The following is a 121,896-nucleotide window of genomic DNA, read 5'->3' as shown; positions in this document are numbered from 1 at the left end:
GATGCGGGTTCAATCCCTGGGTCAGGAAGATCCCCTGGTTGAGGGCACAGCAACCCACTCTGGTATTCTTGCGTGGAGAATCCGACAGTGAGAGGAGCCTGTAGGGCTACAGTCCATGGGGTCACAAAGAGCTGGACAGGACTGAAGCAACTTAGCAGGCATGCAATAAAATGAGGTGATGAGAGATGGGAGATAGAGCTTGGTAGGGGTAAGGAAACAGTGAGTGGTAAGAAAAGAGAGAGGGGGAGACAGACCCACACGATGACACACTAGCCAGATGATCTTATCTTCATTGTGGAGAAAGGAGACTTCGAGGCTTGTCAGAGTGTCCTTTCTGAGTAGAGGCAACTCGGCAGAAAAGGGCGTGATGCTCGGCTGCCTTGAGCAATTCTCGCCCTGCCCTCCCCTTCTCTCCACGCCCTCAGTTGTTGAAAAGCCTGGGAACAGAGGAAAAGTACTCCTCTTTGAATGGCAGGACCTGCACGATGTGGAGCTTCAGTTTTCTCCTCTTTTGGGGTGAGTGTGAGGTGGAATAGGAGGCCTGGGGGAAACAGACTGTGAGGAGGAGGGGGGACCTCGACTGTCCAGCCAGGACATCATGATTCTAGGCCGGATGCTGTACAACTTCACTGGGGAAACTTTGACTAAAAAGTCAGCCCAGGGAATTCAGCCATCAAGGAAGAGTTTTGTTACAGTCCTTCATTTGGCATGTATTTCCTGAGCACCTACTATGTGCCAGCTGCTGTTTTAGGCACCAGAGATAGAGCCGTGAATGAACAGACAAGGTTCCTGCCCTTGAGAAGCTGGCATACCGGCGAGAGGAGGCAGGAAGAAAGGAAACCTCTGACGGTAATAGCAACCTTCTAAGTTCCTCAAACGGACTGCATTCAACCTTCACTAAATTCCTCCGATATCAGGTCATGAAAAATCCCATTTTACAAAGGAGAAAAATGAGGCAAAAGAGATGAAATAACTTGCTCAAGCCCACTTAGCTTGTAAGGGGTTACAGCCAGGATTTAAAACTGGGCAGCCTGGTGACTCAGATGGTAAAGAATCTGCCTGCAATGTGAGAGATGCGAGTTCAGTCCCTGGGCTGGGACAACCCCCTGGAGAAGGGAATGGCTACCCCCTCCAGTATTCTTGCCTGGAGAATTCCTTGGACAGAAGAGCCTGGTTGGCTACAGTCTATGGGGATGCAAAGAGTTAGACACAACCCAGCAACTAACACTAACAACCTGGTTGTGGAGTCTGCAATTTTTTTCTAAACTGTGCTGCTCCAAATAACAAATAAACAAAAGCATTTCAGGGAGTGACAATTGCTAGGGAAAAAATTGCCACAGAGTGTGACTAGGGATTATGTGATGGGGGACGTCAGGGAAGCTATTTCTGAAGAACAGCGAGATGGAGTCAACCTTGTTATTTTTCTTCAGATGTCAGCTTTTTCTGGGTTTGATTTTTTTACAGAAATATTTATTTATGTATTAGGCTACGCCATGTCTCAGTTGTGGCATGTAGAATCTTTTTTGGTTTCGGCACATGGGATCTACTTCCCTGATTGAATCTGAGTCCCCTATATTGGAAGCTCGGAGTCCTAATCGCTGGATGACCAGGGAAGTCCTCTTACAACAAATTTTTAAACCCAAGCATTTTGACACTAGAGCTGATATGCTTAAACATGATGCCTTGCTGCCTCTAAAATAATTAAAGAGCAAGAGAATTTCAGTTAGAGATAAGGCTTTCTGATAGCTCAGTTGGTAAAGAATCCACCTGCAATGCAGAAGACCCGGGTTCAATTCCCGGGTTGGGAAGATCCGCTGGAGAAGGGATAGGCTACCTACTCCAGTATTCTTGGGCTTCCCTTGTGGCTCAACTGGTAAAGAATCCACCTGCAGTGCAGGGGACCTGGCTTCAATTCCCGGGTTGGGAAGATCCCCTGGAGAAGGAAAGGCTACCCATTCCAGTATTCTGGCCTGGAGAATTCCACGGACTGTATAGTCCATGGCGACGCAAAGAGTAGGACACGACTGAGTGACTTTCAAAAAAAAAACAACAACAAACAAAAGAAAGGTAGGAGTCAGGTTCCTTGGGACTTGCTGACTGGCAGGCTGCATTAGAAGGAGCAGGTCACTCGTGGACCTCAAGTGCTAACATGCAGACTTGCTTCTCTGACGTGTCAGCATTAGTGCTGGCCATTAGCACTCCAGCTCTGCCCTTAATATGCAGAGTGGTGACGATGACGGTGGTGATCGTGATGGTGGTGGTGGTGACAATGGCGGTGCTGAAGATGATGATGATGGCAAAGCTATGGTGGTGGCGGTGGTGACGATGAAGATGATGCAATTATGGTGGTGGTCGTGATGGTGACAGAGAAGAGCTTAATGCCGGAGTAGCTGAACTGCCTTTTAAACATTAAAAAAAAAAAAAACACAAGAATTGTGGACTTCCCTGATGGTCCAGTGGTTAAGACTCTGTGCTTCCACTGCAGAGGGCCCTGGTGTCATCCCTCTACAGGGAACTATGATTCCCCTGTGCCGAGTGGCTTGGCCAAAATAAAATTAAGAATCGTCTTACCCTCCCATCCAATTTAATACTATGGATATATTATGAACTTCCCTGGTGGCCCAAATCGTGAAGAGTCTGCCTGCAATGCAGGAGACCTGGATTTGATCCCTGGGTAGGGAAGATCCCCTGGAGAAGGGAATGGCTACTCACACCAGTATTCTTCCCTGGAGAATCCCATGGACAGAGGAGCCTAGTGGGCTATAGTCCATGGGGTCACAAAGAGTCAGACATGACTGAGCAACTAACACTTAACACATGGCAGCTCTATGGATATACCATATACTTATTTATATATGATATGCATAACTGTATGTGTTCTATATGTAAAAGAGCAAGATTCTTTTCATCTCTTCACAAGAGCCAAGGTTTGCCTTTTTAAGGGAGAGGTTATTTTCTTTGAGAATGCTTGTTTAAATGTATGTTTTAGAAAAAGAAAAAAAACTTGAACGGAGAGAAACCCAAGCTATAAGTTAGTAATTGTATTTAAGTAATTACAACCACTGAAACATGTGATTATAGTTTTAAAGCATTGAAATTTCTTTGCGAACAAGTTGTAGAGGCTCCTTCTCCAGCATGAAATAAACTGGAAGTGTAAGGATAACTCTCCCTGAGGCAGATACAGGCTGGAACCTGAGAACTTAGAAGGTGGACTTTCATTGTGTTGGTCTCCGTTTTCTATTTTGCCTTATAACTCTGATTTCATTGGTTCATAAACTTGAGTTTTACAGCCTGTTACTGAAAGGTGGTGAGCCCAGCTGCTCACTGCTCAAAAGCCAGCAAAAAGGCCAGGTTGGCGGAAAGTTTGCTTTATTTCAATGTTGGCAGCTGAGGAGGGAGGGCAGACATCTGCCCAAAGGCCAGCTCCCCTACACTGGCAGCCAGTGGGACAAGAGTTTTCATGGACAGAAGGAGGAGGCGACACACAGAAACAGCATGGTCGTCTTTGACAGTCATCTTCAGTTTGGTCATCAGTGGTCTAACCAGTGTCACCTTGGTTGTTTTAGGTACAGCCAATCTTCAGTTCCAGGATGGGTTTATTTCCATCTCTTTGAGGCCAGTTCTCAGAATTGTGGCAGCTTATGCCATGGGTACTGTCTGGCCCTCATGCCGTTAACTTCTCCACCTGGTGGGGCTTTCAGAATAAGACAGCTCACAGGCTGTGGCTCAGAAAATTGTCTGTAGCACTTGAGAAGGAACTGAAAGTCCCTGACTATGCTTAATGACTGCATTAATCATTATTTGCTCTCCTTTGTTTCTGCCTGTTCTCGTTTCTTGGATTAAACTGATTCTTTAACTCAAATTTTCTGCAGATAAAAGGCAGGCAGAGGACATGGAGGTTGAGGGGAGGCACAAGGACTGTAGGGTCTTGCCCCATTTCAAAGCCCAGGAAAAAAAAAAGTATGTTTTTGAAAATCAGCTGGAACTCTTCTTAATTGAAAAGGAAATGAAGGCAATACAAACAAAGTGAGAAACAAAGATAAAGTGCCGAAAAGCAGGAATGGTTGCTGTGAAGACTAGTTAATAATTCATGCTTGTCACTCAGCTGGGGCTTTCACTGAGGCTCATCAGATCTGTTTCTAGGGACTTCCCTGGTGGTCCAGTGGCTAAGACTTTGAGCTACCAATGCAGGGGACCTAGGTTGGATCTCTGATCAGTGAACTAGATCCTGCATGGCACAACTAAAGAGTTTGCCAGCCACAGTGAAGATCAAAGATCCCGTGTACTGCAGCTAAGACCTGGCGCAGCCGAATAAATTAATAAATATTTTAAAAAGCCCTGCTTCTATGAGACCACTCCAGGAGTAATTTTTCAGGTTGAGTCCAAAGAACTTCTTGATGCATCATGGTGTTTTTCTTTCTTCACAGGGTGTTGTGGTATATACACCTGGGGAATGCTCACATTACCCTCACTGGGATCAATGACAAGGCGTAAGTTGGACAAACAGACTCCATATGCCCAATGTGGTGGGGAGGAGATGCTTCTGTCCCAGGAGGCTGCACCACTGCTGGACACTTGCCACGAGCTAGTTAGTCGCCAAGAAAGGGATAACATCCCGTCTCCTGGTTCCCGCCTGAGCTCTTTCCCTTGTACCTTAAAATTGCTGTGTGACCTCAGGCAAGTCACACAACCTCTCTGATCTTCAGTTTCCTCAGCTGCAAAATACAGGTAACAAGGGTTCCTATCCCACAGGAATGTTGTGAAGCTTAAACCCAAAGAGGTAACTTTGTCAATCATCTGGCTTCATAAATGGTGGTGCCATGGGCATGGGTATGGAGTTTAATCAAACTACAACTCAATGTGAAAAGAAATGCATTTCTGGATGTTTTGTTAAGTATTCTCATCTTCCACACAAGCTCCTGCTGGATTCAGGAAGAGAAACATTGTCAGTTCTTAATGTTGTCAGTGTCTCAGTTTTCTGGTTCAGCATTGTTCGGGAAACTCAGCCTATATCATAGGAAGAGTTAATCTTTCAAATTTTCTCACCCTACTCTTGTTCCTACCAAGATGATGTGTGTGTGTTGTCCCAGAGGAAGCCTGTGGGATCTTGCAGCTGTGAAGTATGGACTCTGAATGAGTTGTTTTGTCCATTGGTAAAGCATGGTAACAACACTGGAGTAAACTAATGTATATTTACCCCTGGGAACTGGCTGGAAAACTTGTTGCATTTGTTAGAGTACCCCAAGCTACTGCAAGAAATACACTCCAGTCAGTGGCTCAAGAAAAAGAAATTTAATTCTTGTTTGTTCGAGTCCAGTGAGGATATCTCTTGCTAGTGCGTGGTTTTCTTACATGAAGTGATTCAGGAACCCAGATGCTTTCTGTTTGTGACTCAGCCACGCTAGTGCCTTGGAATCTCTGCAGATAGTGGAGAAGGCACATTATTAAAACTCAGGCTTGGCAATGACACTTGTCACTTCCACTCAGGGTCACATGACCATGCCTGGATGCAAGGTGAGCTGGGAAACACAGTCCATGGCTGGGTAGTTGCCTTCTACTGTCAGTTTTATACCATAGAAAGGAAAGCGTGGAGTTTTTGTTTGATCTTGGGCTACTGAGCTGTCTCTGGCACAGTTAGAGCCCATTTTAATGCAATACTATGCAGCTGTTGGAAAGCATGAGTTCAGTCATGTGAACTGACTTGGCAAGTTGCCCCAAACATTATTTTCTTAATTTTTTTTAAATTATAGAAATAAACATTCAAAGGTAGGAAAAATAGTATAACAAACTCTCATGTACCTATTGCCCAACTTCAACACTTGGCAAATTTTGCTGCTCTTGGCTTGCAAGACTTACTGTAACATGGAAAAAAAGTTATAAGCAGAACAGAGTGGTGGAAAAGAACTTTCAATGAACATGTTCTGGATCTACAGCAGTCACTAGTCAGTGGGGCTCCTGAGAACTTGGAGTGTGGCTAGTGTAAATGAAGAATTAATGCTCCATTTTACTTAATTTTGATAGATTTCAGTATAAACAACCATCTACTGTATTGGACCGTATATTGCATGATACCATTCACATGAAGAAAATTGTGTGAATGTATACATTTATTTAACATATTTACATGACTGAGTTTATGAACAGGACCTAACCTAGAAGTATTCCCACTTTTTGACAGTGGTGATCTCTTGGTATAAAACAGAGCATAGGGAGATCTTCACTTTTAATTTTATATATTTCTGCATTGTTTGAGTTTTTTTACAATAAGTAATTATTATCTTCTTAGCAAAAGATGAAAGCAAATGAAACAACAGATACACAGCACTATATATAAAATAAATAAGCAACAAGGTCCTATTGTATAGCGCAAGGAACTATATTATTCAGTATCTTGAAATAATATATAATGAAAAAGAATATATATACATACATATATGTATATATATGAATCATTTTGCTATATCCCAGAAGCTAATACAACATTGTAAATCAACTACAATAAAAAAGGAAACAAAGTTCAGTTGAGTTGCTCAGTCGTGTCCGACTCTTTGTGACCCCCGTGGACTGTAGCACACCAGGCTTCCCTGTCCATCACCATCTCCAGGAGCTTGCTCAAACTCATGTCCAATGAGCTGGTGATGCCGTCCAACCATCTCATCCTCTGTTGTCCCTTTCAGGACCAGCGCCTGCTTTTGGTTAGTTTCCAAAGAAACAGAGTAAGAGATGAGGATGCTTGTGAGTAACTTACTAAGGGAGGACTCCCAGGAGACACTTGTAGGGGAGGAAGAGGAGCAGGGATTGGGGCAGGGGCAGGAACAAGTCATTCAGAAGGTGTTTCAGGAAAGTTTCAGTCACAGCCTGATCCTGCCAGGACCTCTGGAGTATGAACTACACCAGAGGCTGTTACACTCCCACGTGTGTCAAGCAGTGCTTCTAGGCCAGCGAGACAGTGTGAGATGGGACGCCAACTAGGTAAAGTGAAAGGGGGCAGCATCAAGGATGGCTGTTAGCCCCCATACCCATTTTTTTAAACTTTTTTTAATTTTTATTTTACTGCACAGCATGTTTGATCTTAGTTCCCCCACCAGGGTTTAAACCTGTGGCTCCTGCGATGGAAGCAGAGTTTTAACCACTGGAAACTCCCTCACCCCCTTTTTAAGTGCTTCCCAGGTAGTGCTAGTGGTAAAGAACCTGCCTGCCAATCCGGAATGGTAAGGAGACAAAAGAGACACAGATCCCTGGGTGGGGAAGATGCCCTGGAGGAGGGCATGTCAACCCACTCCAGTATTCTTATCTGGACAACGTCATGGACAGATGAGCCTGGAGGGCTACAGTCCATAGGGTAGCACAGAGTTGGACATGATTGAAGTGACTTAGCACACATGTACCCTTTTTTAAAAACTGTTTTTTAAAATTGAAGTATAGTTAATTTACAATGTTGTGTTAGTTTCAGGTGTCCAGCAAAGTGAGATATATATATACCTTTTCATATTCTTTTCCATTATAGGTTATTGCAAGCCATTGAATATAGTCCCCTGAGCTGCATAATAGGTCTTTGTTGTCTATTTTATATACAATGGTGTGCATTAGCTAATCCCAAAGTCCTCATTTATCCCTACCTGACCCCCTTTCCACTTTGGCAACCATAAATTTGTTTTCTATGTCTGTGGGTCGATTTCTGTTTTGTAAATTGTTTCGCTCCGAGCCCGTATCTCCGAACCGACCGAGAGAGCAAGTCCACCACAGTACTGCAAACGCAAGAAGGGAGTTTGTTTATTTCTAGCACGCTAGGGCCCAAGTCTCATCTCACACAAGGGAATCTGACAAGAGCCCCGAACAAAGGAGTATGGCGGCTTATATACAGGCAGTTCTTTGTCTCAGTTACAGGAGTAGCTGTCGTTACGTGATTGGCCAGGCAGGATGAGCGCATATCCTGTCTCTTTTTGGTAAACATGACTCAGGTCCTAGAGACCGTCATTTGGTCCCTAACCTAAATAAGTTTGTCTGTATCATATACTTAAAGATTCCACATATAAGCCATGTCATATGATATTTGTCTTCCTCTGATTTACTTCACTTAGTATGATAGTCTCCGTTGCTGTTTCATTCTTGTTTTTGGCTGAGTGATATTCCATGGCACATATGCACCACATCTTTATCCATTCATCTGTGGATGGACGGGGGTTACTTCCATGTCTGGCTATTATGAATAGTGCTGCCATGAACACTGGTATCCACCCTTTGTTACCTGGCAAGGGGTGAAGAATTCATGAGGAGTTCCTTCCACCTCCCTGATGAAGGTAAATCCTCAGGAAGAGCCTGGGTTTTCCTCTTTACCTCTCCACTCCCACTTTCACAACTCACCAGGTGCACAGGGAAACAAGGAGCCTGGTTTGAGACAATGGGGCATGGCCAGCTCTCAAATAATCTATTGACTTCTCTTTTCTTGCAGATGAGCGGCCACGGCGGTCGTCGTCGAATGTTGGTAAGAGACTCCCCCAGCTTGAAGGCAATTAGACCTTGGACAAGCGCCTCCGTCTCTTGGTTTTGTTACCTGATTAATATGTATAGTGTAACGTGTGTGCTAAGTCGCTTTAGTCATGTCCGACTCTTCGTGCCCACCAGGCTCTTCTGTCCATGGGATTCTCAGGCAAGAATACTGGAGTGGGTTGCCATGCCCTCCTCCATGAGATCTTCCCCACCCAGGAATTCAACCTGCATCTTTCACCTCTCCTGAATTGGCAGATGGGTTCTTTACCACTAGCACCGCCAAAGTGCAGACTCAACTCCATGTGGAGTTGTCACGAGATGGGCTGTGGAATTGCCTTTCCTGGGTCTGAATCTTGGTTCTAGGGCTCACACCCCGTGGCAACTGTCACGGCAGTCTGAGCACATGTTGGAAAAGAATTTCCTGACACAGAGCATTTCAGAAGGGAGTATGTTTATTAACAGCAAGGAGCAGAGATAATAAAAGTGAAAGTGAAAGCCACTCAATCATGTCTGATTCTTTGAGACCCCATGGACTGTAGCCCACAAGGCTTCTATGTCCATGGGATTCTCCAGGCAAGAATACTGGAGTAGGTTGCCATGCGCTCCTCTATGGGATCTTCCCAACCAGGGATCGAACCCAGGTCTCTTGCACTGGCAGGTAGATTCTTTACCGTCTGAGCCACCTGGGAAGCCCACATATAAATATGTGTAAAGATTTATTGTAAGGAATTGGCTCGCATGATTCTGGCAAGATCTGCAGACCAGAGAAAATTTGGAGAACAGAGCAAAGGTGAAAGTGGCTAGTGGGACCAGGTCGAAGATGAGCCAGGAAGGCTGACAGGTGCCCGGTCACACAGGACTGACTGTGTTGCTACTCTGGTTTGGGATGGATTTGAGTTATGAGAGGTAGAGCTAGAGGAAAGCAATAGGAAACTCCGAGTTGAGAGATCACAAGTGGTAATACACCGGAAATCTGCAAAGAGAAGTTTTGCCTCTGCAGATGAAAGAGGAAGCTGGAAATGAGTAGAAAGAGAGAACCCGAGGCATTATGCAGGGAAGGGAAATAGACAAAGCATGTTGTAGGTGTCAAAGAGTCTGGCTGTCAAGACCTTAGTAATGAAAAGCCATAATTTTCATAGTTTTTAAAATCAATGAAATTTTAAATTGGCGTCTAATGACTTTACAATGGTGATTTCTGCTGGACAGTGAAGTGAATCAGCTGTAAGTATGCATGTATCCCCTCCCTCTTGGGGCCCCCGTCCCCCATCCCACCCACCTAGGACACCGCAGAGCACTGAGCTGAGCCCCCTGTGCTAGACAGCAGTTTCCCACTGGCTGTCTATTTTACACATGATAATACCTATGTCAATGCTACCGTCTCAGTTTGTCCCACCCTCTCCTTCCCCTGCTGGGTCCACAAGTCTGTTCTCTGTGTTTGCGTCTCCATTCCTGCCCGTAAATAGGTTCATCAGTACCATTTTTCTAGATTCCATACACAAGCTTTAATATATGATATTGTTTTTCTCTTTCCGACTTACTTCACTCTGTAAAACAGGCTCCAGTTTCATCCACTTTACTACAACAGACTCAAATTTGTTCCTTTTTATGGCTGAGTTGTATTCCATCATATAAATGTACCACAACTTCTTTATCCATTCATCTGTCAATGGGACATCCAGGTTGCTTCCATGTCCTGGCTATTGTAAATAGTGCTGCAATGAATACTGGGATACACGTGTCTATTTGAATTATGGTTTTCTCAGGGTATATGCTCAGTAGTGGGATTACTGGGTCATATGGTCATTTTATTCCTAGTTTCTTCAGGCTCTACTACAAAGCTACAGTCATCAAGATAGTATGGTACTGGCAGAAAGACAGACATATAGATCAGTGGAACAAAATAGAAAGCCCAGAGATAAATCTATGCATCTGTGGATACCTTATCTTTGCCACAGGAGGCAAAAATATACAATGGAGAAAAGACAATTTCTTTCACAAGTGGTGCTGGGAAAACTGGTCAACCATGTGTAAAATAATGAAACTAGAACACTTTCTAACACCATACACAAAAATAAACTCAAAATGGATTAAAGATCTAAAGGCAAGATCAGAAACTATAAAACTCCTAGAGGAAAAGATAGGCAAAACACTCTCTGACGTAAATCACAGCAGGATCCTCTATGACCCACCTCCCAGAGTAATGGAAATAAAAGCAAAAATAAACAAATGGGACCTAATTAAACTTAAAAACTTTTGCACAATGAAGAAAACTATAAGCAAGGTGAAAAGACAGCCTTTAGAATGGGAGAAAAAATAGCAAATGAAACAATTGACAAAGAATTAATGTCAAAAATGTACAAACAGCTCATGCAGCTCAATACCAGAAAAATAAATGACCCAATCAAAAAATGGGCCAAAGAACTAAATAGACATTTCTCCAAAGAAGACATACAGATGGTTAACAAACACATGAAAGGATGCTCAACATCACTCATTATCAGAGAAACACAAATCAAAATCACAGTGAGGTACCATCTCACACTGGTCAGAACAGCTGCAATCCAAAAGTCTACAAGCCATAAATGCTGGAGAGGGTGTGGAGAAAAGGGAACCCTCTTACACTGCTGGTGGGAATGCAGACTAGTACAGCCACTATGGAGAACAGTGTGGAGATTCCTTAAAAAACTGGAAATATAACTACCATACAACCCAGCAATCCCACTGCTGGGCATACACACTGAGGAAACCAGAATTGAAAGAGACTCGTGTACCCCAATATTCATCACAGCACTGTTTATAATAGCTGGGACATGGAAGCAACCTAGATGTCCACTGGCAGATGAATGGATAAGGAAGTTGTGGGACATATACACAACAGACTACTACTCAGCCATTAAAAAGAATGCATTTGAATCAGTTCTAATGAGGTGGATGAAACTGGAACCTATTGTACAGAGTGAAGTAAGTCAGAAAGAAAAACACCAATACAGTATATTAACATATATATATGGAATTTAGAAAGATGGTAACAACGACCCTATATGCGAGACAGCAAAAGAGACACAGATGTAAAGAAGAGACTTTTGGACTCTGTGGGAGAAGACGAGGGTGAGATGATTTGAAAGAACAGCATTGGAACATGTATATTACCATATGTGAAATAGATGACTACTCCAAGTTCGATGCATGAAACAGGACACTCAAAGTCAGCGCACTGGGGACAACCCAGAGGGATGGGATGGGGAGGGAGGTGGCAGGGGGTTTGGGATAGGGGACACATGTACACCTGTAGCTGATTCATGTCAATGTATGGCAAAAACCACCACAATATTGTAAAGTAATTAGCCTCCAATTAAAATAGATACATTAATTTAAAAAAAATCTCCATACTGTTCTCTGTGTGTGTGTTTGTGTTAGTCGCTCTGTTATGTCTGACTCTTTGTGACCCCATGGACTGTAGCCCGCCAGGCACCTCTGTCCACGAGATTCTCCAGGCAAGAATACTGGAGTGGGTAGCCATTCCCCTCTCCAGGAGATTTTTCCAAGCCAGGGATCAAACTTCCTCCTCTCCCTTGCAGCTCCACTCGGGGCTCTAACCCAAAGTCCTTCTTCTCCGCTGCCTAGATGTGAATGGGTGTGTAGACACCACCTTGTGTCCGGCGTATGCAACCTGCACCAACACTTCAACAAGTTACTACTGCGCTTGCAAGAGAGGTTTCCTGTCCAGCAATGGATTGAAGACATTTAAGGGCCCAGGAGTGGAATGCAGAGGTGAGTTCATGCCCCATCAAACCCCACCCCCTCCTCCCCAGCATTTGGTAGTAAAATCAGATAGAAGCTGGCTGGGCAGCAGATGTAGGTAGGTAAAAGCATTGTTTTCTTTCTTCCTTCTTTCCTTTGCCTCTCCTTCTTCCTTCCTTCCCCCATCTCTTTCTCTTTCTTTCTTAGTTTCTTTCTATTATAAAAATAATTCCTGGTCACTAAAATCTCTAATGATTTTAGAGGCAAGTGTTAGAATAAAAAAAGAGGACCTTCCTGGTGGTCCAGCTAAGACACCATGCTCCCAATGCAGGGGGACTGGGATTCGATCCCTGGTCAGGGAACTAGATTCCACATGCTGCACCTAAATATCCTGCATGCTGCAACTGAGACCTGGCAAAAAAATTCTCATAAAAACAGAAAGAAAATTATGCTGTATGTCAATATACAGAAATAAACACTGATTTTCTTCCTGTCACCTCTCCATGCAAATAATTTTTAATATGTATTGAATACCAGGCCCTGTGTGAAGGTCTTTATGTGCATTTTCAATAGTATAGGCACTGTGATGATCTCCATTGTACAGATGAGAAAACCGAGGCTTGGGGAGCTAAAATGATTTGTTTAGGGTCACTGAACAATTGAACTGGAATTCAAAGCCAGGTCTTTTTGAGTCTAATGGCAGTCTCTCAACCACTTACCTATTTGTCACACTCCAGATGTGAGATGTTGGGAAAATGTATTTAATCTCTCTAAGCTTCAATCTTTCCATCTGTAAAATGAATGTATAACAGCACCTACCTTAAAGGATATTTGAGAAGATTAAATGCAGTAATGTATGCAGTGTTCTAAGCACATGTACAGTCCCAAGAGCTACTATTAATAGAAATAATAGAAACTAAAATAATTTCTAGAATGACCTAAATTTTTGGTCTATATTCCTTATATTTAGACCTAAACTCTCCTCTTGACAGTAAAGGTCTGACTATGCCTCTGACATAATTTGCAAGTGTCTGCAATCTATTTCTGTAAGGGGCCAGATAGTAAATGTTTTGGAGACTGCAGTTTGTATGATCTCTCTCTTAAGTACTCAGTACTCCAGTTGTAGGGCAAAAGCAGCCATCAATGATACATAAATGAATGAGTGGAGGTGTGTTCTAATAAAACTTTATTTATTCAAACAAGTGACAGTCCAGATTTGATTCATGGGCTATAGTTTATTGAGCTCTGAACAAGATTTCCATTTAATAATTTATTTCTATTATTATAGTTCCCAGGGAGTTCCAAACATCCTTTTCTTAAAAAATTAGTTATTATTGAAATATAGTTGATTTAAAATATTATGTTAGTTTCAGGCATTATATATATATAGATAGATATGTATTCTTTTCCACTATGGTTTACTATAGGATATTGAATATCATTCCCTGTGTTATTCAGTAGGACCTTGTTTATCCATCCTATATATAATACTTTGCATCTGCTAATCCCAAACTCCCAATCTACCCATCCCCACCCTTGGCAACCACAAGTCTGTTCTGTATATCTGTGAGTCTATTTCTGTTTTGTAAATAAATTCATTTGTGTCATATTTTAGATTCCACATATAAGTGATGTCATATGGTATTTGCCTTTTTCTGTCTGACTTACTTCACATGGTATAATAATCTCTAGGTTCATCCATGTTGCTACAAATGGTATTATTTATTCTTTTTTATGGCTGAGTAATATTCCATTGTATATACATACCACACTTTCTTTATCCATTCCTTTGTCAATGAAAATTTAGGTTACTTCCATGTCTTGGCTATCGTAAATACTGCTGCTATGAGTATTGAGGTATATGTGTCTTTTTGAATTATATTTTTGTCCTGGTATACGCCCAGGAGTGGAATTGCTGGATCATAAGCAATTCTGTTCTTAGTTTTTTGAGGAACTGCCATACTGTTCTCCATAGTGGCTGCACCAATTTACTCTCCCATCAACAGTGTGTAAGTGTCCCCTTTATCCACACTCTCTCCAGCATTTATTATTTGTAGAATTTTTAATGATGGGCATTCTGACCAGTGTGAGGTGGTACCTCATTGTAGTTTTGGTTTGCATGTCTCAAATAATTAGCAATGTTGAGTATTTTTTCATGTGTATTGGTCATCTGCACAAATGTTTTTTAAAAAAACTTTGGGCTACAGTTTATGGGTTATTCAGTAAACATAGTAGACTTGTTGGGCTCTTGTTTTTAGATAAAGTATGGAAGAAACATTTCCCATCTAGAAAATGGTGGATACTACATAAGAATCTTATATACTCTGTCTTTGACCTGTGGTACCTAATACATTGTGAATATTTTATAGTTCCTTGTCAAATGAAGGAATGTGCTACCTTATTCCTTATGTCAGCTCTAGACTTATTCACCCTGCAGTTGATAGACAATTAGGTGGTTCTAGTGTTTCATTACTTAAGGCTGGGATGAATGTTACTATCTGCATCATAAATACATAGAAAGTATTTATTTAGGGTGATCTGGCAGAGCAGGGGTGAAGGAAATTAGGGGAGGACCACCCCTCAGATGGTAAGGAATCTGCCTGCAATGCAGGAGACCTGGGTTCAATCCCTGGGTCAGGAAGATCCTCTGGAGAAGAGAACAGCTACCCACTCCAGTAGAAGTGCCTGGAGAATTCCATGGACAGAGGAGTCTGGCAGGCTCCAGGGGGTCACAAAGAGTTGGAGATGGCTGAGTGACTTTCACTTTCCTTTTTTTTTTTTCCTTTTCACCCCATGGTACCAAACTGCACAATTCTATTGGCACTTTAATGAGTAAATTTGTATAATGCTTTTGCAAAATGTTCTGGTTATCTATTTCTGGGTAGCAGCAAACTTTGTGCATTAAAACACCAATGATCATTTATTTTGCTCCTGAATGAATCTTCTACTCGGGCTGAGTTCACTGACAATGGCTTGCCTTTGTTCTACATAGTGTCAGTTGAAGTGGCTCAACTGGGAGTTAGAGGATTCATTTTGAAAGAGGCTCACCCACAAGGCTGGCAAGCTGGTAATGGCTGTTGGCTGGTTGCTCTGCCAGGGCTGTGAGCTGGAGGTCTTAGCTCTTCTCCATGAGAGCTGTTTTTTTCATGGCTTATTGAGCTTCCTCACAGTATGGCAATTGAGTCAAGCATGAGCATCTCAAGAGAAGGTGTGGAAGTGTGTGATATTTTGATGACTTATCGTGGTAATTTTAATGACAGTGTCACTACCACCATAGTCACAAGTATGCTCAGTTTCAAGTAGAGGAGATATAGACCCCACTGCTTGACAGAAGGAGTACCAAAAAAGGGCATTAAATTAAGGGTATACGAAATAGAAAGCATTGTTTCAACCATCTTTGGAAAATACAAACTGTATTTGAAGAAGATTTGTAACTCTCTTTTTCTCTCCAGATATAGATGAATGCTCTCAAAGGCCCACACCATGTGGCCCTAACTCAATCTGCAGAAATCTGCCTGGGAGATATAGGTGCAGCTGTATAACTGGTTTCTCTTCTCCCACTGGAAATAACTGGATCTCAGGAAAGCGAGGCCGTTTCACCTGTAGAGGTAAAGGGCTCAGACATGGGTCTTTGGTGGACAGCTCCTACTGTTAGGAACGTGTGTTCTAACTTTAGACAGCTAACGTTTTGTCTGCTCACTCTCCTCCACTGCTCTTCAGACTTTAATGAATGCCTGTCCCTTGGGGTCTGCCCAGAGTATTCTGAGTGCATCAACTCTTTGGGAAGCTACTGTTACAGCTGCAAAGTTGGATTCACCTTTAAAAACTCCATCTGTGAAAGTATAGAGAATCTGATCTTTTTTACCTTCTCAATTAACGGAGAGCTTTGTTTGATGATCCTATGAAGTAAGGGTTATGATCCTCATTTTAGGAATGATCCAACTGAGGCTCAGAGAGGTAAAGTCCCTTGCCCAGAGATACACAGCTATTAAGTAGAAGAATATGGATCTGAACTCCCATTGAGTGTCTACTGGTCTTTCTTGATGGCTCAGTTGGTAAAGAATCTGCCTGCAATGCGGGAGACCTGGGTTTGATCCCTGGATTGGGAAGATACCCCGGAGAAGAGAAAGGCTACCCACTCCAGTATTCTGGCCTGGAGAATTCCATGGACAGTCTATGGGGTCACAAAGAGTCAGGCATGACTGAGCAACTTTCACTTCACTCTTCACTCTTGAGTTAAGCAGTGAATCAGGCAGGACTTGAGAGTAACAGGGAGCTCTATCATTAGCATGATTCACATCTTTCCACTCCTGAGGGAAGATATTAACAACATCTGGAGATATTTTTGGTTGTTCAAACTGGTGGTGGTGATGGGGTGGTTGGTGTTACTGTCATCTGGTGGGTAGAGAACAGAGATCCTGCTAAACATCCTCCAATGCACAGAGCAGCCTCCCTACAACCAATAATAATCTGGTCCTAAATATCAGTAGTCCTGGGGAAAGCTCAGAACCAAACATCAAAACTTTTTCCTAAAAGATAATTAAATGAAGACCTGAGAGTTCTTTTTCTTTCTTTCTTTCTTTTTTTTTTTTTTAATACTTTTTGGCTGCTCCACATGGCATGGAGGGTCCTAGCTTCCACACCAGGGACTGAACCCGCACCCCTTGCATTGGAAGTGCTGAGTCTTAACAACTGGATCAGCATGGAAGTCTCACCTGAGAATTATTCTTGATTCTCCTTTCCCTTTCATATTAAATCTGTCATTATGTCATTGGGCAATTGCTGCTACTGTTAAGTCAATTCAGTCGTGTCCGACTCTGTGCAACCCCATAGACAGCAGCCCACCAGGCTCCCCTGTCCCTGGGATTCTCCAGGCAAGAACACTGGAGTGGGTTGCCATTTCCTTCTCCAATGCATGAAAGGGAAAAGTGAAAGTGAAGTCGCTCAGTCATGTCCGACTTCGCAACCCCATAGACTGCAGCCTACCAGGCTCCTCCATTCATGGGATTTTCCAGGCAAGAGTACTGGAGTGGGTTGCTGTTGCCTTCTCTGCATTCTATCTGCTAAATGTGTCTTAAATCTCTCCACTTTTCTCTCTCCTTGGTTTATGTACCATCATTAGTACTGTAACCACCTCACTAGTCTCTCCATTTTTCTAGTGTTACTCCATTAAATTTATCCTCCACACTGCAGCCAGAATATTCTCATGAAGAGATAAGGGCTCCATCTTCCCGAGTCTGCTGAAGCACTATTATATATTTAAAGGGAGGGTGACTCCATCAAGCAATGCATGGAGTGGCTAAGCTCTTATCATATCCTCTTTGCTTGGAGTTGGAGATTTTTACAGTCATCTATGACTTTTGCAATCTATTTGTAGCAGTTAGCTATTGCTGAGTAACAAAATCACCCTGAAAGTTAGTGACTAAAATAACAACCATTTATTTAGCTCTCTGGATTCCATGTGTTGGCAGTTTAGGTTTGGCTCTGCTGGTCAGTTCTTTCGGTTTCCACTGGGCTGGTCTATATGTGTTTCTGGGCAGCTGTGTGTCAGCTTCGCTGATCTTGGCTGAGCTGTCTCACATACCTGGAGCTCATCTGGGATGATCCATCTCTCTTCCATCTTGTCTTTTTTTTCATTAGCCTGGAGTTGTTCATATGGCACAAGTAAGGGGCCCAATGTAGGAATTGAAGGACATAGATTTCTCCATATCTAAGTTCTGAAGTAGCACCATGTTGCTTGCCCTGTATTGACTGGCTCAATGCAAGTCATAGAGTCAAGGGCTGGGGACCCAAACCCCACATCTGAAAGAGCAGAGTAGCAAGGTAACACTGTGTAGCACAAACCTCATCCAAAATAGTGGACACAGGGAGAATTAAAGGATGACAATGATCTGCAATCAATGATCATTATTGTTTGAAACTATTTGTCACTCTTTTGTGTGCATAAAGTTGGCCTGAATGTATTCTCATGGACATGCCTAACATCAAGGGAGGTTAGGGAGAAGGGGAAAGTCTGGATATTGGGGCAGGTCAGGTGGAGACAATCTCGTGTTTGTAGTGTCTCATCTTTGCTGCTTCTCCTTCTTTGACATGGGTTTTAATTTCTACTCACCAGATGTGGACGAATGTGCCAATCCCAGAAGTTGCCCAGAGCATTCGACTTGCCACAACAGTGTTGGAAGCTACTCTTGTGGCTGCAACCCAGGTTTTCAATCCAGAAGTGGAAGGAAAAGTTTCCAGGGTCGAGGAGAGATGTGTGAAGGTATTTACAGGGGTCTTCTGGGGAATCAAGTCCAATGTGTTTGAAAAGACAGGAGTGGTGGGGAGAAGTTGAGGTGGGTCTTAGCTGAGTTCAAAGCCCTCATATGCAAAGCTGAAACCAATAGCAATTGATTCATTCATGCATTCATTCAACAAACACTTCTTGAGCACCTACTATATGCCAAGCATTATTCTAGGGATGGAGGATACTGTGATAACACAGAAAAAAACATTTATTTTACTGGAACTTATTATCATGGTGACAGAATTAGACAACAAACAAAATATAATCATGTATTTGGGCTGAGTTTGCTGCTGATGGCTTGACATTCTTCCATGCAGTGACAGTTGTGTTGGCTCAACTGAGGGCTAGAGGATCCACGTTGAAAGGGGCTCATTCACAAGGTGAAGGTGGTGCTGGCTGTTGCCTGGCAGCTGTGCCAAAGTTGTAAGCTGGAGGTCTAAGTTCTTCTCCACGAGAGCTGTTTTTTTGCATGGCTAGTTGAACTTCCGCACAGTATGGCAGCTGAGTCAAACATGGGCATCTCAAGAGAACCAGGTGGAAGTGTGTGATATTGTGATGATGTGGCATGGTATTTTTATGACCTAGTGTCACCACCACCAGAGTCACACGCATGCTCAGATTCAAGGGGAGGAAATATAAACCTCATTGGTTGATGGAAGGAGTATCAAAGAAAGGACATTGAATTAAGGGCATTAGGAATGAAAGACATTGTTTCAACTATCTTTAGAAAATACAAACTATTTCCCAAGATAAAGAACATTTGTAACTGTGACTCTGGAAATAATTGGATTCCTGGAAAGCCAGGTCATTTCACCTGTAAAGGTAATGCGCTCAGGCTCTCAGGCGTGGGTCTTTTGTGAACAGCTCCAATTGTGTTAGGTGCATACGTTTCCTGGGGGCTTCCCAGGTGCTAAAGAACCAGCCTACAATGCAGGAGACACAGGTTTGATCCCTGGGTCAGGAAGATCCCCTTGAGGAGGGCATGGCTACCCACTCCAGTATTCTTGCCTGGAGAATCCCATGGACAGAGGAGCCTGGTGAGCTACAGCCCATAGGGTCACAGAGACTCAGACAAGACTGAAGTGACTTAGCACGCATGCACACATATGTGTTCTTACCTTAGACACCTAATCTTTATATGCACACTCTTCACCACTGCTCCTCAGACGTTGATGAACGCCTTTCCTGTGGGGTCTTCCCAGATCATTCTGAGTGCACCAACTGTTAAGCTACCATTGCAGCTGCCAAGTTCAGTTCAGCTCTAACATCCTCAGTCAGTGAATGTGTGGAGAATCTGGTCTTCTTTAGCTATTCAGTTACTTAAGAACTTCATTTGATGATGCTATGAGGTAGAGATTCTGATTTTCTACCTGATTTTGATTGGAGATATTTGAAGTCATCTCTGATGTTTCTGGTCTATTTGTAGGAGTTAGCTATTGCTGAGTAGTAAATCATCCCAGAGGTTAGGGGTTGAGACAAACACCATTTCGTTGTCTCTTCACCATGTGTTGGCACTTTGAGTTGGGCTCTGCTGGTCAGTTCTTTAAGTGTCAACTGGGCTTGTTCCTGTGTTTGTGGTCAGTTGTGTGTCAGCTTTGCTGATCTTGGCTGGGCTTTCTCACATATCTGGGACTCATCTGGGATGATCCATCTCTCTTATACTTTGTCTTTTTTGTTGTTAGCCTGGGGTTTGTTCATATGATAGAAGCAAGGGGCCCAGTGTATAAGCAGAAACAAAGATTGGAAATGGCACCACTTTACTTCTGCTGTAGTTATTGGTTCAAAGCAAGTCACAGAACCAAACAGTGTGAAGAGGTGGTGAACCAAACCCCACATCTTAAAGAGAAGAGTGACAAGGTCGCATTGTGTAGCACAAGCCTCATCCCAAGACATGGACATTGGGAGGAGTAAACGATGACAGCCATTTCTGCAATCAGTGATCATTATGGCTTGAAAGTATTTGCCACCGTGTTGTGTGTGCATACAGTTGTCCACAGTTTATTCTCACGTCATGCCTCACTGCAAGGGAAGTTTTAGAGAAGGGGAAAATCTGGGAGCATCAGGTGGCAAACAGGTGGAGTGAATCTCCTGTTTGCAGTCCCATGCCCTTGCTTCTTCCTCTGCCTTGATCTGGGTTTTCATTTCTACTCACCAGATGTGGACGAATGTGCCAATCCCAGAAGTTGCCCAGAGCATTCGACTTGCCACAACAGTCTTGGAAACTACTCTTGTGTCTGCAACCCAGGATATATATCCAGAAGTGGAAAGAAGAGTTTCCAGGGACCAGGGGAGACATGTCAAGGTAGGTGCATGGGTCTTCTGGGGAATCAAGTCCAATCTGTTTGGAAAGACAGCAGTGCTGGAGGAAGAGTTAGAAGTTGAGGCAGGTCTCAGCTGAGTTCAAAGTCTTGTTTGCAGAGCTGAAGCCAATTCATCCCTCATGCATTCATTCAACAAACACTTCTTGAGCACCTACTATATGCCAAGCATTATTCTAGGGATGGAGGATACTGTGATAACACAGAAAAAAACATTTATTCTACTGGAACTTCTTATCATGGTGAGAATCAGACAACAAACAAAATACAATCATGTATTTGCGCTGAGTTTGCTGCTGATGGCTTGACATTCTTCCATGCAGTGACAGTTGTGTTGGCTCAACTGAGGGCTAGAGGATCCACGTTGAAAGGGGCTCATTCACAAGGTGAAGGTGGTGCTGGCTGTTGCCTGGCAGCTGTGCCAAAGTTGTAAGCTGGAGGTCTAAGTTCTTCTCCACGAGAGCTGTTTTTTTGCATGGCTAGTTGAACTTCCGCACAGTATGGCAGCTGAGTCAAGCATGGGCATCTCAAGAGAACCAGGTGGAAGTGTGTGATATTGTGATGATGTGGCATGGTATTTTTATGACCTAGTGTCACCACCACCAGAGTCACATGCATGCTCAGATTCAAGGGGAGGAAATATAAACCTCATTAGTTGATGGAAGGAGTATCAAAGAAAGGACACTGAATTAAGGGCATTAGGAATGAAAGACATTGCTTCACCTATCTTTGGAAAATACAAACTATTTCCCAAGATGAAGAAAATTTGTAGCTGTAACTCTGGAAATAATTGGATTCCTGGAAAGCCAGGTCATTTCACCTGTACAGGTAATGCGCTCAGGCTCTCAGGCATGGGTTTTTTGTATACAGCTCCAATTGTGTTGGGTGCATTCGTTTCCTGGGGGCTTCCCAGGTGCTAAAGAACCAGCCTACAAATGCAGGAGACACAGGTTTGATCCCTGGGTCCGGACGATCCCTTTGAGGAGGGCATGGCTACCCACTCCAGTATTCTTGCCTGGAGAATCCCATGGACAGAGGAGCCCGGTGGGCTATAGCCCAGAGTGTCACAGAGATTCAGACATGACTGAAGTGACTTAGCACGCATGCACACATATGTGCTCTTACCTTAGACACCTAATATTCATCTGCTCACTCTTCTCCACTGCTCCTCAGGTGTTAATGAACGCCTTTCCTGTGGGGTCTTCCCAGAGCATTCTGAGTGCACCAACTGTTAAGCTACCATTGCAGCTGCCAAGTTCAATTCAGCTCTAACATGCTCAGTCAGTGAAGGTGTGGAGAATCTGATCTTCCTTAGCTATTCAGTTAATTAAGAACTTCATTTGATGATGCTATGAGGTAGAGATTCTGATTTTCTACCTGATTTTGATTGGAGATATTTGAAGTCATCTCTGATGTTTCTGGTCTATTTGTAGGAGTTAGCTATTGCTGAGTAGTAAATCATCCCAGAGGTTAGGGGTTGAGACAAACACCATTTCTTTGTCCCTTCACCATGTGTTGGCACTTTGAGTTGGGCTCTGCTGGTCAGTTCTTTAATTGTCCACTGGGCTTGTTCCTGTGTTTGTGGTCAGTTGTGTGTCAGCTTTGCTGATCTTGGCTGGGCTTTCTCACATATCTGGGACTCATCTGGGATGATCCATCTCTCTTCTACCTTGTATTTTTCATTGTTAGCCTGGGGTTTGTTCATATGATAGACGCAAGGGGCTCAGTGTATAAGCAGAAACAAATAGGCTTCTTGAGGTCTAAGTTTGGAAATGGCACCACTTACTTCTGCTGTGCTTATTGGTTCAAAGCAAGTCATCTGTGACTTCCAGATAGAGTGAAGAGGTGGTGAACCAAACCCCACATCTTAAAGAAAGGAGTGACAAGTCGCATTGTGTAGCACGAACCTCATCCCAAGGTGTGGACACGGGGAAGAATAAATGATGACAGCCATTTCTGCAATCAATGATCATTGTGGCTTGAAACTATTTGCCACCATTTTGTGTGTGCATAGAGTTGGCCAGAATTTATTCTCACGTCATGCCTCACTGCAAGGGAAGTTTTGGAGAAGGGAAAAGTCTAGGTATTTGGGAGCATCAGGTGGCAAACAGGTGGAGTGAATCTGCTGTTTGCAGTCCCATGTCCTTGCTTCTGCCTTTGCCTTGATCTGAGTTTTCATTTCTACTCACCAGATGTGGATGAATGTGCCAATCCCAGAAGTTGCCCAGAGCATTCGACTTGCCACAACAGTCTTGGAAACTACTCTTGTGTTTGCAACTCAGGATATATATCCAGAAGTGGAAAGAAGAGTTTCCAGGGACCAGGGGAGATATGTCAAGGTAGGTGCATGGGTCTTCTGGGGAGTCAAGTCCAATCTGTTTGGAAAGAAAGCAGTGCTGGAGGAAGAGCTAGAAGTTGAGGTAGGTCTCAGCTGAGTTCAAAATCTTGTTTGCAGAGCTGAAGCCAATTCATCCCTCATGCATTCATTCCACAAACACTTCTTGAGCACCTGCTATATAGAAAAGAACTATTCGAGGAATAGAGGATACTGTAGTGAGTAACACAGGCAAAAATATTTGTTCTCCTGAAACTCCTTGTTGAGGGTGGGGAGAACCAGATGATAAGCAACATACGTGCATGCATCCGCTATTTGGGCTGACTTTGGTGAGGATGACTTGACTTTATTCCACAAAGTGTCAGTTGAGCTGGTTCAGCTGGGGTAGAAGATCCACTTTGAAGGGTTGCTCACTCACAAGGTGAAGCTGGTGCAGAATGAAGCTGTGGGCTGGAGGTCTTAGTTCTTCTCCACATGAGCTGTTTTTTTTTTTTTCTTTCATGGAGAATTAATTTTATTTATTTATTTTACTTTACAATACTGTATTGGTTTTGCCATACATTGACATGAATCCACCACAGGTGTATACAAGCTCCCAATCCTGAATCCCCCTCCCACCTCCAACCCCATATCATCTCTCTGGATCATCCCCATGTACCAGCCCCAAGCATCCTGTATCCTGTATCGAACATAGACTGGCACTTCATTTCTTACATGATAGTATACATGTTTCAATGTCATTCCCCCAAATCATCCCACCCTCTCCATCTCCCTCAGACTCCAAAGTCTGTTCTATACATCTGTGTCTCTTTTGCTGTCTCGCATACAGGGTCATCATTACAATCTTTCTAAATTCTGTATATATATATGTCAGTATACTGTATTGGTGTTTTTCTTTCTGGCTTACTTCACTCTGTATAATTGGCTCCAGTTTCATCCATCTCATTAGAACTGTTTCAAACGTATTCTTTTTAATGGCTGAGTAATACTCCATTGTGTATATATACCACAGCTTTCTTATCCATTCATCTGCTGATGGACATCTAGGTTGTTTCCATGTCCTGGCTATTATAAACAGTGTTGCAATGAACATTGGGGTACATGTGTCTCTTTCAGTTCTGGTTTCCTCGGTGTGTATGCCCAGAAGTGGGATTGCTGGGTCATAAGGCAGTCCTGTTTGCAATTTTTAAAGGAATCTCCACACTGTTCTCCATAGTGGCTGTACTAGTTTGCATTCCCACCAACAGTATAGGAGGGTTCCCTTTTCTCCACACCCTCTCCAGCATTTATTGCTTGCAGACTTTTGGATCGCAGACATTCTGACTGGTGTGAAGTGGTACCTCATTGTGGTTTTGATTTGCATTTCTCTAATAATGAGTGATGTTGAGCATCTTTTCATGTGTTTGTTAGCCATCTGTATGTCTTCTTTGGAGAAATGTCTATTTAGTTCTTTGGCCCATTTTTTTATTGGGTCGTTTATTTTTCTGGAATTGAGCTGCATAAGTTGCTTGTATATTTTTGAGATTAGTTGTTTGTCAGTTGCTTCATTTGCTATTATTTTCTCCCATTCAGAAGGCTGTCTTTTCACCTTGCTTATATTTTCCTTTGTTGTGCAGAAGATTTTAATTTTAATTAGATCCCATTTGTTTATTTTTGCTTTTATTTCCAGAATTCTGGGATGTAGGTCATAGAGGATCCTGCTGTGATTTATGTCTGAGAGTGTTTTGCCTATGTTCTCCTCTAGGAGTTTTATAGTTTCTGGTCTTCTGTTTAGATCTTTAATCCATTTTGAGTTTATTTTTGAGTGTGGTGTTAGAAAGTGATCTAGTTTCATTCTTTTACAAGTGGTTGACCAGTTTTCCCAGCAACACTTGTTAAAGAGATTGTCTTTACTCCATTGTATATTCTTGCCTCCTTTGTCGAAGATAAGGTGTCCATAGGTGTGTGGATTTATCTCTGGGCTTTCTATTTTGTTCCATTGATCTATATTTCTGTCTTTGTGCCAGTACCATACTGTCTTGATGACTGTGGGTTTGTAGTAGAGCCTGAAGTCAGGCAGGTTGATTCCTCCAGTTCCAGTCTTCTTTCTCAAGATTGCTTTGGCTATTCGAGGTTTCTTGTATTTCCATACAAATCTTGAAATTATTTGTTCAAGTTCTGTGAAAAATACCGCTGGTAGCTTGATAGGGATTGCACTGAATCTGTAGATTACTTTGGGTAGTATACTCATTTTCACTATATTGATTCTTTCAATTCATGAACATGGTATATTTCTCCATCTATTAGTGTCCTCTTTTATTTCTTTCATCAGTGTTTTATAGTTTTCGATATATAGGTCTTTAGTTTCTTTAGGTAGGTATATTCCTAAATATTGTATTCTTTTCGTTGCAATGGTGAATGGAATTGTTTGTTTAATTTCTTTTTCTACTTTCTCATTATTAGAGTATAGGAATGCAAGGGATTTCTGTGTGTTGATTTTTATATCCTGCAACTTTACTATATTCATTGATTAGCTCTAGTCATTTTCTGGTGGAGTCTTTAGGATTTTCTATGTAGAGGATCATATCATCTGCAAACAGTGAGAGTTTTACTTCTTCTTTTCCAATTTAGATTCCGTTTATTCCTTTTTCTGCTCTGATTGCTGTGGCCAAAACTTCCAGAACTATGTTGAATAGTAGCGGTGAAAGTGGGCACCCTTGTCTTGTTCCTGACTTTAGGGGAAATGCTTTCAATTTTTCACCATTGAGGATAATGTTTGCTGTGGGTTTGTCATATATAGCTTTTATTTGTTGAGGTATGTTCCTTCTATTCCTGCTTTCTGAAGAGTTTTTTTTATCATAAATGGATGTTGAATTTTGTCAAAGGCCTTCTCTGCATCTATTGAGATAATCATATGGCTTTTATTTTTCAATTTGTTAATGTGGTGAATTACATTGATTGATTTGCGGATATTGAAGAATCCTTGCATCCCTGGGATAATGCCCACTTGGTCATGGTGTATGAGCTTTTTAATGTGTTGTTGGATTCTTTTTTTTTTTATTTTTTATTTTTTAAATTTTAAAATCTTTAATTCTTACATGCATTCCCAAACATGCACCCCCCTCCCACCTCCCTCCCCATAACAAAATTCTGGGTCATCCCCATGCACCAGCCCCAAGCATGCTGCATCCTGCGTCAGACATAGACTGGCGATTCAATTCACATGATAGTATACATGTTAGAATGTCATTCTCCCAAATCATCCCACCCTCTCCCTCTCCCTCTGAGTCCAAAAGTCCGTTATACACATCTGTGTCTCTTTCCCTGTCTTGCATACAGGGTCGTCATTGCCATCTTCCTAAATTCCATATATATGTGTTAGTATACTGTATTGGTGTTTTTCTTTCTGGCTTACTTCACTCTGTATAATCGGCTCCAGTTTCATCCATCTCATCAGAACTGATTCAAATGAATTCTTTTTAACGGCTGAGTAATACTCCATTGTGTATATGTACCACAGCTTTCTTATCCATTCATCTGCTGATGGACATCTAGGTTGTTTCCATGTCCTGGCTATTATAAACAGTGCTGCGATGAACATTGGGGTACATGTGTCTCTTTCAATTCTGGTTTCCTCGGTGTGTATGCCCAGCAGTGGGATTGCTGGGTCATAAGGTAGTTCTATTTGCAATTTTTTAAGGAATCTCCACACTGTTCTCCATAGTGGCTGTACTAGTTTGCATTCCCACCAACAGTGTAGGAGGGTTCCCTTTTCTCCACACCCTCTCCAGCATTTATTGCTTGCAGACTTTTGGATCGCAGCCATTCTGACTGGTGTGATGTGGTACCTCATTGTGGTTTTGATTTGCATTTCTCTAATAATGAGTGATGTTGAGCATCTTTTCATGTGTTTGTTAGCCATCCGTATGTCTTCTTTGGAGAAATGTCTATTTAGTTCTTTGGCCCATTTTTTGATTGGGTCGTTTATTTTTCTGGAGTTGAGCTGCAGATGTTGCTTGTATATTTTTGAGATTAGTTGTTTGTCAGTTGCTTCATTTGCTATTATTTTCTCCCATTCTGAAGGCTGTCTTTTCACCTTGCTTATATTTTCCTTTGTTGTGCAGAAGATTTTAATTTTAATTAGATCCCATTTGTTTATTTTTGCTTTTATTTCCAGCATTCTGGGAGGTGGATCATAGAGCATCCTGCTTTGATTTATGTCTGAGAGTGTTTTGCCTATGTTCTCCTCTAGGAGTTTTATAGTTTCTGGTCTTCTGTTTAGATCTTTAATCCATTTTGAGTTTATTTTTGTGTGCGGTGTTAGAAAGTGATCTAGTTTCATTCTTTTACAAGTGGTTGACCAGTTTTCCCAGCACCACTTGTTAAAGAGATTGTCTTTACTCCATTGTATATTCTTGCCTCCTTTGTCAAAGATAAGGTGTCCATATGTGTGTGGATTTATCTCTGGGCTTTCTATTTTGTTCCATTGATCTATATGTCTGTCTTTGTGCCAGTACCATACTGTCTTGATGACTGTGGCTTTGTAGTAGAGCCTGAAGTCAGGCAAGTTGATTCCTCCAGTTCCATTCTTCTTTCTCAAGATTGCTTTGGCTATTCGAGGTTTTTTGTATTTCCATACAAATCTTGAAATTATTTGTACTAGTTCTGTGAAAAATGTGCCTGGTAGCTTGATAGGGATTGCATTGAATTTGTAAATTGCTTTGGGTAGTATACTCATTTTCACTATATTGATTCTTCCAATCCATGAACATGGTATATTTCTCCATCTATTAGTGTCCTCTTTGATTTCTTTCATCAGTGTTTTATAGTTTTCTATATATAGGTCTTTAGTTTCTTTAGGTAGATATATTCCTAAGTATTTTATTCTTTTCGTTGCAATGGTGAATGGAATTGTTTCCTTAATTTCTTTTTCTACTTTCTCATTATTCGTGTATAGGAATGCAAGGGATTTCTGTGTGTTGATTTTATATCCTGCAACTTTACTATATTCATTGATGAGCTCTAGTAATTTTCTGGTGGAGTCTTTAGGGTTTTCCATGTAGAGGATCATGTCATCTGCAAACAGTGAGAGTTTTACTTCTTCTTTTCCAATTTGGATTCCTTTTATTTCTTTTTCTGCTCTGATTGCTGTGGCCAAAACTTCCAGAACTATGTTGAATAGTAGCGGTGAAAGTGGACACCCTTGTCTTGTTCCTGACTTTAGGGGAAATGCTTTCAATTTTTCACCATTGAGGATAATGTTTGCTGTGGGTTTGTCATAGATAGCTTTTATTATGTTGAGGTATGTTCCTTGTATTCCTGCTTTCTGGAGAGTGTTTATCATAAATGGATGTTGAATTTTGTCAAAGGCCTTCTCTGCATCTATTGAGATAATCATATGGTTTTTATTTTTCAATTTGTTAATGTGGTGAATTACATTGATTGATTTGCGGATATTGAAGAATCCTTGCATCCCTGGGATAAAGCCCACTTGGTCATGGTGTATGATCTTTTTAATGTGTTGTTGGATTCTGATTGCTAGAATTTTGTTGAGGATTTTTGCATCTATGTTCATCAGAGATATTGGCCTGTAGTTTTCTTTTTTTGTGACATCTTTGTCAGGTTTTGGTATTAGGGTGATGGTGGCCTCATAGAATGAGTTTGAAAGTTTCCCTTCCTCTGAAATTTTCTGGAAGAGTTTGAGTAGGATAGGTGTTAGCTCTTCTCCACATTTTTGGTAGAATTCAGCTGTGAAGCCATCTGGACCTGGGCTTTTGTTTGCTGGAAGATTTCTGATTACAGTTTCAATTTCCATGCTTGTGATGGGTCTGTTAAGATTTTCAATTTCTTCCTGGTTCAGTTTTGGAAAATTGTACTTTTCTAAGAATTTGTCCATTTCTTCCACGTTGTCCATTTTATTGGCATATAATTGCTGATAGTAGTCTCTTATGATCCTTTGTATTTCTGTGTTTTCTGTTGTGATATCTTCATTTTCATTTCTAATTTTATTGATTTGATTTTTCTCTCTTTGTTTCTTGATGAGTCTGGCTAATGGTTTGTCAATTTTATTTATCCTTCCAAAGAACCAGCTTTTGGCTTTGTTGATTTTTGCTATGGTCTCTGTTGTTTCTTTTGCATTTATTTCTGCCCTAATTTTTAAGATTTCTTTCCTTCTACTAACTCTAGGGTTCTCCATTTCTTCCTTTTCTAGTTGCTTTAGGTGTAGAGTTAGGTTATTTATTTAACTTTTTTTCTTGTTTCTTGAGGTATGCCTGTATTGCTATGAACTTTCCTCTAAGCACTGCTTTTATAGGGTCCCATAGGTTTTGGGTTGTTGTGTTTTCATTTTCATTCATTTCTATGCATAATTTGATTTCTTTTTTGATTTCTTCTGTGATTTGTTGGTTATTCAGATGTGTGTTGTTTAGCCTCCATATGTTGGGATTTTTAATAGTTTTTCTCCTGTAATTGAGATCTAATCTTAGTGCATTATGGTCAGAAAAGATGCTTGGAATGATTTCGGTTTTTTTGAATTTATCAAGGTTAGATTTATGGCCCAGGATGTGATCTATCCTGGAAAAGGTTTCGTGAGCACTTGAGAAAAAGTGAAATTCATTGTTTTGGGGTGAAATGTCCTATAGATATCAATTAGGTCTAACTGGTCTATTGTATCATTTAAAGTTTGCGTTTCTTTGTTAATTTTCTGTTTAGTTGATCTGTCCATAGGTGTGAGTGGGGTATTAAAGTCTCCCACTATTATTGTGTTATTGTTAATTTCCCCTTTCATGCTTGTTAGCTTTTGTCTTACATATTGCGGTGCTCCTATGTTGGGTGAATATATATTTATAATTGTTATATCTTCTTCTTGGATTGATCCTTTGATAATTATGTATGCTGCCTACAAGAGACCCACCTCAAAACAACGGACACATACAGACTGAAAGTGAAGCGCTGGAAAAAGATATTCCACGCAAATAGAGACCAAAAGAAAGAAGGAGTAGCAATACTCATCTCCAATAAAATAGACTTTAAAACAAAGGCTGTGGAAAGAGACAAAGAAGGCCACCACATGAGCTGTTTTATCATGGCTCTTTGAGCTTCCTCACAGTATGGTGGCTGAGTCAAACACGAGCATTTCAAAAGAACAAGGTGAAGATGTGTGATAGTTTTATGACTTAGCACAATACTTTTATGAGCTAGTGTCACCACTGCATAGTCACAGAGATGCTCAGATTGAAGAGGAGGAGATATAGAGCCTGCTCAATGGAAGACGTACCCAAGAAGAAACATTGAATGAAGGGCATATGGAAAAGAAGACATTGTTTCAACCATCTTTGGAAGATCCTAGTTGTATTTGAAGAAATTTGTAACTTTGACCCTTTCTCTCCAGATATAAATGAATGTTCTCAAAGGCCCCCACTTTGTGGTCCTAACTCAATCTGCAGAAACCTTCCAGGAAGGTATGAGTGCAGCTGTTTGACTGGTTTCTCTTCTCCCACTGGAAATAACTGGACCTCTGGAAAGCCAGGTCATTTCGCCTGTACAGGTAATGAGCTCAGATTCTCAGGCTTGGGTCTTTTGTAGACTACTCCTATTGAGTTGAGTACATAGTGTGCTAAACTTGGACACCTAATCTTTGGTCTGCTCACTCTCCTCCACTACTCCTCAGACATTAATGAATGCCTCTCCCATGGGGTCTGCCCAGAGCATTCTGAGTGCACCAACTCTTTGGGAAGCTACCGTTGCAGCTGCAAAGTTGGATTCAGATCTGGAAACTACACCTGTGAATGTACAGAGAACCTGGTTTCTTTTAGCTACTCCCTTAATTAAGCACTTTAGTTGATGATCCTATGAGCTAGAGATTTTGATCTCCATTTTAGGAATGATCCAAATAAGGCCCAGAACGATAAAGTGACTAGCTCAAGGATACACAGCTAGTAAGTAGAAAAACATGAGTTTGAACTCTTGTTGAGGGTGTACTATGAGTAGAGCAGTGGGCCAAGCAGTATTTGAGAGTACTGGAGGACTCAGTCACTAGCCTGATTTTTGCCCTGCTGGGGGCGGGGGTGGTACTGACAATGTCTGGAGACACTTTTGCCAAGCTGGTGGTGGTGCTGTGTTGGATGTGTAACAGTCAACTGGTGGGTAGAGGCCAGAGATCCTGCTAAACATCCTCCAATGCACAGAATAACCTTCCCGCAAGCAAGAATGCTTGATCCCAAATGTAAATAGTACTGAGATAGACACTCCTTCCCAAGGAGATCTCAGACCCAAATGTTAGAACTTTTCCCTGAAAGGTATTTGCATGGAGACCTGTGAGTTATTCTTGATCCTTGCTCCTTTTCCATATTAAATGATTCATCATGTCATTGGGCAATCTACCTGCTAAATGTGTCTTGAATCTTTCCACTCTTTTCCATCCTTGGTTTAGGTCCAACATTATTGCAGCAGTCTTCTCATTCTTTCTAATGGTGCTCCCTCAAATCTATCATTTACACTGCAGCCAGTATGTAACACTCTCCCCTGGAGTTAAGGCCTCCAATTTCCTGAATCTGCACAACACTATTATTTATTTATAGTGAGGATGAATCTTGGATACATCACCTTGAAGTTAGAGACATTTGAAGTCATCTCTGACATTTCTGATCTATTTGAAGCAGTTAGCTATCGCTGAGTAACAAATCACCCCAAAAGTTACTGGCTGAAACAACTGCAATTTTAAATCTCTTTTTGGTGTTTTGGCACCTTAGGTTAGACTATGCTGCTCAGTTCTTCTGGTCTCCCCTGGGCTTTTCATGTGTTTGTGGTCAGCTGTGTGACAGCTTTGGCAATCATGGCTGGGCCGTCTCACATATCTGGGACTCATCTGGGATGATCCATCTCTCTTTCCCTTTGTCTTTTTCTTATTAGCCTGAGGTTTGTTCAAATGGCAGAGGCAAGGGGCCCAATGTATGAGCAGAAGCAAATAGGTTTCTTGAGGTCTAAGTCTGGAAGTGGCACCGCATTGCTTCTGCCATTTCAATTGGACAGTGCAAGTTGTAGAGCCAGCTAGAGTCAAGGACTGGTCAACCAAACTGCACGTCTTAAAGAGAGGAGTGACAAGGTCACACTGTGTAGCACAGACTTCATCCCAAAGTGCGGACACAGGGAGGAGTAAAAGATGACACCCATTTCTGCAATCTATAATCATTACGGTTTGAAACAAATGCCAGCCTTTTGCTTGCATACAATTGGCCAGAATTTATTCTCATGTCATGCCTAAGGGCAAGGGAACTTAGAAAGATTGAGAAACTCTGGATATTGGTGGGGGGAACATCTGGTGGAGAACAGGTGGGATGAATCTCCTGTTTGCAGTGTTCTGTTCTCACTGCTTCTTCTACCTTGACCCGGGCTTTCATTTCTACTCACCAGATGTGGATGAATGTGCCAATCCCAGAAGTTGCCCAGAGCATTCGACTTGCCACAACAGTCTTGGAAGCTACTCTTGTGTCTGCAACCCGGGTTTTCAATCCAGAAGTGGAAGGAAAAGTTTCCCGGGGCAAGGAGAGATGTGTGAAGGTATTTGCAGGGGTCTTCAGGGAATCAAGTCCAATGTGTTTGAAAAGTCAGAAGTTGTGAGAAGTTGAGGTGGGTCTTAGCTGAGTTCAAAGCCCTCATATGCAAAGCTAAAGCCAATAGCAATTGATTCATTCATGCATTCATTCAACAAACACTTCTTGAGCACTTACTGTATGCCAAGCATTATTCTAGGGATGGAGGATACTGTGATAACACAGAAAAAAACATTTATTCTGCTGGAACTTCTTATCATGGTGAGAGCATCAGACAACAAACAAAATACAGTCATGTATTTGGGTTGAGTTTGCTGATGATGGCTTGACATTCTACCATGCAGTGACAGTTGTGTTGGCTCAACAGAGGTTACAGGATCCACGTTGAAAGGGGCTCAATCACAAGGTGAAAGTGGTGCTGGCTGTTGGCTGGCAGCTCTGCCAGAGTTGTAAGCTGCAGGTCTAAGTTATTCTCCATGAGAGCATGGCTAGTTGAGCTTCCTCACAGTATGGCAGCTGAGTCAAGCATGGGCATCTCAAGAGAACCTGGTGGAAGTGTGTGATATGTGATGACTTGGCATGGTATTTTTATGACCTAGTGTCACCACCACCGCAGTTACAAGCATGCTCAGATTCAAGGGGAGGAAATATAAGTCTCCTTGGTCAATGGAAGGAGTATCAAAGAAAGGACATTGAATTAAGGGCATTAGGAATGAAACACATTGTTTCAACTATCTTTGGAAAATACAAACTATTTCCCAAGATAAAGAACATTTGTAACTAGGCCTAGAAATAATTGGATCCCTGGAAAGCCTGGTCATTTCACCTGTACAGGCAATGTGCTCAGGCGCTCAGGCATGGGGCTTTTGTGGACAGCTCTGATTGTGTTGGGTGCATACGTTTCCTGGGGGTTTCCCAGGTGCTAAAGAACCAGCCTACAAATGCAGGAGACACTGGTTTGATCCCTGGGTCAGAAAGATCCCCTTGAGAAGGGCATGGCAACCCACTCCAGTATTCTTGCCTGGAGAATCCCACGGACAGAGGAGCCTGGTGGGCTACAGCCCATAGGGTCACAGAGATTCAGACACGACTGAAGTGACTTAGCACGCATGCACACATATGTGTTCTTACCTTAGACACCTAATCCCTATCTGCTCACTCTTCTCCACTGCTCCTCAGATGTTAATGAACGCCTCTCCAGTCGGGGTCTTCCCAGAGCATTCTGAGTGCACCAACTGTTAAGATACCATTGCAGCTGCCAAGTTCAATTCAGCTCTAACATCCTCAGTTAGTGAATGTGTGGAGAATCGGTCTTCTTTAGCTATTCAGTTAATTAAGAACTTCATTTGATGATGCTATGAGGTATAGATTTTGATTTTCTACTTGATTTTGATGGAGATATGTGACGTCATCTCTGATGTTTCTGGTCTATTTGTACGAGTTAACTATTGCTGAGTAATACATCACCCCAGAAGTTAGTGGCTGAAACAAACACCATTTCTTTGTGTCTTGACCATGTGTTGGCACTTGAGTTGAGCTCTGCTGGTCAGTTCTTTAAGTGTCGACTGGGCTTGTTCCTGTGTTTGTGGTCAGTTGTGTGTCAGCTTTGCTGATCTTGGCTGGGCTGTCTCACATACCTGGGACTCATCTGGGATGATCCATCTCTGTTCTGCTTTGTCTTTTTTGTTGTTAGCCTGGGGTTTAGTTTGTTCATGTGGTAGAGGCAAGGGGCCCAGTGTAGAAGCAGAAACAAATAGACTTCTTGACATCTAAGTTTGGAAGTGGCACCACTTTACTTCTGCTGTGCTTATTGGTTCAAAGCAAGTCACAGAACCAGACAGAGTGAATGGGTGGTGAACCAAACCCCACATCTTAAAGAGAAGAGTGACAAAGTCACATTGTGTAGCACGAACCTCATCCCAAGGTGTGGACACAGAGAGGAGCAAATGATGACAGCCATTTCTGCAATCAGTGATCATTATGGCTTGAAACTATTTGGCACCGTTTGGTGTGTGCATACAGTTGTCCACAGTTTACTCTCATGTCATGCCTCACTGCAAGGGAAGTTTGGAGAAGGGGAAAGTCTGGGTATTTGGGAGCATCAGGTGGCAAACAGGTGGAGTGAATCTCCTGTTTGCAGTCCCATGTCCTTGCTTCTTCCTCTGCCTTGATCTGAGTTTTCATTTCTACTCACCAGATGTGGACGAATGTGCCAATCCCAGAAGCTGCCCAGAGCATTCGACTTGCCACAACAGTCTTGGAAACTACTCTTGTGCCTGCAACCCAGGATATATATCCAGAAGTGGAAAGAAGAATTTCCAGGGACCAGGGGAGACATGTCAAGGTAGGTACAGGTGTGTTCTGTAGAATCAAGTCCAATCTGTTTGGAAAGACAGCAGTGCTGGACAAAGAGTTAGAAGTTGAGGTAGCTCTCAGCTGAGTTCAATACCTTGTCTACAGAACTGAAGCCAATTCATCCATTCTTGCATCCATTCAATAAACACTTCTTCAGCACCTGCTATATAGAAAAGTACTATTGTAGGGATGGAGGATACTGCAGTGAGTAACACAGGCAAAAACATTTGTTCTCCTGAAACTCCTTGTTGAGGGTGGGGAGAAACAGATGACAAGCAACATACGTGCATGCATCTGCTATTTGGGCTGATTTTGGTGAGGATGACTTGACTTTGTTCCACAAAGTGTCAGTTGAGCTGGTTCAGCTGGAGGCTAGAAGATCCACTTTAAAGGGGGCTCACTCACAAGGTGAAACTGGTGCTGAATGAAGCTGGTGGCTGGAGGTCTTAGTTCTTCTCCACATAAGCTGTTTTATCATGGCTCTTTGAACTTCCTCACAGTATGGTGGCTGAGTCAAACACGAGCATTTCAAAAGAACAAGGTGAAGGTGTGTGATAGTTTTATGACTTAGCACAATACTTTCATGAGCTAGTGTCACCACTGCATAGTCACAGAGATGCTCAGATTGAAGAGGAGGAGATGTAGAGCCTGCTCAATGGAAGACGTACCCAAAAAGAAACATTGAATGAAGGGCATATGGAAGAGAAGACATTGTTTCAACCATCTTTGGAAGATCCTAGTTGTATTTGAAAAAATTTGTAACTTTGACCCTTTCTCTCCAGATATAAATGAATGTTCTCAAAGGCCCCCACTTTGTGGTCCTAACTCAATCTGCAGAAACCTTCCAGGAAGGTATGAGTGCAGCTGTTTGACTGGTTTCTCTTCTCCCACTGGAAATAACTGGACCTCTGGAAAGCCAGGTCATTTCGCCTGTACAGGTAATGAGCTCAGATTCTCAGGCTTGGGTCTTTTGTAGACTACTCCTATTGAGTTGAGTACATAGTGTGCTAAACTTGGACACCTAATCTTTGGTCTGCTCACTCTCCTCCACTACTCCTCAGACATTAATGAATGCCTCTCCCATGGGGTCTGCCCAGAGCATTCTGAGTGCACCAACTCTTTGGGAAGCTACCGCTGCAGCTGCAAAGTTGGATTCAGCTCTGGAAACTACACCTGTGAATGTACAGAGAACCTGATTTCTTTTAGCTACTCCCTTAATTAAGCACTTTAGCTGATGATCCTATGAGCTAGAGATTTTGATCTCCATTTTAGGAATGATCCAAATAAGGCCCAGAACGATAAAGTGACTAGCTCAAGGATACACAGCTAGTAAGTAGAAAAACACGGGTTTGAACTCTTGTTGAGGGCGTACTATGAGTAGAGCAGTGGGCCAGGCAGTATTTGAGAGTACTGGAGGACTCAGTCACTAGCCTGATTTATGCCCTGCTGGGGGCGAGGGTGGTATTGGCAATGTCTGGAGACACTTTTGTCCAAATGATGGTGGTGCTGGATTGGATGTGTAACAGTCAACTGGTGGGTAGAGGCCAGAGATCCTGCTAAACCTCCTCCAATGCACAGAATAACCTTCCCGCAAGCAAGAATGCTTGATCCCAAATGTAAATAGCACTGAGATAGAGACACTCCTTCCCAAGGAGATCTCAGACCCAAATGTTAGAACTTTTCCCTGAAAGGCATTTGCATGAAGTCCTGAGAGTTATTCCTGATCCTTGTCCCCATTCCATATTTATTGACTCATCAGGTCATTGGGAAATCTACCTGCTAAATGTGTCTCGAATCTCTCCAGTCTTTTGCATCCTTGGTTTAAGTTCCAACATTATTGCAGCAGTCTTCTCACTGTTTCTAATGGTGCTCCCTCAAATCTATCATTTACACTGCAGCCAGTATGCAACACTCTCACCAGGAGTTAAGGCCTCCAGTTTCCTGAGTCTAAGCAACACTATTATTTATTTATAGTGAGGATGGATCTTGGGTACCTCATCTTGAAGTTAGAGATATTTGAAGTCATCTCTGACATTTCTGATCTATTTGAAGCAGTTAGCTATCGCTGAGTAACAAATCACCCCAAAAGTTACTGGCTGAAACAACCGCAATTTTTAATCTCTTGATTCCATGTGTTGGCACCTTAGGTTAGGCTCTGCTGCTCAGTTCTGGTCTCCCCTGGGCTTTTCGTGTGTTTCTGGTCAGCTGTGTGACAGCTTTGGCAATCATGGCTGGGCCGTCTCACATATCTGGGACTCATCTGGGATGATTCATCTCTCTTTCCCTTTGTCTTTTTCTTATTAGCCTGAGGTTTGTTCAAATGGCAGAGGCAAGGGGCCCAATGTATGAGCAGAAGCAAATAGGTTTCTTGAGGTCTAAGTCTGGAAGTGGCACCGCATTGCTTCTGCCATTTCAATTGGACAGCGCAAGTTGTAGAGCCAGCTAGAGTCAAGGACTGGTCAACCAAACTGCATGTCTTAAAGAGAGGAGTGACAAGGTCACACTGTGTAGTGCAGACTTCATCCCAAAGTGCGGACACAGGGAGGAGTAAAAGATGACACCCATTTCTGCAACTATAATCATTACGGTTTGAAACAAATGCCAGCCTTTTGCTTGCATACAATTGGCCAGAATTTATTCTCATGTCATGCCTAATTCCAAGGGAACTTAGAAAGGATGAGAAAATCTGGATATTGTGGGGTGCGGGGGTGGGGGCATCTGGTGGAGAACAGGTGGGATGAATCTCCTGTTTGCAGTGTTCTGTTCTCACTGCTTCTTCTACCTTGACCCGGGCTTTCATTTCTACTCACCAGATGTGGATGAATGTGCCAATCCCAGAAGTTGCCCAGAGCATTCGACTTGCCACAACAGTCTTGGAAGCTACTCTTGTGTCTGCAACCCGGGTTTTCAATCCAGAAGTGGAAAGAAAAGTTTCCAGGGGCGAGGAGAGATGTGTGAAGGTATTTGCAGGGGTCTTCTTGGGAATCCAGTCCAATGTGTTTGCAAAGACAGAAATGGTGGGGAGAAGTTGAGGTGGGTCTCAGGTGAGTTCAAAGCCCTCATATGCAAGGCTGAAGCCAATAGCAATTGATTCAACAAACACTTCTTGAGCACCTACTGTATGCCAAGCATTATTCTAGGGATGGAGGATACTGTGATAACACAGAAAAAAACATTTATTCTACTGGAACTTCTTATCATGGTGAGAGAATCAGACAACAGACAAAATAGAGTCATGTATTTGGGCTGTGTGCTATTTGACTGAGTTTGCGGCTGATGGCTTGACATTCTTCCAAGCAGTGACAGTTGTGTTGGCTCACCAGAGGGTATTGGGTCCACGTTGAAAGGGGCTCACTCACAAGGTGAAAGTGGTGCTGGCTGTTGGCTGGTGGCTCTGCCAGAGTTGTAAGTTGGAGGTCTATGTTCTTCTCCATGCTGCTAGTTCACTTTAGTCATGACCAACATTGTGCGACCCCATGACTGCAGCCACCCAGGTTGCTCTGTCCATGGCATTTTCCAAGCAAGAGTACTAGAGTGGGTTTCCATTGCCTTCTCAATGAGAGCTGTTTATTTTCATGGCTAGTTGAGCTTCCAAACACTATGGCAGCTGGGTCAAGCATGGGCATCTCAAGAGAACCAGGTGGAAGTGTGTGATATTGTGATGATTTGGCATGGTATTTTTATGAACTAGTGTCACCACCACCACAGTCACACACATCCTCAGATTCAAGGGGAGGACATATAAATCTCATTGGTTGATGGAAGGAGCATCAAAGAAAGGACTTTGAATTAAAGGCGTTAGGAATGAAAGACATCGTTTCAACTATCTTTGGAAAATACAAACTATTTCCCAAGATGAAAAAAAATTGCAACTCTGTCTGGAAATAATTGGATCCCTGGAAAGCCAGGTCATTTCACCTGTACAGGTAATGTGATCAGGCTCTCAGACATGGGGCTTTTGTGGACAGCTCCGATTATGTTGGGTGTATAGGTTTTCTAGGGTTTCCCAGGTGCTAAAGAACTGGCCTACAAATGCAGGAGACACAAGTTTGATCCCTGGGTCAGGAAGATCCCTTTGAGGAGGGCATGACAACCCACTCCAGTGTTCTTGCCTGGAGAATCCCATTGACAGAGGAGCCTGGTGGGCTACAGCCCATAGGGTCACAGAGATTCAGACACGACTGAAGTGACTTAGCACGCATGCACATATATGTGTTCTTACCTTTGACACCTAATCTCTATCTGCTCACTCTTCTCCACTGCTCCTCAGATGTTAATGAACGCCTCTCCAGTCGGGGTCTTCCCAGAGCATTCTGAGTGCACCAACTGTTAAGCTACCATTGCAGCTGCCAAGTTCAATTCAGCTCTAACATCCTCAGTTAGTGAATGTGTGGAGAATCGGTCTTCTTTAGCTATTCAGTTAATTAAGAACTTCATTTGATGATGCTATGAGGTATAGATTTTGATTTTCTACTTGATTTTGATGGAGATATGTGACGTCATCTCTGATGTTTCTGGTCTATTTGTAGCAGTTAGCTATTGCTGAGTAATACATCACCCCAGAAGTTAGTGGCTGAAACAAACACCATTTCTTTGTGTCTTGACCATGTGTTGGCACTTGAGTTGAGCTCTGCTGGTCAGTTCTTTAAGTGTCGACTGGGCTTGTTCCTGTGTTTGTGGTCAGTTGTGTGTCAGCTTTGCTGATCTTGGCTGGGCTGTCTCACATACCTGGGACTCATCTGGGATGATCCATCTCTGTTCTGCTTTGTCTTTTTTGTTGTTAGCCTGGGGTTTAGTTTGTTCATGTGGTAGAGGCAAGGGGCCCAGTGTAGAAGCAGAAACAAATAGACTTCTTGACGCCTAAGTTTGGAAGTGGCACCACTTTACTTCTGCTGTGCTTATTGGTTCAAAGCAAGTCACAGAACCAGACAGAGTGAAGAGGTGGTGAACCAAAACCCACATCTTAAAGAGAAGAGTGACAAAGTCACATTGTGTAGCACGAACCTCATCCCAAGGAGTGGACACAGAGAGGAGCAAATGATGACAGCCATTTCTGCAATCAGTGATCATTATGGCTTGAAACTATTTGCCACCGTTTTGTCTGTGCATACAGTTGTCCACAGTTTATTCTCATGTCATGCCTCACTGCAAGGGAAGTTTGGAGAAGGGGAAAGTCTGGGTATTTGGGAGCATCAGGTGACAAACAGGTGAAGTGAATCTCCTGTTTTCAGTCCCATGTCCTTGCTTCTTCCTCTCCCTTGATCTGAGTTTTCATTTCTACTCACCAGATGTGGACGAATGTGCCAATCCCAGAAGTTGCCCAGAGCATTCGACTTGCCACAACAGTCTTGGAAACTACTCTTGTGCCTGCAACCCAGGATATGTATCCAGAAGTGGAAAGAAGAATTTCCAGGGACCAGGGGAGACATGTCAAGGTAGGTACAGGTTGTTCTGTAGAATCAAGTCCAATCTGTTTGGACAGACAGCAGTGCTGGACAAAGAGTTAGAAGTTGAGGTAGCTCTCAGCTGAGTTCAATATCTTGTCTACAGAACTGAAGCCAATTCATCCATTCATGCATCCATTCAACAAACACTTCTTGAGCACCTGCTATATAGAAAAGTACTATTGGGGGATGGAGGATACTGCAGTGAGTAACACAGGCAAAAATATTTGTTCTCTGAAACTCCTTGTTGAGGGTGGGGAGAAACAGATGATAAGCAACATACGTGCATGCATCTGCTATTTGGGCTGATTTTGGTGAGGATGACTTGACTTTGTTCCACAAAGTGTCAGTTGAGCTGGTTCAGCTGGGGGCTAGAAGATCCACTTTAAAGGGTTGCTCACTCACAAGGTGAAGCTGGTGCTGAATGAAGCTGGTGGCTGGAGGTCTTAGTTCTTCTCCACATGAGCTGTTTTATCATGGCTCTTTGAGCTTCCTCACAGTACGGTGGCTGAGTCAAACATGAGCATTCCAAAAGAACAGGTGAAGGTGTGTGATAGTTTTATGACTTAGCACAATACTTTCATGAGCTAGTGTCACCACTGCATAGTCACAGAGATGCTCGGATTGAAGAGGAGGAGATATAGAGCCTGCTCAATGGAAGACGTACCCAAGAAGAGACACTGAATGAAGGGCATATGGAAGAGAAGACATTGTTTCAACGATCTTTGGAAGATCCTAGTTGTATTTGAAGAAACTGTGTAACTTTGACTCTTTCTCTCCAGATATAAATGAATGTTCTCAAAGGCCCCCACTTTGTGGTCCTAACTCAATCTGCAGAAACCTTCCAGGAAGGTATGAGTGCAGCTGTTTGACTGGTTTCTCTTCTCCCACTGGAAATAACTGGACCTCTGGAAAGCCAGGTCATTTCGCCTGTACAGGTAATGAGCTCAGATTCTCAGGCTTGGGTCTTCTGTAGACTCTCCTATTGAGTTGAGTACATAGTGTGCTGAACTTGGACACCTAATCTTTGGTCTGCTCACTCTCCTCCACTACTCCTCAGACATTAAAGAATGCCTCCCCCATGGGGTCTGCCCAGAGCATTCTGAGTGCACCAACTCTTTGGGAAGCTACCGCTGCAGCTGCAAAGTTGGATTCAGCTCTGGAAACTACACCTGTGAATGTACAGAGAACCTGGTTTCTTTTAGCTACTCCCTTAATTAAGCACTTTAGCTGATGATCCTATGAGCTAGAGGTTTTGATCTCCATTTTAGGAATGATCCAAATAAGGCCCAGAAAGGTAAGTGACTAGCTCAAGGATACACAGCTAGTAAGTAGAAAAGCACGGGTTTGAACTCTTGTTGAGGGCGTACTATGAGTAGAGCAGTGGGCCAAGCAGTATTTGAGAGTACTGGAGGACTCAGTCCCTAGCCTGATTTTTGCCCTGCTGGGGGCGGGGGTGGTATTGACAATGTCTGGGGACAGTTTTGTCCAAACTGATGGTGGCGCTGGATTGGATGTGTAACAGTCAACTGGTGGGTAGAGACCAGAGATCCTGCTAAACCTCCTCCAATGCACAGAATAACCTTCCCGCAAGCAAGAATGCTTGATCCCAAATGTAAATAGCACTGAGATAGAGACACTCCTTCCCAGGGAGATCTCAGACCCAAATGTTAGAACTTTTCCCTGAAAGGCATTTGCATGAAGTCCTGAGAGTTGTTCTTGATCCTTGTCCCCATTCCATATTTATTGACTCATCAGGTCATTGGGAAATCTACCTGCTAAATGTGTCTCGAATCTCTCCAGTCTTTTGCATCCTTGGTTTAAGTTCCAACATTATTGCAGCAGTCTTCTCACTGTTTCTAATGGTGCTCCCTCAAATCTATCATTTACACTGCAGCCAGTATGCAACACTCTCACCAGGAGTTAAGGCCTCCAGTTTCCTGAGTCTAAGCAACACTATTATTTATTTATAGTGAGGATGGATCTTGGGTACCTCATCTTGAAGTTAGAGATATTTGAAGTCATCTCTGACATTTCTGATCTATTTGAAGCAGTTAGCTATCGCTGAGTAACAAATCACCCCAAAAGTTACTGGCTGAAACAACCGCAATTTTTAATCTCTTGATTCCATGTGTTGGCACCTTAGGTTAGGCTCTGCTGCTCAGTTCTGGTCTCCCCTGGGCTTTCCATGTGTTTGTAGTCAGCTGTGTGACAGCTTTGGCAATCATGGCTGGGCCGTCTCACATATCTGGGACTCATCTGGGATGATTCATCTCTCTTTCCCTTTGTCTTTTTCTTATTAGCCTGAGGTTTGTTCAAATGGCAGAGGCAAGGGGCCCAATGTATGAGCAGAAGCAAATAGGTTTCTTGAGGTCTAAGTCTGGAAGTGGCACCGCATTGCTTCTGCCATTTCAATTGGACAGCACAAGTTGTAGAGCCAGCTAGAGTCAAGGACTGGTCAACCAAACTGCATGTCTTAAAGAGAGGAGAGACAAGGTCACACCGTGTAGCGCAGACTTCATCCCAAAGTGCGGACACAGGGAGGAGTAAAAGATGATACCCATTTCTGCAATCTATAATCATTACGGTTTGAAACAAATGCCAGCCTTTTGCTTGCATACAATTGGCCAGAATTTATTCTCATGTCATGCCTAAGGGCAAGGGAACTTAGAAAGGATGAGAAAATCTGGATATTGTGGGGTGCGGGGGTGGGGGCATCTGGTGGAGAACAGGTGGGATGAATGTCCTGTTTGTAGTGTTCTGTTCTCACTGCTTCTTCTACCTTGACCCGGGCTTTCATTTCTACTCACCAGATGTGGATGAATGTGCCAATCCCAGAAGTTGCCCAGAGCATTCGACTTGCCACAACAGTCTTGGAAGCTACTCTTGTGTCTGCAACCCGGGTTTTCAATCCAGAAGTGGAAAGAAAAGTTTCCAGGGGCGAGGAGAGATGTGTGAAGGTATTTGCAGGGGTCTTCTTGGGAATCCAGTCCAATGTGTTTGCAAAGACAGAAATGGTGGGGAGAAGTTGAGGTGGGTCTCAGGTGAGTTCAAAGCCCTCATATGCAAGGCTGAAGCCAATAGCAATTGATTCAACAAACACTTCTTGAGCACCTACTGTATGCCAAGCATTATTCTAGGGATGGAGGATACTGTGATAACACAGAAAAAAACATTTATTCTACTGGAACTTCTTATCATGGTGAGAGAATCAGACAACAGACAAAATAGAGTCATGTATTTGGGCTGTGTGCTATTTGACTGAGTTTGCGGCTGATGGCTTGACATTCTTCCATGCAGTGACAGTTGTGTTGGCTCACCAGAGGGTATTGGGTCCACGTTGAAAGGGGCTCACTCACAAGGTGAAAGTGGTGCTGGCCGTTGGCTGGCGGCTCTGCCAGAGTTGTAAGTTGGAGGTCTATGTTCTTCTCCATGCTGCTAGTTCACTTTAGTCATGACCAACTTTGTGCGACCCCATGACTGCAGCCACCCAGGTTGCTCTGTCCATGGCATTTTCCAAGCAAGAGTACTAGAGTGGGTTTCCATTGCCTTCTCAATGAGAGCTGTTTATTTTCATGGCTAGTTGAGCTTCCAAACACTATGGCAGCTGAGTCAAGCATGGGCATCTCAAGAGAACCAAGTAGAAGTGTGTGATATTGTGATGATTTGGCATGGTATTTTTATGAACTAGTGTCACCACCACCACAGTCACACGCATCCTCATATTCAAGGGGAGGACATATAAATCTCATTGGTTGATGGAAGGAGCATCAAAGAAAGGACATTGAATTAAAGGCATTAGGAATGAAAGACATTGTTTCAACTATCTTTGGAAAATATAAACTATTTCCCAAGATGAAGAAAATTTGCAACTCTGTCTGGAAATAATTGGATCCCTGGAAAGCCAGGTCATTTCACCTGTATAGGTAATGTGCTCAGGCCCTCAGGCATGGGTCTTTTGTAGACAGCTCCGATTATGTTGGGTGCATATGTTTCAGGGGATTTTCCAGGTGCTAAACAATGGGCCTACAAATGCAGGAGACACAAGTTTGATCCCTGGGTCAGGAAGATCCCTTTGAGGAGGGCATGACAACCCACTCCAGTGTTCTTGCCTGGAGAATCCCATTGACAGAGGAGCCTGGTGAGCTACAGCCCATAGGGTCACAGAGATTCAGACACGACTGAAGTGACTTAGCACGCATGCACACATATGTGTTCTTACCTTAGACACCTAATCTCTATCTGCTCACTCTTCTCCACTGCTCCTCAGATGTTAATGAATGCCTCTCCAGTGGGGTCTTCCCAGAGCATTCTGAGTGCACCTACTGTTAAGCTAAGCTACCATTGCAGCTGCCAAGTTCAATTCAGCTCTAACATCCTCAGTCAGTGAATGTGTGCAGAATCTGGTCTTCTTTAGCTATTCAATTAATTAAGAACTTCATTTGATGATTCTATGCGGTAGAGATTCTGATTTTCTACCTGATTTTGATGGAGATAGGTGACGTCATCTCTGATGTTTCTGGTCTATTTGTAGCAGTTAGCTATTGCTGAGTAATAAATCATCCCAGAGGTTAGTGGCTGAAACAAACACCATTACTTTGTGTCTTGACCATTTGTTGGCTCTTTGAGTTGGGCTCCGCTGGTCAGTTCTTTAAGTGTCAACTGGGCTTCTTCCTGTGTTTGTGGTCAGTTGTGTGTCAGCTTTGCTGGTCTTGGCTGGGCTGTCTCACATATCTGGGACTCATCTGGGATGATCCATCTCTCTTCTACTTTGTCTTTCTTGTTGTTACCCTGGGGTTTGTTCATGTGGTAGAGGCAAGGGGCCCAGTGTAGAAGCAGAAGCAAATAGGCTTCTTGAGGTCTAAGTTTGGAAGTGGCACCACTTTACTTCTGCTGTAGTTATTGGTTCAAAGCAAGTCACAGAACCAGATAGAGTGAAGAGGTGGTGAACCAAACCCCACATCTTAAAGAGAAGAGTGACAAGGTCTCATTGTGTAGCATGAACCTCATCCTAAGATGTGGACACAGGGAGGAGAAAACAATGACAGCCATTTCTGCCATCAATGATTATTATGTCTTGAAAGTATTTGCTACCGTTTTGTGTGTACATACAGTTTTTGACAGTTTATTCTCACGTCATGCCTCACTGCAAGGGAAGTTTGGAGAAGGGGAAAGTCTAGGTATTTGGGAGCATCAGGTGGCAAACAGGTGGAGTGAATCTGCTGTTTGCAGTCCCCTGTCCTTGCTTCTTCCTCTGCCTTGATCTGAGTTTTCATTTCTACTCACCAGATGTGGACGAATGTGCCAATCCCAGAAGTTGCCCAGAGCATTCGACTTGCCACAACAGTCTTGGAAACTACTCTTGTGTCTGCAACTCTGGATATATATCCAGAAGTGGAAAGAAGAGTTTCCAGGCACCAGGGGAGGCATGTCAAGGTAGGTGCTTGGGACTTCTGGGGAATCAAGTCCAATCTGTTTGGAAAGACAGCATTGCTGGATGAAGAGTTAGAAGTTGAGGTAGATCTCAGCTGCGTTCAATATCTTGTCTACAGAACTGAAGCAAATTCATCCATTCATGCATTCATTCAACAAACACTTGTTGAGCACCTACTGTATGCCAAGCATTATTCTAGGGATGGATGATACTGTGATAACACAAAAAAAACATTTATTCGACTAGAACTTCTTATCATGGTGAGAGAATCAGACAACAAACAAAATGCAATCATGTATTTGGGCTGAGTTTGCTGCTGATTGCTTGACGTTCTTCCAAGCATGACAGTTGTGTTGGCTCAACTGAGGTTACAGGATCCACGTTGAAAGGGGCTCACTCACAAGGTGAAGATGGTGCTGACTCTTGGCTGGCAGCTCTGCCCGAGTTGTAAGCTGGTGGTCTAAGATCTTCTCCATGAAAGCTGATTTTTGCATGGCTAGTTGAGCTTCTTCACAGTATGGCAGCTGAGTCAAGCATGGGCATCTCAAGAGAACCAGGTGGAAGTGTGTGATATTGTGATGATGTGGCATGGTATTTTTATGACCTAGTGTTACCACCACCGCAGTCACATACATGCCCAGGTTCAAGGAGAGGAAATATAAACCTCATTGGTTGAAGAATGAGTATCAAAGAAAGGACATTGAATTAAGGGCATTAGGAATGAAAAATATTGTTTCAACTATCTTTGGAAAATACAAACTATTTCTCAAGATGAAGAAAATTTGTAACTCTGTTCTCTGGAAATAATTGGATCCCTGGAAAGCCAGGTCATTTCACCTGTACAGATAATGTGCTCAGGCTCTCAGGCATGAGGCTTTTGTGGACAGCTCCGATTATGTTGGGTGCATACGTTTTCTGGGGGTGTCCCAGGTGCTAAAGAACTGGCCTACAAATGCAGGAGACACATGTTTGATCCTTGGGTCAGAAAGATCCCCTTTGAGAAGGGCATGGCAACCCACTCCAGTATTCTTGCCTGGAGAATTCCATGGATAGAGGAGTCTGGTGGGCTACAGCCCATAGGGTCACAGAGATTCAGACACGACTGAAGTGACTTAGCACGGATGCACACATATGTGTTCTCACCTTAGACACCTAATCTTTATCTGCTCACTCTTCTCCACTGCTCCTCCAACGTTAATGAATGCCTCTCCAGTGGGGTATCCCAGATCATTCTGAGTGCACCAACTGTTAAGCTACCATTGCAGCTGCCAAGTTCAATTCAGCTCTAACATCCTCAGTCAGTGAATATGTGGAGAATGTGATCTTCTTTAGCTATTCAATTAATTAAGAACTTCACTTGATGATGCTATGAGGTAGAGATTTTGATTTTCTACCTGATTTTGATGGAGATATCTGACGTCATCTCTGATGTTTCTGGTCTATTTGTAGCAGTTAGCTATTGCTGAGTAATAAATCATCCCAGAGGCTAGTGGCTGAAACTAACAGCATTTCTTTGTGTCTTGACCATGTGTTGGCACTTTGAGTTGGGCTCCGCTGGTCAGTTCTTTAAGTGTTGACTGGGCTTGTTCCTGTGTTTGTGGTCAGTTGTGTGTCAGCTTTGCTGGTCTTGGCTGGGCTGTCTCCTATATCTGGGACTCATCTGGGATGATCCATCCCTCTTCTACTTTGTCTTTCTTGTTGTTAGCCTGGGGTTTGTTCATGTGGTAGAGGCAAGTGGCCCAGTGTATAAGCAGAAACAAATAGACTGCTTGACGTCTAAGTTTGGAAGTGGCACCACTTTACTTCTGCTGTAGTTATTGGTTCAAAGCAAGTCACAGAACCAGAGAGAGTGAAGAGGTGTTGAACCAAACCCCACATCTTAAAGAGTAGAGTGACAAGGTCTCATTGTGTAGCACGAACCTCATCCCAAGGTGTGGACACAGGGAGGAGTAAACGATGATGGCCATTTCTGCAATCAATGATCATTATGGCTGGAAACTATTTGCCACCGTGTTGTGTGTGCATAGAGTTGGCCAGAATTTATTCTCACGTCATGCCTCACTGCAAGGGAAGTTTTGGAGAAGGGGAAAGTCTAGGTTTGGGAACATCAGGTGGCACACAGGTGGAGTGAATCTGCTGTTTGTAGTCCCCTGTCCTTGCTTCTTCCTCTGCCTTGATCTGGGTTTTCATTTCTACTCACCAGATGTGGACGAATGTGCCAATCCCAGAAGTTGCCCAGAGCATTCGACTTGCCACAACAGTCTTGGAAATTACTCTTGTGTCTGCAACTCAGGATATATATCCAGAAGTGGAAAGAAGAGTTTCCAGGGACCAGGGGAGATATGTCAAGGTAGGTGCATGGGTCTTCTGGAGAATCAAGTCCAATCTGTTTGGAAAGACAGCAGTGCTGGACAAAGAGTTTGAAGTTGAGGTAGGTCTCAGCTGAGTTCCAAGTCTTGTTTGCAGAGCTGAAGCCAATTCATCCATTCGTGCATTCATTCAGCAAACAGTTCTTGAGCACCTGCTATATAGAAAAGAACTATTGAGAATTTCACCTTTTTCTCAAGTGCTCACGGAACCTTCTCCAGGATAGATCACATCCTGGGCCATAAATCTAACCTTGATAAATTTTAAAAAACCAAAATCATTGCAGGCATCTTTTCTGACCATAATGCATTAAGATTAGATCTCAATTACAGGAGAAAAACTATTAAAAATTCCAACATATGGAGGCTAAACAACACACATCTGAATAACCAACAAATCACAGAAGAAATCAAAATATGCATAGAAACTAATGAAAATGAAAACACAGCAACCCAAAACCTATGGGACACTATAAAAGCAGTGCTAAGAGGAAAGTTCATAGCAATACAGGCATACCTCAAGAAACAAGAAAAAAAAGTCAAATAAATCACCTAACTCTACACCTAAAACAACTAGAAAAGAAAGAAATGGAGAACCCCAAAGAAGGAAAGAAATCTTAAAAATTAGGGCAGAAATAAATGCAAAAGAAACAACAGAGACCATAGCAAAAATCAACAAAGCCAAAAGCTGGTTCTTTGAAAGGATAAATAAAATTAACAGACCATTATCCAGACTCATTAAGAAACAAAGGGAGAAAAATCAAATCAATAAAATTAGAAATGAAAATGAAGATATCACAACAGAAAACACAGAAATACAAAGGATCATAAGAGACTACTATCAGCAATTATATGCCAATAAAATGGACAACGTGGAAGAAATGGACAAATTCTTAGAAAAGTACAATTTTCCAAAACTGAACCAGGAAGAAATAGAAAATCTTAACAGACCCATCACAAGCATGGAAATTGAAACTGTAATCAGAAATCTTCCAGCAAACAAAAGCCCAGGTCCAGACGGCTTCACAGCTGAATTCTACCAAAAATGTAGAGAAAAGCTAACACCTATCCTACTCAAACTCTTCCAGAAAATTGCAGAGGAAGGGAAACTTCCAAACTCATTCTATGAGGCCACCATCACCCTAATACCAAAACCTGACAAAGATACTGCAAATAAGAAAACTGCAGGCCAATATCACTGATGAACATAGATGCAAAAATCCTCAACAAAATTCTAGCAATCAGAATCCAACAGCACATTAAAAAGCTCATACACCATGACCAAGTGGGCTTTATCCCAGGGATGCAAGGATTCTTCAATATCCGCAAATCAATCAATGTAATTCACCACATTAACAAATTGAAAAATAAAAGCCGTATGATTATCTCAATAGATGCAGACAAGGCCTTTGACAAAATTTAACATCCATTTATGATAAAAAAAAAAACTCTCCAGAAAGCAGGAATAGAAGGAACATACCTCAACAAATAAAAGCTATATATGACAAACCCACAGCAAACATTATCCTCAATGGTGAAAAATTGAAAGCATTTCCCCTAAAGTCAGGAACAAGACAAGGGTGCCCCCTTTCATCATTACTATTCAACATAATTCTCTAAGTTTTGGCCACAGCAATCAGAGCAGAAAAAGGAATAAACGGCATCGAAATTGGAAAAGAAGAAGTAAAACTCTCACAGTTTGCAGATGACAAGATCCTCTACATAGAAAACCCTAAAGACTCCACCAGAAAATGACTAGAGCTAATCAATGAATATAGTAAAGTTGCAGGATATAAAATCAACACACAGAAATCCCTTGCATTCCTATACACGAATAATGAGAAAGTAGAAAAAAAAATTAAGGAAACAATTCCACTCATCATTGCAATGAAAAGAATAAAATACTTAGGAATATATCTACCTAAAGAAACTAAACACCTATATACCGAAAACTATAAAACACTGCTGAAAGAAATCAAAGAGGACACTAATAGATGGAAAATATACCGTGTTCATGGATCAGAAGAATCAATATAGTGAACATGAGTATACTAAATAAAGCAATCTACAGATTCAATGCAATCCCTATCAAGCTACCTGCAGTATTTTTCACAGAGCTAGAACAAATAATTTCACAATTTCTATGGAAATACAAAAAACTTTGAATAGTCAAAGCAATCTTGAGAAAGAAGAATGGAACTGGAGGAATCAACTTGCCTGACTTCAGCCTCTACTGCAAAGCCACAGTCATCAAAATAGTATGGTACTGGCACAAAGACAGAAATATAGATGAATGGAACAAAATAGAAAGCCCAGAGACACCTATGGACACCTTATCTTTGACAAAGGAGGCAAGAATATACAATGGAGTAAAGACAATCTCTTTAACAAGTGGTGTTGGGAAAACTGGTCAACCACTTGTAAAAGAATGAAACTAGATCGCTTTCTAACACCATACACAAAAATAAACTCAAAATGGATTAAATATCTAAACAGAAGACCAGAAACTATTAAACTCCTAGAGGAGAACATAGGCAAAACACTCTCTGACATAAATCACAGCAGGATCCTCTATGATCCACCTCCCAGAATTCTGGAGATAAAAGCAAAAATAAACAAATGGGATCTAATTAAAATTAAAAGCTTCTGCACACAAAGGAAAATATAAGCAAGGTGAAAAGACAGCCTTCTGAATGGGAGAAAATAATAGCAAATGAAGCAACTGACAAACAACTAATCTCAAAAATATACAAGCAACATATGCAGCTCAATTCCAGAAAAATAAACGACCCAATAAAAAAATGGGCCAAAGAACTAAATAGACATTTCTCCAAAGAAGACATACAGATGGCTAACAAACACATGAAAAGATGCTCAACATCACTCATTATTAGAGAAATGCAAATCAAAACCACAATGAGGTACCACTTCACACCAGTCAGAATGTCTGCGATCCAAAAGTCTGCAAGCAAGAAATGCTGGAGAGGGTGTGGAGAAAAGGGAAACCTCCTACACTGTTGGTGGGAATGCAAACTAGTACAGCCACTATGGAGAACAGTGTGGAGATTCCTTTAAAAATTGCAAATAGAACTGCCTTATGACCCAGCAATCCCACTGCTGGGCGTACACATGAGAAAACCAGAAATGCAAGAGACACATGTACCCCAATGTTCATCGCAGCACTGTTTATAATAGCCAGGACATGGAAACAACCTAGATGTCCATCAGCAGATGAATGGATAAGAAAGCTGTGGTACATATACCCAATGGAGTATTACTCAGCCATTAAAAAGAATACATTTGAATCAGTTCTAATGAGATGAATGAAACTGGAGCCGAAAATACAGAGTGAAGTAAGCCAGAAAGAAAAACACCAATACAGTATACTAACACATATATATGGAATTTGGAAAGATGGCAATGATGACCCTGTATGCAAGACTGCAAAAGAGACACAGAGGTGTAGAGCAGACTTTTGGACTCAGAGGGATAGGGAGAGGGTGAGATGATTTGGGAGAATGGCATTTAAACATGTATACTATCATGTAAGAAACGAATCGCCAGTCTATGTCCGATGCAGGATACAGCATGCTTGGGGCTGGTGCACCGAGATGACCCAGAGAGATGTTATGGGGAGGGAGTTGGGAGGGGGGTTCATGTTGGGGAACACATATACACCCGTGGTGGATTCATGTCAATGTATGGCAAAACGAATACAGTATATTAAAGTAAAATAAAGTTTAAAAACAATGAGACCCTAAAAAAAAAAAAGAAAGAAAGAAAAGAACTATTGGAGGGATGGAGGATACTGCAGTGAGTAACATAGGCAAAAATATTTGTTCCCCTGAAACTCCTTGTTGAGGGTGGGAGAAACGTGATAAGCAACATACGTGCATGCATCTGCTATTTGGGCTGACTTTGGTGAGGGTGACTTGACTTTGTTCCACAAAGTGTCAGTTGAGCTGGTTCAGCTGGGGGCTAGAAGATCCACTTTAAAGGGGGCTCACTCACAAGGTGAAGCTGGTGCTGAATGAAGCTGGTGGCTGGAGGTCTTAGTTCTTCTCCACATGAGCTGTTTTATCATGGCTCTTTGAGCTTCCTCACAGTACGGTGGCTGAGTCAAACATGAGCATTCCAAAAGAGCAAGGTGAAGGTGTGTGATAGTTTTATGACTTAGCACAATACTTTCATGAGCTAGTGTCACCACTGCATAGTCACAGAGATGCTCAGATTGAAGAGGAGGAGATATAGAGCCTGCTCAATGGAAGACGTACCCAAGAAGAGACACTGAATGAAGGGCATATGGAAGAGAAGACATTGTTTCAACGATCTTTGGAAGATCCTAGTTGTATTTGAAGAAACTGTGTAACTTTGACTCTTTCTCTCCAGATATAAATGAATGTTCTCAAAGGCCCCCACTTTGTGGTCCTAACTCAATCTGCAGAAACCTTCCAGGAAGGTATGAGTGCAGCTGTTTGACTGGTTTCTCTTCTCCCACTGGAAATAACTGGACCTCTGGAAAGCCGGGTCATTTCGCCTGTACAGGTAATGAGCTCAGATTCTCAGGCTTGGGTCTTTTGCAGACTACTCCTATTGAGTTGAGTACATAGTGTGCTGAACTTGGACACCTAATCTTTGGTCTGCTCACTCTCCTCCACTACTCCTCAGACATTAATGAATGCCTCTCCCATGGGGTCTGCCCAGAGCATTCTGAGTGCACCAACTCTTTGGGAAGCTACCGCTGCAGCTGCAAAGTTGGATTCAGCTCTGGAAACTACACCTGTGAATGTACAGAGAACCTGGTTTCTTTTAGCTACTCCCTTAATTAAGCACTTTAGCTGATGATCCTATGAGCTAGAGGTTTTGATCTCCATTTTAGGAATGATCCAAATAAGGCCCAGAAAGGTAAGTGACTAGCTCAAGGATACACAGCTAGTAAGTAGAAAAGCACGGGTTTGAACTCTTGTTGAGGGCGTACTATGAGTAGAGCAGTGGGCCAAGCAGTATTTGAGAGTACTGGAGGACTCAGTCCCTAGCCTGATTTTTGCCCTGCTGGGGGCGGGGGTGGTATTGACAATGTCTGGGGACAGTTTTGTCCAAACTGATGGTGGCGCTGGATTGGATGTGTAACAGTCAACTGGTGGGTAGAGACCAGAGATCCTGCTAAACCTCCTCCAATGCACAGAATAACCTTCCCGCAAGCAAGAATGCTTGATCCCAAATGTAAATAGCACTGAGATAGAGACACTCCTTCCCAGGGAGATCTCAGACCCAAATGTTAGAACTTTTCCCTGAAAGGCATTTGCATGAAGTCCTGAGAGTTGTTCTTGATCCTTGTCCCCATTCCATATTTATTGACTCATCAGGTCATTGGGAAATCTACCTGCTAAATGTGTCTCGAATCTCTCCAGTCTTTTGCATCCTTGGTTTAAGTTCCAACATTATTGCAGCAGTCTTCTCACTGTTTCTAATGGTGCTCCCTCAAATCTATCATTTACACTGCAGCCAGTATGCAACACTCTCACCAGGAGTTAAGGCCTCCAGTTTCCTGAGTCTAAGCAACACTATTATTTATTTATAGTGAGGATGGATCTTGGGTACCTCATCTTGAAGTTAGAGATATTTGAAGTCATCTCTGACATTTCTGATCTATTTGAAGCAGTTAGCTATCGCTGAGTAACAAATCACCCCAAAAGTTACTGGCTGAAACAACCGCAATTTTTAATCTCTTGATTCCATGTGTTGGCACCTTAGGTTAGGCTCTGCTGCTCAGTTCTGGTCTCCCCTGGGCTTTCCATGTGTTTGTAGTCAGCTGTGTGACAGCTTTGGCAATCATGGCTGGGCCGTCTCACATATCTGGGACTCATCTGGGATGATTCATCTCTCTTTCCCTTTGTCTTTTTCTTATTAGCCTGAGGTTTGTTCAAATGGCAGAGGCAAGGGGCCCAATGTATGAGCAGAAGCAAATAGGTTTCTTGAGGTCTAAGTCTGGAGGTGGCACCGCATTGCTTCTGCCATTTCAATTGGACAGCGCAAGTTGTAGAGCCAGCTAGAGTCAAGGACTGGTCAACCAAACTGCATGTCTTAAAGAGAGGAGAGACAAGGTCACACCGTGTAGCGCAGACTTCATCCCAAAGTGCGGACACAGGGAGGAGTAAAAGATGACACCCATTTCTGCAATCTATAATCATTACGGTTTGAAACAAATGCCAGCCTTTTGCTTGCATACAATTGGCCAGAATTTATTCTCATGTCATGCCTAAGGGCAAGGGAACTTAGAAAGGATGAGAAAATCTGGATATTGTGGGGTGCGGGGGTGGGGGCATCTGGTGGAGAACAGGTGGGATGAATCTCCTGTTTGCAGTGTTCTGTTCTCACTGCTTCTTCTACCTTGACCCGGGCTTTCATTTCTACTCACCAGATGTGGATGAATGTGCCAATCCCAGAAGTTGCCCAGAGCATTCAACTTGCCACAATAGTCTTGGAAGCTACTCTTGCGTCTGCAACCCGGGTTTTCAATCCAGAAGTGGAAAGAAAAGTTTCCAGGGGCGAGGAGAGATGTGTGAAGGTATTTGCAGGGGTCTTCTTGGGAATCCAGTCCAATGTGTTTGCAAAGACAGAAATGGTGGGGAGAAGTTGAGGTGGGTCTCAGGTGAGTTCAAAGCCCTCATATGCAAAGCTGAAGCCAATAGCAATTGATTCAACAAACACTTCTTGAGCACCTACTATATGCCAAGCATTATTCTAGGGATGGAGGATACTGTGATAACACAGAAAAAAACATTTATTCTACTGATACTTCTATCATGGTGAGAGAATCAGATACAGAGAAAATAGAGTCATGTATTTGGGCTGTGTGCTATTTGACTGAGTTTGCGGCTGATGGCTTGACATTCTTCCATGCAGTGACAGTTGTGTTGGCTCACCAGAGGGTATTGGGTCCACGTTGAAAGGGGCTCACTCACAAGGTGAAAGTGGTGCTGGCCGTTGGCTGGAAGCTCTGCCAGAGTTGTAAGCTGGAGGTCTATGTTCTCCATGCTGCTAGTTCACTTCAGTCATGACCGACTTTTTGTGACCCCATGACTGCAGCCACCCAGGTTGCTCTGTCCATGGCATTTTCCAAGCAAGAGTACTAGAGTGGGTTTCCATTGCCTTCTCAAAGAGAGCTGTCTATTTTCATGGCTAGTAGAGCATCCAAACACTATGGCAGCTGAGTCAAGCATGGGCATCTCAAGAGAACCAGGTAGAAGTGTGTGATATTGTGATGATTTGGCATGGTATTTTTATGACCTAGTGTCACCACCACCACAGTCACACGCATCCTCAGATTCAAGGGGAGGACATATAAGTCTCATTGGTTAATGGAAGGAGTATGAAAGAAAGGACATTGAATTAAAGGCATTAGGAATGAAAGACATTGTTTCAACAATCTTTGGAAAATACAAACTATTTCCTAAGATGAAGAAAATTTGCAACTCTGTCTGGAAATAATTGGATCCCTGGAAAGCCAGGTCATTTCACCTGTATAGGTAATGTGCTCAGGCTCTCAGGCATGGGTCTTTGTAGACAGCTCTGATTATGTTGGGTGCATACGTTTCAGGGGGCTTTCCAGGTGCTGAAGAACGGGCCTACAAATTCAGGAGACACATGTTTGATCCCTGGGTCACGAAGATCCCTTTGAGGAGGGCATGACAACCCACTCCAGTGTTCTTGCCTGGAGAATCCAATGGACAGAGGAGCCTGGTGAGCTACAGCCCATAGGGACACAGAGATTCAGACACGACTGAAGTGACTTAGCACGCATGCACACATATGCGTTCTTACCTTAGACACCTAATCTCTATCTGCTCACTCTTCTCCACTGCTCCTCAGAGGTTAATGAATGCCTTTCCAGTGGGGTCTTCCCAGAGCATTCTGAGTGCACCACCTGTTAAGCTACCATTGTAGCTGCCAAGTTGAATTCAGCTCTAACATCCTCAGTCAGTGAATGTGTGGAGAATCTGGTCTTCTTTAGCTATTCAGTTAATTAAGAACTTCATTTGATGATGCTATGAGGTATAGATCCTGATTTTCTACCTGATTTTGATTGGAGATATGTGACGTCATCTCTGATGTTTCTGGTCTATTTGTAGCAGTTAGCTATTGCTGAGTAATACATCACCCCAGAAGTTAGTGGCTGAAACTAACACCATTTCTTTGTGTCTTGACCATGTGTTGGCACTTTGAGTTGGGCTCCGCTGGTCAGTTCTTTAAGTGTCCACTGGGCTTGTTCCTGTGTTTGTGGTCAGTTGTGTGTCAGCTTTACTGGTCTTGGCTGCGCTGTCCCACCATATCTGGGACTCATCTGGGATGTTCCATCTGTCTTCTACTTTGTCTTTTTTGTTGTTAGCCTGGGGTTTGTTCATGTGGTAGAGGCAAGGAGCCCAGTGTAGAAGCAGAAGCAAATAGGCTTCTTGAGGTCTAAGTTTGCAGGTGGCACCACTTTCTTTCTGCTGTACTTATTGGTTCAAAGTAAGTCACAGAACCAGAGAGAGTGAAGAGGTGGTGAAACAAACCCCACATCTTTCTTTTTAATTTTTATTTTTACTTTATTTTACTTTACAATTCTGTATTGGTTTTGCCATGCATTGACATGAATGCACCATGGGTGTACATGCGTTCCCAAACATGAACCTCCCTCCCACCTCCCTCCCCATAACATCTCTCTGGGTCATCCCCGTGTACCAGCCCCAAGCATGCTGTATCCTGCATTGGACATAGACTGGCGATTCGATTCTTACATGATATTATACATGTTTCAATGCCATTCTCCCAAATCATCTCACCCTCTCCCTCTCCCTCTGAGTTCAAAATTCCACTGTACACATCTGTGTCTTTTTTCTATCTTGCATACAGGGTCATCATTGCCATCTTTCTAAATTCCATATATATGTGTTAGTATACTGTATTGGTGGTTTTTTTTTCTGGCTTACTTCACTCTGTAAAATAGGCTCCAGCTTCATCCATCTCACCAAAACTGATTCAAATGTATTCCTTTTAACGGCTGAGTAATACTTCATTGTGTATATGTACCACAGCTTCAAACCCCACATCTTAAAGAGATGAGTGACAAGGTCGCATTGTGTAGCACGAACCTCATCCCAAGATGTGGACACAGGGAGGAGAAAATGATGACAGCCATTTCTGCAATCAATGATCATTATGGCTGGAAACTATTTGCCACCGTTTTGTGTGTGCATACAGTTGTCCGCAGTTTATTCTCATGTCATGCCTCACTGCAAGAGAAGTTTTGGAGAAGGGAAAAGTCTAGGTATTTGGGAGCATCAGGTGGCAAACAGGTGGAGTCAATCTGCTGTTTGCAGTCCCCTGTCCTTGCTTCTTCCTCTGCCTTGATCTGGGTTTTCATTTCTACTCACCAGATGTGGACGAATGTGCCAATCCCAGAAGTTGCCCAGAGCATTCGACTTGCCACAACAGTCTTGGAAACTACTCTTGTGTCTGCAACTCAGGATATATATCCAGAAGTGGAAAGAAGAATTTCCAGGGACCAGGGGAGACATGTCAAGGTAGGTGCATGGGTCTTCTGGGGAATCAAGTCCAATCTGTTTGGAAAGACAGCAGTGCTGGACAAAGAGTTAGAAGTTGAGGTAGATCTCAGCTGAGTTCAATATCTTGTCTGCAGAACTGAAGCCAATTCATCCATTCATGCATTCATTCAACAAACCCTTCTTGAGCACCTACTGTATACCAAGCATTATTCTACAGATGGAGGATACTTTAATAACACAAAAAAACCATTTATTCTACTAGAACTTCTTATCATGGTGAGAGAATCAGACAACAAACAAAATGCAATCATGTATTTGGGCTGAGTTTGCTGCTGATGGCTTGACATTCTTCCAAGCAGTGACAGTTGTGTTGGCTCAACTGAGGCTACAGGATCCATGTTGAAAGGGGCTCACTCACAAGGTGAAGATGGTGCTGGCTCTTGGCTGGCAGCTCTGCCTGAGTTGTAAGCTGGTGGTCTAAGATCTTTTCCATGAGAGCTGTTTTTTTTTGCATGGCTAGCTGAGCTTCTTCACAGTATGGCAGCTGAGTCAAGCATGGGCATCTCAAGAGAACCAGGTGGAAGTGTGTGATATTGTGATGATGTGGCATGGTATTTTTATGACCTAGTGTCACCACCACTGCAGTCACATACATGCTCAGGTTCAAGGAGAGGAAATATAAACCTCATTGGTTGAAGGAATGAGTATCAAAGAAAGGACATTGAATTAAGGGCATTAGGAATGAAAGACATTGTTTCAACTATCTTTGGAAAATACAAACTATTTCCCAAGATGAAGGAAATTTGTAACTCTGTTTTATGGAAATATTTGGATCCCTGGAAAGCCAGGTCATTTCACCTGTACAGGTAATGTGATCAGGCTCTCAGACATAGGGCTTTTGTGGACAGCTCCGATTATGTTGGGTGTATAGGTTTTCTGGGGTTTCCCAGGTGCTAAAGAACCGGCCTACAAATTCAGGAGACACAAGTTTGATCCCTGGGTCAGGAAGATCCCCTTGAGAAGGGCATGGCGACCCACTCCAGTATTCTTGCCTGGAGAATTCCATGGACTGAGGAGCCTGGTGGGCTATAGCCCATACGGTCACAGAGACTCAGACACGACTGAAGTGACTTAGCATGCAGCACACATATGTTTTCTACCTTAGACACCTAATCTCTATCTGCTCACTCTTCTCCACTGCTCCTCCGACGTTCCTGTGGGGTCTTCCCAGATCATTCTGAGTGCACCAACTGTTAAGCTACCATTGCAGCTGCCAAGTTCAATTCAGCTCTAACATCCTCAGTCAATGAATGTGTGGAGAATCTGGTCTTCTTTAGCTATTCAATTAATTAAGAACTTCATTTGATGATGCTATGAGGTGGAGATTTTTATTTTCTGCCTGATTTTGATGGAGATATGTGACATCATCTCTGATGTTTCTGGTCTGTTTGTAGCAGTTAGCTATTGCTGAGTAATAAATCATCCCAGAGGTTAGTGGCTGAAACTAACTCCATTTCTTTGTGTCTTGACCATGTGTCAGCACTTTGAGTTGGGCTCCGCTGGTCAGTTCTGTAAGTGTTGACTGGGCTTGTTCCCGTGTTTTTGGTCAGTTGTGTGTCAGCTTTGCTGGTCTTGGCTGGGCTGTCTCACATATCTGGGACTCATCTGGAATGATCCATTTGTCTTCTACTTTGTCTTTTTTGTTGTTAGCCTGGGGTTTGTTCATGTGGTAGAGGCAAGGGGCCCAGTGCATAAGCAGAAACAAATAGAATCCTTGAGGTGTAAGTTTGGAAGTGGTACCACTTGCCTTCTGCTGTACTTATTGGTTCAAAGCAAGTCACAGAACCAGAGAGAGTGAAGAGGTGGTGAGCCAAACACCACATCTTAAAGAGAAGCGTGACAAGGTCTCATTGTGTAGCACTAACCTCATCCCAAGGTGTGGACACAGGGAGGAGAAAATGATGACGGCCATTTCTGCAATCAATTAGCATTACGCCTTGAAAGTTCTGCCACCGTTTTGTGTGTGCATAGAGTTGGCCAGAATTTATTCTCACGTCATGCCTCACTGCAAGGAAGTTTTGGAGAAGGGGAAAGTCTAGGTATTGGGAACATCAGGTGGCACACAGGTGTAGTGAATCTCCTGTTTGCAGTCCCCTGTCCTTGCTTCTTCCTCTGCCTTGATCTGGGTTTTCATTTCTACTCACCAGATGTGGACGAATGTGCCAATCCCAGAAGTTGCCCAGAGCATTCGACTTGCCACAACAGTCTTGGAAACTACTCTTGTGTCTGCAACTCAGGATATATACCCAGAAGTGGAAAGAAGAGTTTCCAGGGACCCGAGGAGATATGTCAAGGTAGGTGCATGGGTCTCTGGAGAATCAAGTCCAATCTGTTTGGAAAGACAGCAGTGCTGGACAAAGAGTTTGAAGCTGAGGTAGGTCTCAGCTGAGTTCAAAGTCATGTTTGCAGAGTTGAAGCCAATTCATCCATTCATGTATTCATTCAGCAAACACTTCTTGAGCCCCTGCTATATAGAAAAGAACTATTGGGAATTTCACCTTTTTCTCAAGTGCTCACAGAACCTTCTCCAGGATAGATCACATCCTGGGCTATAAATCTAACCTTGATAAATTAAAAAAAAAAAAAACGAAATCACTGTAAGCATCTTTTCTGACCATAATGCATTAAGACTAGATCTCAAGTACAGGAGAAAAACTATTAAAAATTCCAACATATGGAGACTAAACGACACACTTCTGAATAACCAACAAATCACAGAAGAAATCAAAAAAGAAATCAAAATATGCATAGAAACTAATGAAAATGAAAACACAACAACCCCAAATCTATGGGACACTATAAAAGCAGTGCTAAGAGGAAAGTTCATAGCAATACAGGCATACCTCAAGAAACAAGAAAAAAGTCGAATAAATAACCTAAGTCTACATCTAAAACAACTAGAAAAGAAAGAAATGGAGAACCCCAGAGTTAGTAGAAGGAAAGAGATCTTAAAAATTAGGGCAGAAATAAATGCAAAAGAAACAACAGAGACCATAACAAAAATCAACAAAGCCAAAAGCTGGTTCTTTGAAAGGATAAATAAAATTGACAGACCATTAGCCAGACTCATCAAGAAACAAAGAGAGAAAAATCAAATCAATAAAATTAGAAATGAAAATGGAGAGATCACAACAGACAACACAGAAATACAAAGGATCATAAGAGACTACTATCAGCAGTTATATGCCAATAAAATGGACAACGTGGAAGAAATGGACAAATTCTTAGAAAAGTACAATTTTCCAAAACTGAACCAGGAAGAAATAGAAAATCTTAACAGACCCATCACAAGCACAGAAATTGAAACTGTAATCAGAAATCTTCCAGCAAACAAAAGCCCAGGTCCAGACGGCTTCACAGCTGAATTCTACCAAAAATGTGGAGAAGAGCTAACACCTATCCTACTCAAACTCTTCCAGAAAATTGCAGAGGAAGGGAAACTTCCAAACTCATTCTATGAGGCCACCATCACCCTAATACCAAAACCTGACAAAGACGCCACAAAAAAAGAAAACTACAGGCCAATATCACTGATGAACATAGATGCAAAAATCCTCAACAAAATTCTAGCAATCAGAATCCAACAGCACATTAAAAAGCTCATACACCATGACCAAGTGGGCTTTATCCCAGGGATGCAAGGATTCTTCAATATCCGCAAATCAATCAATGTAATTCACCACATTAACAAATTGAAAAATAAAAGCCATATGATTATCTCAATAGATGCAGAGAAGGCCTTTGACAAAATTTAACATCCATTTATGATAAACACTCTCCAGAAAGCAGGAATACAAGGAACATACCTCAACATAATAAAAGCTATATATGACAAACCCACAGCAAACATTATCCTCAATGGTGAAAAATTGAAAGCATTTCCCCTAAAGTCAGGAACAAGACAAGGGTGCCCACTTTCACCGCTACTATTCAACATAGTTCTGGAAGTTTTGGCCACAGCAATCAGAGCAGAAAAAGAAATAAAAGGAATCCAAATTGGAAAAGAAGAAGTAAAACTCTCACTGTTTGCAGATGACATGATCCTCTACATAGATAACCCTAAAGACCCCATGAGAAAATGACTAGAGCTAATCAATGAATATAGTAAAGTTGCAGGATATAAAATCAACACACAGAAATCCCTTGCATTCCTATACACTAATAATGAGAAAGTAAAAAGGAAATTAAGGAAACAATTCCATTCACCATTGCAACGAAAAGAATAAAATACTTAGGAATATATCTACCTAAAGAAACTAATGACCTATATATCAAAAACGCTGCTGAAAGAAATCAAAGAGGACACTAATAGATGAAGAAATATACCATGTTCATGGATCGGAAGAATCAATATGGTGAAAATGAGTATACTACATAAAGCAATCTACAGATTCAATGCAATCCCTATCAAGCTATCAGTGTATTTTTCACAGAGCTAGAACAAATAATTTCACAATTTCTATGGAAATACAAAAAACCTCGAATAGCCAAAGCAATCTAGAGAAAGAAGAATGGAACTAGAGGAATCAACTTGCCTGACTTCACGCTCTACTGCAAAGCCACAGTCATCAGGACTGTATGGTACTGTCACAAAGACAGACATATAGATCAATGGAACAAATAGAAAGCCCAGAGATATATCCACACACATATGCACACCTTATCTTTGACAAAGGAGGCAAGAATATACAATGGAGTAAAGACATCTCTTTAACAAGTGGTGCTGGGAAAACTGGTCAACCACTTGTAAAAGAATGAAACTAGATCACTTTTTAACACCACACTCAAAAATAAACTCAAAATGGATTAAAGATCTAAACAGAAGACCAGAAACTATTAAACTCCTAGAGGAGAACATAGGCAAAACACTCTCAGACATAAATCACAGCAGGATCCTCTATGATCCACCTCCCAGAATTCTGGAAATAAAAGCAAAAATAAACAAATGGGATCTAATTAAAATTAAAAGCTTCTGCACAACAAAGGAAACTATAAGCAAGGTGAAAAGACAGCCTTCTGAATGGGAGAAAATAATAGCAAATGAAGCAACTGACAACCAACTAATCTCAAAAATATACGAGCAACATATGCAGCTCAATTCCAGAAAAATAAATGACCCAATCGAAAAATGGGCCAAAGAACTAAATAGACATTTCTCCAAAGAAGACATACGGATGGCTAACAAACACATGAAAAGATGCTCAACATCACTCATTATTAGAGAAATGCAAATCAAAACCACAATGAGGTACCACTTCACACCAGTCAGAATGTCTGCGATCCAAAATTCTGCAAGCAAGAAATGCTGGAGAGGGTGTGGAGAAAAGGGAAACCTCTACACTGTTGGTGGGAATGCAAACTAGTACAGCCACTATGGAGAACAGTGTGGAGATTCCTTTAAAAATTGCAAACAGAACTGCCTTATGACCCAGCAATCCCACTGCTGGGCATGCACACTGAGGAAACCAGAAATGAAAGAGACACATGTACCCCAATGTTCATCGCAGCACTGTTTATAATAGCCAGGACATGGAAACAACCTAGATGTCCATCAGCAGATGAATGGATAAGAAAGCTGTGGTACATATACCCAATGGAGTATTACTCAGCCATTAAAAAGAATACATTTGAATCAGTTCTAATGAGATGAATGAAACTGGAGCCGAAAATACAGAGTGAAGTAAGCCAGAAAGAAAAACACCAATACAGTATACTAACACATATATATGGAATTTGGAAAGATGGCAATGATGACCCTGTATGCAAGACTGCAAAAGAGACACAGAGGTGTAGAGCAGACTTTTGGACTCAGAGGGATAGGGAGAGGGTGAGATGATTTGGGAGAATGGCATTTAAACATGTATACTATCATGTAAGAAACGAATCGCCAGTCTATGTCCGATGCAGGATACAGCATGCTTGGGGCTGGTGCACCGAGATGACCCAGAGAGATGTTATGGGGAGGGAGTTGGGAGGGGGGTTCATGTTGGGGAACGCATATACACCCGTGGTGGATTCATGTCAATGTATGGCAAAACGAATACAGTATATTAAAGTAAAATAAAGTTTAAAAACAATGAGACCCTAAAAAAAAAAAGAAAGAAAGAAAAGAACTATTGGAGGGATGGAGGATACTGCAGTGAGTAACATAGGCAAAAATATTTGTTCCCCTGAAACTCCTTGTTGAGGGTGGGAGAAACATGATAAGCAACATACGTGCATGCATCTGCTATTTGGGCTGACTTTGGTGAGGGTGACTTGACTTTGTTCCACAAAGTGTCAGTTGAGCTGGTTCAGCTGGGGGCTAGAAGATCCACTTTAAAGGGGGCTCACTCACAAGGTGAAGCTGGTGCTGAATGAAGCTGGTGGCTGGAGGTCTTAGTTCTTCTCCACATGAGCTGTTTTATCATGGCTCTTTGAGCTTCCTCACAGTACGGTGGCTGAGTCAAACATGAGCATTCCAAAAGAGCAAGGTGAAGGTGTGTGATAGTTTTATGACTTAGCACAATACTTTCATGAGCTAGTGTCACCACTGCATAGTCACAGAGATGCTCGGATTGAAGAGGAGGAGATATAGAGCCTGCTCAATGGAAGACGTACCCAAGAAGAGACACTGAATGAAGGGCATATGGAAGAGAAGACATTGTTTCAACGATCTTTGGAAGATCCTAGTTGTATTTGAAGAAACTGTGTAACTTTGACTCTTTCTCTCCAGATATAAATGAATGTTCTCAAAGGCCCCCACTTTGTGGTCCTAACTCAATCTGCAGAAACCTTCCAGGAAGGTATGAGTGCAGCTGTTTGACTGGTTTCTCTTCTCCCACTGGAAATAACTGGACCTCTGGAAAGCCGGGTCATTTCGCCTGTACAGGTAATGAGCTCAGATTCTCAGGCTTGGGTCTTTTGCAGACTACTCCTATTGAGTTGAGTACATAGTGTGCTAAACTTGGACACCTAATCTTTGGTCTGCTCACTCTCCTCCACTACTCCTCAGACATTAATGAATGCCTCTCCCATGGGGTCTGCCCAGAGCATTCTGAGTGCACCAACTCTTTGGGAAGCTACCGTTGCAGCTGCAAAGTTGGATTCAGATCTGGAAACTACACCTGTGAATGTACAGAGAACCTGATTTCTTTTAGCTACTCCCTTAATTAAGCACTTTAGCTGATGATCCTATGAGCTAGAGGTTTTGATCTCCATTTTAGGAATGATCCAAATAAGGCCCAGAAAGGTAAGTGACTAGCTCAAGGATACACAGCTAGTAAGTAGAAAAGCACGGGTTTGAACTCTTGTTGAGGGTGTACTATGAGTAGAGCAGTGGGTCAAGCAGTATTTGAGAGTACTGGAGGACTCAGTCACTAGCCTGATTTATGCCCTGCTGGGGGCAAGGGTGGTACTGACAATGTCTGGGGACACTTTTGTCCAAACAGGTGGTGGTGCTGTGTTGGATATGTAACTGTCAACTGGTGGGTAGAGACAGAGATCCTGCTAAACCTCCTCCAATGCACAGAATAACCTTCCCGCAAGCAAGAATGCTTGATCCCAAATGTAAATAGCACTGAGATAGAGACACTCCTTCCCAGGGAGATCTCAGACCCAAATGTTAGAACTTTTCCCTGAAAGGCATTTGCATGAAGTCCTGAGGTTATTCCTGATCCTTGCCCCCATTGCATATTTATTGACTCATCAGGTCATTGGGAAATCTACCTGCTAAATGTGTCTTGAATCTCTCCAGTCTTTTGCATCCTTGGTTTAAGTTCCAACATTATTGCAGCAGTCTTCTCACTGTTTCTAATGGTGCTCCCTCAAATCTATCATTTACACTGCAGCCAGTATGCAACACTCTCACCAGGAGTTAAGGCCTCCAGTTTCCTGAGTCTAAGCAACACTATTATTTATTTATAGTGAGGATGGATCTTGGGTACCTCATCTTGAAGTTAGAGATATTTGAAGTCATCTCTGACATTTCTGATCTATTTGAAGCAGTTAGCTATCGCTGAGTAACAAATCACCCCAAAAGTTACTGGCTGAAACTACCACAATTTTTAATCTCTTGATTCCATGTGTTGGCACCTTAGGTTAGGCTCTGCTGCTCAGTTCTGGTCTCCCCTGGGCTTTCCGTGTGTTTGTAGTCAGCTGTGTGTCAGCTTTGGCAATCATGGCTGGGCCGTCTCACATATCTGGGACTCATCTGGGATGATTCATCTCTCTTTCCCTTTGTCTTTTTCTTATTAGCCTGAGGTTTGTTCAAATGGCAGAGGCAAGGGGCCCAATGTATGAGCAGAAGCAAATAGGTTTCTTGAGGTCTAAGTCTGGAGGTGGCACCGCATTGCTTCTGCCATTTCAATTGGACAGCGCAAGTTGTAGAGCCAGCTAGAGTCAAGGACTGGTCAACCAAACTGCATGTCTTAAAGAGAGGAGAGACAAGGTCACACCGTGTAGCGCAGACTTCATCCCAAAGTGCGGACACAGGGAGGAGTAAAAGATGACACCCATTTCTGCAATCTATAATCATTACGGTTTGAAACAAATGCCAGCCTTTTGCTTGCATACAATTGGCCAGAATTTATTCTCATGTCATGCCTAATTCCAAGGGAACTTAGAAAGGGTGAGAAAATCTGGATATTGTGGGGTGCGGGGGCGGGGGCATCTGGTGGAGAACAGGTGGGATGAATCTCCTGTTTGCAGTGTTCTGTTCTCACTGCTTCTTCTACCTTGACCCGGGCTTTCATTTCTACTCACCAGATGTGGATGAATGTGCCAATCCCAGAAGTTGCCCAGAGCATTCGACTTGCCACAACAGTCTTGGAAGCTACTCTTGTGTCTGCAACCCGGGTTTTCAATCCAGAAGTGGAAAGAAAAGTTTCCAGGGGCGAGGAGAGATGTGTGAAGGTATTTGCAGGGGTCTTCTTGGCAATCCAGTCCAATGTGTTTGCAAAGACAGAAATGGTGAGAAGTTGAGGTGGGTCTTAGGTGAGTTCAAAGCCCTCATATGCAAAGCTGAAGCCAATAGCAATTGATTCAACAAACACTACTTGAGCACCTACTATATGCCAAGCATTATTCTAGGGATGGAGGATACTGTGATAACACAGAAAAAAATATTTATCCTACTGGAACTTCTTATCATGGTGAGAGAATCAGACAACAAACAAAATAGTCATGTATTTGGGCTGTGTGCTGCTGAATACTTGACATTCTTCCATGCAGTGACAGTTGTGTTGGCTCAACTGAGGGCTAGAGGATCTACGTTGAAAGGGGCTCACTCACAAGTTGAAGGAGGTGCTGGCTGTTGGCTGGGAGCTCTGCCAGAGTTGGAAGCTGGAGGTCTAAGTTCTTCTCCGTGCTGCTAAGTCACTTCAGTGATGTCCGACTCTGTGTGACGCCATGGACTGCCCCACCCATGTTCCTCTGTCCTTGGCATTTTCCAAGCAAGAGCACTAGAGTGGGTTTCCATTGCCTTCTCAATGAGAGCTGTTTATTTTCATGGCTAGTTGAGCTTCCAAACACTTATTGGTTCAAAGCAAGTCACAGAATCAGAGAGAGTGAAGAGGTGGTGAGCCAAACACCACATCTTAAAGAGAAGCGTGACAAGGTCTCATTGTGTAGCACGAACCTCATCCCAAGGTGTGGACACAGGGAGGAGAAAATGATGACAGCCATTTCTGCAATCAATGATCATTATGTCTTGAAAGTATTTGCCACCGTTTTGTGTGTGCATAGTGTTGGCCAGAATTTACTCTCACGTCATGCCTCACTGCAAGGGAAGTTTTGAAGAAGGGGAAAGTCTGGGCATTTGGGAGCATCAGGTGACACACAGGTGGAGTGAATCTCCTGTTTGCAGTCCCCTGTCCTTGCTTCTTCCTCCGCCTTGATCTGGGTTTTCATATCTACTCACCAGATGTGGACGAATGTGCCAATCCCAGAAGTTGCCCAGAGCATTCGACTTGCCACAACAGTCTTGGAAACTACTCTTGTGTCTGCAACTCAGGATATATATCCAGAAGTGGAAAGAAGAGTTTCCAGGGAGCAGGGGAGACATGTCAAGGTAAGTGCAGGGGTTTCTGGGGAATCAAATCCAATTTGTTTGGAAAGACAGCAGTGTTGGATGAAGAGTTAAAAGTTGAGGTAGCTCAGCTGAGTTCACAGTCTTGTCTGCAGAACTGAAGCCAATTCATCCATTCATGCATTCATTCAACAAACACTTGTTGAGAACCTACTGTATGCCAAGCATTATTCTAGGGATGGAGGAAACTGTGACAATACAGAAAAAACATTTATTCTACTGGAACTTCTTATTATGGTGAGAGAATCAGACAAGAAACAAAATACAATCATGTATTTGGGCTGAGTTTGCTGCTGATGGCTTGACATTCCTCCATGCAATGACAGTTGTGTTGGCCCAACTGAGAGCTAGAGGATCCACGTTGAAAGGGGCTCATTCACAAGGTGAAGGTGGTGCTGGCTGTTGGCTGGCAGCTCTGCCAGAGTTGTAAGCTGGAGGTCTAAGTTCTTCTCCATGAGCGCGTGGCTAGTTGAGCTTCCTCACAGTATGGCAGCTGAGTCGAGCATGGGAATCTCAAGAGAACCAGGTGGAAGTGTGTGATATTGTGATGACTTGGCATGGTATTTTTATGACCTAGTGTCACCATCACCACAGTCACACACATGCCCAGATTCCAGGGGAAGAAATATAAGTCTCATTGGTTGATGGAAGGAGTATCAAAGAAAGGACATTGAATTAATGGCATTAGGAATGAAAGATATTGGTTCAACTATCTTTGGAAAATACAAACTATTTCCCAAGATGAAGAAAATTTGTAACTCTGTCTCTCTTTCTTTCCAGATATAGACGAATGTTCTGAAAGGGCCCCAACTTGTGGTCCTAACTCAATCTGTAGAAACCTGCCAGGAAGGTATGAGTGCAGCTGTTTGACTGGTTTCTCTTCTCCCACTGGAAATAATTGGATCCCTGGAAAGTCAGGTCATTTTACCTGCACAGGTAATGCGCTCAGACTCAGGCTTGGATCTTTCGTAGACAACTCCTATTTAGTTGAGTACATGGTGTCTAAACTTAGACACCTAATCTTTGGTCTGCTCACTCTCCTCCACTGTTTCTCGGACATTAATGAATGCCTCTCCCATTGGGTCTGCCCAGAGCCTTCCTAGTGCACTAACTCTTTGGGAAGCTACCGCTACAGCTGTCATGTTGGATTCACCTCTAAAAACCCCATCTGTGAAAGTATAGAGAACTTGATCTTCTTTTTTAGCTACTCAGTTAATTAAGAATTTTATTTGATGTTCCTATGAGGTAAAGATTATGTTCCTAATGATCCACTTGAGGCTCAGAGAGGTAAAGTCATTTATCCAAGGATACACAGCTATGAAGTGGAAGAAGCTGAATTTGAACTCCTGTTGAGTGTCATCTATGAGTTAAGCTGTGGCTCAGGCAATACTTGAGAATACTTCATGGCTCAAGCTCTAGCCTGATTTACACTTAACTGGTGGGAGATATGACAGTATCTGGAGACAGTTTTGGTTTTCCGTTCTGATGATGTTGGTGGGTAGTTTGTGTTAATCAACTGGTCAGTCTCTGGGTAGAGATCAGAGATCCTGTTAAGCATCCTCCAATGCACATCTAAGCCTCTCCACAACCAAGAATAATCTGGTCCCATGTGTCATTAGCACTGAGATAAATTCTGTCCTGGGGAAAGCTCAGATCCAAACTTCAGAATTTTTTCTTGAAAGGTATTTGAATGAAGATCTGAGAGTTATTCTTGATATTCCTTTCCCTTCCATATTAAATCGGTCATTGTGTTTTGGGCAATCTACCTGCTAAATATGTCTTGAATCTCTCCACTCTTTTCCATCCTTGGTTTAAGTTCCATCATTATTACAGTGGCCTCCTCACTAGTCTCTCATTTTTCTAGTGTTGCTTTCTCAAATCTATTCTGCACATTGCAACCAGAATACTGTCACCAAGAGATATGGGCTTCAATTCCTGAGTCTGCTTGCTGCAGCATTACTAATTATCTGAAGGGAGGGTGATTCCATAAGCAAGGCATAGAACGATCAAGCCCTCAACATATTCCCTTGGCTTGGAGTTAGAGATATTTTGAAATCATCTCTGACACTTCTGATCTATTTGTAGCAGTTAGCTATTGCTGAGTAACAAATGACCCCAGAAGTTAGTGGCTAAAACTACCACCATTTGTTTATTTCTTAACTCCACATGTTGGAAGTTTAGGTTGGGCTCTGCTCTGGTCAGTTCTTTAGGTCTCCACTGGGCTAGTTCATGTGTTTGTGGTCAGCTGTGTGTCAGCTTTGATGATCTTGGCTGGGCTGCCTCATATATCTGCAGCTCATCTAGGATGATCTGTGTCTCTTTCACTTTGTCTTTTTCTTACTATCCTGGAGTTTGTTCATGTGACAAAGGCAAGGGACCCAGAGAATGAGCAGAAATAGGTTTCTTGAGGTCTGTTTGGAAGTGCCACCATGTTGCTTCTGCTGTATCTATTGGCTAGTGCAAGTCATAGAGCCAGGTAGAGTGAAGGGCTGCAGAATCAAACTCCACACGTTAGAGAGATGAGTGGCAATGTCACATTGTATGGCACAAGCCTCATGCCAAGGTTGGACATAGGGAGGAGTAGAACATGACAGCCATTTCTACAATCTATGATCATTATGGTTTGAAACTATTTGTTACCTTTTGTGTGCATACAATTGGCCAGAATGTATTCTCATGGCCGTGCCTAACTTAAAGTGAGGTTAGGGAGAAGGGGAAAGTCTGGATATTGGGGAGGGTCAAGTGGAGATAATCTCCTGTTTGTAGTGTCCCATCTTTACCATTTCTTCTTCTTTGACATGGCTTTTGATTTCTACTCACCAGATGTGGATGAATGTGCCAATCCCAGAAGCTGCCCAGAGCATTCGACTTGCCACAACAGTCTTGGAAGCTACTCTTGTGTCTGCAACACAGGATATGAATCCAGAAGTGGAAAGAAGAATTTCCAGGGACCAAGAGAGACATGTGAAGGTAAGTGAAGAATCAAGTCCAATCTGTTTGCAAAGACAGCAGTGGTGGGGAAGAAGTTGAAGTGGGTCTCAGCTGAGTCCAAAGCCCTTGTCTGTAGAGCTGAAGCCAATAGTCAATCATTCATTCATGCATTCATTCTACAAATACTTCTTGAGCACCTAGTATATGCCAAGCATTATTCTAGCGATGAAGGATACAGCAGTGAGTAACACAGGTAAAAATTACTTGTTCTCCTGGAACTTATCTTAAAATGTGGGGAGAGGAAGGTAACAACAAAATGCATGCAGGAAAATCTTGTGTGTCAGGAATAGTTCAAGGAAAGGTGAATAGGGAATACATGAGGGTGATGCTGTAGTTTTAATAGAGTGGTAGGGAGAGGTCATGCTGAGAAGCTGATTTTTGATATAAGACCCGAGGGAGTGAGATACTGGGTGTCTGGGGAAGGGTGTTCTAGGAAGAGGAAACAGTAGGTGCAGTGGTCTGGAGGCAGGATCCCAGCCAAGACACTAAGCTCTTCCAAACATGTGTTCATTCAGTCCTCCCAACAAACTGATGGTACAATGGTATTTTATACCCATCTTACAGGTGAGGAACAGCCTCCATTGTGATGGAATCACCAAAGTCAAATAGAAAGGAAATAAGAGAGTTAAGATTCAGCTCTTCCCAGCGTGACTTCATACCCCAACCACCATGCCCTTTTGCCTCTGAATCAGGTTGCAAACACTAGCATCTCAGGGTGGGCTTGTGCAGGACAGATATCAACTTAATCTTCAAATTCCCAGTCTCTGAGACTCAAGACAGCTTGGAAAGCTGTCATGTAAAAACACCAGAGCCAGACAGAACGTGGATTTAAATCGCAGTTGTGCTTTTCACAAGATATGTGATTTTTCACAGTTTTGAAGCCTCGGTTTTCTCCTCTGAAAAATGCAAATATTAGTTTGCAATTCATAGGTCTGCTGTGAGCTTTCATGAAGTGGATGACTATAAAGATTTTCCTCATTGCCTGCCATAAAGAAAGAGCAACACGTTTGCAGTGCATTTTTTATGTTAGCTAGTGAATACGTCTATAATATTTGCTCTGTCCCAGATTCCATTCTGAGTATTTAAAGATACTTATTGTTGTTCAGTCACTAAGTCATGTCTGTCTCTTCGAGGACTGCAGCATGCCAGACTTCCCTGTTTTTCACTATGTCCCATAGTTTGCTCAAACTCATGTCCATTGAGTCGGTGATGCCATCCAACCATCTCGTCCTCTATTGTCCCCTTCTTCTGCCCTCAATCTTTCCCAGCATCAGGATCTTTTCTGATTAGGTGGCCCTTCACATCAGGTGGCCAAAGTGTTGGAGCTTCAGTTTCAGCATCAGTCCTTCCAATGAATATTGAGGGTTGATTTCCTTTAAGATTGACTGGTTTGATCTCATCATCTTATTTCCTCTGAACTCAATTGGGTGGGTTCTATTATTGCTTTCATTTCAAAGATGAGGAAACAGAGACACAGAGAGATGAACTTTCTTATCCAGTGTGTTAGCTCAGACTGCCATAACAAGGTACCATATATCGAGGGTGGGGGCTTCACCAACAGAGATTTATTATCTCATAGTTTTGGATGCTGGAGGTCCAAGATTAAATATCAACATGGTAGGGTTCTGGAGAGAGCTCTCTTCCTGTCTTGTACACAGCTGCATTCTTTCTGTGTCTCCACACAGCAGAGAGAGAGAAAGAGCTCTTGTGTTTTACCTCTTTTTTTCAAAAGTATAACATGTATTTCTTTTTTACACATGGTTGCATTGTATTTATTTGGCTGTGTTGTGTCTTAGTTGTGGCACTCATAGTCTTCCTTGTGGTGCCTGGAGTCATTAGTTGTGGTACACATGCTCAGTAGTTGTGGTGTGAGGGCTTAGTTGCTCCATGGCACGTTGGATATTAACTCCCTGACCAGGCATTGAACCTCCATCCCCTGCATTGCAGGACAGATTCTTAACCACTGGACCATCAGGAAAGTCCCTCTTCCTCTTCTTTTTAGGGCATTAATCCCATCACGAGAGCTCCACACTCATGATCTTATCTAAACCTAATTGTTTTCCACATCCAAATGCCATCCCACTGGGGGAGAGGAGGGCTTCAACTTGTGAATTTTGGAGAGACATAATTCACTCCATAATATCCAGTAACACACAGATTATAAGGATCAGAGCCAGGCTTTGAACTCATGACATCCATGCTCTCTACCCCTCCACTTGGATATAGTGATTCCTTGGAAAGGAATTGAAATTCATTAACAAAAGAGGGGAATGATAAATTTGAGGCTGAGGGAACACAGGTGAGAGAGAATGAGCCTCATGAACCGACAGGTAATCGATGAATTTGAATCATGAATTATGAAGGCATTAGAAGCAAAATATGAGAGACTTCCCTGGCAGTCCAGTGGCTAAGACTTCACCTTCCAATGCAGTGAGAAAAGGTTTGGCCCCTGGCTGGGGAGTTAAGATCCCACTTGCCTCACAGCCAAAATCCCAAAACATAAAACAGAAGCGAAATTGTAACAAATTCAGTAAAAACTTTAAAATAATGTTTGGTCGCTAAGTCATGTCTGATTCTTTTGAGACCCCATGGACTGTAGACTTCCCTGTCCATGGGATTATGCAGGCAAGAATACAGGACTGTGGTTGCCATTTCCTTCTCCAAGGAATCTTCTGGATCGAAGGATTGAATTCATGTGTCCTGCTTTGGCAGGCAGATTCTTTACCACTGACTCACTAGGGAAGCCTTGGTCCACATAAAAAAAAAAAAAACAAAAAAAACTTAGAAAAAAAAAGAAAGGAAAAGATGAGCTCAGCTGAGAACAGACTCTCAGGGTCTTACATGTTCTAATGAGGAGTGTGGATTTTGTCCTGAGCTGTGGGGGATCCTTATCAGAAGATTTGCATGGGTCACACACACGTCTCTAAATGCTTTATTTTTGTAGTGACAAAAATGAGTTTAAGAAGGTGAGCCTGAAGGAGTCAGGGAAACCCATTGGCTTTAGCCAGTGATGGGGCTGTGAACTGCTACTGTACTCTCATCATTCTTCTGCATTTTGATTTTCCACTTAGATGTGGACGAATGTTCCAGGAACTCAACTCTTTGTGGTCCCAATTCTGTCTGCACCAACATCCCAGGAAAATACAGTTGCTCCTGCTTGCCAGGGTTCTTTTCACCTGGAGTGTGGAGCCCTGAAAAGCCTGAGGCTTTCAAGTGTGCAGGTAACTCTTCCAGCCATTTTGGGGACTTCTCAGTGGGTGTCAAACTACCCTGAAACATGGTGACTTATCAAAACAGTCATTTGTTCTTTTTAAAAAAGTGTTTATTTATTTGGGTACTTTGGGTCTTGTCATGGTACATGGGATCTTTCGTTGGGGCTTGCAGGCTTAGTTGCTCCATGGCATTTGAAAACTTAGTTCCCCAACCAAGGATTGAACCCATGTCCCCTGTTTTGGAAGATAGATCCTTAACTACTGGACCACTAGGGAAGTCCCCAGTCACTTGTCTTTGCCCATGATTCTGTGGGTTGACCATACGGTTTTTGGGGGGCCCTACCATGGTTGGCAGGTCCAAAATAACCTTGCTTACATGGCTGGTAGTTGGCAATGGCCTCTGGCTGGGAGTTCAGCTGGCCCTTCAGTTTTCCTTATGGACTTTTCCTCATGGCTGCTTGGGCTTCCTCAGAGCACTGCAGCTGGCTCAGAAACTCTCAGAGGGACGTTGGTTATATGGCCAGGGTTCCTCAACTTTGGTACTATTGACTTTAGGAGCTGGATAGCTCTTGGTTGTGTGTCGGGGCTGCTAACCTGTGCATTATAGGATATTTGGCAGGGTCTTTGGTCTCTACCCATTGGATCCAAGTGACCACTAAAAATTTCTCCAGACATTGCCCAAGGTCCCTCAGTTGAGAACCACTAGATCAACAAAATGGAGATTTCTTACTCTCACACCAATCCAATACAGATATACTTGGCCGAGGGGCAACTTTCCTCCGTGGAGTGATATAGGGAACCAGTCCCTTTGTATCTCTTGGTTCTTCTATCCCTTAAGACATTAGAATTCCTGGTTCCAGGAACTTCACTGGTGGCCCAGCGGTTAAGACTCCGTGCTCTCAATGTAAGGGGTGCAAGTTCCATCCTTGGTCAGGGGACTAAGGTACCACTTAAGCCATGTGGGCATGGCCAGAAGATTTTAAAAAGAAATTTCTGGTTACAGTCAGTAGTGGGGAAAAAGAGAAAAGGTACAGCAACTTCTTAACCCCTTGGCTGAGAAGTTACACATCATACTCCTTCACATTCTATAAGTGAAAGCTAGTCACTTGATCCCATCTAGCTGCAGAGGATTCTGGGAAATGTAGTCCCTGGTTGGGCTGTTATGTTTTAGCAAGAACTCTTTGCTTTGAGGGGCTTCCCTGGTGGCTCAGTGATAAAGAATCTGCCTGCAATGCAGGAGGTGCAGGTGATGTGCATTCCATCCCTGGGTGTGGAAGATCCTCTGGAGGAAAACATGGCAACCCACTCCAGCATTCTCCCCTAGAGAATCCCATGGACAGAGGAGCCTGGTGGGCTATAGTCCACAGGGTCACAAAGAGTTGAACACGACTGAAGCAACAGAGCACATGTGCACCCTCTGCTTTGAAAGGGGAAGCGTGATTTTCATTGGCTTGGTGACTCATCCTGCATCATGCCTGGTCTCTACTCCACAGATGTTGACGAGTGCCTTGACAGGTGCCTTTTCAATGGGACATGCACCAACACCCCTGGGAGCTATTTCTGCACCTGCCACCCTGGCTTTGCACCAAGCAATGGACAACTCAACTCCAAAGATCAAAAGGCAGACTGCATAGGTGAGTAGGAAGTTTGCTGGACCGCCTTGGAAAGAACTATATCCTTACTCCTCTGCACTGTTTGATATCTTTGAGTTTTTTTGCAGATATCGATGAGTGCCTTCAGGATCCCACATGGTGTGGCCCAAATTCTGTCTGCACCAACACCCTGGGCTCCTACAGCTGTGGCTGCATTGTAGGTTTTCATCCCAATCCAGAAGGCTCCTGGAAACATGGAAACTTCAGCTGCCAAAGTAATAATCTCCTTACATGTCTTGGCAATGGAATCTGTGTCTTGCTTTGTAGAATTTTCACTTTTTCTCATTCTCTGGATTTTCCTTTTTTTTTTTACTTTATCTACAAATTCTCTTATTTTCTGTTCACTTGTTAATTCATTAATCACTCATTTGATAAAGTATTTTTGGAGCAACTGATAATTAATGAATTCAACAGTCCCCTGCACTAGGTCCTGAGGATTTAATATCTACTACTGTGGGCAAGAATCCTTTAGAAGAAGTGGAGTAGCCATCATGGTCAACAAGAGTCCAAAATGCAGTACTTGGATGCAATCTCGAAAATGACAGAATGATCTCTGTTCGTTTCCAAGGCAAACTATTCAATATCACAGTAATCCAAGTCTATGCCCCAGCCAGTAATGCTGAAGAAGCTGAAGTTGACTAGTTCTATGAAGATCTACAAGACCTTTTAGAACTAACACTAAAAAAACGTGTCCTTTTCAGTATAGAGGACTGGAATGCAAAAGTAGGAAGTCAAGAAACACCTGGAGTAACAGGCAAGTTTGGCCTTGGAATACGGAATGAAGCAGGGCAAAGACTAATAGAGTTTTGCCAAGAGAACGCACTGGTCATAGCAAACACCCTCTTCCAACAACACAAGAGAAGACTCTACACATGGACATCCCCAGATGGTCAACACTGAAATCAGATTGATTATATTCTTGCAGCCAAAGATGGAGAAGCTTTATACAGCCAACAAAAACAAGACCAGGAGCTGACTGTGGCTCAGATCATGAACTCCTTATTGCCAAATTCAGGCTGAAATTGAAGAAAGTAGGGAAAACCACTAGACCATTCAGGTATGACCTAGATCAAATCCCTTATGATTTTACAGTGGAAGTGAGAAATAGATTTAAGGGCCTAGATCTGATAGATGAGTGCCTGATGAACTATGGAATGAGGTTCGTGACATTGTACAGGAGACAGGGATCAAGACCTTCCCCATGGAAAAGAAATGCAAAAAAAGCAAAATGGCTGTCTGGGGAGGCCTTACAAATAGCTGTGAAGAGAAGAGAAGCGAAAAGCAAAGGAGAAAAGGAAATATATAAGCAACTGAATGCAGAGTTCCAAAGAATAGCAAGAAGAGATAAGAAAGCCTTCCTCAGCAATCAGTGCAAAGAAATAGAGGAAAACAACAGAATGGGAAAGACTAGAGATCTCTTCAAGAAAATTAGAGATACCAAGGGAACATGGAACATTTCATGCAAAGATGGGCTCAATAAAGGACAGAAATGGTCTGGACCTAACAGAAGCAGAAGATATTAAGAAGAGGTGGCAAGAATACATAGAAGAACTGTACAAAAAGATCTTCAAGACCAAGATAATCATGATGGTGTGATCACTCACCTAGAGCCAGACATCCTGGAATGTGAAGTGAAGTGGGCCTTAGAAAGCATCACTACAAACAAAGCTAGTGGAGGTGATGAAATTCCAGTGGAGCTATTTCAAATCCTGAAAGATGATGCTGTGAAAGTGCTGCACTCAATATGCCAGCAAGTTTGGAAAACTCAGCAGTGGCCACAGGATTGGAAAAGGTCAGTTTTCATTCCAATCCCAAAGAAAGGCAATGCCAAAGAATGCTCAAACTAGCGCACAATTGCACTCATCTCACATGCTAGTAAAGTAATGCTCAAAATTCTCCAAGCCAGGCTTTAGCAATATGTGAACCGTGAACTTCCAGATGTTCAAGCTGGTTTTAGAAAAGGCAGAGGAACCAGAGATCAAATTGCCAACATCCACTGGATCATCAGAAAAGCAAGAGAGTTCCAGAAAAACATCTATTTCTGCTTTATTGACTATGCCAAAGCCTTTGACTTCCAACAAACTGTGGAAAATTCTGAAAGAGATGGGAATACCAGACCACCTGACCTGCCTCTTGAGAAACATATATGCAGGTCAGGAAGCAACAGTTAGAACTGGACATGGAACAACAGACTGATTCCAAATAGGAAAAGGAGTACGTCAAGGCTGTATATTGTCACCCTGCTTATTTAACTTCTATGCAGAGTCCATCATGAGAAACGCTGGGCTGGAAGAAGCACAAGCTGGAATCAAGATTGCCAGGAGAAATATGAATAACCTCACATATGCAGATGACACCACCCTTATGGCAGAAAGTGAAGAGGAACTAAAAAGCCTCTTGATGAAAGTGAAAGAGGAGAGTGGAAAAGTTGGTTTAAAGCTCAACATTCAGAAAACGAAGATCATGGCATTTGTCCCATCACTTCATGGGAAATAGATGGGGAAACAGTGGAAACAGTGTCAGACTTTATTTTGGGGGGCTCCAAAATCACTGCAGATGGTGACTGCAGCCATGAAATTAAAAGACACTTACTCCTTGGAAGAAAAGTTCTGACCAACCTAGATAGCATATTGAAAAGCAGAGACATTACTTTGCTAACAAAGGTCCATCTAGTCAAGGCTATGGTTTTTCCGGTGGTCATGTGTGGATGTGAGAGTTGGACTGTGAAGAAAGCTGAGCACTGAAGAATTGATGCTTTTGAACTGTGGTGTTGGAGAAGACTCTTGAGAGTCCCTTGAACTACAAGGAGATCCAACCAGTCCATTCTAAAGGAGATCAGTCCTAAGTGTTCTTTGGAAAGAATGATGCTAAAGCTGAAACTCCAGTACTTTGGCCACCTCATGCGAAGAGTTGACTCATTGGAAAAGACCCTGATGCTGGGAGGGATTGGGGGCAGGAGGAGAAGGGGACAACAGAGGATGAGATGGCTGGATGGCATCACTGACTCGATGGATGTGAGTCTGAGTGAACTCTGGGAGTGGGTGATGGACAGGGAGGCCTGGCGTGCTGCAATTCATGGGGTCGCAAAGAGTCAGACACGACTGAGTGACTGAACTGCACTGATGACAGACATGATAGCTACCCTCATGGAGCTTATAGTCTAGGTAAGGGAGCACATGCATTATTATTTAATAACCACAATGAGTGTGATAATTGAAAAATTGCAGTGCACTTTGTTGTGCATTGTGTAGTGGGATATTTAATATGCTCTGTGAAGTGCCATTAAAACGGAAATTTGAAGGAAGAGTGTGGATTATTTAGATGAAGAGCAGAGATCATGGTGGTCCAAATGATAGCATGTGCAAAGGCCCTGAGCCTAATGCAAAGTGAGGAGGGCATGGGAAATGGCATTTACTTCATCTGAGGATGTGGGCATAAGTCAGCTTCTACAGGACTTGTGTGCCATGTAGGGAATTTTGTAGTCTTTTTGCTGAGAACCACAGGGAACTTTGAAAGGTTTAAAAATTTTTAAGTTATGGACTATTTGATGTTGTAAAAGTATTGATAACTTATATGGAGGCAAAGGGGTATAATAATAAAATGAGTATATCTTAAGTCCTTAGCAACATAAGAACTGGAACATCATCAATGCCAATGCATATTCCTGAGTCCTCTGAAGAGAGGCCCACTTGGAACTTTGTAACTCCTGAACTTAAAATATTCCCCCTCTAAACATTCCTTGTTTAGTATGGTTTGCTTTGGAGCTTTATAAAAATGGTATTGTATTATGTATAGTCTTTCCTGACTTGCTTTCTTCACTTGCTATCATGCTTCTCAGAATCACTGCTGTAGTGTGTAGCTATAGTTTGTTCATTTTCACGGTTGTATTGTATAACATGGCAATGGATGGATTTCATGCAGGGGATGATGAACGCAGACTTGGGGTTAAGTTTGATTTGGTTGCTTTTGTTTTCTTAGGAGGGATTCCCTTCAAGTGTAAAGATGATGTGATAGGCAACAACATGCAGGTCCAGTTATGCCACATGGGAGCAGCAGTGGAGCCTAAATATGTAAGTATTTTTGAAGGATCCTAGTTTTTGAGGTTTTTCCCAGAAGGCACTTAGGTAGGATGTTGTCCTGCAGCTTTTACTAAAACAAAAATGATCATGGCCTAGACCAGATAGATGTGTATTTCTCTCTTTGTAGCAATCTGAATGTAAGCTGCTGAGATCTGACATGATGGCTCCATAATACCATGGATGATGGCTCTTCCATCATCAACACATGACTCCCTTATTGTGGCCCAAAATGGCTGCTGCAGCTCCTGCCATCAAATCTGCATTCCAGTTGGTGGGCAGGGGAGAAGAGCAAGTGAAAGGCACAGTCCTTCCATTTAAGCATATGGCCTGTATCACTTTTGCTTATACCTAACTTCAAGTAAAGCTGGAAAGGAAGGACATTTGCCTTTCTAAAATTTGGGAATCCATTTACCCAAACAAGTAAGAATGTTGGAGTCTCACTTTTTGTGAGGTGTATTGCTGCATCTGTCTGATGTGGAATGGATGATACACAGCCTCCAAGCCGGGCAAAGAGGAATCTGGATATCTTGACTTTCTAATGAAGTCATTCTAGTGAGTAAAGATTCCAGAAGGATTTTCAGAAATTGATATCACTATATTAAATATAAACTTATAAATTAGCTTTGGAATTCCGGTGTACGTCAGACCGCAGCTGGTTTTTTTAAATTGTGAAATACACATAAAATTTATCATTTTAAAGCGTACAATTCAGAGGCATTTAGTACACTCACAGTGGTGTGAAAACACCACTTCTATCTCCAAAGCTTTTCATCACCACCAAAATAAACCCTATATGCCCATTAGCAGTTACTCTGTCTTCCCTCCTGTCCTCAACCCCCCAAAAACAGTGATCTAATTTCTATCTCTATAGACTTGTTCATTCTGGATATTTCATATAAATGAAATTACATACTATGCGGTCTTCTGTGTCTGGTTTCTCTCGCTGCATCATGCTCTCAAGGCCCAACCACGTTATAGGGAATATCAGTGCTTCAGTCCTTTTCATAGCTGAATTATATTCCAATTGGACCACTGGGTTTTTTTCACACATTTTCTGTCTGTTTTTGTTCTTGTTGTTCAGTCACTCAGTCGTGTCAGACTCTTTGCGACTCCGTGAACTGCAGCACTCAGGTTCTGCACTTCTTCACTTCTTTACTATCTCCTGGAGTTTGTTCAAACTCATGTCCATTGAGTCAATAATGACATCCAACCATCTCATCCTCTGTCACCCCCTTCACCTCCTGCCTTCAATCTTTCCCATCATCAGGGTCTTTTCCAATGAGTTGGCTGTTCACATCAGGTGGCTAAAATATTGGAACTTCTGTCTTTTTACCCCACTCAATAGTTTTGCTGTTGGTTGATGGTTTCTTTTCTTACTTATGGGAGAGAAAGGTGCTGTGATTCCAATTCTGATTGAGGATGAGTTTTTATTTTCCTGAGAATACTATAGCCTCATGACATCCAGGAATTCAAGACCACCCCCATGTGGAGGGCTCAAGGGCCCAGTTTGTGCATTTCATGCTTGTTCAATGCTCATAGATGCTCTTCCTGCTTGGATACAGGTTTCCTTTTGTGCGCTGATGAATAACACCCTCAGCGTTCTGGACAATGTCTGTAAAAACAAAACCACCGTCGTCTCTCTGAAGGTAACACTGAAGTCTTTGCAATTGTGTTTTGAGTTTTGAACATCTTGGGGGATACCTTGGGTGCAGAACATCCTCTTTAGCATAAAGGGTTGTGAGTCAACATTTAATCTACTCCAGCTGTAAGGTTTGAAAAATTAACATGCAGAAAAATTGCCTTTTTTCTGTACAGTTTTGTGGGGTTTATTACCTGAGTAAGTTTGTGTAATTACCACCCACAATTAGACAATAGAACTGTTCCATCCCTCTCCCCCAACAACTTCCATGGTTTTCCTTTTTTGTTTTTTTACTTAAAAAATTTAAAAAAAAATTTTTTTTTGGCTGCATGGCATGTGGCATCCTAGTTCCCCAACCAAGGATCAAACCTGCACCCCTGGCAGTGGAAGTGCAGAGTCTTAACCACTGGACCACTGAAGAAGTTCCTTGGGTTTCCCCTGTATAGCCATGTATTCAATCCCTTCACCATTAGCTCCTGTGAATTCCTGATCTGTTCTCTGTCATTTTAGTTTTATCTTTTCAAGAATGTTTTGTAAACGGAATCACACAATAAGTGGCCTTTAGAGTCTAGCTTCTCTCAGTAAGCACTGTGTTCTCCAGTTTCATCCACTTTGTAGCATGTGTTAATGCTTCACTCCTTTTTGTGGCTGAGTAGTGTCCCTTTTTCTGGGTGGACCACAGCAGGTTTATCCACTTGTCTTTGAAGGATATTTTAATTGTTTCCACCTGACCAAGATCTCTTCATTCCTCCACCCCCACTTCAACTTTTGGTGATTATCAATAGAGCTACGATAAATGTATGTGTGTGTGTGTGTGTGTGTGTGTGTGTGTGTGAATCTGAATTTTCATTTCTCCAGGGTAAATACCTAGAAGTGGAATGACTAGATCATTATAGTTGCAGATTTTATTTAGATCTTTTTGTTGATGTATAGTTGGTTTACAGTGTTGTGTTAATTTCTGTCATACAGCAAAGTGATTCAGTTATACACATATATACATTTTAAAAAATATTCTTTTCCATTATGGATTTATCATAGGATACTGAATATAGTTCTCTACATTTGCAGATATTAAACATTAATTTCTATTAAGTCTTTAAGTTGCAACTAATGGTTGTTGTTATTTCATTGATAAATCTAAATGAAAATAAGAATAACACTTTCATTTGTATTCTGGTGAATTTTAAATCAATTAGTATAAGATTTATTCATGAAGTGTATATTCATTCATGGAGTTTTTAGATTAAATTTGTATAAACAATGAGCCCTTTCAACAAACTTATTTAAATTCCTGTAAACATTTTCTACCATGTTTACATATATTCTCATTTCTCCCCAAATTTTAAGTACTGAGTGAAGATTTACAAACCTAAGGCAAGGTTACTATACCCTTACATGCCATGTGTGCCAAGTCGCTTCAGTCATGTCCAACTCTTTGCAACCCTTTGGAGTATAGCCCGCCAGATTCCCCTGTCCATGGAATTCCCCAGGCAAGAATACTGGAATGGGTTACCATCTCCTCCTCCAGGGGATCTTCCTGATCAAACCTGCATCTCTTATGTCTTCTGCGTTGGCAGGCGGGTTCTTTATCACTAGCACCACCTGAGAAGCCCTTACTATGCTCTTGAAGGATTTATAAATCCAATCAACCACACATATGAATATAATAATTCAGATTTTTAAAATGTGCAATGCAGTATGTCAATCTTAAAATTATTCTCTTAAATTGTTCAGATAAAAATCACAAGTCTAATTGCTTTATGGCATGAAATCATCTGGTTGGTTTCCTTCTCTAATACATCAAATTGTTCCAGCCATTAAGGAACATATTTCCACATTAAGCCAAAGATTAAAAGATGTCCTAAAATTAACACACATGTTTCACTATTATGGAGTTTTAGCCTGCCTGCCATTTTTTTCTTTTCTGAAGATATAAAATAAACTCCCTAGCTAAGATGAATACATTTAATGTCAAAGGAAGTTTTGATGATATTTCATTTGCTACAGAATTGAGAATCACACTTTTTCAGGATGATTCTAGTTGAGATTCTTCTGCTGCCTCAGTGGAGAGGGACCCCAAATTCATACCTTTCATTTGGGATATGGTTACAAAACTCAGTACATTCTATTTTTCCCAAACAAACATCTCTCAAGTTTCACTCTGACTCAGTTTTTACTGAAGTTTTTCATCTTCTCATCATCAAATTTGGGTAGATAGAAATTGGTTTCCCTGCTAAGATTTCTGTTAATTTCCTTCACCACTGGACTGGATTCAATAAATTTCTTCCCTTCGTTTCTTAGGTTGTGAATTATTTTCTGATTTTTTTTGTTGGGATCACATTTTATAGTCAACTTATTGATAATCAACAGTTGAAGAAATAGCATCAGCATTAATATTAATATAATTATTGCTATTCTTTCCTTAACTCTGTTCCTTAGACAGAACCAAATGTTAACCTTTAGATGTGTATCTTTCCATATCTTTTTTTACTTTGCGAATACATGGAAAACAGATCCACATCGCATGCGCACACACACACACACACACACACACATTGAAGCATTTATTGAGTACCTACTGAGTGGTTTATAACAGTGACTAAGAATCCAATCTCTGATGTCAGATCCCCAAGGTTCAAATCTTTGTGCTGCTACCTATAAGATATGTACTCATGTTTTCCTATCCAAAGTGGTATTAACAGTAGCCTCTATTTCATAGTTATCATAAAATTAAATAATATATATAATATTATTCAAACAATATATAATATTTAAATAATATATGCAATAATTAAATAATATATCATAAAATTAAGTAATACATAAGATTATATATAAAATATATCATATATAATAATACATAGTTTAATATATATGCTACATATAAATTATATATTATGTATTATATATCATATATAATATGATATATAATATATATTGTATAATATTATGCATTAAACATTATATTATAATGTATATTAAAATTATGTTATATTATATAAGATATATAAGATATCCTATATATATAAATATATATCTTATAGTATATATATCATATATATCTTATATATCTTATATAAGATATACAATATATAAAATATAAATATATAAATATATAATATATAAAATATATTATATAGAATATATAGAATATATAGAATATAAATATAAAATATATAATAATATATAATATATAAATATAATAAATATAAAATATAAATATAAAATATACATTATATGTGTGTTATATATTATATTTTATTATATATTATATATTATCTGATTATATATAATATATTACATATTATTATATAATATTTACATATGCTATATAAAACTATATATTATTTTTATATATAATTATATATTATATACAATTTATATACTATTTAAATATATAATATATAATAATATATAATATAAATTATGATATAATACAATATATGGCTCAGATGGTAAAGTGTCTGCCTGCAATGCGGGAGACCTGGGTTCAATTCCTGGGTTGGGAAGATCTCCTGGAGAAGGAAACGGCAATCCACTCCAGTACTCTTGCCTAGAAAATCCCACGGAAGGAGGAGCCTAGTAGGCTACAGTCCATGGGGTCGCAAAGAGTCAGACACAACTGAGTGACTTCACTTCACTTCACTTCATACTATATATAATATAATATATACTGTATATAATATAAGTTAAATATAATTAATTTAATTAGAAATTAAATAATATTAAAATAATATATAAATATATTTATATATGAATATTCATATATATATTTTATATAATATATAACATTTATTAAATAATATATTATTAAATAAATAATATATATAATAAATATGTATTATTTTATAAAATAAAAATAATATATAACATATATAATTAAATAATATTTATATAACCAATACTTGGTTCACAATAAGTATTAATTATATTTATTTTAAAATCTCAGTTAGTGCCAGAAACATAAATACCATAAATATGAAAGTTTAAATTAAAATGCTTGCTGTTTTAAAAGCAAAATGAGATAATATAACACATGGTTCTGTAACAGATTTATAGACTTAGAGAACTAACTTATGGTTATGGGGGGATAGGTGGGGAGAGATATATATTGGGGGTTTGGAATTGACATGTACATAATGCTATGCTTAAAATAGACAGCCAGAGTTTCTGGCTTTTCCCTGTAGAACACAGGAAACTCTGCTCAATATTCTGTAATAACCTAAATGGGAGAAGAATTTGAAAAAGAATAGATACTTGTACATGTATCACTGAATCACTTTACTGTACATCTGAAACTAACACAATATTATTCATCAATGATCAGTTCAGTTCAGTTCAGTCGCTCAGTCATGTCTGACTCTTTGCGACCCCATGAATCGCAGCACGCCAGGCCTCCCTGTCCATCACCAGCTCCCGGAGTTCGCTCAAACTCACGTCCATCGAGTCAGTGATGCCATCCAGCCATCTCATCCTCTGTCATCCCCTTCTCCTCCTGCCCCCAATCCCTCCCAGCATCAGAGTCTTTTCCAGTGAGTCAGCTCTTCACATGAGATGGCGAAAGTACTGGAGTTTCAGCTTCAGCATCATTCCCTCCAAAGAAATCCCAGGGCTGATCTCAATGATACTCCAATATAAAATAAAAAATTTTTAAGAGGAAATATAATTGTAGACTCACAGGAAGTTGCAAAAATAGACAGAATCCTTTGAAAACTTCCAAATTTCCCCAGTGGTGACATCTCATATAATGAGAAAATGTCAAAACCAGATAAAAAACAACAAATGTGATTCTGTACTTTGCTTTACTTAAAAATAGTTCATGAACCTTTCTGCTTGTTAATATATATGGGTATGCTATATCATTCTTTTATTAGCAACTGCATATGGAGCTTCCCCTGTATATGGAAGATCCCCTGGAGAAAGGCATGGCTACCCACTCCAGTATTCTTGCCTGGAGAATCCCATGGACAGAGACGCCTGGTGGACTACAGTCCATGCGGTCACAAAGAATCAGATACAACTGAGTGACTAACACTTTCACACTATCCCATTATTTTATTTTATTTTATTTATTTTTTTAAGACTGAACAAACACCTAGGGCTCGTATCTCAGCTCTTCCCAATTACTTCTCACCCCAAGCCAGAGGAATCCCAAGTGGTACAAAAATGCTATGTTGAGGGTGCTGGTGTTCATAGGTAAGTTGGCCTAAGGAAGCAGGCTGGCAGTGGGTACCCCAACACTAGGAGGTGAGGAGACTAGGTGATTTATAGGGTTACTGAGGTACCTAAGGGTAATATTCCAGCTCATGAACTCCTTTATAGAATTTTAGAGCTTGGTCCCCTTAGCTGTGATCGCAATTCCCAGATCCAGGTTGGCCCTCTTACAGTTTACCCAAGCCTAGCACCTCCAAAGGATAGTGGACCTGCTGGGCAGACAGGGCTTTGCAAAATCACCATGATTTGATTTTAGCATGTTTTATTTAACCAATTGCTTGGACATTCAGGCTTTCCAGATTTTTGCTATCAAAAACCATGCTGAGATGAACATCATTACACAAGATTCTTGCACAATTTTAAAGTATTTCTTGAAGGAGGGAATTCCTGGAAGGGAAATTGCTGAGTCAAAAGGGTACATGTAATTTATAAGGCAACAAGTGCTGACTTACTGCACGCCAAGTTGCATCCCCAGTAGGGCTTCCTGAATCAGGAAAAAGAGGCTGAGGAAATGTCTTTTCTTTTTCTTTTAAGATTTTTTTAAAAGTCTTTATTGAATCTGTTACAATATTGCTTATGTTTTGGGGTTTTGTGGGGGGTTTTTTTGGCCGAAAAAAAAATGTAGGATGATGTGTAGGATCTTAACTCCTCAACCAGGGATGTGTGGGATGTGGGACATGTGGAATCTTAGCTTCCCAACCAGGGATGGAACCCACGCCACCTGCACTGTATGGAGGAGTCTTAACCACTGGCCACCAGGGAAGTCCCTAGTGAATGGTCTTTTAAATTCTTCATCATCCCAGACTGTCAACCCTTTCTCATGGTGAGAGATGGGGGACAACTGCTGTTTCACTGATGAGAAAGAGCAAACACATACCTTTCCTTGCAGAATACAGCTAAGAAATTTGCCTCTGTGATTGAAAACACATCCAAGTGGTCCAACTTCACCAAAGAAGAGACCTCTACGCTGGCCACAGTCTTGCTGGAGAGCGTGCAAAGCACCACGTTGGCAGCTTTTCTGAAACCCTCAGCGAATGTCAGTCAGACAATTCAGACGAAACATTTAGGTAGGATATACCTTTGGTGTCAAGGTCACATCCGGGGGCTGACTTAGGTGGGTGACTTTGACATTGTGATTCCCCATGGCTTTCTCATATACCACATCCAACTTGTGTCTCCTGCTTTGGCAGGTGGATTCTTTACCACTGAACCACTTGGGAAGCCCTAAAGAAGAGTGGAACACGGGAAAATCTGTAGGAGAAGGGATCAGAAAAGAGAGAGGCAGATTTTGTAGACAAATGCAGGCTTCCCTGATATCTTAGTGGTAAAGAATCTGCTTGCAATGCAGGAAATGCGGGACACCTGGGTTCGATCCCCAGGTCAGGAAGAACCCCTGGAGGAGGAAATGGCAATCCACTCCAGTATTCTTGCCTGGGAAATTCCATGGTTGGAGGAGCCTGGCAGGCTACAGTCCAAGAGGTCCCAAAGAGTTGGAGGTGACTGAACACATAGTAGGGAGTCACAATTTTACTTGAGATAATGGGAGGGAGGGGGATTGAAAAGTTTGAGAATAAACAAAGTGTCATCTAGCTTATATTTTTAAAGGACACCTCTGGTTCCATTACCTATCTTGTTTTCATGAAAAGTCCTGTAATTATTACCATGTTACAGGTAAGAAATCTGAGGCTCAGAGAGGTTAAGTCACTGGTCAAGTTTACACAGCAGGTGGGTGGTAGAGCTGGGCCCCTAGTTTGTGACTGCAGAATCTGAGCCCTTTTCCACCCTGCTGGGCTTGCTCCAGACCCTCCTGATTTCCTTTGGTTTTGGAAAACCAGTCTAACTTTGACATAGTCAGAGGCTCATGACTCTGTTATCTTCCATCCTCGTTCACTTCAAGGTCATTTTTCCCTGAAGCATCTCCTGAGATGTGAACCCTTACTCCTAGAGTTCCAACTGGGTTTCAGATTTGTTTGGTGCCTCCATCTGCCTGCCAATCAAGGGCCTCAAGGTCTTTCCCATGACCCAACATTCTTTCTGTTCTTTCCCTCGCTTACAACTAGAGATGCATTCCTTTCTTGCCAGAAACCAAATTCAGATCCCACTTTCTGGGTGAGCTCCTGCCACTTCTCCCTTTCTCCCTTTCTCCCTTTTAGATATTGAGAGCAAAGTGATCGACAAAGAATGCACTAAGGAGAATGAGACATTTAAGTTGAAAGCAAAAGGGGATGAAATGAAGATTTGGTGTTCCACGATCAAAGAATCGGAATCCACAGGTACAAACCCATTCCTGAGAAACAAAGAGGAGGGTTATGGTGCATTCAAGCAACAAATACTAATGGATTGATTGCTTTTTAGAAAATTTTCATTTTTAATGTTTTTTAAATGGCGTGTACTTGCTTTACAACGTTGTGTTCATTTCTGCTGTACAGCAAAGTGAATCAGCTATATGCGTGCTCAGTCGCTTAGTCATGTCCGAGCCTTGGCGACATCATGTACTGTATAGCCCACCAGGTGCCTTTGTCCGTGGGATTTCCCAGGCAAGAATACTGGAGTGGATTGCCATTTTCTTCTCCAGAATCAGCAATATGTAGTCATATATCCCCTCCCTCCTGAGCCTCCCTCCCACCCTCCCCATGGATTGACTGCTTTTTAGACCTTTTTAAAATTAAACAAAATTTTTATAGTAAGCCCTTATTGGTTGGGCTTCCCAGGTGGCACTAGTGGTAGACTCTGCCTGTTAGCGCAGGAGATGCAAGAGATGCGGGTTCAATCCCTGGGCCAGGAAGATCCTCTGGAAGAGAAAGTGGTGACCCACTCCAGTATTCTTGCCTGGGAAATCCCATGGACAGAGGAGCCTGGCAGGGCTCCACGGGGTAGCAAAGAGTCAGGTCAGACTTGACTGAGCACAACAAAAACAATATTTTGTTGGTTATCTGTTTCAAATAGAGCAGTGTGTTCCTATCAATCCAAAACTCCCCCTTTCTATCCTTTCCCCAGACTCTCCCCATCCCGATTCATGCAGTTACCATAAATTCATTCTCTACGTCTGCAAGTCTGTTTCAGTTTTGTAAATAAATTCATTTGGATCAGTTTTTTTTTTAATTCTGCATATAAGTGACATCCTATGGTTTATTTCCTCTGTCTGACTTACTTTGTATGATAATCTCCAGCTCCATCCATGTTAATGCAAATGGCATTATTTCATTCTTTTTTATGGCCGAGTAGTATTCCATTGTTTATATGTACTATATCTTCTTTATCCATTCATCTGTCCATGGATATTTAGATTACTTCTATGCCACACACTGAAGAAACCAGGATTGAAAGAGACACGTGTACCCCAGTGTTCATCATAGCACTGTTTATAATAGCCAGGACATGGAAGCAACCTAGATATCCATCAGCAGACGAATGGATAAGAAAGCTGTGGTACATATGCACAATGGAATATTGCTCAGCCATTAAAAAGAATACATTTGAATCAGTTCTAATGAGGTGGATGAATCTGGAGCCTATTATACAGAGTGAAGTAAGCAAGAAAGAAAAACACCAATACAGTATGCTAACACATATATATGGAATTTAGAAAGATGTTAACAATAACCCTATATGCAAGACAGCAAAAGAGACACAGATGTATAGAACAGTCTTTTGGACTCTGTGGGAGAAGGCAAGGGTGAGATGATCTGAGAAAATAGCATTGAAACATGTATATTATCATAGGTGAAACAGATCACCAGTCCAGGTTCGATGCATGAGACAGGGTGCTCAGGGCTGGTGCACTGGGATGACCCAGAGGGATGGGATGGGGAGGGAGGTGGGAGGGGGGTTCAGAATGGGGAGCACATGTAAACCCTTGGCTGATTCATGTCAATGTATGGCATAACCACTACAATATTGTAAAGTAATTAGCCTCCAATTAAAATAAATAATTTTTTTAAAGTTAAAAAAAAAGAAAACCCAACCAACAAAAAAAGATTGCTTCCATGCTTTGACTATTGTAAATATTGCTGCAATGAACATTGGGGTGCCTTTATTTTTTAACTTTAATTTTTTATTATTTTGAGCAAATATTTATATTCCCTTGTGGCTCAGAGGTTAAAGCGTCTGCTCCTAATATGGGAGACCTGGGTTCGATCCCTGGGTTGGGAAGATCCCCTGGAGAAGGAAATGGCAACCCACTCCAGTATTCTTGCCTGGAGAGACCCATGGACGGAGGAGCCTGGTGGACTACAGTCCACGGGGTCGCAAGTATTTGTTGAAAATAAAATAGTGATAGAGGCAGAAATAGCCCATGCCCTCAGGGAGTTTACCACCTTCTAGGGAAGTCAGACATTAAATAATCTCTGGGAGTAGAGTCTGAAAGAGTGTGGATATTTGTATATGTATGGCAGGTCTATGCAAAAGACCCTGATGCTGGGAAAGACTGAGAGTAGGAGGAGAAGGGGGTGACAAAGGATGAGATGGTAGGATGGCATCACCGACTCAATGGACATGAGTTTGAGCAAACTCCAGGAGATAGTGAGGGATAGGGAAGCTTGGTGTGCTACAGTCCATGGGGTGGCAAAGAGACACGGCTTAGAGACTGAACGACAATGGCTGATTTACATTGGTACACAGCAGAAACTAACACAACATTGTACATCAACTATATCTCAACAAAAAATTAATTTAAAAATAATCTTACAATATGGGAGTGACAAGATATTTCCTGTCTAGTCAGCAGCCATTGGTCACATTTTGTTATTGAGAGCTTTAAGTGTGGTTAGACTCTGAGTGTAATATACATACTGGATTTCAATGTCTTGGTGCCAGAGATGAAGGAATTAAAATATCTTATCAATAATTTTTAGAATGACTACATGTTGAAATGAAAATATTTTGCAGGTAGTGAGTTAATATATAACTTAAATAATCCCCCCACCTTTTTTTTTTACTGTTCTGAAATGTGGTTACTGGAAAATTTCAAATTACACATGTGACTCATACTAAATTTCTAACATACAGTGCTAATCTGTATCAGGAATTAGCAAATGCTTCCTGTAAACCGTGGTTAGTAAATGTTCAAGGCATTGAGCGCGACAGGATCTGTTGCAACTCTTGCAACTGTGTCCTCAGGGTGCGCAAAAGCATTCCTAGGCCATATGTAAATTAATGGGTGAGACTGTGTTGCAGTGAAATTTTTATTCACACACACACAAAAAAAAACAGGCAATGGGGACTACCCTTAAGGTCCATTGGTTAAGAATCCACCTACCAATGCAGGAGACCTGGGTTTGATCCTAGGTCAGAGAAGATCGTACATGCCGCAGGGAAATGAAGCCTGTGTGCCACCACTACCGAGCCCATTCACCGGGGCTACTGCAGGCTGCATGCCCTAGAGCCCATGCTCTACAACAAGAGAAGCCACCACAATGAGAAGCCCTTGCCTTGCAAGTGGAGAGTATCCCTACTCCCTGCAGCTAGATAAAGCCTGCTTGCAGCCACAAAGACCAGCACAGCCTAAAACATTTTGTTAATTAAAAAAAAAAAGCAATGATGGCCAGATTGGCTTGTAGGTCATTGTTCATCACTCCCATGATCTATATGCTGTCTGGATGGCCCAGGAACAGGCTAGGACACAGACCACCAACATTGAAAGGGGAAGCCCACCAAAGAGACTGAACAACAATAACCATAAATATGAAAAGGGAAACTTATTTCCCACTGCTGAGTTGAATTGTCCCTTAAAAACAACATAAATTCAATTAATTTTTAAATGTAGCCAAGTTTTGTGTTTTTTTTTAAGGTAATACCACCTCAGGATTTTTTTTTCAAGTTAATTTATTTATTTGGCTGTGTTGAGGCTCTGTTGTGGCACATGGTCTCTCTACTTCTGGTGCTTGGACTCAATTGCCCTGCGGCTTGTGGGATCTTAGTTCCTTGACCAGGGATCAAACCTGAGTCCCCTACATTGCGAGGTAGATTCTTAACCATTGGACCACCAGGGAAGTCTCAGATTTTTTTTAAAGTTTCTGATGAGAGTTAACTATCTGGAAGTCCACTGGTGTTTCAGTCCTCAGAGGAGGCCAGTGAAGGTGCAGAAATACGTGAGATATTAAAGTATGTGTGCATGTGTGGATGAGTTGGGTCATCTGTAATAGCTACTAAGCAAATGATTGGCTTTTTTTTAATTTGGGGGAAATTTCAGGGATCAACGGGGTGGCTTTCGTTTCCTTTGCGGGCATGGAGTCTATTTTGGATGAGCGCTTCTTGCAAGATCTTCAGATCCCCTGGGCCAACTCCAAGAAGAAGCTGAAGATGAATTCTCGCATTGTTGGGGGCATCATAACAGGAGGAAAGAAAGACGGGTTCTCTAAACCAGTCATCTACACTCTGGAGAACATCAAGGTTGGTGACAAGGTTTTCACTGGGCCCCCAGCTATCTACTGGGAACTCCACATCCTCTATTGGCTAAACTCTAATTTTTTGACAGGGACCCATTAAGCAGAGCTTCCCTGGTGGCTCAGTGATGAAGAATCTACCTGCTAACGCAGGAGATGTGGGTTTGATCCCTGGGTTGGAACATTCCCCTGGAGAAGGAAATGTCAACCCACTCCAGTAATCTTTCCTGGAAAAATCCCATGGACAGGGGAGCCTGGTGGGCTACAGTCCATGGATTCGCAAAGAGTCGGACATGACTTAGTGACAACATTAAGCAGCAAGTGTCCACAGTTTCTGATAACTCAACCACTTCCCAAAATCCACTGCTAGAAAAATGAGCTCTTCTATTTCAGTGTGGCATTTTTCCATTCATCAATGGGAAAGGTTGAGGTTAGATTAAGTAACACTGATGCAGGAACATTTACATGAACTTTATTTATATTAATTATAACCAAGTTAATAATGGATACAGGTCTGGCACCCGAGACATTTCTTTTTATCACTGCATGTTGAAATATCAGCATTTTTCTCCATTCTGTAGAGAACGTGCCCACATCTTCTTGAGGCTGGTCAGGTTGAATCCATTCAAGATGGATTCTCAGGCAACTAAAGGCTCTGAATTTTCAGCCAAAGCAGGATTTTGAGAGTGCTATCTGCGTTTCCTGGAGACCGGATGTGGAGGGAGGCAGATGGACACCATCAGGCTGTGTGCTCCTTGAAGCTTCCAAGACGCATACTGTCTGTGGCTGTAATCGAATGGTGAACTTGGCCGTCATCATGGCTTCTGGGGAGGTCACGGTCAGTAATGACACTCTATAGTCTGGGTCCTCAAATCCAATGGGAAAATACTGATTAACATTCATTGTGTGCCTCTCATGGAATTGGGCATTGTGGGAGGGAGTCATGGGGACAGAAGGGGTGTGTGCCATATCTCTGCCCTTAGAGAATTCATGGTCTGGTTGAGAAGCTATGACACTTATATATGAAATGAGAACTGACCCTAAACAGGTGCAGGCACAATAATAACCAGAAACCCCACTTACAGAGCACCTGGGCTTCCCAGGTGACACTAGTGGTAAAGAACCCACCTGCCAATGCAGGAGATATAAAGTGATGTGGGTTTGACCCCTGGATAGGGAAGATCCCCTGGAGAAGGATATGGCAACTAATTCCAGTATTCTTGCCTGGAGAATCCCATGGACAGAGGAGCCTGGCAGGATATAGTCCATGGGGTCAAAAAGTGTCAGACACTACTGAAGCGCCTTAACACACACTATGTGCCTGACTCTTTAGCTGTTTTTAGATGCACTTTTCAGGACAGGAGGCTGGACTTCAATAGTCTGTTTAGTCATGAAGCCAGTAATTAGTAGAGATGGGATTCAAACCCAGGATGGTCTCAGTCCAGAGGTCTTTTTCTACAAAATCATCTATAGGCATACTTCATTTTATTGCACTTTGTAGATATCACTTTTTTTTTTTTTTCAAAAAAAAAGAGAAAACAAATTGAAGGTTTGTGGCAACCCTGTGTGCATTGAGCAAGTCTGTTAGCACTGCTTTCCCAACAGCATTTGCTCACTTCATGTCTTTGTGTCACATTTTGGTCATTCTCGCAATATCTCAAACCTTCCACCAGCAAAAAGATTATGACTCACTGAAGGCTCGGATGATGGTAGCATCTTTTAGCAATAAAGTATTTTTTAATAAAGGTATCTACATTTTCCAGACATATGCTACTATACACTTTAAATGTGTATGGTGAGTATGGTGGCATGTAAACATAACTTTTATATGCACTGGGAGATAAAAATTCATGTGACTCATTTTATTGCCAATATTTGCTTTATTACGGTGGTCTGGAATTGAACCTGTACTGTCTCTGAGGCCTGCCTGTAAATGGTGCAAGAATTTATGTTACAGAAACTGAGAGTTGTGTCACTGAGAACTGGGGTTAGGTCCGGGAGGAGGTGGAACGTGAAATAAGACTTGGTGAGAAGTTAGATTTGGTAGAGAGGAAAGACAGGCTCCTTAGTGCTGTGATGTGTATCCTTGTTTATAGCAGGATCCCAAGTTCAGTTCTCTGCCAAGCAGGTCCTAAATTGCTACTTAGAGGAATGTAAGGCTTAACACTTAAGAAAATTCGATCCAGAGCAAATCTAGCTTAGTTTCAAGTCCCATCTCAATCACTTCAGAGCTGTGTTTCCATTGGCATATCACTCAGCCTCTCTGAGCTGAGCCAAATTTTTTCATCTTAAAAATGAGAACAAGAGAAAAATGATGACTCAGGAGTTCCCTGGCAGTCCAGTGATTAGGACTCACCACTTTCACTTCCATGTCCTGGGTTCCATCCCTGGTCTAGGAACTGAGATACCACAAGGTGTGGCCAAAAGACAAAAACAAAAAATTAAAAGCATCAGCATTTAATTAGGGAAAAAGAGAAAAATGATGATAAAAATGAACATTTATGCGTGTTTTCTGCACTGTTGTAAGTACTTTAAGCATGTTCATTGAATCCTCTTGGAATTATTCCACGTGATCATTACTGTTAGTATCCTCATTTTAACAGAGGAGGAAATGGGCACAGAGCAGTTAAGTATCTTGCCCAAGCTTAAACAGCCAGAAACTGGCAGAATTGTAGTCTTAACCACTACATCACAACATCATAGAGAAGCTGGTGCCTGGCATATCTTTAACGCACAGAAAGCACCCCAATAAAATTAATTACAAATAATGGCATAGGGAAGGACTCAACTAGTCACCTCCACTCCTGGAAGTTGGAGCATCTTGGAACACCTATTATCAGTCTTGTTTCAGTGCAGGTAACAGGAACCTCTCAAGGTATGTCAAGCAGGAAAATATTTAATACAGGGGTTTAGATGCTCACAGAATTCTTGGAAGGGATGGAGGACTTGAAGTAAGGGGTTCTGCCACTGGAATTTGGCCTCAAGATCACCCCCTCTGCAGCTGAAACCCAGAGGTCATAAATTATCTTTGGCATTTCACCCCACATCCATGAAATTAAAGATCGGATAGTCAGAATGTGGATTCCAGCCATAGCTCACTCCTGTCTGCAGAAAACTGGTATCTGCCTCCATCCTGCCTTTTAAAACCTTCATGTGTGCATCTCACTGGAGAACCTAAATGATGTTCAGGACCTTAGCCCCAAGAGATTATGGGAAATGCAGTTTGCAGATGTCTTACCCTATAGGAATAAGACATAGGAGAGGGGTGAGAATGGGTGCTGATGGATGCCAAAGGGTGATGATGAACAATATCTAGTTCACACCACCGAGCGCCGCAGGGAGAAAAAGCTTCCAAGATCTATATACCCAAGCCAAGAGTCTGGATAGTTCTTTTTCCTGCCTGGGGGTTATAACTGGTCATTCTCTGAGGCCAACAGTGTATCTCTTTTCTGACAGATGGAGTTCACCCTGTACCTCATTAGTCACGTGGGCACGATCATCTCACTGGTGTGTCTTGCCGTGGCCATCATCACCTTCCTTCTGTGTCGTACCCTCCGAAACCAGAACACCTACATCCACCTGCACCTCTGCATATGCCTCTTCTTGGCCAAGATACTGTTTCTCACTGGTGTGGACAAGACAGACAACCAGGTCTCGTATCCCTCCGGCATTGTCCCCATCCATCCCCATCATCGCCCCATCTGCTTCTGCTCATCCTCACCTAACTCCCTCAAAGCTAGTTTCCACCTCAGGATCTTTGCATGTGCTTTCCCCTCTTCCCATACTCATCCGCCAGCTTCTAGTTGATGCCTTCTTGTGATAACTCTCAGTTTTGAATGATTTTCCTGATCACGTTATGTATGGGGGTGGTCTTTCTTCCTACTCTTTAAGCCTTTGGTTCTTACCTGGGCTGATTCTGTGCCCTCAGGGGACACTTGGCAATATATGGAGATGCTATTAGTCGTCACCTTTGGGAGGGGATGCTGCTAAACATCTTACAGTGCACAAGACTGTCTCCCTCATTTACCCATTGCAGAAAATAATGAGGGAATAGTGTTACAAATAGGGACTTCCCAGGTGGCTCAGTTGGTAAAGAATCCCCCTGCCAGTACAGGAGTCACAGGAGACCTGGGTTCAATCCCTGGATCAGGAAGATCCCTGAAGGGAGAAATGGTTACCCATTCCATTCCTGCCTGGAGAATCCCATGGACAGAGGAGCCTGGTGGGCTCCTCTGGGGTTACAGAGAGTCAGACATAACTGTACACAGCACAGCAGTAGCAGTGTTATAAATATTAGTAATGCTGCTGCTGCTGCTGCTGCTGCTGCTGCTGCTGCTGCTGCTGCTGCTGCTAAGGCGCTTCAGTCGTGTCCGACTCTGTGCGACCCCATAGACGGCAGCCCACCAGGCTCCCCTGTCCCTGGGATTCTCCAGGCAAGAACACTGGAGTGGGTTGCCATTTCCTTCTCCAGTGCATGAAGGTGAAACGAGAAAGTGAAGTCGTTCAGTCATGTCTGACTCTTCGTGACCCCACGGACTATAGCCTACCAGGCTCCTCCATCCATGGGATTTTCCAGGCAAGAGTACTGGAGTGGGGTGCCATTGCCTTCTACAGTTGAGAAATTCTTTGTTTAAAAACTGAAATATAGTTGATTTACAGTGTTGTGGCAACCTCTGCTATACAACAAAGTGACTCATTTATATACATATGTGCATTCTTTCTTAATATTCTTTTCCATTATGGTTTATCACAGGATGTTCAGCATAGTTCTCTGTGCTGTACGGTAGGACCTTGTGTCTATCCATTCTAAATTTAATCATTTGCATCTAACAACCCCAGACTCCCAGTCCATCCCTCTCCCTCCCCGCAGCTTGGCAACAATGAGTCTGTTCTCTATGTCTGTGTTCGTTTGTATCATAGTTTAGATTCCACATATAAATGATGTCATATGGTAATTGTTTTCTCTTTCTGACTTACTTCACTTAGTGTGATCATCTCTAGTTGCATCCATAGGTGAGAAATTTTACTTTTTAATCACTCTATTCTCCATCTTTTCCCAGCACCTATTAATATTTGAAACCATACTGATTTTTTGTTGTTGTTGTTTTACTTATTGTGTATCTACCTCTTAAAAGATTGTGTGCCCCATGAGAGCAAGAACTTTTGGCCAATTAAGCTCCAATAACCGTGTCCGAAACAGTAGGTTTTTGGGGTATTTCCAAAGGAAGCACTACTGACATTTCAGGTACGATGATCATTCTTAAAGCAGAACTACCCTCTCACTATGGGATGTTTCACTTCCTAGACCCCTTGGGAACCAAAGGCTAGTAGCACTCCCCACCTCTCATCATGGGACCAAGGGTGAACAAAATTTTCCTGTAAAGAAGCAGATAAAAATATTTTTAATATTTCAGATGCTGTGGTCTCCGTTGGCAACTACTCAACTCTGCCATTTCATTTTATTTAATATAAATTTATTTATTTTAATTGGACTTAATTACTTTACAATATTGTATTGGTTTAGCCATACATCAACATGTATCCGCCACAGATATACACGTGTTCCCCATCGTGAACCCCCCTCCCTCCTCCCTCCCCGTACCATCCCTCTGGGTTGTCCCAGGGGACCAGCCCCAAGCATCCAGTGCTGCTGGGTATACACACCAAGGAAACCAGAACTGAAAGAGACACATGTACCCCAATGTTCATCGCAGCACTGTTTATAATAGCCAGGACATGGAAGCAACCTAGATGTCCATCAGCAGATGAATGGATAAGAAAGCTGTGGTACATATACACAATGGAATATTACTCAGCCATTAAAAAGAATACATTTGAATCAGTTCTAATAGATGGATGAAACTGGAACCGGTTATACAGAGTGAAGTAAGCCAGAAAGAAAAACACCAATACAGTATACTAACGCATATATATGGAATTTAGAAAGATGGTAACGATAACCCTGTATGTGAAACAGCAAAAGAGACACAGACGTATAGAATGGTCTTTTGGACTCTGTGGGAGAGGGAGAGGATGGGATGATTTGGGAGAACGGCACTGAATCATGTATAATATCATATATGAATCGAGGCACCAGCCCAGGTTCAATGCAGGAAACTCTGCCATTTTAACATGAAAACAGCCATGTTTTTGTTTAGTCACTCAGTCATGTCTGACTCTTTGTGACCCCGTGGACTGTACCCCATCAGGCTTCTCTATCCATGGGGCAAGAATACTGGAGTCGGTTGCCATTTCCTTCTCCAGGGGATCTCTCTGACCCAGAGACTGAACCTCCCCCAACCCATCTCCTGGCACTGGCACACGGGTTCTTTACCTGCTGAAAGCAGCCATAGAGAATACATAAATGGGGAAGGATGTGTGTCAATGAAATGTTAATGACAAAACCCGCCACCCATCCATGGCTGTAGTTTGTGGCTCCCTTCTCCTCCCCCTACCCCTGTATCTTCAAACATTCCCTAAAGTAGGGTGGTCATCTATCTGTTTTTCTCTCAAACTCTCCCAGTTTTAGCGCTGGAAGTTTTACATCCTGAGAAAACTCATTTATAGGGAAACCAGAATGATTGGTGTCCCTACTAAAGGGATGAAACTACCTGTAGTGAAGAATATATCTATAAATATTTGTGGACTGAATGAAGAGGCTGTATTTGGGGAAGTCCAGTCAAAGTAGCCCCTTTATGGTTTTTCTTTTTAATTTTATCAGAAGATAATTGCTTTATGATTCTTTTGTTTTTTTTTGTAGGTTATGCTTTTTTTATTTTTTTATTTTTTATTTTAATTTATTTTATTTTTTATTATTTTTTTATTTTTATTTTTACTTTATTTTACTTTACAATACTGTATTGGTTTCGACATACATTGACCTGAATCCACCATGGGTGTACATGCGATCCCAACATGAACCCCCCTCCCACCTCCCTCCCCACAACATCCCTCTGGATCATCCCCATGCACCAGCCCCAAGCATGCTGTATCCTGCATCAGACATAGACTGTTGACTCGATTCTTACATAATAGCATACATGTTTCAATGCCATTCTCCCAAATCATCCCACCCTCTCCCTCTCCTTCTGAGTCCCAAAGTCCACTATACACATCTGTGTCTTTTTGCTGTCTTGCACACAGGGTCATCATTGCCATCTTTCTAAATTCCATATATATGTGTTAGTATACTGTATTGATGTTTTTCTTTCTGGCTTACTTCACTCTGTATAATCGGCTCCAGTTTCATCCATCTCAACAGAACTGATTCAAATGTATTCTTTTTAACTGCTGAGTAATACTCCATTGTGTATATGTACCACAGCTTTCTTATCCATTCATCTGCTGATGGACATCTAGGTTGTTTCCATGTCCTGGCTATTATAAACAGTGCTGTGATGAACATTGGGGTACATGTGTCTCTTTCAATTCTGGTTTCCTCGGTTTGTATGCCCAGCAGTGGAATTGCTGGGTCATATGGCAGTTCTATTTGCAATTTTTTAAGGAATCTCCAAACTATTTTCCATAGTGGTTGCACTAGTTTGCATTCCCACCAACAGTGTAGGAGGGTTCCCTTTTCTCCACACCCTCTCCAGCATTTATTGCTTGCAGAATTTTGGATCGCAGACATTCTGACTGGTGTGAAGTGGTACCTCATTGTGGTTTTGATTTGCATTTCTCTAATAATGAGTGATGTTGAGCATCTTTTCATGTGTTTGTTAGCCATCCGTATGTCTTCTTTGGAGAAATGTCTATTTAGTTCTTTGGCCCATTTTTTGATTGGGTCATTTATTTTTCTGGAATTGAGTTGCATAAGTTGCTTGTATATTTTTGAGATTAATTGTTTGTCAGTTGTTTCATTTGCTATTATTTTCTCCCATTCTGAAGGCTGTCTTTTCACCTTGCTTATAGTTTCCTTTGTTGTGCAGAAGCTTTTAATTTTAATTAGATCCCATTTGTTTATTTTTGCTTTTATTTCCAGAATTCTGGGAGGTGGATCATAGAGGATCCTGCTGTGATTTATGCCGGAGAGTGTTTTGCCTATGTTCTCCTCTAGGAGTTTTATAGTTTCTAGTCTTACATTTAGATCTTTAATCCATTTTGAGTTTATTTTCATGTGCGGAGTTAGAAAGTGATCTAATTTCGTTCTTTTACAAGTGGTTGACCAGTTTTCCCAGCACCACTTGTTAAAGAGATTGTCTTTACTCCATTGTATATTCTTGCTTCCTTTGTCGAAGATAAGCTGTCCATATGTGTGTGGATTTATCTCTGGGCTTTCTATTTTGTTCCATTGATCTATATGTCTGTCTTTGTGCCAGTACCATACTGTCTTGATGACTGTGGCTTTGTAGTAGAGCCTGAAGTCAGGCAAGTTGATTCCTCCAGTTCCATTCTTCTTTCTCAAGATTACTTTGGCTATTCGAGGTTTTCTGTATTTCCATACAAATCTTGAAATTATTTGTTCTAGTTCTGTGAAAAATAAGGCTGGTAGCTTGATAGGGATTGCATTGAATCTGTAAATTGCTTTGGGTAGTATACTCGTTTTCACTATATTGATTCTTCTGATCCACAAACTAGGTATATTTCTCCATCTATTAGTGTCCTCTTTGATTTCTTTCAGCAGTGTTTTATAGTTTTCTATATATAGGTCTTTAGTTTCTTTAGGTAGATATATTCCTAAGTATTTTATTCTTTTTCTTGCAATGGTGAATGGAATTGTTTCCTTAATTTCTTTTTCTACTTTCTCATTATTAGTGTATAGGAATGCAAGGGATTTCTGTGTTTTGATTTTATATCCTGCAACTTTACTATATTCATTAATTAGCTCCAGTAATTTTCTGGTGGAGTCTTTAGGGTTTTCTATGTAGAGGATCATGTCATCTGCAAATAATGAAAGTTTTACTTCTTCTTTTCCAATTTGGATTCCTTTTGTTTCTTTTTCTGTTCTGATTGTATGGCCAAAACTTCCAGAACTATGTTGAATAGTAGTGGTGAAAGTGGGCACCCTTGTCTTATTCCTGACTTTAGGGGAAATGCTTTCAATTTTTCACCATTGAGGATAATGTTTGCTGTGGGTTTGTCATATATAGCTTTTATTATGTTGACGTATGTTCCTTGTATTCCTGCTTTCTGGAGAGTTTTTATCATAAATGGATGTTGAATTTTGTCAAAGGCCTTCTCTGCATCTATTGAGATAACCATATGGCTTTTATTTTTCAATTTGTTAATGTGGTGAATTACATTGATTGATTTGCGGATATTGAAGAATCCTTGCATCCCTGGGATAAAGCCCACTTGGTCATGGTGTATGAGCTTTTTAATGTGTTGTTGGATTTTAATTGCTAGAATTTTATTGAGGATGTTTGCATCTATGTTCATCAGTGATATTGGCCTGTAGTTTTCCTTTTTTGTAGTATCTTTGTCAGGTTTTGGTATTAGGGTGATGGCCTCATAGAATGAGTTTGGAAGTTTACCCTCCTCTGCAATTTTCTGGAAGAGTTTGAGTAGGATAGGTGTTAGCTCTTCTCTACATTTTTGGTAGAATTCAGCTGTGAAGCCGTCTGGACCTGGGCTTTTGTTTGCTGGAAGATTTCTGATTACAGTTTCAATTTCTGTGCTTGTGATGGGTCTGTTAAGATCTTCTATTTCTTCCTGGTTCAGTTTTGGAATATTGTACTTTTCTAAGAATTTGTCCATTTCTTCCACATTGTCCATTTTATTGGCATATAATTGCTGAAAGTAGTCTCTTATGATCCTTTGTATTTCTGTGTTGTCTGTTGTGATCTCTCCATTTTCATTTCTAATTTTATTGATTTGATTTTTCTCTCTCTGCTTCTTGATGAGTCTGGCTAATGGTTTGTCAATTTTATTTATCCTTTCAAAGGACAAGCTTTTGGCTTTGTTGATTTTTGCTATGGTCTCTTTTGTTTCTTTTGCATTTATTTCTGCCCTAATTTTTAAGATTTCTTTCCTTCTACTAACTCTGGGGTTCTCCAATTCTTCCTTTTCTAGTTGTTTTAGGTGTAGAGTTAGTTTACTTATTTGACTTTTTTCTTGTTTCTTGAGGTATGCCTGTAGTGCTATGAACTTTCCTCTTAGCACTGCTTTTATAGTGTCCCACAGGTTTTGGGTTGTTGTGTTTTCATTTTCATTAGTTTCTATGCATATTTTGATTTCTTTTTTGATTTCTTCTGTGATTTGTTGGTTAGCCTATGAAATTACCCAGCCCATAAAAACTAACCACAGCTGCTTTTGCCTTTTGAGATGGACAGAATTCTGTCATGGAATATGTGTGTGTGTTTGTGTGTGTGTGTGGTGTGTGGTGTGCATGCCTAGTCATGTCTGACTTTTTGTAACCCCATGGACTGTAGCCCACCACATTCCTCTGTCCATGGGATTCTTGAGGCAAGAATACAGGAGTGTGTTGCCATGCCCTCCTCCAGGTGATCTTCCCAACCCAGGATAGAACCCACGTGTCTGCAGATTCTTTATCACTGAGCCACTTGAGAAGCCATATGGAATGTATAGATACACATTCTAAATAAATAATGCACACTGTCAAAAGCAAGAACAACAGTGACAGAGGAGCCACTTCTCTTCCCTTTTCCTCTGAACATACTCTCTGGAGTAAGGGAGACTGAAGGTGCCTGATTCTCCTCTGCAGATGGGCTGCGCCCTCATCGCAGGCTTTCTGCACTACCTTTTCCTTGCGTGCTTCTTCTGGATGCTGGTGGAGGCTGTGGTGCTCTTCCTTATGGTCAGGAACCTGAAAGTGGTGAATTACTTCAGTTCTCGAAACATCAAGATGCTGTATCTCTGCACCTTTGGCTATGGGCTCCCAGGGCTGGTGGTGGCTGTCTCTGCTGGCTTACAACCACGTGGTTATGGGATGTATAATCGGTAAGTGACATTCTTCTCTTTCCCTGAAAATTATTGCTATTATTAACTATTCCATGGTGATAATTAAATAAACAAACAAAAGAGCAATAACCGGAGCAGTAGTCATGGCTACCATTTATTGAGCTCTTACTTTATGGGCTGAAGGTCTCAGGGCTGCCATGGGCAATAGCACAGGTTGTGCACTGCACAAATCTGGAAGCCATTGTTTGCACTATAGTATCAGTGGGTAGTGGCAATGTAAACAGTAAACTTGACTGCGAAGTTTTCAGTTTCTGGACTCTAGAGCCAACTTGCTTGGGTCTGGATCCTGGCTACACCACTGTCTAGCTATGCTGCCTTGGGCAAGTTACTTAAACTCTGTATGCTCTCATTTCCTCGTCTATTATATGCAAGCTGATGACAATGCCTATATTATAGTGTAATTGTGAGTGTTAAATGAGTTAGCATCCATAAAATATTTAGATAGTGCCTGGCACAGTGTAAAGCATTATACCTGTTATTGTTGCCACTATTCTTTTGCCATGGTCTCTTTTTTTTTTCATTTAGTTTTTAATTGGAGGAAAATTGCTTTACAATGTTGTGTTGGTTTCTGCCATACAACAATGTGAATCAATCATAATTATGTATATGTCCCCTCCCTTGTGAGCTTCCCTCCCCTCTACCACCCCAGTCTCTCTAGGTTGTCACAGAGCACCAAGCTGGGCTCCCTGTATTACCCAGTGGCTTCTCACTAACAACCCCATGGACAATAGGAGCCTGGAAGACTACAGTCCATAGTGTTGCAAAGAGTGAGACATGACTGAAGCAACTGGGCATGCATGCACTCGCTATCTATTTCACACATGATAGTGTGTATATCTCAATGCTACTTTCTCAATTCATCCCACCCTCTCCTTCCTCCACTGTGTTCATAAATCCGTTCTCTACACCTGCATCTTCATTCCTTCTCTGCAAATGCTTTCATCAGTACCATTTTTCTATGCATTAATGTACGATATTTGTTTTTCTTTCTGACTTACTTTGCTCCGTATAACAGGCTCTAGGTACATCCACCTCACTACAACTGACCCAAATTCGTCCCTTTTTATGGCTTAGAAATATTCTGCCAGGGGTCTGTTTTAAAGTGAGGTAGGTTTATCAAAGGTTCTATGTGAAAAGATAGTAGTTATAGTTGTTTAGTCGCTCAGTCGTGTCCAGCTCTTTGTGACCCCATGGACTGCAGCATGCCAGGTTTCCCTGTTCTTCACTATTTCCTGGAATTTACTTAAACTCATGTCCATTAAGTCAGTGATGCCAGCCAACCATCTCCTCCTCTGCTGTCCCCTTCTCCTGCCTTCAATCTTTCCCAGCATCAGAGTCTTTCCCAATGAGTCAGCTCTTCTTATCAGGTGGCCAAAGTATTGGTGCTTCAGCTTCAACATCAGTCCTTCCGATGACTATTCAGGATTGATTTCCTTTAGGATTGACTGGTTTGATCTCCTTGCAGTCCAAGGGACTCTCACTCTCCAGTACCACAGTACAAAAGCATTAATTCTTCAGCGCTCAGCCTTCTTTATGGTCCAACTCCTAGATCATATGTGACTACTGGAAAAACCATAACTGACTATATGGACATTTGTCAACAAAGTCTGGGCTCACTAAAATCATTCTTTTCATTTGCATCCCAGCTATCTGGGGCCAGTATCCTGGTTTTTCACATCCCCACCCCTAGGTCCTCAGTGCTCACCGAGGGGAGTGGTTTATGGCTGCCTGATAGCAGGTATTGTTTTTCCTGATCGCCCTCCATGCTCAGATCGCCTCCACTTTTGGAGGGCTGGAATCACTGATGGCTATGACATCCTTGTTTACTGACTCCATTTCTCACTTCATTTCTATTAACAAATAATTACAGAATGCCTCATCCATGCCAGGCTTTGCACTGAGTGCTGGGTATCCAGAGATAAACAAAAAATTCAAAGTCCAAATTCTCCTGCAGCTCATAGTCTAGTAGGGAAAGATAGACAATTTAAACAAACAACTGAGCAAGATCATTTATGATACTGATAGATGTTATGGAAAAAAAAGAAGCAGCAAATTCTGCTAGGGAAGGACCAGACACAGTGTGACTTTTCAGAGGAGGTGATATTCGAGCTGAGAATTGAATGACAAAGTGCACTGTGGAGAGTTCTGGAGAGAGGAAATACAAAGGTTATGAACTGAGAAATGATCTCTATCCCAGGTGTGAAGAGAACATTTCAGGAATGTTCACTAAGGAAGAAGGTCTGAAAGAAGAAAACTGAAATGTGACCTGGTCCATCGTGAAAATTTTCACTTCAACCTCATCCTCCAATACTCTTCCATAAGCATGTCTGGCAGGGTGTGAGTCATTTTAGCGTTAGGACTTTGATACAATGACTGACTCCTGTTTTTCTTCATAGCTGCTGGCTGAATACAGAAACAGGGTTCATCTGGAGCTTCCTGGGGCCAGTGTGCACAATTATAGTGGTAAGCTGATTGCTTGGTTTGGTGTGTTTTGGAGGAGGATCAAAGAGACCCAGGGCTTCCCAGGTGCACTTTGTGGTAAAGAACCCGCCTACCAGTGCAGGAGATGTAAGGAAAGCGGGTTCAGTCCCTGAGTCGGGAAGATCCCATGGAGGAGGGCATGGCAACCCACTCCAGCATTCTTGCCTGGAGAATCCTATGGACAGAGAAGCCTGGCAAGCTACAGTCCATGGGGTTGCAAAGAATTGGGCGTGGCTGAACACGAACACTTATGGTAAGGGAGTCAGCCACTTTCATTTGTCAAATCACTTGCTTTTGTCAGAGACTCAAAAACAAGCAGATGAGTGGGAAAGTTCTATAGAGGAAAAAAGGGACGGCTTCAGGTATGCCCTGCTCAGAGGCTGTTGACACAAGGACTCTACAGGTAGGCTGACTAAATGCAGGGCATCCTAGGGGATCGGTTAGGGTTATATACTGGCTTTTTCCTTTTCGTCCTAAGTTGGAGGCAGAGGCAGAAATGAGGAAGGCTGTCAGGTATCAGTCAAGTCCTGACCATCTGGGGTGGGTTGCTGAAGGAGTTATTGTTTGGCTTCCTGGAGTGGTTACTGCAGACTATAGGTCAAAGTTCCCTTTTTATAAATGGTCTGGCCATCATCCATTTGTATATCCAGGCTTTCCATCCCTTTTGCTTGGCTCTGTAGGTCAATTCCATCCTCCTGACTTGGACACTATGTATCCTGAGGCAGAAGCTTTCTAGCGTCAATTCGGAAGTCTCCACACTCAAAGACACCAGGTACAGTCCAGCCTTCCTTTCCCCTCATCTTCTAGTCCCCTTTCCTTATTTCCCCAAATATTCACTTGAGTACCTTTTGTAAGCCTGGCCCTGCACTCCAAATGGAATACTGCATAGTGTCTAGATCAGGAAGGCGTGTGAAGCATGCCTTAGCACCATTGCTAGGAGGAACGAGTGTTTCCAATACCAAAATCTGTCGACAATACCTTTTTTTTTAAAGACAGAGTGTTTGAGTGTAAGGATGGAACACAGTTTATTTAAATGATCTGGTGGCTCAGATGATAAAGAATCCACCTGCAATGTGGAAGACCTGAATTTGATCCCTGGGTTGGGAAGATCCCCCAGAGAAGAGCACTCCAATATTCTTGCCTGGAGAATTCCATAGACAGAGGAGCCTGGCAGGCTACAGTCCATGGGATCATAAAGAGTCGGAGCCCACTGAGTGACTGAACACACATACCAACTCCAAACTCTCATTTCACCCCGCCCTCATACCCCCTCCTGCTTGGTAACCACAAGTCTGTTCTCCGTGTCTGTGAGTCTGTTTTGTAGATAGCTTCATTCGTGCCATAGTTCAAATTCCCCACATAAGTGATATCATATGGTGTCTGTCTTTCCCTCTCTGACTTACTTCACTTAGTAGGATCGTCTCCAGGTCCATCCATGTTGCTGCAGATGGCATTAGCTCATCCTTCTTTGTGGCTGTGTAATATTCCGCTGTCTATATGCACCACATCTTCTTTATGCATCCCCTGCTGATGACCGTTCAGGTTGCTTCCATGGCTTGGCTACTTTATGTCTAGCCTTTTATTACCATAGACAATATTGCATTAAATACATGTGTCCACACATCTTTGTGACCATGTGTACCTGTAGGCCAATTGCCTTTTCAGTGACTGTAGGATTAGACTTCCCTACCTCTAGGCTTAGATCCTGTGTTCCACATTGATTCTCACCCAGGTCACGGGTCACGTGGTGGCAGCCTCAGACTATACCTGGGAGCATGGTGTCCCATGAGGGTGACAGCCAGAACTATATCCTCTGCAAATCTTCCCCTCCAGGTTACTGACCTTCAAAGCCTTTGCCCAGATCTTCATCTTGGGGTGCTCCTGGGTGTTGGGCATTTTCCAAATTGGACCCGTGGCCAATATCATGGCTTATCTGTTCACCGTCATCAACAGCTTGCAGGGGGCCTTCATCTTCCTCATTCATTGTCTGCTCAGCCGCCAGGTGCGTACCTGCTGCCCTCCCAGTCCCGCTCCTTCCAGGGAGCTTATCCCTGCCACGGACACTCCCCCTGTATCTAAGCGTGATTCATCTCCCCATGGTGTGTATCCACCTTCAGGTACGGGAAGAATATAGAAGATGCATGGCCAGGAAGACCAAACCCAGCTCTGAGACCCAGACCTCAGGGATCGTACTGTCATCCGTTCCCTCCACTTCCAAAACGGTGAGACTGTGTGTTGTCTGCATGTTCTGGCCAGACTGAGTGTTATGTGCTATAAGCTAAGCATTTGTTGTTCGGTCATTCAGTTGTGTCCAACTCTTTGTGACCCCATGGATTGCAACACACCAGACTTTCTTGTCCTTCACTGTCTCCCAGAGTTTGCTCAAACTCATGTTCATTGAGTTGGTGATAACCACTCAACCATGTCATCTTCTGTTGTCCCCTTCTCCTGCCCTCAATCTTTCCTAGCATCAGGGAGTGAGTTGACTCTTCCCATCAGCTGGCCAAAGTACTGGTGCTTCAGCTTCAGCATCAGTCCTTCCAATGAATAGTCAGGATTGGTTTCCTTTAGGATTAACTGGTTTAATCTCCTTGCTGTCCAAGGGACTCTTAAGAGTTTTCTCCAGCAGTACAGTTCAAAGGCAGAGAAGGAAATGGCAACCCACTCCGGTGTTTTTGCCTCAAGGGTTCCATGGACAGAGGAGCCTGGTTGCAGTCCATGGGGTTGCAAGAGTCACATACGACTGAGCAACTAAACCATCACCACCACAATTCAAAAGCATCAATTTTTTGGTGCTCAGCCTTCTTTATGGTCCAACTCTTGTATCTGTACATGACTACCGGAAAAACCATAGCTTTGACCTTCATGTGTATTAACTCATTTGATAAACTGTGGTATTTAAATGTGGGGGTTGGGGAGCTAGGCTGCCTGGGTTTAAATCCCAGCTCTGCACTGTTTATAATAGCCAGGACATGGAAGCAACCTAGATGTCCACCAGCAGATGAATGGATAAGAAAGCTGTGGTACATATACACAATGGAGTATACATTTGAATCAGTTCTAATGAGGTGGATGAAACTGGAGCCTATTATACAGAGTGAAGTAAGCCAGAAAGAAAAATACCAATACAGTACACTAACTCATATATATGGAATTTAGAAAGATAGTAATGATAACCCTGTATGCGAGACAGCAAAAGAGACACAGATGTATAGAACAGTCTTTTGGACTCTGGGAGAGGGAGAGGGTGGGATGATTTGGGAGAATGACACTGAAACATGTATAATATCATATATGAAACGAATCACCAGTGCAGGTTTGATGCATGATACAGAATACTTGGGGCTGGTGCACTGGGATGACCCAGAGGGATGGTACGTGGAGGGAGGAGGGAGGGAGGTTCAGGATGGGGAACATGTGTACACCCGTGGCAGATTCATGTTGAGGTATGGAAAAACCAGTACAATATTGTAAAGTAATTAGCCTCCAATTAAAATAAATAAATTTATATTTAAAATAAATAAATAAATAAATCCCAGCTCTGCACTTCAGTAGCTGTGCAAACTAAAAAAGATAAAGTCATGACTCATGGATATGAAATAAGCGTATGTTAAGGATTTTATTCTGCTCATTAATCATTGAAGAAATGAACAGATGGTGTAACTGGCTGACAAGAGAATGTAAAGAACAGACATGTCTGTGTATTACATCATACATATAATGTATACAATGTATACATAATGCATGCTGCTGCTGCTGCTGCTAAGTCACTTCAGTCGTGTCCGACTCTGTGCGACCCCAGAGACAGCAGCCCACTAGGCTCCTCTGTCCCTGGGATGCTCCAAGCAAGAACACTGGAGTGGGTTGCATTTCCTTCTCCAATGCGTGAAAGTGAAAAGTGAAAGTGAAGTCACTCAGTCGTGCCCAACTCTTAGCGACCCCATGGACTGGAGCCTACCAGGCTTCTCCATCCATGGGGTTTTCCAGGCAAGAGTACTGGAGTGGGTGCCACTGCCTTCTCTGATACATAATGCATAGCACTCATATAATGTATACAATGTTCACAATGTATACATAATACATATTACTATACTTTTAATGTATATATATGTATGCTCTTTGTGTTGTCTTTTGAACCAGTTATAACATCTGCCTGGTTTCCTCACTGGTAAATAAATGTACTATATATAATATAACATAATTATATATCATGTAATTATACACATAATTGTAAATAAACAAACACTATATCTAATCATTCATATTATAATATATAAATTTTATATTTGTTATTGTTGTTTAGTCGCTAAGACATGTCCCACTCTTTGTGACTCCATGGACTATAGTCTGCCAAGCTCCTCTGTCCATGGGGTTTCCCAGGTAGGAATACTGGAGTAGGTTGCCATTTTCTGCTCCAGGGGATCTTCCCAACCCAGGCATTGAACCCATGTCTCCTCCACTGGCATGCGGATTCTTTACCACTGAGCCACCAGGGAAGCCCAACTATATGTTAATAAATATAAACATATATAAGTATAAATATACATATAAGTATACATATATAAGTATAAATACATAAGTATACATATACATATAAGCATACATATACATATAAGTACAAATATATAGTTTCCAGGCAAGAGTACTGGAGTGAGTTGCCATTTACTTCTCCAATAAATACATATAGTATATAAAAATTTTATGTGTAATATATAAATTATACATATAATTGTATATACAGATTTTATATATGTATTCATATTGCATAATATACACATTTCAAATTATGTACTATATAAATATAAATTTATATATATAAATTGTTCATAAAAATTTAAATATATAGACATTATATGTAATTATTCATATTCTTTAATATATAATGTACATATAATGTAAATATTCAGGAGTTATATAGAATCATTTATATTACATAACACATAAAATTCATAAATGTATTTATCTGTGTTTTAATATATTAATTATAATACATATATAATCTCAATAATATCTAATGAACGCACAAGTAGGGGCAAAACTATTTTTTCCATGAAATTATTTCCCATCACTGTCAGTTGTTTAAAACTGATAAAACTGTAAAGTAGTTCCACTATAGATTCGGGCCAGATAACCCAGAGAACGTATCCCCTGACAGCACATCATTTTCCGTCGAAGCGCACATTGTCTTCTACACAATGGATCTCATCCAGTCTCATGGCTATGCCACCATCTATTAGCAACGACCCCTCAAATTTAAATAATGTGCAGTCCACCCTTGTCTCCTGAATTCTACACTCATATAACCTACCACCTACCAAATGCCTACTTAGATATCTAATAGATGTTTCAGAGGTAACCTGTCCCAAATGAGCATCTCATTTGGAATATGTTACATCATCAGATTCCCCTACCTCTCATTTCCACAGAGGGTCCTCTATTTTTCTATTGTTCAAGAGTGAAGTTGTGAAATTAACGTTGACTCTGCTTGACTCTGCTTTCCCTCTCCCCTTCCCTCATCTCTGCTCCATCAAAAATCCTGATGACTCCTCCTCAAAATAGATCTAGAATCTTCTTGCTTCTCTTTCCCTTCATTCCTTCTACTGTGGTCCAAGTCCTGTTGTCTCTATCCAGGATGATGGAAATAAACTCAAAAGAGGTCTGCCTCCCTGCCTCCCTAATCTATTCCCTGCCTTATCTTTGGTCTTCCCTGGTGGCTCAGAGGTTAAAGCGTCTGCCTGCGATGCGGGAGACCTGAGTTTGATCCCTGGGTCGGGAAGATCCCCTGGAGATGGAAATGGCAACCCACTCCAGTATTCTTGCCTGGAGAACCCCATGGACGGAGGAGCCTGGTGGGCTATAGTCCACGGGGTCACAAAGAGTCGGATGCAACTGAGCAACTTCACTATCTTTGGTCAGTTCTCCTTGCAGCAACCGGAGGGTGCTTATGAACACCCAAGTCAGGTATCTTCCCGTCTCTACCTACAACACTCCATGGCTCCCACCTCATTCAGAGTCAAAGCCAAAGTCCTCCCTGTGGCCCACACGGCCCTGTCTGATCTGATTCTCTTTTCCTTCCTGTCCTTGTCACCTATTAATAGACCCCTCATTTCACTTTGCTCCACCCACACTGGCCTGCTCAAGATTCTTCAGACATGCCAGGCTCACTTACTACTTTGGAGTCTTGAACTGAATGTTCTTGAATGCCATGAATGTTTTGTCCCAACACCCACATAGACAACTCCCTCACTTCCTTCAAATCTTTGTTCCAGTCATTTCTTTTCAATAGATTTTCCTCTGATAACTCTATTTTGTGCAGCTTCCTATTCACCCACCCAGGTATTCATGCTTCTCCCACCCCCTTATCTTGATTTTCTTTTTTGTACTTTCTACTTTCTAACACTACAATTTCCTTATTTATTGCATTTATCTTTTGTGGTCTTTCATCTCCTACCAGAATGCCTTATTAATTCCCCCCCACCCCCGCCGTGACATATTCCAAGAACAAGTAACTAAGATCCAGTGGCTGAAATAAATAGGAAATTCTTTTTATTGCAAGAATAGAAGCTCAGAATTAGGTGTTGCTGGTATTGCTTCTGTTGCTTAGAAGGTTGCTAAGGATCTAAGCTCTTCCTAGTTTTCCATCTCACCAATAACATACTGACTTTTCATCAGTTATTTTCATGGTTGCAAGGTGGCTGCCATAGCTCCAGTCATCATGAGTGTGTTCAAGGCAGGAAGAAGAATGATGGGACAGAGTGGCAAACTCACCTTTCAACCCTCTCTCTTTAACAAGAAACAAAAGTTTTTCCAGAAGCCCCTTAGTGGATTTCCCTTTCACCTAATTGATCAGAAGTGTATCACATAAACACTCATAGTTATAGAGGAATTTGACAAAGCAAGTATTCTGCTTTCTAGCTTCTAGAATGGGAACATCAATAGTCAAGAGGCTGAGAATAGCTTTTGAGTTTGTCAACAGTGCCTGGAGGTAATATTGTTAAATTTTTAATGTTTATCCTTCTAGTCTTTGTTGCCATATTTATCTCTGCCTGTATTTCTAAGACCTGTGCCCACACACATATGATCCCTAAGTTCAAACTGTACTACTCCTGCCATTGATTCTGATTCTGATTTCTCTTACAGGGTTGAAGTCCCTTCTTGCTTTCAAATACACAATGGAATAACATCTCAGGAAAGCAGGTGCCTGCAGAAGCCTTCTCTGAAATCTCTTCTCAGCTTAATGTGGAAATGCAGTATCTCGCCAGCCCTAGAACTCTCTGGACAATTTGGATTATGGATGATTGGGTGGGGTGGTCTTCCCATGGCTTCCTGTCCTGGTGAGAAAAGAAGAGCTTCTGTTCCAGCTTACCATTTTACTTTCCGTGTTCTGCAACTCTGACTTTTCAGAGTTTAGTGGAGACAACAGATCGCAGTGCAATGGCAGGACCAAGAACTTCTGGCTACCACTTTGATTTGTCCTCAGTCCATTGATGTGTGGCTTTAAGCATGCCTCTCCAGCTTCTATCACATGCTTCACACACAGAGTAGCCCTCAATAAATGACTTGTTTTCTGACTGGCTGGCTTGCTTTTCAACGAAGAAACCTCCAGCTCTTTTATAAATGTCCCCCCCCCCCCGCCCCCCCGGTACTGGGGTATAGCCGATTAACAAACAATGTTGTGATAGTTTCAGGTGAACAGCAAAGGGACTCAGCCATACACATTTATATAACCATTCTCCCCCAGACTCCCCTCCCATCCAGGCTGCCACATAACAGTGAGCAGAGTTCTCTGTGCTATACAGTAGGTCCTTGTTGGTTATCCATTTTAAATATAGCAGTGTGTACATGTCCATCACATACCTCCCCCTGGTAACCATTAGTTCATTTTCTAAGTCTGTGACTCCCTTTCTGTTTTGAACGTAAGTCAATTTGTATCATTGCTTTTTAGATTCCATATATAAGGGATGTCATATGATATTTCTCCTTCTCTGTCTGACTTACTTCACTTAGTAGCGCAACTTCTAGGTCCATCCGTGTTGCTGCAAATGACATTATTTCAGTCTTTTTAATGGCCAAGTAATATTCCATTGTATATACTTACCACATCTTCTTTATCCATTTCTCTGTCCATGGACATTTAGATTGTTTCCATGTCTTGGCTATTTTGTGAACAGTGCTGCTATGAACATTAGGGCATGTACCTTTTCAAACTAGACTTTTCATCTTTCTCAGATATATGGCTGGGAGTAGGATTGCTAGATCATACGATCACTCTGTTTTTAATTTTTTTTAAGGACTCTCCACACTGTTTTCCACTGAACACTACTATTTATAAAATAACAACAATTGACTTAAATCAGGTTCCCTAAAAGCAGAACGTGGGAGGGGTGATTTTGGTGCTCATGATTTATTGACAGAATGCTCTGAAAAGAGAGAAAAAGTGAAGGAAACAAGATGAGGAATAGAAGGAGCCAGGCAAGTTTACAGTCTTGACTGGAACTTACTTTCAGCCTGATCCATGAATTGTATCTCAGCCTCATCCCATTTTGACACAAGGGAACCAACGATTTTTAAAAAATCTCTGTCAGTCAATTACTGGCTGTGTGCTGCCTCCACTGTGATGGGACGACGTTTAACAGCTCCTGATTCATGGGGACCAATTTCTAGCAGAGCGTTGCAGGGCTGGTGGCTCAGACAGTAAAGAATCCTATAGCTAGAATGGGAATGCCTGCAATGCTGGAGACATTTTTGATCCCTGGTTGGGAAATCCCCGGGAGAAGGGAATGGCAACCCACTCCAGTATCCTTGCCTGGAGAATCCCATGGACAGAGGAGCCTGGGCTACAGTCCATGGGATCTCAAAGAGTCAGACACGACAGCATTTTCAGGAGAAGGGGGCAGACAACTGACCCAAAAGGGGGTCAGGGAGACACACCAACAATAATAACGACTCTGCCCATCCTCATGACCAGCAAACAGAAGAACTTGTATGAGCATTTAGATATGTGTTTGGAGCTCATTCTAATGAGATTCTGAACTGTGCTAAAAAGATGTTTATCTCAAATGATGTTCCAGACGTCTCAGACATTCTGATAAAACCTTTCCAGGATTGGGAACTCATGTACACCCGTGGCTGATTCATGTCAATGTATGGCAAAACCAATATAGTATTGTAAAACAAAATAAAGTAAAAATAAAAATTAAAAAAAATAAAAAAATTAGCAATTAAAAAAACAATAAAAAATAAAAGATCTTAGAGACTGTTTACCATACCATTTGACTTTTTAAATGATCTTCTACATTCTTTTTTAATTGGAGTATAACTTCTTTACAATGTCGTGTTGACTTCTGCTGTACAACACTGTGAATCAGCTCGATGTATATCGCCTCCCTCTTGAGCCACCCTCCCACCTCCCCCCCTCCCGCCCTTCTAGGTCATCACAGAGCTCTGAGCGGAGCTCCCTGTGCTCTTCAGTAGCTTCCCCCTAGCTATCTATTTTACACATGGCAGCGTACATATGTCAGTGCTCCTCTCTCAGTTCATCTCACCCTCTCCTTCCCGCCCTGTGCCCACAAGCCTGTTCTCTACAAGGGCGTCTTCATTCCTGCCCTGCAAACAGGTTCATCAGTACCATTTTCCATTTGGCTTTATTGAGACTAGAATGCAATGTGTGTGTGTGTGTGTGTGTGTGTTTTTTAATTGAAGCATAGTTGATTTAAAATGTGTTACATGGAACTCTGCTCAATGGTATGTGGCCACCTAGGTGGGAGGACAATTTGGGGGAGAATGTATACTTGTAAATAAATGTATGGCTGAGTCCCTTCACTATTCACCTGAAACTATCAGAATATTATTAATTGGCTATATCCCAATACAAAATAAAAAGTTTTAAAAACATGTTAATTTCAGGTATACATCAAATTAATTCAAATACATATATATTCTTTTTCAGATTATTTTCCATTATAGGTTATTTTGTTGTTGTTCAGTCACTCAGTCATGTCTAACTCTGCGACCCCATGGACTGCGGCACTCCAGGCTTCCCTGTCCTTCACTGTTTCCCAGAGTTTGCTCAAATTCTTGTCCATTGAGTCGATGATGCTGTCCAGCCATCTCATCCTCCATCACTTCCTTCTCCTCCTGCCCTCAATTTTTCCCAGCATCAAGGTCCTTCCCAATGAGATGGCTGGCCAAAGTCTTGGAGCTGTAGCTTCAGCATCAGTCCTTCCAATGAATATTCAATGTTGATTTCCCTTAGGATTGACTGGATTTATTTCCTTGTGTACCAGGGGCTCTCAAGAGTCTTCTTCAGTGCCATAGTTCAAAAGCATCAATTCTTTGGTGCTCAACCTTCTTTATGGTCCAACAACTCTCACATCCATCCATGACTACTGGAAAAACCATAGCTTTGACTATACTTGATTCAGACAGTAAAGAATCCACCTGCCAATGCAGGAGACCTAGGTTTGATTCCTGGGTTGGGAAGATCCCCTGGAGAAGGGAATGGCTACCCACTCTAGTGTTCTTGCCTGGAGAATCCCATGGAGAGAGGAGCCTGGCGGGCTACAGTCCCTGGTGACTCAAAGAGTTGGACATGCAAAGATTCAGACACGACTGAACAACTACCAGTTTAAAGGTAGCTACAAGATATTAAATATATGCTTAGACTGCAGGGCTTTTATACTTCCAAATACATTTTTGATAAAGTGTTTTCATCTTTTAAAGAAATAGGAAAAGCAGCAGAAGGAGACATTTCTAATGCTTTCCTTGGGAGGGTGCACGTCTTCTCTTTTGCACTTCTGAGGTCAGCCCTGGGTGTTCTTTGGAAGGAATGATGCTAAAGCTGAAACTCCAGTACTTTGGCCACCTCATGAGAAGAGTTGACTCATTGGAAAAGACCCTGATGCTGGGAGGGATTGGGGGCAGGAGGAAAAGGGGACGACAGAGGATGAGATGGCTGGATGGTATCACCGACTCAATGGACGTGAGTTTGAGTGAACTCCAGGAGATGGTGACGGACAGGGAGGCCTGGCGTGCTGCAATTCATGGGGTCGCAAAGAGTCGGACACGACTGAGCGACTGAACTGAACTGAACTGAACTGAACTGAAGGTACAGCATCCAATGCTATTTGCTATTTTTACCCCCAGGCGGCGCTAGTGGTAAGGAAACTACTTGCCAATGCAGGAGACATAAGAGACGTGAGTTCCATCCTTGGGTCGGGAAGATCTCCTGGAGGAGGGAACGGAAACCCACTCAAGTATTCTTGCCCGGAGAATCCCATGGACCGAAGAGCCTGGTGAGCGACAGTCCATAAGGTCACAAAGAGTTGCACACGACTGAAGTGACTTAGCACACATGCATCTCACTTCTTTATAATCAATATTCCATCTTCTGAAACCTTACGTCGTGAATCATGCCCCACATTGATAAAAATCACCCAGTTTTCACGTAATTTGAAACTCTCAAGCTTCACCTGCCTTGGTTACAAATGTGGGTTGGCTCAGTTTCCATATCTAGGTTTGAACCACAGGATCTCAGACTGTCTTCCTTCCTCTTTCTTAGTTCTCAGAAAAGATTTCTCCTCAGGAGTTTGTGGGTGTTGCTGAAGTATTATTTGATATCTGCTCAGGGCGTTTTTCCGGAGAAGGCAATGGCAACCCACTCCAGTATTCTTGCCCGGAGAATCCCAGGGACAGAGGAGCCTGGTGGGCTGCTGTCTATGGGGTCGGACAGAGACGGACACGACTGACTCGACTTAGCAGCAGCAGCAGCAGCAGGGTGTGTTTCTCCCATTCTTTTCTCTGCTTTGATCTTGAAAGTCCTTCATATACCTCTCCAGGGTATATTTCCCAGCTCAGCACAGCAGTCTCTACCCATGGCCAGGTCAAGTCGACAGAACACTGAGCTGCAGCTTGACCTGGGCTGTAAGAAGCAGTTCTGTACCCATTGTGGGGGCCGCCATTGTCTCCTGGGCTCCAGAGCTGCTGCACTTAGGCACAGAGTTACCTACACTCATGAACACCTCAGCACCATCTCCCAGCCTATCCTTAACTTAAGGGGCCCTCCACGTAGTCACATAGGTCTTTTCAGTTCAGTTCAGTCGTGTCCGAGGTCTTCTGGACACACTGATACTCTCTACCCTTCTGATGTCTCTCTTGTCTTTTCAGTGGCAACTTCTCCAAACCTCCATATCTATCAGTTCACTCAGGTAGGTGTTTTGGAAGCTTTAGAAGGGTGTATCTTAACCATTATATAGGAGTATGGAAATTCCATTTCTAGTTCAGACCATATGCCAGGAAAAAAGGCAAGAAGATCTTTTAGGTAGCTGGGAAAACAGGAGGCTTGGAGATGTTTAAAAATTTCATACTTTGCTGTATATCGGAAACTAACGTGTGCATGTGAAGTCACTCAGTTGTGTCTGACTCTTTGTGACCCTATGGACTGTAGCCCTCCAGGCTCCTCTGTCCACGGGGATTCTCCAGGCAAGAATACTGAAGTGGGTTGGCATGCCCTCCTCCGGGGGATCTTCCCATCCTGGGATCAAACCTGGGTCTCCTGCATTGCAGGCGGATTTTTAACCATCTCAGCCATCAGAGAAGCCCTCTGAAACTAAGGAAACACTGTGCTGCTAAGTTGCTGCTAAGTCACTTCAGTCGTGTCCGACTCTGTGCAATCCCATAAGACGGCAGCCCACCAGGCTCCCCCGTCCCTGGGATTCTCCAGGCAAGAACACTGGAGTGGGTTGCCATTTCCTTCTCCAATGTGTGAAAGTGAAAGTGAAAGTGAAGTCGCTCAGTTGTGTCCAACTCTTTGCGACCCCATGGACTGCAGCCCACCAGGCTCCTCTATCCATGGGATTTCCCAGGCAAGAGTACTGGAGTGGGGTGCCATTACCTTCTCCAAGGAAACACTGCAAATTAACTATATTTTATTGTTTTAGTTGGAGGATAATTGTTTTACAGTGTTGTGTGGTCTCTGCCTTACATCAATGCAAATCAGTCATAATTTTATATATACATACAATGGAATATTACTTGCAGCAATATGGATGGATCTAGAGACTGTCATACCAAGTGAAGTAATTCAGGCACAGAAAGACAAATATCATATGATATCACTTATATGTGGAATCTTAAAAAAGGGTACAAATGAATTTATCTATAAAATAAAAATAGAGTTACAGACATAGCAAACAAACATATGGTTAATAGGGGGTAAGAGGGTGAGAGGGCTAAACTGGGAGATCGGGATTAACATATAAACACTACTACAAGTAAAATAAATAACTCACTAGGATCTTCTGTACAGCACAGGGAACTCTACTTGATACTCTGCAATGACCTATATGGGAAAAGAATCTAAAAAAGACTGGATATATGTGTATGTATAACTGATGCTCTTTGCTAACACAATGTAAATCAATTATACTCCAATAAAAATTTTAAAATAAAAAAATTATATATATATATATATACATCCCCTCTCTCTTGAGTGCTCCCTGCCCCCACCCCCCATTTCCACCCCTCTAGGTCATCACAGAGTGCAAGGCTGGGCTCCCTGTACTACACAGCAGCTTCCCACTAGTGATCTATGTTACACGTGATAGTGTATGTATGTCAATGCTACTTTCTCAATTTCTCCTGACCTCTCCTTCCCCTGCTGTGTCCATAAGTCCGTCCTCTACGTCTGCATTTCCCTTTCTTTGTAAATGGGTTCATCAGTACTTTCTTCCAGATTCCATATATATATTAATATATGATATTTGTTTTTCACTTCCCAACTTACTTCACTCTGTACCATAGTCTTTAGGTTCATCCACCTCATTAAAACGGACTAAAATGCATTCTTCTTTATGGTTGAGTGATATTCCATTGTATATATGTACCACAACTTCTTTATCCACTCATCTTTCGATGGACATCTAGGTAGATGGACAGGTAGTTCAGTTTAAAAAAAAATAGGAAACTTCCCTGGTGATCTAGTGATTATGATTCCAAGCTTCCATTGCAGGGGTTGAGGTTGGATCCCTGATAGGAGAACTAAGATCTCACCCATGCAGTGCAGTGTTGCCAAAAAAAAAATTAGGATTTTAGAAATTTGCAGTGTCATTTATTCATCCTATAAATATTTACTAAGTATCTACTCCCTAGATATGGTAATAAGCAAGAAGTACATTGCCTTTTTTTCCATAGAACATACTTTCTAATGGTGAAGGAGACCCATAAGTGGGCTGGATGTTGCCCGTTGACCCCTCCAAAGCCATTCAGTGCTCTGCCTGGAAGGACAACACATCTGGAGTATAACTGGGGACTTTCTTGGCCTCTGGCTTTCAGTTGGTTTTCGCCGATGGGAAACACCAACAGAATATCATAAAAATGGAGGGGAGTGAGGTCAGGGTATTTGTTTTCTTAGCTCCTTCCCTACAGACCACTGTGCAAGGGTTTCTGTCCCCTGAATGGAGATCAGAGCTCCATGATCTGGTATACCAAGTCTTTTCAATTACAATTTCTTACTCCTCGTCTATTCTGATATTTTCTCAGTAGCTTGACATGCGATCTCTAAATGTCTTTAAAAAGAAAATGTAGAAAGGAATTGCCTGGTGGTGCAGAAGTCAGGACTCAGCGCTTCCACTGCTGTGGGCCTAGGTTTAATCCCTGGAGGGGGAATTAAGATCCCACAAGCCATGAGGTGCAGTCAAAAAGATGTAGAAGGCTTCAGTTATGCAATTTTTGGAATTAATATTCACATTTTTAAGGGCACAAACTACAATAATTTGTTCTCCCCACCAGCATTTTGCACATTGTAACAACTACACAAAAAAAGTGAAAGTTGCTCAGTCATGTCAGTCTCTTTGTGACCCATAGACTATACAGTCCATGGAATTTTCCAGGGCAGAATACCGGAGTAAGTAGCCTTTCCCTTCTCCAGGGCATCTTTCCAACCCAGGGATCAAACCCAGGTCTCCCATATTGCAAGTGGATTATCTACCAGCTGAGCCACCAGGGAAGCCCAAGAATACTGGAGTGGGTTGCATATCCCTTTTCCAGTGGATCTTCATGACCCAGGAATCAAACTGGGGTCCCCTGCATTGCAGGCGAATTCTTTACCAGCTAAGCTACAAGGGAATCCCAAATAACTACATGAATACCACAGAAAACAAAAGCCAATGTTTTCATAAAATCCATTCTGGAATTTATGAAAAATAACACCCATCAAAATTCATGAATAAGGGATATGATTTTGCCAAAATCCAAACAGGTCAACCAGATTCCTTGTTTAAATCTGTATGGGACCAGAAATTAATTTAGTCTTAATTTTTTAAGAGATCAAAGTCACATAACATAAAATTTACCA

General features: G+C 42.0%; 1 protein-coding gene across 2 annotated transcripts; it reads left to right on the top strand.

Annotated features, from left to right (window-relative positions):
* Positions 1 to 421: 421 nt before the first annotated feature.
* ADGRE1 (adhesion G protein-coupled receptor E1) lies at positions 422 to 114,115 on the top strand. 2 transcript variants are annotated; one of them, XM_069591299.1, is made up of 43 exons: positions 422 to 516; positions 4,428 to 4,490; positions 8,453 to 8,485; positions 12,115 to 12,261; positions 15,684 to 15,839; positions 18,347 to 18,493; positions 20,673 to 20,819; positions 23,028 to 23,174; positions 30,540 to 30,695; positions 32,561 to 32,707; positions 34,898 to 35,044; positions 35,838 to 35,993; positions 37,869 to 38,015; positions 40,344 to 40,490; positions 41,282 to 41,437; positions 43,313 to 43,459; positions 45,789 to 45,935; positions 48,137 to 48,283; positions 52,689 to 52,844; positions 54,721 to 54,867; positions 57,719 to 57,865; positions 60,055 to 60,201; positions 64,623 to 64,778; positions 66,653 to 66,799; positions 67,809 to 67,955; positions 68,754 to 68,909; positions 70,797 to 70,943; positions 74,036 to 74,185; positions 75,670 to 75,810; positions 75,897 to 76,043; positions 79,807 to 79,898; positions 81,470 to 81,553; positions 87,650 to 87,827; positions 88,914 to 89,033; positions 92,951 to 93,150; positions 93,811 to 93,981; positions 96,600 to 96,794; positions 103,807 to 104,042; positions 106,460 to 106,526; positions 107,225 to 107,316; positions 108,378 to 108,546; positions 108,662 to 108,766; positions 113,685 to 114,115. In XM_069591299.1, exons 1-43 carry the CDS (start codon positions 486 to 488, stop codon positions 113,688 to 113,690), a joined length of 5,871 nt encoding a protein of 1,956 aa, XP_069447400.1. In that variant the 5' UTR covers positions 422 to 485; the 3' UTR covers positions 113,691 to 114,115. The 2 variants fall into 2 exon arrangements, with proteins under 2 accessions (XP_069447400.1, XP_069447401.1); XM_069591300.1 differs by lacking the exons at positions 35,838 to 35,993; positions 37,869 to 38,015.
* The last annotated feature ends 7,781 nt before the right edge of the window (positions 114,116 to 121,896 follow it).

The sequence above is a fragment of the Ovis canadensis genome, chromosome 5 (genome assembly GCF_042477335.2).
Source record: "Ovis canadensis isolate MfBH-ARS-UI-01 breed Bighorn chromosome 5, ARS-UI_OviCan_v2, whole genome shotgun sequence".
In the NCBI taxonomy this organism is placed as follows: domain Eukaryota; kingdom Metazoa; phylum Chordata; class Mammalia; order Artiodactyla; family Bovidae; genus Ovis; species Ovis canadensis.
The sequence above is the reverse complement of the archived record's forward strand: the minus strand, read 5'-3'. Positions and strand labels throughout refer to the sequence as shown.

What these genes read in the sequence shown, in the direction of transcription:
- ADGRE1 (XM_069591299.1), top strand. Translation starts at nt 486, where the DNA reads ATGTGGAGCTTCAGTTTTCTCCTCTTTTGGG. An exon ending in GGGTCATTTCGCCTGTACAG is followed by an intron (nt 64,779 to 66,652) that starts GTAATGAGCTCA and finishes TCTACTCACCAG; the next exon opens with ATGTGGATGAATGTGCCAAT. An exon ending in CAGTGTGCACAATTATAGTG is followed by an intron (nt 106,527 to 107,224) that starts GTAAGCTGATTG and finishes TTGGCTCTGTAG; the next exon opens with GTCAATTCCATCCTCCTGAC.